Source organism: Arachis stenosperma, chromosome 1 (genome assembly GCF_014773155.1).
Source record: "Arachis stenosperma cultivar V10309 chromosome 1, arast.V10309.gnm1.PFL2, whole genome shotgun sequence".
Lineage (NCBI taxonomy): Eukaryota > Viridiplantae > Streptophyta > Magnoliopsida > Fabales > Fabaceae > Arachis > Arachis stenosperma.
In genome coordinates, this window is record NC_080377.1 from 126,843,924 (window position 1) to 126,962,472 (window position 118,549).

The 118,549-nt window shown below is 34.6% G+C and overlaps 13 protein-coding genes and 1 long non-coding RNA gene across 23 annotated transcripts; 10 read left to right on the forward strand and 4 right to left on the reverse strand.

The window, feature by feature from the left end:
- Nucleotides 1–21,248: 21,248 nt before the first annotated feature.
- LOC130934311 (uncharacterized) lies at nucleotides 21,249–21,884 on the forward strand. Its single transcript, XM_057863897.1, has one exon. It carries the CDS (start codon nucleotides 21,249–21,251, stop codon nucleotides 21,882–21,884), a length of 636 nt encoding a protein of 211 aa, XP_057719880.1.
- Nucleotides 21,885–21,896: 12 nt separating this feature from the next.
- Nucleotides 21,897–22,567, forward strand: LOC130934320 (uncharacterized). Its single transcript, XM_057863903.1, has 2 exons — nucleotides 21,897–22,061; nucleotides 22,160–22,567. Exons 1-2 carry the CDS (start codon nucleotides 21,897–21,899, stop codon nucleotides 22,565–22,567), a joined length of 573 nt encoding a protein of 190 aa, XP_057719886.1.
- Nucleotides 22,568–24,477: 1,910 nt separating this feature from the next.
- LOC130971722 (DEAD-box ATP-dependent RNA helicase 21) lies at nucleotides 24,478–27,067 on the forward strand. The gene has a single exon (XM_057897128.1). The coding sequence runs from the start codon at nucleotides 24,690–24,692 to the stop codon at nucleotides 26,859–26,861; it is 2,172 nt and encodes a 723-aa protein (XP_057753111.1). The 5' UTR covers nucleotides 24,478–24,689; the 3' UTR covers nucleotides 26,862–27,067.
- Nucleotides 27,068–34,174: 7,107 nt separating this feature from the next.
- Nucleotides 34,175–41,029, forward strand: LOC130960270 (C2 and GRAM domain-containing protein At1g03370-like). 3 transcript variants are annotated; one of them, XM_057885641.1, is made up of 10 exons: nucleotides 34,175–34,461; nucleotides 35,186–35,447; nucleotides 35,716–36,954; nucleotides 37,925–38,107; nucleotides 38,245–38,528; nucleotides 38,640–38,756; nucleotides 38,829–39,091; nucleotides 39,485–39,653; nucleotides 39,754–40,023; nucleotides 40,114–41,029. In XM_057885641.1, exons 1-10 carry the CDS (start codon nucleotides 34,342–34,344, stop codon nucleotides 40,318–40,320), a joined length of 3,114 nt encoding a protein of 1,037 aa, XP_057741624.1. In that variant the 5' UTR covers nucleotides 34,175–34,341; the 3' UTR covers nucleotides 40,321–41,029. The 3 variants fall into 3 exon arrangements, with proteins under 3 accessions (XP_057741624.1, XP_057741631.1, XP_057741639.1); XM_057885648.1 differs by having other exon boundaries at nucleotides 34,175–34,449; XM_057885656.1 differs by lacking the exon at nucleotides 34,175–34,461 and having other exon boundaries at nucleotides 34,944–35,447.
- A 6,981-nt stretch (nucleotides 41,030–48,010) lies between these two features.
- Nucleotides 48,011–54,143, forward strand: LOC130974368 (BTB/POZ domain-containing protein At5g47800-like). 4 transcript variants are annotated; one of them, XM_057899261.1, is made up of 7 exons: nucleotides 48,011–48,638; nucleotides 50,514–50,729; nucleotides 51,251–51,360; nucleotides 51,439–51,508; nucleotides 51,604–52,008; nucleotides 52,085–52,825; nucleotides 53,250–54,143. In XM_057899261.1, exons 3-7 carry the CDS (start codon nucleotides 51,302–51,304, stop codon nucleotides 53,814–53,816), a joined length of 1,842 nt encoding a protein of 613 aa, XP_057755244.1. In that variant the 5' UTR covers nucleotides 48,011–48,638; nucleotides 50,514–50,729; nucleotides 51,251–51,301; the 3' UTR covers nucleotides 53,817–54,143. The 4 variants fall into 4 exon arrangements, with proteins under 4 accessions (XP_057755244.1, XP_057755351.1, XP_057755302.1 ...); XM_057899368.1 differs by having other exon boundaries at nucleotides 48,014–48,638; nucleotides 51,610–52,008; nucleotides 53,250–54,142; XM_057899319.1 differs by lacking the exon at nucleotides 48,011–48,638 and adding an exon at nucleotides 49,936–50,088.
- A 3,565-nt stretch (nucleotides 54,144–57,708) lies between these two features.
- LOC130971754 (calcineurin B-like protein 3) lies at nucleotides 57,709–63,770 on the forward strand. 3 transcript variants are annotated; one of them, XM_057897130.1, is made up of 9 exons: nucleotides 57,709–58,081; nucleotides 59,438–59,592; nucleotides 60,194–60,276; nucleotides 60,409–60,468; nucleotides 60,886–60,994; nucleotides 61,342–61,394; nucleotides 62,220–62,300; nucleotides 62,821–62,933; nucleotides 63,053–63,770. In XM_057897130.1, exons 2-9 carry the CDS (start codon nucleotides 59,469–59,471, stop codon nucleotides 63,108–63,110), a joined length of 681 nt encoding a protein of 226 aa, XP_057753113.1. In that variant the 5' UTR covers nucleotides 57,709–58,081; nucleotides 59,438–59,468; the 3' UTR covers nucleotides 63,111–63,770. The 3 variants fall into 3 exon arrangements, with proteins under 3 accessions (XP_057753113.1, XP_057753114.1, XP_057753115.1); XM_057897131.1 differs by lacking the exon at nucleotides 57,709–58,081 and adding an exon at nucleotides 58,096–58,271; XM_057897132.1 differs by lacking the exon at nucleotides 57,709–58,081 and adding an exon at nucleotides 58,300–58,463.
- A 410-nt stretch (nucleotides 63,771–64,180) lies between these two features.
- On the reverse strand, nucleotides 64,181–66,388 carry LOC130944245 (glucan endo-1,3-beta-glucosidase 5-like). Its single transcript, XM_057872474.1, has 2 exons — nucleotides 65,851–66,388; nucleotides 64,181–65,483 (listed from the first exon to the last, which is right to left on the reverse strand). Exons 1-2 carry the CDS (start codon nucleotides 66,183–66,185, stop codon nucleotides 64,373–64,375), a joined length of 1,446 nt encoding a protein of 481 aa, XP_057728457.1. The 5' UTR covers nucleotides 66,186–66,388; the 3' UTR covers nucleotides 64,181–64,372.
- Nucleotides 66,389–67,682: 1,294 nt separating this feature from the next.
- Nucleotides 67,683–68,778, forward strand: LOC130941032 (uncharacterized). Its single transcript, XR_009070516.1, has 3 exons — nucleotides 67,683–67,820; nucleotides 67,908–68,021; nucleotides 68,560–68,778. It is a non-coding gene; the product is annotated as an uncharacterized LOC130941032 (long non-coding RNA).
- LOC130941027 (ATP-dependent 6-phosphofructokinase 2) lies at nucleotides 68,734–71,200 on the reverse strand. Its single transcript, XM_057869379.1, has 2 exons — nucleotides 70,557–71,200; nucleotides 68,734–69,884 (listed from the first exon to the last, which is right to left on the reverse strand). Exons 1-2 carry the CDS (start codon nucleotides 71,121–71,123, stop codon nucleotides 69,063–69,065), a joined length of 1,389 nt encoding a protein of 462 aa, XP_057725362.1. The 5' UTR covers nucleotides 71,124–71,200; the 3' UTR covers nucleotides 68,734–69,062.
- Nucleotides 71,201–72,473: 1,273 nt separating this feature from the next.
- Nucleotides 72,474–75,995, forward strand: LOC130934326 (subtilisin-like protease SBT5.4). The gene is made up of 9 exons (XM_057863909.1): nucleotides 72,474–72,572; nucleotides 72,730–72,839; nucleotides 72,936–73,033; nucleotides 73,119–73,286; nucleotides 73,703–73,808; nucleotides 73,972–74,515; nucleotides 74,590–74,684; nucleotides 74,775–75,349; nucleotides 75,439–75,995. The coding sequence occupies exons 1-9, from the start codon at nucleotides 72,474–72,476 to the stop codon at nucleotides 75,993–75,995; spliced, it is 2,352 nt and encodes a 783-aa protein (XP_057719892.1).
- A 916-nt stretch (nucleotides 75,996–76,911) lies between these two features.
- On the forward strand, nucleotides 76,912–80,894 carry LOC130940046 (probable galacturonosyltransferase 4). The gene is made up of 9 exons (XM_057868097.1): nucleotides 76,912–77,413; nucleotides 77,498–77,532; nucleotides 77,626–77,670; nucleotides 77,761–77,839; nucleotides 77,933–78,147; nucleotides 78,579–78,847; nucleotides 79,029–79,386; nucleotides 79,621–80,196; nucleotides 80,425–80,894. The coding sequence occupies exons 1-9, from the start codon at nucleotides 77,326–77,328 to the stop codon at nucleotides 80,698–80,700; spliced, it is 1,941 nt and encodes a 646-aa protein (XP_057724080.1). The 5' UTR covers nucleotides 76,912–77,325; the 3' UTR covers nucleotides 80,701–80,894.
- Nucleotides 80,895–89,869: 8,975 nt separating this feature from the next.
- On the forward strand, nucleotides 89,870–92,996 carry LOC130971849 (myb family transcription factor PHL7-like). Of its 2 annotated transcripts, none has more exons than XM_057897138.1 (7): nucleotides 89,870–89,994; nucleotides 90,820–91,002; nucleotides 91,188–91,264; nucleotides 91,356–91,398; nucleotides 91,507–91,564; nucleotides 91,657–91,726; nucleotides 92,166–92,996. In XM_057897138.1, the coding sequence occupies exons 2-7, from the start codon at nucleotides 90,831–90,833 to the stop codon at nucleotides 92,694–92,696; spliced, it is 951 nt and encodes a 316-aa protein (XP_057753121.1). In that variant the 5' UTR covers nucleotides 89,870–89,994; nucleotides 90,820–90,830; the 3' UTR covers nucleotides 92,697–92,996. The 2 variants fall into 2 exon arrangements, with proteins under 2 accessions (XP_057753121.1, XP_057753120.1); XM_057897137.1 differs by lacking the exon at nucleotides 89,870–89,994 and adding an exon at nucleotides 90,001–90,266.
- Nucleotides 92,997–93,309: 313 nt separating this feature from the next.
- LOC130971822 (uncharacterized) lies at nucleotides 93,310–99,692 on the reverse strand. 2 transcript variants are annotated; one of them, XM_057897135.1, is made up of 14 exons: nucleotides 99,458–99,692; nucleotides 98,635–98,857; nucleotides 98,083–98,164; nucleotides 97,846–97,949; nucleotides 97,582–97,708; nucleotides 97,315–97,409; nucleotides 96,713–96,836; nucleotides 95,998–96,078; nucleotides 95,703–95,801; nucleotides 95,423–95,602; nucleotides 95,171–95,308; nucleotides 95,030–95,089; nucleotides 94,147–94,281; nucleotides 93,310–93,897 (listed from the first exon to the last, which is right to left on the reverse strand). In XM_057897135.1, the coding sequence occupies exons 2-14, from the start codon at nucleotides 98,673–98,675 to the stop codon at nucleotides 93,655–93,657; spliced, it is 1,509 nt and encodes a 502-aa protein (XP_057753118.1). In that variant the 5' UTR covers nucleotides 98,676–98,857; nucleotides 99,458–99,692; the 3' UTR covers nucleotides 93,310–93,654. The 2 variants fall into 2 exon arrangements, with proteins under 2 accessions (XP_057753118.1, XP_057753119.1); XM_057897136.1 differs by lacking the exon at nucleotides 99,458–99,692 and having other exon boundaries at nucleotides 98,635–99,094.
- Nucleotides 99,693–106,518: 6,826 nt separating this feature from the next.
- Nucleotides 106,519–112,589, reverse strand: LOC130934336 (sodium/hydrogen exchanger 6-like). Its single transcript, XM_057863917.1, has 20 exons — nucleotides 112,276–112,589; nucleotides 112,160–112,184; nucleotides 111,959–112,044; nucleotides 111,739–111,850; nucleotides 111,567–111,629; nucleotides 111,397–111,416; nucleotides 111,200–111,294; nucleotides 110,962–110,990; nucleotides 109,548–109,579; nucleotides 109,401–109,448; nucleotides 109,257–109,317; nucleotides 109,081–109,178; nucleotides 108,919–108,994; nucleotides 108,777–108,796; nucleotides 108,421–108,518; nucleotides 108,197–108,306; nucleotides 107,986–108,078; nucleotides 107,648–107,739; nucleotides 107,458–107,537; nucleotides 106,519–107,335 (listed from the first exon to the last, which is right to left on the reverse strand). Exons 1-20 carry the CDS (start codon nucleotides 112,587–112,589, stop codon nucleotides 107,265–107,267), a joined length of 1,623 nt encoding a protein of 540 aa, XP_057719900.1. The 3' UTR covers nucleotides 106,519–107,264.
- Between the last annotated feature and the right edge of the window lie 5,960 nt (nucleotides 112,590–118,549).

Sequence of the window (118,549 nt, forward strand, 5' to 3'; positions counted from 1 at the left end):
GAAAAAGGATGATAACATACCTGAATGTAGCAACTGCCAATGCTACCGACGATATACCAGTTGCACCAAGCCGCTTCCAACATCTTGATGTTCAATTCCACACACACAACCTTTTTCGATCCGCATCTACCAGGTACGATGCCAATAACCCACAACGCTTATTCCCCACCTCCGACTAGCGCCATTCAACGCCGCCATGATATACCTCGCTTCCAACACCTTGATAGAATAATCCACGCAAATCACCTTCTCCGATAAATGCCTAACAAGTGCCGCGACAACGACCCACAACAAATTTCACCTTATCCATTGACTAAGTCCCCTTTTTGAAGTTGGAACCCTAACTGTAGCTTTCAAATTTCTTTTATTTTTTTCTAACAAGTTTTTCCCAAAAATAAATTTCATTTCGAACTTTGCTAGGTAGAGAATGGCTTTTGTGAACAATATGAACAATGGCTCTAAAATTGACCCAATAAAGTAAAACACACTACACCCTAAAATTACCCACATAAATCTTAATATTAGGATAACTATCACACACCTAGTGAATTGAACATCCGATATATCCATTGTTCACATTGTTTAATATTTTCATTGTCTACCTATACTTTTTTATTTAAATTTCATAATTTTGCCCTTCATTAATGTTACCAACTATTATTTTTTTACTGTAATTAATAAATTCACTTGGTCATAATACAGTCAATCACAAGTTTTCACTGCACGTGTCACCAACAAATACAACACACATCATCATTTTAGCCACCTTAACTTCTTGGCTACTACAGAAGCCCCCCATATATTATACTACAATGCCAATAAAATTTATTATTTTTGTCAATAATTGATCAATAATATTTAAAAGTATAAATTTAAAATATATTATTTAATTGTAAGACTAAAAAAATTAGATTATAACTAAAAGTACTGTTCAAAAATAATATATATACATATACATATATATTATATATTAATTATCAATCAACTATTTAAAATTCAAAATATACATTTTTAATATATAAAATAACACACAATAATAATAATTAGTGAATTGTCCCGTGCGATGCATGGGTGTGGTAAGTTTAATGAAAATCATTCATTATGAAAGTATTTTTATGTTATTAACATATGTATGAGTGTTTTATAATAAATTGGATCGTTAATTAAAAATATTTATATCATTTTAATTTCTTATAATATTGAAAGAGTATATATATGACTTTTTTAGTACAACAATTCAGAAGAAAAAACTTCATACTTTTACATAAAGCAGTACATACAGAAATTAACAATTTTTGTAGAATATAAATGTTTAAAGATTACATGTTAAATAGAATTTAAAATCATACATAATCAACAGACATTTAGAAAAACTTCTCTATAAACCATGTTAATGGTTGTATCTTTTAATCTGGTAGAATTATTCTCATTTAATACTCGTAACCCATATTTTGATGTTACTCTTGAAAGAGCAACATAAAGTTGACCGTGTGTAAAAACAGGCTTAGGCAAATATAAACCAACAGTTGTGAAAGTTTGACCTTGAGACTTATTAATAGTCATACAAAATGAGACAATTGATGAAAATTGTCTCCTTTAAAACCTAAATGGAATAGTTTAGTTATTGGGTATCATGTTCATACGTGGTATTAGAACCACTTGTCCTGCTTTTTTACCATTTAATGTAATGCATTCAACAACATGATTGCCCAACTTGTGTACCTGTAATCTTGTTCCATTGCATAACCTATTTGATTGATCAATGTTTCGTAGTAACATAACCGGTACACCTTCTTTAAGAGTCAACTGGTGAGGTGGCAAACCAGAACAATTGATAACATTCAGAATATTAGGTGTGATTGTATCTAACTCAGATTTCATGTTTCCTTCTTCTACATACAATGAATCAGAGCTAGATAGGTCTTCTCCTCATCCATTAAATATTTCATGATGTGCTTGTTAACATCATTAACAATCTCAAGTATAGGGACAAGTATTGTTCTATCTCTGAAGTATGATGTATTATTTAAATTTAACAACAAATTTGAATACACAAAACAAACCAATTGGCTGAAAGTTTCGTTAGTATCCTGAATAAGGATGTCATGGGGAATGATTACTTCACTTTCTCCATCAGTTGAATCACCTACCAAACCGTCACCAATACTTAGTAACCACGTCACGAATTCAGAAATTTGCCCTAGTTGCGATTGGTTTGCTCCAACCGTAAGGCGCATGTAGATTGTCAACTTCAAAACTTTGCATAATTCTCAAAGATATAATGAGTTTATGGAAGAGAGCATAATATCCTGTCGTGATCCCATTGGTATTACTGGAAGAATCTGCCTAAAGTCACCTCCTAGCAAAACAACCTTCCCACCAAAAGGTAAATCTAGATTATAACATTTCTCATACCTTAGAATATCTCGCAAACATTTGTCCAAAGCTTCATAACATAGCTTATTCAACATTGATGCCTCATCCCATATAATAAGCTTTGCTTTATATACCAACTTGGCTAGAGAAGTGTTTTACTTGATACAATATACAGAATCCTCATTTAGATCAAGCAGTATCTTAAATCTTGAATGAGTTGTACGACCATTAGGGAGTAATAAGGATGCAATCCCACTGGATGCCACATTCAATACAATTTCACCTTTACTACGTATAGCAGCTGAAAGTGTCTTGTAAAGGTATGTCTTTCCAGTACCACCATATCCATATACAAAAAAGAAACTCCAACATCTTCATTAACAGCTGAATAACAGTATCGAATGCTTTTTGCTGATCTAAATTCATGTTGGGTAAGTTTCTTGACAACTCATCTCTCAGGTCAATAAATCAAAGTTTATCTCGTCCATTATTAGACAATCTTCTATTCCATCTCTAGCATCCAAGGATGGGAGAGGCATCTGATCATACTCTTTAAGCGATCTACCATTAGTTTGTAATTTTTCTTCAATCTTGTAAAGAGCTAGATTTATAATTTGCTCATCAGATAGTTGTAACTCTACATTGAAAATAACTAAAATTATCATTGTAAACTTAAATATGTACATAAGAATAAATAAAGTTTAAAAATATTACCTTCATAGTGTAGAACTTTTCTTTCAGAATATAGGATGTCTTCAGAAAGTATTTGATAATATTTTTGCCAAACATTTATAGGACTGGATATGTATGATAATTAACAAAACAACAAAAAGATCTCTAATGTAACTCGTAGAAGCCCATGTGCTTGCTTCTATCATAGCATCAATAAAATCTTTATCATCTTGCAACAACTGCGCTTCCTTGAAGGTGGAATGAACAACACCATCAACAGTTCGAAGATCGATGAAACTCATGCAACCTTTTTGTATGTTTAGTAGAAGTCACAAGTAATAATCTTCTTCGTTACCACGGGCACATGCGTCAATCGACCAATTGAAAAATCTTGCTATCTTGGCATCCACATGGATATGTCATCCTTCCATACAAATCTATTAGGAAATTGGCTATACGTAAAAGATCGACCAAAAGGAAACAATTGATTAGCCAGCCATGCTAACAACTTTGTCAGCTTGTCATCTACCCTTTCTATAACATCAATGATGTTTTCATGATCCTTAAAGACCGCTGGATGTTCATTAGGTAAACGGAATGGTAATCTAATGACCGAATGTTCTTTTTGTTGCATGTCGTACCCAAATACCCTCCAAGTAGCCTCACATGCTGCTATGTTTCTACAGTCATAATAATTACCTATTTCATCAACAACCTATTGAAAATCACCATCACTTGTTGATTGATAAAAAGCAAATGTAACTCTATCATTTTTCTTGCGAACGTATTTGGAAAGATATTTTATTGCAGAAGTCTGACATGTATTCTCCACATTAATATGGCAACCATATTTTAACAGCAGCGACAGGTTGTATGGTACAATGTAAGAATTGTCAAGTATAACATTCTTATTAGAAATTGAGGACCGTTATCAATTCTTCTATATTTCGGAAATCCATCTTTATCAACGATAGTCTTCCTTCGAAATGGATTTGGATAGAACTTAGAGCAACGTCCGTTGATGATGCAAGGACTTTTTTGTTATGATGACCACACGGTCCATGCATCATGAACTTCTCTACTGCTACATATAGTTTAGGCATCCGTATCTTATCTGGTGTCTCAGTAGAAATCAACTTGTCAATTTGAGCTGGTGATTTAAGTGTATGATTTAGATCCATGAACAACAAAATATGAGCATGTGGTAGTTTGTATTTTTGGAATTCTACTATACACACATCTGTCATAAATAACACATGTTAACAATATTACATGAAAGTTAAGTAAACCACAAAATTTGTATTACTTACAAGTAAATATCTCGCCAAAGAATTTCCCTTTCTTAAAGTCCATAATAAGCTCATTCAACTTTATATGAAATTCTAGAGACAATGTCAGGACAATCTTCCACTTTAAAACATGTGTCCTTTAGTAGACATTTAATCTCATCACATTCAGGATTACATGTTATTATGACAAAATAACTGGGATATCCTGCATATTTACAAATTGCAAAAGCATCTTTACAATTGTTAAATATGTAGCTTGGTCCACCAGTGAAACTGCTTGAAAGTATTATACGTTAGTTGGTAGCGACAGCATTTGCTTTACCTCGAACCAATGACTCATGTAGTGGACTATACTTGTCAATCCTCAATTTTGGTTGGTTATTCCTTATGAAGCTGAGACGTTCAGACTCTATCATTTTGTAAGCATCCACTAAAAACTGTTGAAATAATCTTCGAGAATAAAACAAAATTGGAGAATCTTCGAATCTCATTTGAATTCGATATGAGAAGAACTTTCTGATGCTTATATTCTTTCTCTTCTTTGTAGAACTACTCCCGTATCCTGCTGAAGTTTCAATGCCTGGTCTAAAACCATCTTCCTCGTACGGAAAAATTAATGGATATTGAAATGGAAATTACAACGGGTGAAGAACATCAATCCTTTGCAATTTCTTAGAAGTGGATTCAATGATTATATCTCTTTCTATAATTGAATCATCAATGTCTCCAACAATTATAATAATAGCCTCGGAAGCTGTTGGTAAGTTGTATACTCTTCCATCCTTAATCCGGTTACGAATAAGCTTCATCCTAATATTTGCATGATTCTTGGTATTGAATCTATCTCTGGCAGAACGAAAACTTTTTGCAAGATGATTATGATTGTCTAACATTTCCTTGAGATGGTACACAATCTCACTTTCAATAATGTTTGAGGAATCAACATTACTGGCATAAATTTTAAAATAAAAAAATAATTAAAACCTTGACGTATTGCAAATTAAGTATTAATTCATTAAAAAAATTAGTAATTTGATGGAACTGTGTACCTTACAGCAGATATGTAATTTTCAATTTAATTCTCCGTTTCATAAATATAAAGTTGTGCAAATCTGGACCTATCTTTTTCGATTGGAAGTAAACTACCAATTGAATGATAATTGTGTCCTCTAATTGAAAATGTAGGTGGAGTTGATCCATTGTTCAAAGTACGATTTATTTTTCCAGCCATAGATGTGAAAGCAAACATAGAATTAAACTTACATATGTGTTTCCGAAAGTATTTTCCTTTCTCATTATCTGTACAGTGCATGTCTTGAAGAATAATAGGAATTTCTCTAAGAAATGAAAGCTCAACCTTACCATCCATGCAACAAAAATCAAACTTTGCATTTTTATTTTTCTTACTTTTGGAAAGTCTTTTAGCATCCCATATTGCTGCTTTACAATAAATGCAGAAATGAATAGGATCACCAGCATCTCACATATTAAAAGGTGTACGTACAAATTTATATTTTGTATAATAGTGAACAAATATTAATGAAATTGGAATAAAATACCAAATTTAAAAGAAAAATATATTTTACCTTCTTCATATGATGGAATAACACATGCAGAAGATTCTCCAGCATCACCATCTATAAATATTTATTAGTTGAATTATAGAAAATTACTGGCGTTAAATTTTTTGTACAAAAAGAAGTGAATGAAATTAACTCACGCCATATATGTTATGCTTGTCCACAAAAGCAGAAATGATAGAAATCTCTCCACATATCTTAATAACTATTATCTTGCATGGTTGAAAAGAGTTAGTGTCTTCCATCTTAACAGAAACTTTAAATAAGAACTTCTTATTCTTAAAAGAATCTAACTCAATAGGATACTCCTCATTTATGCCACCCTTGTAAAAAAAATAAAATGTTAGTAAAATATGTTGAATTAGCATCCAAAAAGTTTGTAGTAGTATATGGTGCCCATTGGAGCATACGAAGTTAAATAGTACCCTGGTTAGTTGAGCAAGCCTAATTTCAGAAACAGTAGTGCTAAGAAAATTTGTAGCTTCTTTGTCATATAAAATAAATGATGCAGTGTCAGTATCATCAGCAACCCTGAAGTTTATGCTATACATGATTAAAAAAAAAGATACAAATACATGATAATTAGCTAATGTATATGATAGAATGAAATAATGAATATGATATGGTTCTTATATACTGATTACCTAGGAGTATGAGAGGATGGAAATGTATCAGAGGTAGTACAGTGATATGATGTATCACTTTTCTTCAGCGAATAGAAATATTTCTTGCATCCCTTGTACCACCAACCATTCTTTGAATCGATAGCAAAACCAGTTCCAATGGTAACATAAGAACCATTCTAGAATTTAAAAAAATAGAAATGTCATAAATAATAAGTCTTGGTTATTTATATAAGATGGAGTCAAACCTCAATTAACTCCTTAAGCTCGCATATAGGCTTATAAGTAGATCGATTTAGGAGATTATCTTTTAGGTTATATGCAGGATTTGTAGTAATTTGAGTGAGTTGATTGGCATGAGGGACCCCAAACATTATAATTATGTAATAAAAATGTTAAACTATTAGTACCATGAGAAAAAATATTTGGATGAGAATGTAAAAAAAATGACGATACAAAAATTAAATAGAGTCACCTTTGCCTGAAATCCTTAATCTCCTGAAAGTCAGGGTTAACGTACAGAATTGAATTATAATTCGTGTTGGATATACCCATAGCTCCTATAAAATGATTGTTGATTAATGATTAAAAAAATATTTTTAATTATGTACTTGAATAGTTATATATTTGTAATAAGGCACCTTTGAACATATTGAATTTAACAAATTGGATAATAATAATATACTCAGAAGTAGGTTATTTCTCAAAATGTTGGACCAATCTTGTGGCAAATTCATCCCAAAGAGTGCATCTGATCTTACTGTGTCCATTAAGAAGATATATACGATTAGAAAAATAAAATAAGAATGCAGAATATGATTTTCACTAAACACATTCTAAAAATGACATAGGAAAAGTTATTAAAAATATGAAAACTAACTCCATATCATCAAGCTTAATGGTAATGTAGATAGACTTTTTTTCATTCCTAGAAAACTCAATAATATCACTTTTGGCAGTAAGGAGTCCCATAACATCTGATAAGATAGAATGTAAATATAATCAATTATGGGCTAAGAATGAAAAAAAAATCTCAATTAAATTATTATATAGTATCACATACCAATAAGATGAGATCGAGCATTAGTATGGTTAAGAATGAGATCATTGGGTACAAAACGAAAAACATTGGAAGGAAAGTTCACATCCGATACCATCCTAAGCTAAGTTTCTCTCTTGAAATAGATACGGTGAGAATGACTTATGGGCTTGTATTTTTTATCATTTAGTGCAAGTGAAAAGTTTGATAAGGTGTAAATCATCCCATCAGATAAATCATCCTCAAACAACCTTTTTTGAGGACTTCTAATTGAGCGGATACGATCGCCCTAAACATATAATTTAATTCAAGAACTGTAATGCAGAGAAATATCATATCAAAATCAGTAGTTTTAGTACAAACTTTGAAAAGGAAAGCATTACCACTTCATCCATAACCACCATCTCAAGCATGGATTTTTGAAATTTCTATTCCTTTGGTGAGATTGACCACAACTTCAGGACTCTGGCCTTTATCTTATAGTTTTGATTTTCATTGGCAGCTTCAATATCCTTTAGCAAGTTAAAAGATGAAGTCATTATTTAAAATAAAAAAAGACAATGGAAGAAAATATAATCAAGCTAATTTGGTAATAGTGCTGAAAGAGTTGTTTTGGTGTAGTAAAACAAACTGAAGGAGGGCAATATTTATAATGTGAACAACCATCATGACTTCACAAAAAGGATCAATAATAATAAGGAAGAACATAAAGATAATCATGGTGTACAATTAACATAATTGGCTGAAAGAAAATCATGATAGATGATTGGAATTATGAGTAATGATATTGTAAAAAAAATAGGTAAAATGTACGAATTTAGGTGACACATGTAACTAAATATGAAAACAAAAAAATAATAATGTGAATAGTAAAATATATAAAGAACTGAGTACTCTGTACTATTATACAATAGTGAAAAAAGGAATAAAAAAGTATAATTTAGAGAAAGGTTAAAATATCGAATGGAATACAAATTCATTAAAACAAATTAGTATAAAATAAGTGCCAAAACAATGATTGAGCTATTTTATGTCTAAAATGAATGAGAAGCCTCTGAAACTAATCTAATACTTTAAAGTAGGGTAAAGTACTAAATTGGTCCCCTACGTTTGGGCGTAATTCTGTTTTAGTCCTTAAGATTTAAAGCGTCCTATTTGAATCCAAAAAAGTTTTATTTCGCTTTAATGTAGTCTCATCGTGAGGTCAAAGTTAAATAATTAACGGAATACCTACATAACAGTAGTATAAGAACAAGGTCGATAATATGGAGAACAAGTACAAGTTCCAGAGGGACAAAATCAACCGTGGATGCATCAATACATTTATTTATCATTCTCTTTAGTTTTATAGAAAATATTTCATGTAAATTGTAAGAAGAATGATAAATAAATGTATTGATGCATATACCGTTGATTTTGTGCCTCTGGAGCTTGTACTTGTTCTCTAGATTATCGATCTTGTTCTTGTACTGCTGTCATATAGGATATTCCATTAATTATTTAACTTTGACCTCACAGTAGGACTATATTGAAGCTAAATGAAACTTTTTTGGATTCAAATAGGATACTTTAAACCTTAAGGACCAAAACAGGATTACGCTCAAATGTAAGGGACCAATTTAGTACTTTACCCCCTTTAAAGTAACAATGCACTAAATATATAATTAAGATCAATACTACAAAAATTATATATGACATGAAAGTGTGAAATTGTGTTTAAGAATATACATTTGAGTTATCATAGCAAGTTCAATATTAATGGATGTATGGTTTGGGTGCATTGAGTTATAATAATCCGCTTTATGTTTAGGCATACAGGATAATACATCTATACAAATAGTTATGTATTTATTGAAGAAATCTGGTAGAAACATATTATGAGGATTATATGATTTTTCAGTAGTATATAAATTACCGTTACATATGATATAAGAGAAATTTTGAAGCTGGTGGCGACTAAGCTGACTTGATTACATAAATATGATTTAATTCAAAATTTCATCAGTTAAAAAATTATCATATCGCTGCAAAGAGTCCTCTGATTATTAGAATGCATCAATTTCGTAGTAGGAACTTGGATACCATGTAAGAATACAAGAGAAAGCTATGTATAAAGCATTCGAGAAGAAAAATTAATAAAAAAACAGAAATTAATAAAGAAGAAAAGAATGAACATGATAATTAGACTACTGTATTCAAATAAATATATCCATTACATATGTAAATAGAAAAAATAATGAGAAATAAAAACAAATTACCTGCATAATGAATAACCAAAAAGATCTATAGTATTTGATAGAAGAGAAAATCCTAACAAATACTAAATACTTAAAACTTCTAAATTCATTGATTTCTCATCATCAACAGGGACGTCAAATTTAACCTTGCTCCCTTCGACTATGCCATGTTGGAGACAAAATTTGTGCCATCTCCTGGAAAGAAAACTTCTGAATCCCTCTAACAAAGTCCTATTGTATAAAAAGGTCTAACCTTTTGATGTACGTTGACATAAGACAGCTTTGAAGGGAATGCCAAAGAAGTAAATTTTGAAGACAACAACTGCAATAGTGAGAATAAAAGGAATGAACGGAAAAAAATCATGAAGAAATATAAATGATAACATAATTTATTGAGTATTAAGTTAACACATAACTTTACCATTGAATAATGAGTAGCCTGGTACTTAGATACAGTTTTGACCATGGAATAAATTTTTGGACAATGGGGAGAAGCTGGTGGAGATATAACTTGAATTGTGTGAAAATAAATTATCCTTATTATTTGGTTCTGTATATTGTAAGCAAATTGAATAAAAGAGGAAATGAAGTTAAGACCTTTTGGTGAATTGGAAATAAATTTCCAGCAGCAATAATAAAGTTTTGGCTTTTTTGCATGAATAGCTACATACCAAACAAAGACGCATATGTATAACAACAATAATAACATTTCAAATATTACCAAAATTAGAAGATATACATTAGATCAAATAATAAGGAACATACATAATGTTGGGAATAAGACACCATTCCTCCTTGAGAAAATACCTTTGACAGAGAAATAAAATAGACACAATCACAACACAAGAATTTAACGTGGAAACTCCAATTACTGGAGAAAAAACCACGGCCGTTGTCAAATGACAACTAGAGAATATCACTATGTGAAAATTGTTACAATACATAGACTTCTTTCTCTCTAACACCGGCACCTCAGTACACCCACACTCTCTCAAAGCAAATATCTAACTACACCTCACAACACTCTCTAATCAAAGAGTACAGACGAAAAGAAAAAAAATCAGATACAAGCTTAAAGTGTTTCTGACTGGTGCAAAAACAAATGGAGAACTTAGCCTCATATTTATAGCCTAGGCCACCCACTCCATTTGCTATCCTAAGCAATGTGGGACTAATTCAACCAAATCCTAACAATCTCCACCTTGATTGAAATAGTCACACATCTTCAGCTTCCATTGTCAACACTGACAATTCTTTGCTGCCATTGTCTATACCGACAATCATAGTTCAGAGAACTATCATACTCCACCATGAAAGTATACTCACTTGGAATTAGACCACTCCATGCATTTCGCCTTGGTACAGATCGAAACTTTGCTGAAAATTCATGGTGCAACTTCCAAATTGGCTTTTCCTGGAAGTTCTTCAGCCATCGACCTAACTCCGCCACACACCTTGCATCTCAATGCCAACCAATGCCCGTGTGCAATTATGGACCCGATTGCCACAACTTATCCTTATCCATGGCAGTGCGACAATACCATGAGGATACTTCTTGTCTTCTAGAGAACATCATCTTCTCTCATAGAGAGAGCAACCAGAGATCTTCTCCTTCAACGCCTTGTGCAAACCTGATTGTATCAACACATCCTTGACTTGTATTTGCCACAAGCCAAAATTGATTCTTTCATCAAATTTTTCTATTTCAAGCTTCACAGCACTTGAATATCCTGACATTGTTGCAACCGTATAATGGAATAGTATAACTCAACTGTAGACCGTGCACTAGGAAGAGTCCCCAGGAAAGAGAGGTGGGTCACAATGGACACACTTAAATACCAAGTCTTTCCTTAGCCAGAACCTTTCCAAACTGCACTCTCACAGTGTCACACTGCCTTCCAGCAACAACAACAGCAACCAAAATTCAACCTCAAGCCACAGGACAAAATTCTTTTCTGATGTGGAAGGTCAGACTAGGCTGCAACCACAGAGCATACTAAGAATAAATCCCACCGAATCGAAGCTCTGATACCACTTGTTGGGAATAAGACACCATTCCCCCTTTAGAAAACACCTTTGACAGAGAAATAAAATAGACACAATCACAACACAAGAATTTAACGTGGAAACTCCAATTACCGGAGAAAAAACCACGGCCGTTGTCAAATGACAACCAGAGAATATCACTATGTGAAAATTGTTACAACACATAGACTTCTTTCTCTCTAACACCGGCACCCCAGTACACCCGCACTCTCTCAAAGCAAATATCTAACTACACCTCACAACACTCTCTAATCAAAGAGTACGGAGGAAAAGAAAAAAAATCAGATACAAGCTTAAAGTGTTTCTGACTGGTGCAAAAACAAATGGAGAACTTAGCCTCATATTTATAGCCTAGGCCACCCACTCCATTTGCTATCCTAAGCAATGTGGGACTAATTCAACCAAATCCTAACACATAACTCATCATTGAAAAACATTACGAATCCGTGATTGAAGCAGATCCTCTACAGAGCTTTGTGCCTCCGCCTAATAGTTGGGGTGTGTCTCAAGAAAGTGAATGGCGGAGACCTATAACAACTAAAGAAGAAGAGAATAAGTGAACGGAGGAGAAAAAAATAATGGAGAGAATCTCTTTTTTAATTTTGAGGAGAAAGAGAAAAAACTGAAAATAGAGAATGGAGAGATCTCCTTTTTTTAAATTTTGAATTTGAATTCAAAAATACAAAAATCGAAATTTCAGGAAAGTGTGTACATGTAAAACAAGCTTAAAAATAAGACACGGTCATGAGATGTGAAGTGTAATGAGAATAGTTTCATGTAGGAGTGGTATGATAATAAGGGTCATGATGAGTGAAGAGTGAAAACATTGATATTTTGATAGAAACTCAGAATGAATATAAAAGATGACACGTTGGAATTCCACTACAGAAATAACCTTCTTTCAAGGTATGTTATAGGATAGGATAATAATAATAATAATAATTAGGAAAATGCCAACGCCATGTGTGGCTTGACCAAATATAAAACATTTAATTGTATATATAAGGGTTAAGTACGATTTTGGTTTCTAATATAGAGGCTGTAAAATTTTTTTCGTCCTCTGCATTTTTTCACTATAAAATGGTCTCAAAAGTTTTAGTTTTTTTAAAATCATCCTTTGGACGAAAATGTCCATCCCCCTTCTTTCCCAAAATGCAGAAACAAGAGCAGAATGCATAAGCACAAAGCAGAAGCAGTGAAACAACAACTAAAAGAACAACACCAACAACAATAATGGATAATGAAATCAAAGCAACAACAAAAGTAAAACCCAAAAAATTAAAGAAAAAAGGGCTGCGGCGGTGGTTGGGGAGGAGGGACTACGGCGGTGAACTGCGAATCGTGAGGGGAAGAGAGATGTGGTGGTGGTGGCGGATTGCGTGGAAAGAGCTGCGACAGTGGTGGCGATGCCGCGAATTGCGACGAGAACGGCGATGTGGTGGTGGCAGCGGCGTGAGTGTATGCTGAGGAAGAAAGGAGCAGCGGCGGCGCCGGTATGGAGATTCCCCACTTCTCCATCACAGGCGGCGGCGCTACCTTTCCCACCCCCGACTCTCTTTCTGCCCCCTTTCTTTCTCTTCCCCCATTCTCTTTCTTCCTCCCCCTGTCGTTCCCTTTCTTTCTTTCTTTTTTATTTTATTTTATAATTTTTTTAATTAGAGATAAAATGGTAATAAAAATAAAAATTTGGTAAAAATGACGATTTTAAAACAAATTGAAACTTTTGGAACCATTTTGTAGCGGAAAAAAAGCCGAAGACAAAAAAAAATTTTAACTCCTACCTTAGAGACCAAAATTGTACTTAACCCTATATATAAATTTGTAAAGACATAGATTTTTAGTATTCATTATTTTAAAAAATCTAATAAACACAAAATATAGTTTTAATTTTCAATTTAACAAATTGTTTTGGAAAATCGCTATGTAATATATTTTTTAAAAGACGAATTCTATGTAATATTTTATTGTGTCAATTTCGAAAAATAGCAAGTTATAACAATCCATTTATATTTAAACCAACCTAATCTTATAAAAACAATGGATAATTTTATTATCCAAATCAACAAATTTATTTGTAAAATCACATAAGTACATTTTTTATATAAAATTATTAGAATTAATGTAAAAAACATAAATATATTTTTGGCTTTCTATTTTATTTTATTAGTGCTTTATATATATTTAGTTAAAATATATTAATTATGTAAATTTCCTATTAAGTATACAAAGGTAAATATCGTTTAAAAAATATTGAATTTATCTATACTATAATTTCATTAACAAAATATTCAAAATTCTAAAAATTGATTTTATAGTTAAGTTCAAAACACATTAAATAAAAGACAAAAAATTAAATTCAACAATGTCTCACTATTTATATAATTGCATGAAACTCTTGTCAATCAGATCTTGTATTAAATTTTGATATATACATGTAAAATATAAATTTAGAACACATTAATTTTTTACTAATACATGAACAATTTTTGTAAATTACATTTATAAATAAACAACAATTTGTAGTTTTATGTATATGAATATTTGATATTAGGTAATGACGATTTTGACTTTATTATACTCTAAATATCAAAATAAAAAATTAAATAATAAAAAATGAGCATGTGGCATAAATGAAAATTTATCATATATGTATGACCATTTTAAATTTTTACTGCATTTTTTTAGAACATCAAGCTAGAATTAGTAAATCAAATAAGTTTAGAGACAAAGATACTATATTGATCTCATTAGTATGAAAAGAATCCTAAAAAATATCAGCATAATGCTAAATTATATTAATTAAGCCATTATCATAAACTAACTAATAATAACAATTTAAAATAAGAAAATGATTAAACAAACTAAAGATCTATATTTAAAATAATTATTTTATATTCAATTTGGTTTTAAATTATTATTCTACTCTTTTATTTTTATTACAATTTTTACTTTATCAAACTCTAATTTCTACCACAAACCCTAACCTTAACACAGTCATACTCTCATTCCCTCTCACACACACATGCTGCCTTACACCCAATGGAAAGAAAAGAAAAGAAAAGAGGAGGGAAAAGAGAGAAGGAGACCAAGGAAGAAGTGTCGGCGGGAATAGGTGTCAAACCCGAGAGAGAGAGAGTGCAACAATGAGAGAGAGAGAGGGGAAGAGCTATTACCAATGCATCGCCACCACTGAAGGGGATCTTCGCCGCTGCCATGGTCGCCGAGGAGGAAGACGCACGAGGGAGAGAGCCGCGGCCAGCTTTGTCGTCGCCGCCCCTGGCCCGTCGCCGTCAGATCAGTCGTTGCCGTTGCTGATACGCGAGGAGGAGGAGGAGCTCGTCTTCGCCGCTTCTGCCGCCGTCGAAACCAGGCTCGTTGCTGTCATCACCCGCGAAGCTGAGGGGCCGCTGCTCCCGAAGGAGAAACCAGCCGCGCCACCGCGCCTCTGTCGCCGAAAAACGGCGTTGTGGTCACTGGAAAACACTGCCAGAACTGGTTGAGTTAGCGCTACTGCCACTAGTAAAGGTGTTCTTGTTTCTGGTTTTTATTCTTTCTATTTCCAGGACGTTGTTGTCACTATGTTATTGCTGTAGTTGCCGCTGAGGTTTTCCGTCATCACTAGAGTTGCTATTACTTCGTTCTTTGGTTCTTCTCTGAGTATAGTAAGTCGCTCTTATCCTGGATTCCTTACTGTTGTTATTCTGTTATAAGTTATTAAGTTTTATGCAATGTTAATATCTCAGAGTTGAGTTACTGTGATTGCATGTGGTATTCGATGGTTGTTACTACCGCGGTAGAAGTCAGAATTGTTGCCGCTGCTATGTTAATTATATGGAAGTTTCTTTTATATATATACATATGTGATGTGCTATGGTTAAAGTGTATGCATGTATGATTGTGTAATGAAAGAAAAGAAAAAGTATTTCCGATTTTTCACATGAAGAAAATGCAGTTTTTAATTTAAAGGCTCCTAATATGCAAAGATATATTTAAAGTTATCGTAATACTCCTCGCTATCGGCATGACGCAGCAAAAAAACATGACATTCTGATAGTAAAAATGTTACATTTGACTTTAGCTTCTTTCTCTAAATGTGATCTATTTAAATAACGCAGCTTCCATTTTCAAGAGCATCTTGCAAACATTCATAGTGACTCTATAAACTATGCACATAAGTTAATAAGCATAACATAAAGAAAAAGTCTAGGGGCCAGCAACTTTTGTGTTTTGTAGCCAACACTTAATCATCAAAAGAAAAGTGAGTGATCTCCCACCATTGGATGTAATCTCGCACCATTAAAAACACTATTGATGACTAATTGATGGTTACAAAATATAAAAGTTGCTAACCCCCTAGTACTCCTCTAACATAAAACATAGTATAGATTGAAGAGATAACAATTTACCTTATCATCAATCTCAGCTTCTCTTTGAGCATGAAGAATGTCCGGGACTTCTCTTGACATACTCAAGTATATATTCTGCTCTTTGAGAAATTAAATTCATACTTGAACTAATTCTTCTAACTTCTCAAAAACACATAATTTGAAAGAAAATCTATAATAAATTGCTACATTTAAGAAAACTTGCAAAAAACAAAATACAAGTTAAATTAACACACTTTTTCATAAGAGTAATAACTATAGTTGGGAATGTAAATTTCTTTCTCCAAATAATTTTTTTTTTATTGATATACTATAATAATATGTAATTTGAGAAATAATTAAATACTATATCAATATGTAATTTAAATTGATATACTATAATAATATATAATTTGAGAAATAATTAAATACCATATCAATATGTAATTTAAATAATAATTAAATACTATATTAATATGTAATTTAATTAACACAAGTTAAATTAATACAAATTAAATAATAATTTAATTGATATAATATTTTAATTATTTTTTAAATTACATATTATATAAATATAGTTGGTTATTATATATTGTATAATTATCTGTTACTTCTGATTTAAAAAAAATTAAGTTTTAACTTTTATGCCAGCTTAGAGGGATATACTTTATATTAATTTTTTTAACCTCAAAAGTCTCGGTAATGATTTTTTAGATGCTAACGAGGTAAATGATGATTTTTAATTAATTTTTAGAAATCGTTTAATGTTCTATTTTATATTCATAAGTTTATAAAAATGTGAAAATTTTTTGAATTTGAACTAAAACACAAAAGTTAGATTTCTATTCTTATTCGTTTTGTTTTTTTTTTATATTTTATTTGAATCTAAACGAGATATTTTTTATTGACATTTATATTTTAAAGCTAAAATATAATATATAATCTGTATTAATACTAAATCGAATAAACTAAATTCAATTTATATATACAACAGTAGTAAATCGAATCAATTAGTTTTGATTTACTATTATTGATTTGATTTACGTTAAAAAACGTAAATCAAATTTAGTTAATTCAATTTAAACAAAGATAAAATTGGATATATATGTAAATCATCTTATTTTATGACATTTGTGTAGAGCTAATACTCAAAATGACCCATAAAATTTGATCACCGATTTAATTTAACCCTCGTATTTTAATTGACCCGAACTATACCCTAAAATTTTAGCGCGTGCCTCAAGTTGGCCCTTCCGTCCATTTTCGTCACTCGAAAGCTGACCTGGCACAATTCAACGACGTCGTTTTGCTATTTGTTTCAAAACGACATCATTCTACTCTCCCTCTTCTTCTTCCTCTTCCTTAAGTAGACATGCCTTGGGTACTGCTTTGAGTTTCAAAAATCTTAGGTATGGTCTCATCCTCAACTTTAGACTCATCACTTCTTTTTTCATTCTCCCTCCATATAGCCGTTAAATCCATCACCCGTGCTCTCTCCTTTTCTCCATGATTTCTCTCCAATCCATTTTCAGTGATCAAGTAATCATCATTACTTTCATTTATACATGCATGAGCAACTGCTTCATTCACAACAACAACTACAACCTCTTCATTTCACTTCAAACTGATTCTTAAGTATCATTATTATTATTATTATCGAAAAAGAAAATACAGAATGGGAGATAGGGTTCCAGTGCAACACTACAACCTCATCTCACCCTCTTCTTTTATCAAGAGTCCCTTCCACGTTCTCAAAGCCATCAATGCCAGAACCATTACCCCCTCCCCATTGACCACATCGCCGCCCTCACCTCGGACCCCGATACATACAATTATGCTGCTACCGTTGTAAGTGCTGCTCCACTTTTTTTTCACTTTCTCTGCATTGTATTCACAAATAGAAAATAAAAAAGCTTTTCATGTGATTAAAATGGCTGATTCAGAGGCTGATTATTTATGCCAAAACAAAATAGATAAGAGAAAGAACAGGAAGATACAGTATAAGGAGGAGGAGAAAGAGGGGGTGACAAACGGTGCATATTGGTGCAGTAGCCAAGGTTGCACAACTAAAGAAGAGGTTGCAACGATTATAAATACGCCGGTAGTGGAAGGATGTTGCAGGAACTTCTTGTTGGTTTTTTTGGATTTAGCACCATAGAAATTTGACCCCCTTTCAGTGACGAAGGAACAGGAAATTGGGTTTTTGAAATACAATGTCATTTTTTTGTGTCACTGCCATGTATCAACTAAATTTGTCACGTTATTTTTTTGGTGACGGAACAAAAGGGTCAATTTAAGGCACGTTTTAAAATTTTAGGGTACAATTTAGGTCAATTAAAAATTCGAGAATAAAATTAAATTAGAAGTCAAATTTTAAAGACTATTTTAAATATTAACTCTTTGTATAATATTAATCTTCATTTAATTTATTTGTATGATTTATTCTCATATTAAGTACGTAACGAACGTATAAATCACAAGCTCACAACATTACAACTTGATTTCAGTATGCAGTTTTTTCTATGCATATATATTCATCAACTAGCAGGAAAATCAAGCAGCTTCAAAATATTATATTAGGGATTTAGAAGCTACCAAAAACATTTAAATACAAAACAGTATCAATCTATCATCAACAATAAATAAATAAATAAATAAATTAAAAATTAGAAAAAAAAAAACACAAGTTTTCATTCATACTTTTTCAACCTTCTAAATACTAAATCTAAGAGCAACTTCAACGGTTCAAAAATTTTGAACCTCATTTACTGTGTGTCAGTAAAAAGGGAGGATCTATCGTTGGAGCAAATAAATAATGAGTTCCTTCACAAACTTCGGAGTAAGAGAAACCCTGTTCAGAGAGACTTTGTCTCTCTCAAAAAAATATATTTTATTAATAAAATTAATACTTTATATATATATATATAATATACTTTATATATAATTATATTAAATAATTAAATCATATTTAATTTATTAATAATTATAATAATTAATTAATTAAATGATTAAATTTTTATTTAATTAATAATTTATATTATTATATTAAATTAGTCATTGCAAAACTAGCCGTTGTAAAATTAGCTGTTGGAAACTAGCCGTTACTATGTTATTGTTATTATTAATAAATTAATATTTTGTTATTCTATATATACCACTTAGATACACTTCTATTCTCACACTCTCTACTACTCTTCCTCATCTTCTTCCAAGTTTACAAAATCAAAGTTCTACCACTATTATTTTTTGTTCGAAAAAATGGATCCAAACCAACTCAACTCTTTCTTCAATTACTTACAAAACTTTCCTCAAATTCTAAATACCCAACAATCTAAACCTCAAACACTCAAGTTTCAAATCAAAACTTCATACTACCAAATACATTTCAAAATCCAAATCCACAAAATCTTTCTAATTTCAATTTTCAAGCTCCTTATAATAATCAGTTTCCTATATTCCAACCGCAAAATCAAAATTCACAAACACCCCATTTTCCATTTTCATCCATATTTAACCCCTCTATCGGAAATGTTACTCTAACTTCCTTGCCGTTTCCAACTCAATTCAGTGCATCAAGACATAACGCATCTGGTGTTGGTGGCTCTTCTAACCCATCATCTCAGACTCCTATACAATCTAGTCCAAATTCGCAATATTTCGATTTTGCCAACCCTCGTGGATTAGATGCTATCGACCTCAATGATGATGATATTGAAGATCGGAGGCAAGATAGTATTCAACACTGGCATTGGGAAGAGGATGAGATGTTGATTAGTGCGTGGTTAAATGTTTCAATTGACCCTATAGTTGGTACCGATCAAAAAGGGGAAACATTTTGGAGTCGAATTCATAGCTACCGTGTAGAATTTTGTTCCGACATGACAAGGGGGTAGTTGCATGTAAGAAACGATGGTATAAGATCAACAAGGCTGTTACACAATTTACTGGTTGCTACGATCAAGCTAGTCGAAACATAAGGAGTGGTTCGAACGCTGATGATATAAAGGAGTTGGCTTATAAACTTTATTCCACAAATTATGGTCAAAAATTCACTTTTGAGAGGCATTGGAACATGCTTCGGTTGGAGCAAAAATGGAGAAGCCAACTACCTACACAGAGTGGCGGCTCAAAGAGAACCAAGGTTAGTGCAACTGGAGCATACTCATCCTCATCAAACCCAGAAACACTGTTGGCCGACGAACCCGTTGTGGACTCTCCCGTTCGCCCACAAGGATCAAAGAAGAGCAAGCGAAAAGGTAAGGAAAAAGCACAGATGTCTGAAGATTTTAGCGAAAGAAAATCATCGGTTGTCAAAAAATTATCTCTCATGGAAGATATTAAGAATGTTAGAAAAAAAAGAACTAATGGATATGGAAAAAGAAAGAGAAGAGGAGAAGGAACATAGAGCAAAGATTATGGCAATCAAAGAGAAGGAGTTACAAATTCAAGCGGCAATGAAAGAACAAGAATTACAAGCTCAAGCAGCAATGAAAGAAAAAGAATTACAAACTCAGAGGTATATTAAAGAAATGGAGATAAAAGCAAAAGAAAGGGAAATGGAAAGGATGGCCAAGGAAAGGGAAAGGGAGATGGATATGCAAATACTTAATGCTGACACGTCTACAATGAGTGAAAAACGACGAGCTCTTCATAAGATTGCATGTGAGAAAATAATCGCCAAGTGGTTTACTTAATGGTTCCATGTATTCGTAGAGTTATGTAGTATGTTCTTATTTTTATTGCATATTACTAGTTTATGATGTAGTTTGTTTTATTTACTTCTGATGTAAGTTTTTAAATTAGTCAATATTATTGTGCCCTTATTGTTTATGAAAGTGACAGTTGCAAAACTAGCCGTTGCAAAACTATCCGTTAACTAGCCGTTGCAAAACTAGCCGTTAACTAGCCGTTAAGGTACTTATTGCAGACACACTTATAAATATCAACTATCAATGACTCTACAACTCCACTTCAACTCTTGTTTCTCACCTCGAAAGAGAACTAAAAATTACATTTCTAAATATGGCTAGAAATTTTGATGATATGTTTAATGAGGCTTTGTATGGCAAAAGAAGACGGCAAGATAACACAGTCATAGATAATTGGATCGATGAGTGTTTACTCCAAGATTCAGAAGAAGAAGATATCGATAGAAGCTTTATCCCAATTACTCGTAGATGGATCAACAGAGATCGAGAAGTAGGACATCATCGCCTTTTTCAAGATTACTTTGCAGATGAACCGGTGTATAATGCTAACATTTTCCGACGGAGATTTCGAATGAGAAGACATGTGTTCATTCGGATAGTAGACGCTCTCTCAAACGTCTATCTGTATTTCCAACAGAGGGTTGATGCAACTGAAAGAAGAGGCTTGTCGCCACTCCAGAAATGTACCGCTGCGATACGGATGTTAGCATATGGCGTAGGAGCTGATGCTGTTGATGATTATGTGCGCATAGGCGAGAGCACTACAATTGAATGCTTGGAAAAATTTGTTGAAGGTGTCATTTCGGTGTTCGAGGATGAATACTTGCGAAAACCCAAACCAAATGACGTACAACGCCTACTACAAATGGCGGAGGGTCGTGGCTTCCTTGGCATGTTGGGTAGCATTGACTGCATGCATTGGCAATGGAAAAATTGTCCAAAGGCGTAGAAAGGTATGTACATGAGTGGTTATCGTGGGGTTGCAACCATAGTACTTGAGGTTGTAGCATCTTCAGACCTTTGGATATGGCATGCGTTCTTTGGAGTTTCTAGTTCAAATAACGATATCAACGTGTTAGATCGTTCTCCAGTGTTCGATGATATTCTAAACGATCATGCTCCGGAGGTAAATTATACTATTAATAGTAATAATTATACTATGTGATACTATTTAGCAGATGATATTTATCCTGAATGGCCACATTTGTCAAATCAATCTCAAAGCTACAAGGGGAGAAACGCAAGTTATTTGCACAATACCAAGAAGGGCAAAGAAAAGATGTGGAGCGAGCATTCGGAGTGTTGCAAGCACGCTTTGCAATTATACGTGGTCCAGCTTGTTTTTGGGAAAAGAAGAAGCTTGCCAACATAATGAGAGCTTGTATTATATTGCATAATATGATTGTTGAGGATGAAAGAGACACTTATGCAGGAAATTTTGCTCAAGGCTTAGAGTATGATGATGTCGAAAATGGCTTATCACAACCTCAGCTGGGAGAAGAAGATTTCGCACCATACCATCAATTTCTCCAAAGAAATGCCCAACTTCGAAATAGGCAGCAGCATAGACAATTGAAAGAGGACTTGATTGAACACATATGGCAATTTCACAATGCTTGTCGTCAACTATAAAGCTTAATTATGTTTTTCTTTGTATTAAGTAATTTTACAAATTAGTGTAACCCCGAATTATATATTGTGTATTATTATTATATATGAATTTATTTAATATTGATATCTTTTAATAGTGAATTATTTTTAAATTTAATAAATTTAAATTATATTATTGAAAAAAATTAATTACATTAAGTTCAATTATTTTAATTAATTAATTAATTAAGTGGGACCACAACAGGGACTAAAGTTAGTTCCTCCTAATGGAAAAGAGAGAGATGTTTTGAGTTTCTATTTACTATTTATGACGTAAAAGCTGATGTGGAGTTACTTTTTATGACAAGTGGGCCATAAACAGGAATTGGGATGAGTTCCCTGCTGAAAATGGTCTAAGCAGCAGTGACATTATTCGAACAACAATAAGTATAAAATGTAAGTAATTATATTTAATGGAAACCAAATTTAAGTATAATAGATAATTATAGAAAATATATGTTAAAAAATAACTTACGGGTATATTTATTTTTTTATAGAAAATATTTGGTCTTTTTTATTAAAATTACAAAAATTAATCTTTCTTAATAATTTTGTTAACTGGTTTAAAATAATTTTCTCATATAATTACTTCTTAGGAATTTTTCACGTACAAGCGTTTTTTCATACAAGTCATACAAGTTATTTATTTTTTTTCTTTTTCTTTCTCAATGCCTCTTCTTCTTCTTCTTCTTCTTCTTCTTCTTCTTCTTCTTCTTCTTCTTCTTCTTCTTCGTTTTTGAAGTGTTTCATCTTCATCGTCGTGTTTCTCCTCATTCTTCTTTTGATTTTGCAACATTATGTATTTTTTTCTTCTTTGTTTGATTTTTTCCTCCCAAAAAGAATTATGAGAATATGAAATAAGAAAATGAAGAAGAAGAAGAAGCTGCAGAAGATGAGGAGGAGAAAGAGGAAGAGTTCTAAATTATGCATAAGGTGTACTTCAACGAATTTTGGATGTATTTTTGTAATCCTTTGGGTGTATTTCTGTAATCCTTTGGGTGTATTTATATAATCGTTTAGGTGAATTTCTGTAATCGGTTGGGTGTATTTCTGTAATCGTTTGGGTGTATTTCTGAAGTTCCATTATCTTCAAAACGATTTCAAAGCTTGATTTTAGAAACTATGAAAATCGAAAAAAAAAAACGAAGCAAGAATACCAATCATAAACGCAAATAAAACAACGAATGAAAATGCAAAGAGAGAATGCACGAAGAAGATCGAACAAATTTGACAAGAAACTCGTTTTCATGGAGGAAGAAGAAGAAGAGTAGGAGAAGAAGAAGGAGAAGAAGAAGGAAGAGGAGGAGGAGAAGGAGGAACACGAAACACGCCATGGAAATCGTATATGACCAGCGTGCTTTTTGTTAAGTTTCTCCCAACTGGTATGACTTATAAACCAAATGACTTATATGTGTAGTACTCCTCTTATTTCTTAATCATACTTATAACATAATACATTATGTGATTTAGAGGAGTATAAAATCACAACTCACAAGACGAATCACAAGCATAGCAGCATAAGCAATTAAATATTAGGAGGTAATGAGGCAAGTTTTTTTTTTTTTTTACAGTATCTCCCAATTCGACAGGTTAATGACTAATACGTCGTAGATTTGAGCTTTATTTAAGGGTCTGCCGCTGATTAATAGGTTGCTGCATGCACAAGAGTGAGCTCACCACTCGACCAACCCAAGTTGGTTGGTAGTGAGGCAGGTTTTTTTTTTTTTTTTTGATGATGTAATGAGGCAAGTTAATCAAAAGTCAAAACCATCCTGTATGTTTTTTTCTTTTTTTAGTCCAACATCATATTTTAATGGACTTTAAAAGCTATATGGACCCAAATGGCAATATATGATTTCTGTTATAAAATGGGCCTGAACTCTGTTCTTTTCAGAAATCAAACAAAAAAAGGAGGAGAAGAAACTGGAAAGGGAGGGGGAAAGGATTGACACTGAAAGAACATAGAAGGAAGAGTGTGGAATCTTTGATCGTTGGTGTTGAGCTACTCTTGTCTTTTGGTGTGTTCTCTTGTCCCCTCCTGCAATTAACCAAGCGATCCCTTTTCCTCCTTTTCTGTTACTTCATAGGAGCACAGCCAACTGCCATGAAACCCTCAATCGATGACGTCACCTTACCCCCCGCCGCCGCCACCAACTCCGCCGCATCATCCAAGCCTGTCTTCCTTACCAAAGCCCAGCGCGAGCAATTGGCACTCCAGCGCCGTCAGGAGGAAATCGCCAACCAGAAGCGCCGCCAAGAGCAGCTCCTTTCTCGTAATCGACCTTCCTCCGATTCTGCGGCCGATTCCAAACCCTCCGCTGACTCCGATCGGCGCGACCGCGACCGCGACCGTGACAGGGACAGGGATAGGGATAGGGACAGGGACAGAGACCGCGAACGAGAACGGGAACGGGAACGGGAGCGCGATAGGGCACGCGATCGGGACCGCGAGGCGGAGCGACGGAACCGAGAGAGGGAGCGCGAAGAGGAAAGTAGGGCTCGGGAACGAGCACGGTTGGAGAAATTGGCGGAGCGGGAGCGCGAGAAGGAGCTCGAATCCATCAAAGAACAGTACCTTGGTTCGAAGAAGCCGAAGAAGCGCGTGATCAAGCCCAGCGAGAAGTTTCGTTTCTCCTTCGACTGGGAGAACACCGAGGACACATCTCGCGACATGAACTCCCTCTACCAGAACCCTCACGAGGCTCAGCTCCTCTTCGGCCGCGGCTTCCGCGCCGGCATGGACCGCCGCGAGCAGAAGAAGCTCGCCGCCAAGAACGAGAAGGAGATGCGCGAGCAGATCCGTCGCAAGGACGGCGTGGAGGAGAAGCCCGAGGAGGCCGATGCCCAGCGCCGCAAGGAGGCTGCTGCCGACCTCTACGACACCTTCGACATGAGGGTTGACCGCCATTGGAGCGAGAAGAAGCTTGAGGAAATGACGGAGAGGGATTGGCGTATCTTCAGGGAGGACTACAACATCTCCTACAAGGGTTCCAAGATACCGCGCCCCATGCGGAGCTGGGTAGAGAGCAAGCTCAGCAATGAGCTTCTGAAGGCGGTGGAGAAGGCTGGGTACAAGACCCCTTCCCCCATTCAGATGGCTGCAATTCCCCTTGGCTTGCAGCAGCGTGATGTCATTGGCATTGCCGAGACCGGTTCCGGTAAGACTGCTGCTTTTGTTCTTCCCATGTTGAGTTACATTACTAGGCTTCCCCCCATGAGTGAGGAGAATGAGGCCGAGGGTCCCTATGCTGTTGTTATGGCTCCGACTCGCGAGCTTGCCCAGCAGATTGAGGATGAGACTGTTAAGTTTGCTCAGTATTTGGGTATTAAGGTTGTCTCCATTGTTGGTGGTCAGTCCATTGAGGAACAAGGGTTTAAGATTAGGCAAGGCTGTGAGATTGTCATTGCTACTCCAGGTCGTTTGATAGATTGTTTAGAGCGGCGATATGCTGTGCTGAACCAATGCAATTATGTTGTTCTCGATGAGGCGGATCGCATGATTGATATGGGTTTTGAGCCACAGGTGATGGGTGTCTTGGATGCCATGCCTTCCAGCAACTTGAAACCTGAGAATGAAGATGAGGAGCTTGATGAGAAGAAGATTTATAGGACCACTTATATGTTCAGTGCCACGATGCCCCCGGCAGTGGAGAGGCTTGCTAGGAAGTATCTGAGGAATCCTGTTGTGGTGACCATTGGCACTGCTGGAAAGGCAACTGACTTGATCAGCCAACATGTAATAATGATGAAGGAATCTGAGAAATTCCATAAGCTTCAAAGGTTGCTTGATGAGCTTAATGACAAGACGGCAATTGTGTTTGTTAACACCAAGAAGAATGCGGATATGGTTGCCAAGAATTTGGACAAGGAAGGGTATCGTGTGACTACATTGCATGGAGGGAAGTCGCAGGAGCAGAGAGAGATTAGTCTGGAAGGGTTTAGGACCAAGAGATACAATGTTCTTGTTGCCACAGATGTTGCCGGACGTGGTATTGACATACCCGATGTGGCTCATGTGATAAACTATGATATGCCTGGGAACATTGAAATGTACACGCATCGCATTGGGCGTACCGGTCGTGCAGGAAAGACTGGCGTGGCAACAACATTCCTCACTCTTCAGGACACTGATGTCTTCTATGACCTCAAACAGATGCTTATTCAAAGCAACAGCCCTGTTCCACCTGAATTGGCAAGGCACGAAGCCTCCAAGTTCAAGCCAGGGACTATTCCCGACAGACCACCTAGACGAAATGACACTGTGTTTGCACATTAGACAACATTTTTGGCTTCATGGGAATCCGCTTTGCAGGTCATACGAGGTTTTGTTCAGCAATTAGCATGAGCATGAGCATGAGCATTTTGCGGGTCTTGTATAAAATTTTAGGTACAACAGACTTTTATTCTGTTATTGTTATTATTACTGTATCCGTATTCAACTTAGCAAGAGCTCAGAGTTATTATCCTGCTTATTATTTCTAACAGGAATGGGTAATTTTAGATGAGGACAACAACTTATTTTTGCTCCTTGGTTTTAATTTTTGTCCTCAGATTCTTGTGCTATAAGCGTTGCTGTCTTATTTTTAATATCTGTTACCACTTGTTATTATATGTTTTGGTTCTGGACTTCTGGTCAAGACTTAAAGCCAGCATCTGAAAATATGATTATGTCAAAGTATGAATGGGCTATGGTTGTGTGCGCGTAAAATACTAACCATCTTGTGTTACGCGTGCTTCCGTTTCGGTTAGTTTCACTTTTCTTCCCCTCGGCTATTAACCCATTACGTGTTACTCCATTGCCCCAGTTTTATCTTTTGGTGGGTGTTAATTTGCCGTGAAACTGCAAGCCAACTTTCTGATTTCGCTACTACTGTCTTCTTTGTGAAGTTTCAGAGGTTAGAGTAACACAATTCACCCCTTAGGAAGCGTTCACTTCAGCATGTACAAGTTATACACACTGGTAAATAATATTCGCGAAACTTTGACGAATTGCATGTGTGTGAGCCCTTGACCCTGTTAGGGAAGCATGAAAACTTACTATTTACTATAATGCCATGGATCCACAAGGAACGGCGAATGAGAAAATAACCAGAGTTTCCATCATTTGCACTAAAGAGATCATCAATCTGTCACAATACTAATTATGCAAAAGTCCTCAAAATAAACATATTTGCAAGCAACGGCCACGGGTAAATGATGTTGATGCAGATTGCAGAACATGTCTCAAGTACAGCACAGTCCACTTTTAAGCTACTGTTACTGTGAGATCCATTGAGGCTCATCCAAGTAAATTACTTCAACTAGTGGAACAAATAACTTCACTGCATTTCAAAGATGCATCCAATATTATTGTTGTAGAGTAATGATTTCTAGCCCGAGCAAAATCACCATTCACCATCATGATTTGTTGCCTGAATTGTTTGTAAAATAAATAAACAAATAAAGTTTCCCTTCAAGATTGTGTTTTTCTTGTTCTAAAATCTAAACTGATGTTGACTGTTATGATAATGATGTGGAGACTGGTGGGTTTAAATCACAATATTCAGTAGAGTACACAAGTACTGCTGCTACTATGTTAGATGAATACTAAGGCATCGCAAGAAATGCATCCCTTCCCTCGTTTGACTCGGTAACAAGATAACAGAAGAGCATAAGACGCCACTGCGGCGCTGCCAAGTCAATGAGAGAATCTCATGCCATACATATATTTAAGACAAACTTGTCATCTACTCCGACAAGAAAGCCCATTGTTGTTTCAGGACATTCCGTACGTACACTTCTGTGTTTCTTTGTATCATCATGATTATTTGATTCAACTACATCGAACATATTACATATGATGATATGTATTATGTACTTGGGTATGCATAAAACTCTATATTAAATACTACTAACATATAATATAGGAAGCTTCTCTTTGGAACACTTGAAAATTCTCGTTTTCTAGAATATTAATGTTCCAATAATTTAACTATTCATCTCTATATATATATATATATATATATATATATATATATATATATATATATATATATATATATATATATATATATATATATATATATATATATATATATATGTATGTATGTATAAAATTAAGATTAACAACTAAAATTATTATAATTTTAACTATCTATCTCTGACGCCTAAGTCAGTACTATATCTATCAGAGTATTCAAAAGAGAAGTATTTTGAGAAGTATTCTCCAGGATGAAAGTCTTTTATAACCAATTCCAGTCTTCACTTTCATTCCATTGGAATTTTCTTTTCGTCAGCCAAGATATTCACTTCTAGAAGAATATTCCTTTGTTGAGGCAGCAACCCAAACCCACCCTAGGCCATAATGGTTGTTACTAGAAACATGCAACTCAATTAGAGACATATGGATATGATGAGGAAGAGGAGAATAGAGCTTGCTAAGATCCCATCGATCATTGCAAATAACGTCATCAAGAGAAAGTTGGAAGTTAATAAGGAATTAAGTCCGCAAGCTTACTCAAAAGAGACCATTGATCAAACCACAAGGATTGAACCAAAGTACTACAGCACCGCGCAAAACCCCTCTTTCAAGTTATTGAACGCTTTTATCACACTTTTCTAAACATAAGAAGTCCCAACAACTTTCACAAAACCTTTTCCAGTAGATAGATACTTTTTAGTTAGGAGTTGTACCCATAGTTTCTTTTTGCAGTAAAGAAATTATCAAACAAGCTTTTCCAGAAGGGCAATGTTACCACACCTAGAGTCTCTCACCCTTAGGCCTCCGTGTTTTCTCAAAGCGACAACCTTAGTCCAATTCACAAGGGATAATCCCCTCCCATCAATCTGACCCTTCCAAAAAAATTGTCTCATTATCGAATCAATTTTTTCACAAGTATAAGAGAGAAAGAAGGCTACTTGTATATTATACACTGGAATGGAAGTCAACATCGACTTAACCAACATAACCTTCCTGCCTTATTAAGTAGCCACCTTTCCAGCTAGCTAACCTCCCTTGGACATTGTCAATAACCTCCTGCACCATCTTTTTTCGTATAGCCAATGTTCACCCCTCAAATATCTTCCTAGGTTCTAAGTTAAGTGAATCTAAGAAATCCTTGACAAGACCTCCTTCTTCCTCTGTGTGATATTCTTAGAGCATTGAGTCTTGGACTTGGAAAAGAGATCAAGATCAAGATCAAGAACCTGCACAACAATTTCAACCTACGACCTTGTTGCTTTGCAGAAAAGGAGAAGGTTGTTAGCAAACATAAGATGTAAAATCCTAGGTCCCCTTTGGAGATGGCAATAGGGACCCAAGATCCATTAGAAACATAATGAGAGATAAGGCACACCAATTGTTCCATACACATAACGCAGAAATACGAAGATAAAGAATCACCTTGCCTCAGTCCTCTCTGAGAATTAAAGTTCTGTAACCTCTCATCATTCCTTAGGATTGAAAGAGAAGAAGGGCAAACACACCTCATGATTAGGTTAGTAATGTTCAGAGGGAAGACAAAACTAGAAAGAGTATGTTGGAAAAATCTCCAATCCACTCTATCATATGCCTTCTCTAAATCAATTTTGAAAGCCATAGTACCTTTCTTGGACTTGGTATTACGCATAAAATTAAGAATTTCTTGCGCAATAATGATATTCTCGCTCATTCCTCTCCCTGGGATAAATCATCCTTAAAGGGAACCAATTACCTCCATAAGAAAAGGGCGGAAACGATTAATAAGGACCTTAATTAAAATTTTGTATATAACATTACATACGCTTATAGACCTAAATTCTTTCATGATCGTCCACCTGTCCACTTTCGAGATTAGAACAATAAAAGTCTTAAAAAAGGAAGCTTCTAAAATTTCACCTACAAAAGCTTTACACACAATCTTCCAAACATCCTTTCCAATTACGTCCCAATATTCCTTAAAGAAAATAGCTTGGAAGCCATCTGATCCAGTGCTTTGAAAGAGTTTATCTCCATAATAGTCCTCCTCACCTCCTCAAATGAAACTGGTTTAGAGAGAAAATTGCAGGCCTCTTGACTAAGCTGCGGCAGGAGAACCCCATCAAGAACACCAAAATTCACTTCCTCTCTAGAACAAAAAAATTTCTGAAAAAAATTATTAGCTTTCTCTTTTAGGGAATTCTCATCATTCGACCAAGTTCCATCTTTTAACATAAGGCTGTGGATCTTATTTCTTTTTTTTTTTTTTACAATGGTTTGAAGGTGAAAGAAGCTTTTATTTTTGTCTCCAAACTTGACCCATTTTTTCTAGATTTTTGGTACCAATAAATCTCCTCTCTTAAAGGTACAGAATTTAGCTCTTATTGAAGTCGTTTTTCTTCTTCCCCCAAACCAGGGTTATCACAAGACTCCAAAAAAATTTGGACTCTGTTAAGATTCTACTCAAGCTCCCTTTTTATAACAAAGATATTGCCAAAAATTTCTGAATTAAATTTTTGAGCATGTCTTTTCACTACAGTCAAACTTTTGGATACCTCCCAAGCCTTGTGAACCACTTCACGGAAGATGGGATGGGTGGTCCACGCTGCTTGAAATCTGAAATGACGATTTTTCTTCCTCTTATTCATATTAGATACACATGACCAAAATAGGTGAATGATCAAAATGATATCTTCCTAGAATCTCACAAAAAGTCTCAAGATAAAGCAGACGCCAATCTTCATTAAGGAAGGCCCTATCCATTTTTTTTGCTACATCCAAACCTCCTTTAACTCTCCTATGCCATGTAAACTTCCTCCCCTTCGTACCCATATCCATAAATTCGCAACTATCCATGGCAGTTGTAAAAGCAAGAAATCTCTTAGCGTTGAGCCCTTTCATATCCATTGAGACGAGAATTTCATTGAAGTCTCCAAGAGCAATCCAAGAGTAGGAAATAATAGTAGAGAACTTTTTAAAATATTTCCAAAAGGTTCTTCTATATTGTACCTGAGGATGGGCATAAATAACGCTATACACCCACGCATTAGACTCCTGTACCACTTCGAAGGAGACACAATGCTCAGTGATATCAAGAATTCTACTTTTCTTCCAAAACTCCTCTACCAGAACCCAGATACCCCCCACTCTGGCCCATAACCTCAGCAATGCCAATACTACTATACCCGAGTCTCTCCCCAAAAGACTTCATCTTATCAAAGACTATATAAGTTTCAATAACAATAAAGAAGGTAGGATGATGATTCTTCACAATATCCTTAAAGTGTACGCAGGCTAATTTACTAGATGTCACTCTCACATTATATGCTAAAATACTTATGTTTTCATTATTCATAGCAATAAATAATAAATTTAGGAAAATTACACTATTTGCTTTATCGCTCAAGTACCCCTTTTTCGGCTATCTCTTTTCCCTTTTTAACATTGGTCCTAAAAAACTTCTGATTTCTTTCATCCTGCTCCTTAGCTCCTGCATCTTGTGGTGAGTTCTGAAGGGAGCATGATCTTAAACGCTTTCTGTTATAACGGAGAAAGGGAATATTTTCAAACGTAATAGGTTAAATTAACTGTGAAATATCTTTCCACATTAATCTTTTAATTTATTTTATTATCATTTAATCTATAATATTAATCTTAGGAGAATAAATTAATTTTTTATTTAATAAATATAAAATAAATACATTAAAAATACACCAACTTTTTTTGTATTTTCAATAAAAAATTTTCAATTTGTGACCCTAACATATGTAGTTAAAATTAAAATAAGAACATTTTTTAAAAGAACTAAAACTAAAAAACTTATTTAAGTCTAATAAAATAAGAGTTATTCTCCACTTACAAGCGTTTTTCCATACAAGTCATACAAATCATTTATATTCACGCGTTTTTCACGTTTTTCTTCGTGCCTTTCTCCATGCCTCTTCTTCTTCTTTTTCGTAATTTTTCTCTCTCGTTATCGTCGTCATCAACACCACCTCTTCCTTCGCCTCCTCTTTCTCATTCTTTTTTCATTGAAATTTCTTCTCATCTTTTCGTTTTCTCTTTCTCCTTCATCATCAATTATCTCTTTGTTGAAAATAATAAATAATTCAGGTTCAGATTGTCAATTGAATCAGAACGAAAATTGATTATTGTTTTGAATCCAAGACTAAGGTGTGGTTCAATTTAGAGGAAAAATTAGAGAAAATATTTTTCTGCAGCAAATTTGGGTGTAGTACGAAGATATTTGGGTGTATTTTTATTCTGATAAGTTCTGCACAATTCAAAACTCTTTCTCTTCCTCCTTCTCATCTTCTACTGATTCTTCTTATTTTTTTATCATCAACACCATATTCTTCTTTTTTTTCTTCTTCATCTTTTTTTTTTATTTTACCTTTTTAAGTTTTTTCTTGTTTTACTCTCTTAACAAGAATAAAAAAAATCAAACAAAGAAGAAGAAGAAACACGTAATGCTGCAAAATTACTTGAAAGATGATGAACTTAAATTCATTTAACTAAAAGAAAGAAAGAAATAAGGAAAAAAAAGAAGAAAAAAATTTGCTTTAGAGAAAATATTTTTCTGTATTTGCAGCAAATTTAGGTGTAACACGAAAATATTTGGGTGTAATACAAAGATATTTGGGTGTATTTTAAGAATTTTTGGGTGTATTTTTATTCTGATAAATTCTGCATAATTCAAAATTCTTTTTCTTCTTCATTCTCATCTTCTACTGTTTCTTCTTTTTTTTAATCATCATCACCATCTTTTTCTTCTTTTTTTTTCTTATTCATCTTTTTTTTTTAATTTTACCTTCTCAAGTTTTTTCTTGTTTTACTCTCTTAACAAGAATAAAAACAAAAAAATCAAACAAAGAAGAAGAAGAAACACATAATGCTGTAAAATTACTTCAAAGAGGATGAACTTACATTCATTTAACTAAAAGAAAGAAAAAATAAGGAAAAAAAAGAAGAAGAAAAAATGCAGCATTAGAGAAAATATTTTTCTGTATTTGCAACAAATTTGGGTGTAACACGAAGATATTTGAGTGTATTTTAAGAATTTTTGGGTGTATTTTTATTCTGATAAGTTCTGCATAATTCAAAACTCTTCATCTTCTATTATTTCTTCTTCCTCATCTTCTTATTTCGTTTTTTTATAATTTATCTTGGGAGAAAAAATCAAACAAAGAAAAAAAATATTACATAATGTTCAATAGAAAGAGGAGGCGGAAAAAAATGCAGCAATAACAACGATAATAAAAAACAACGATGAAGATGAAAGACGCGAAGAAAAAGGAGGAGAAACGCAAAGAAAAAGAAGAAGAAGAAAAAGAAAGAGAAGGAAGAGAAGGAGGAACGTGAAGAAGAAAAAGTGTCTTCCATAATGGTGAGTGAGAGTGCGCTTTGGAAATGGTTGAGTGACGCACGTGTTATCACACTCCAATGGATAAATGTAATTTTTGTTAGATTTGACCCAACTTATAAGATTTGTAAGTCAAAAAGACTTGTATGTGTAACATAACTCATACAATAAATTCTAAGAGTTACACTTATTTAATAGTGATTTACTATGAGTTACTTTGAAATTGAAATTTGAAAGAAAATCTCTTTAAAGGTATAAATCCAGTCCAAAAATAAAAAAGGTCTCTTTTACACTCGGCATCAATTTCATAACCTTGAGAGTTGAGACCAATCTAATATAAGAATCTTTGGATTATTGTGTAGAGTAGAGGTATCCAGTATCCACCTTTAACTTATGTGGCATAAGATTTCTTAATTAAGTACCTTGCAATGGCTACGTTGGAAAAGTAAATTTTGGAATATGAGCATACCATATGAAATTGATGATTGCAATGTCGATATTCCAACACCATTCGCGCGATGGCCTCCTCCACCACTACAACAAAAAAGAAAAAAAAAAGGAGACAAAGTTAATGCCGAAGTCCGAATCTCCCTCTCTTTCCAATTTCGATATTTAAATTATCCACTAAGTCTTTTTTCTTGTTCTTTTTTTGTTTTTTGGTTCTTCCCAATTCAATTGATTTGGGGCATTTTAGGGTTTGTTTATCGTGTTATCCACTCTTCAATTCTCTTACTTTTTTTTCATAATTATCTTTTATTTTTTGATGCTGATGACCCAAATTTTATGCGGTTTTGTCCAATTCTTATTTCCAACCACCGGTGATCAATTTCTGACAAAAAAGAAACAATTTTTGAATGAACTTTTTCTTAGGCTTTATGACAGAGATTATTTTTTAAACATGCTTCTGTCTGATTTCTGGTTAGATTTTTCTTGTTTTGATCATTTTAAAGCTGCATTGATCAATTTGATTCTGATTTTCTGCTTCCAATTGGTCTTTTCTTTTTTTGCCATCATTTGTTTTCTCTCCTTGTCTAATGATAAATTCCTCATTTCGCATGCATTACATTACCCTTTTGGAAGATCTTTCTGGGGTGCCCTCTGATAATTAAAAAGTTGGCATTTTTGTCCCAGAATTCCGATTTTAATAATAATAACAAATAATTGTAATGTAATATTAATAAGAAGAAGAACTACCTAAATATATATATATAACATAATGAAGCTTGTGGTTCGGGTAACTGAGGCAAAAAACTTGCAACTTCCGGATCCTAATGGGGCAACTGGTCTTTACGTTCGGTTACAGTTGGGGAAGCAGAAGTTCAAGACGAAGGTGATCAAGAAGTCTTTGGAACCAAGGTGGGATGAAGAGTTCAATTTTTGTGTTGATGACCTTAAAGAGAAGCTGGTCATTTCTGTCATGGATGAAGATAAATTCTTCAATGATGACGTGGTTGGGAAGATTAAGGTGCCAGTTTCATCTGTTTTTGAAGAACCATCTAAATCTCTTGGCCATGTTTGGCACTCTCTCAAACCCAAAAACATGAAATCCAAAAAGAAGGAATGTGGTATGTTGTACTTGCTGTACTAAATGAACTCTCCTCAACCTTATCTAAACATTTTTTTTTGGTTATATTTCTGTTCTTATCTTGGTTTCATGCCAACCTATGCCACTGATCAAAATAATAGTGTAAATTGCACCCTAGCCAATTTTAGAATTTTGATTTTACATCTGAAAAGGGTCATTTGGCATTCGTATGATCTTGTCCAATTGGAAAATAATGTGCTTACTATGTATGAGTGATGCATTGTTGCTTTTGAACATTTTCCTGACAGGTGACATTCTTGTGAGCATATACTTTTGCCAAAATAATCCATCTGATGGTAACGGCGATCAAATAGCACTACGAAGGAAACTTTCTGATGCAACGACTGAATCGTTTTCATCTTCTTTTCGACGTTCAAACTCATCTTCGCCAGTTAGGGAAGAAAGTACAGTGTCTAAGGATGAGAAACTTGCTCCACAAAAAACATTTGCTGGCCGACTTGCCCAAATTTTCAGTAGTAAAGTTTCCGAGCTGCCTGTACAATCTTCTTTGAATAAAAGCATTGACTTGGACCTATCTGAAACTAGCAAAACTGAAGAAGGTGAAATCAAGACTGAGGATCAGACGACCTCTAATGAAACTTTTGAAGAATGTATGAAGAAAATTCAATCGGCAGATCAAGGAAATGAAGTTCCTAGCAATTTATCAGGAGGGGTGCTTATAGATCAATTGTATAACATTGCACCAGAAGACTTGAATGCATTACTATTTGCACCTGATTCCAGTTTTGCAAAGTCATTTGCAGATTCACAGGGCACTACAGAACTGCAAATAGGACCTTGGAAGTTAGAGGATGGTGGGGAGAGATTAAAAAGATCTCTTTCTTACCTCAAAGCTGCCACTAAGTTACTTAAGGCTGTCAAAGGCTATGAGGATCAAACATATTTAAAAGCTGATGGGAAGAGGTTTGCTGTTTTTGCCTGTGTCAGCACCCCAGATGTTATGTATGGGAGCACCTTTAAGGTTGAAATACTCTATGTGATCACACCAGGGCCAGAGTTGCAATCAGGAGAACCGTGTTCCCGGTTGGAGATATCATGGCGATTGAATTTTGTACAGAGCACCATGATGAAAGGAATGATAGAAAACGGTGCTCGTCAAGGTATGAAGGAAAGCTTTGGTAATTATGCTTCCATGTTATCTCAGATTGTTAATCCTGTCGATTCAAAGGACCTTGGTTCTGCTAAGGAACAAGATTTGGCATCGATACAGCCGGAGCCGCAGTCAGATTGGAAGCTGGCAGTGCAGTATTTTGCTAACTTCACAGTTGTCTCAACACTCTTAATGGGGTTGTACATCATTGTCCATATAATTCTGGCTGAATCTAGTACAATTCAAGGGTTTGAGTTTTTTGGGCTTGACTTGCCAGATTCAATTGGCGAATTTGTTGTTTCTGCTGCTTTAGCCCTTCAAGCTGAACGAGTGCTGGGTTTGATCTCACGCTTCATGCAGGCCAGAACACAAATGGGTAATCTCATACTTGCATTTGTTTGTTATATGATCTCTAATCTTCTCACTGAGAAAGAGCTACCAAAGTATCTAAACAATTATGCTTGAAAAATAGAAAATTGCTCATTCCAAAACTCCCTGCTTGCCTTGCAAAAAACAACTTGTCTTGAATCCAGAAAAACGTCGCACGACCTTAACAAATAAAGCCTGATGTGGCTTACATGCCCAAATAAATTATTGTGTTAATCCTACCATCTAAAAGGCTGCGTTTGGTTTTGAGATCCGAATAAGACAAGATATTGAGAACAGGACACAAAGGACAAAGACACAAAAGTTAGTGTTTTTCTATTTTATTTGGTAATAAACTGAATATAAAATAGAACAAACAATAAAAAAGTCCGATTTAGCTTCATTTTTCCTTCACACAAAATTTAGAATAAAAAATAGAATGATAAAAAATATAATTATAAAAATTTGATAGTAATAATAAAAGGAGAAATAAAAAAATAAGTTGTGTTTCTGTTCAGTGTCTCAAGACACAATGTCTCTGTTTATGTCTCACTTGCTAAATACGATTTTGTGTCTCTGTGTCCATGTCTCAGTGTCCTGTCCTTGTCAGCCCAACAGACTAATGGAAGCCTAACTTTTCATGGAATAATTGCCTTCACAAAAGAAATTCTATCACAGGATTTATTTGTATCCATAGGTTTAAGGACCAGGGTGTTGAGTGAATATTGGTGTGGATAAAGTCATATGAGCTTGATGAATGCTATAGTTGTCTAGAACAGAAATTTAATTCAGTTAATACTAGTTTGGAATCATCAATTTCAGCTTTCCGCTATCTCTTGACCTGTTGTTCTTCTCTAATGGGGTGAACATGAGCTCATTTGCCTCTTGTCTTACTTGCTTGGAGCTCATTTTCTTACTTTGGTGTCTATATATCATTGCTTATATACTTTTTTCTTTTTCCTTAATCCCCAAATATTAAGGTAGTGATAATGGAATTAAAGCATCGGGAGATGGATGGTTGCTAACTGTGGCCTTAATTGAAGGAAGCAATTTAGCTACTGTTAATTCTAGTCGGAAATGTGATCCATATGTGGTGTTTACTTGCAACAACAAAACAAGAACCAGCTCAATCAAGTTCAAGAAATGTGATCCTTTATGGAATGGTGAATATTGTTACTTATCATTTGGCTGTGCTTCTTATAACTGAAATTTGGACCTCCGGTACACGGTCTAGTTTTGCATGTGATCTGAATTGATTTATAATAAAGAATTCTGTCAATAGCATTGTCTATTTATGCAGAAATATTTGAATTCGATGCTATGGATGATCCTCCTTCTGTTTTGGAGGTGGACGTTTATGATTTTGATGGACCATTTGATGAAGCCATATGTCTTGGACATGCTGAAATCAATTTCCTGAAAACAAACATCTCAGATCTTGCAGACATATGGGTTCCTCTTGATGGAAAGCTGGCTCTGGCATGCCAATCTAAGCTGCACTTAAGAATTTACTTGGACAACACTAGAGGTGGAAATGTTGTAAAACACTATATAAGTAAAATGGAGAAAGAGGTGGGCAAAAAGGTATACATCTTCCTGTGTTGCTAGGTATCTGATCGCTTTTAGCTTGTGTTGTTCTTATGCTTTGTCTTCCTTTGCTGGCTTATTTTCTTTCCCTATTTGAAAAATTGTTAGATTACTATGCGGTCTCCTCAAACAAATTCTGCATTTCAAAAGCTCTTCAAGCTTCCACCTGAGGAATTTCTTATTAATGACTTCACTTGTCACCTAAAAAGAAAAATGCCCCTTCAGGTATGGTTGGCCTGTCATGTGATACATGCTTCTATTAGTAACATTTAATCAAGGGATGTGGTTTCCCTACAGGGCCGTCTATTTCTTTCGGCAAGAATAATTGGATTTAATGCAAATTTGTTTGGAAACAAGACGAAATTCTTTTTTCTTTGGGAGGACATTGAAGACATCCAGGTCATTCCTCCTACGTTCGCATCGATGGGGAGTCCCTCAATTGCCATAACTCTTCGGCCGGGCAAAGGTTTGGATGCTAGGCATGGTGCAAAAATGCAAGATGAACAAGGCAGACTGAAGTTTCATTTCCAATCCTTTGTGTCTTTCAATGTTGCAAACAGGTAGATGGTAGACATGTTATGTCATTTTACTAACTTCTACCTACATAAAAGCACTGTATACTTTTCTACTATGTCTTCAATATGATCATTGAGGTTGTTTTGAGGGTGTATTATATCTTGGGGGTTTCATTGAAGGCAATTTATGATTGCAACTCCTCTGGATTATGCATATCTAATAATTAGCTTCTATTGTTGACCTTTAGTTAAACAACAACTAAGCCTTGTCTTCCAACCTCTCATTATCAGAAATGGATCCTTTTAATTTTTTCTCTCAATTAATGTTGTCAAGTGTGATCTCTTACATGTTTTTGCTGCATATAATTCTTTACTAAAATCAAATTGACTAATTACAACATATCGTGTTACTGAAACTACTCTGGAGCTGATATATAGGACTATAATGGCCCTCTGGAAGGCAAGAGCCTTGACTCCTGAACAGAAGGTCCAGTTAGTTGAAGAAGACTCTGAAACAAAAAACTATAATGGTGAAGAGAATGGCTCATATATTGGCCTTGAAGATGTTATCTTGTCTGAGGTTTATGCTTGTACCGTCACTGTTCCTGTAATCTCTCTATCTCTTTGTCCCTCTCATTTTGTTGTGCAAATTTTACTAATTTAATGTCTGTGATTTGCTTATAGTTCTTTTTCCATAATTAATGCAGGCCAGTTTCTTTATGGAGCTATTCAAGGGGGGTGAGTTGGATCGCATGTTCATGGAAAAATCTGGTTGTGTTGAATATTCTTATACTCCTTGGGTATCTGAGATAGATAGCATCAGTGAGAGGTCAGTATATTACAAATTCGAGAAGCGAATTTCGAAATATAAAGTTGAAGTGACAAGTACACAGCAAAGATCTCTTCTGAATGGAAATGTTTGGCTATTGGAGGAGGTTATGAACTTCCATGGAGTTCCTCTTGCAGATTATTTCAATGTGAGTATGCCAAATTTAGCTGTTATACTTTTTTTTGTTTCCTTATATTCCTACAGCATTGATTATTGGTGCCTTCGAAATAATCCACAGCTGCACCTTCGCTATCAAATCGATGATCTACCACACAATGCAAAAGCATGTAAAGTGCAGGTAATGTTTGGAATTGAATGGCTGAAAAGTACAAAACATCAGAAAAGGATCTTGAAGAACATCACAAAACATCTACAAGAACGGTTAAAGCTGACCTTCAATCTAGTTGAGAAGGAGTATTTGGTAAAACCACCAAGCAGTGAATGAATGAGTCTTACTATATCTGACCTTTGAACAAGTAGGGAAGCTAGCTGATATTATTGCAGCATTCAAATATGTGGTGCATTGGATTAAGATCCATGCTTGGGTGATTAGCACACTTCACTAATTTTCTGTGGAATAATCAAACCTGCTAGTGTACATGGTGTAAAAAGCTGGTGAACTTAGATTAGAACTTGGTGCATGGTGCATGGTGCATACATATTACTCTTTTGCTATTAATAGCAGCAATGATGCTGGAAATTATTCTTTTTGCTGATTAGCTTCCAATATTTACTCTTTCAGACAAATTTGAGGAAGAGGAAAATGCTCTAATTGCTACTTCAAAACTCCAAATGTATATGTTGTTATGTGTTGTAACTGTGAATTGTAGACATGTTATTTACAAGGGTCTTAGCGTGTATATATGTATGTATGTATCTCTAGTATCATACTGTATGTATGTTGTCTTTGATTCCGAAATGTTTACTCAGTAATTATTAATGATAAAAGTATCTGATAGGAATGATTCATGATTGTTGTAAAGTAATTTTGTTCATGTATGAGGACCCACATTTCCTTATATATTTAACATTTTAGAGACATTCATAATTTCTAATGACCCAGATTCATCCATAAAGAAGCTCAAAGCCGGCTCAACATTCAACGGCAAATTTAGATTGCGTTTAGAAGAGAGATTCAGACTGATTGCAACTGAGAATGGGAGACAGAGACTAAGACTAAATTAAGTTTCTGTATTATGTTTTACTGGACTGAGTTATGTCTCAATATTATGTTTACTTTAAGATAAATATGGAAATTGAGTGATAGATTTAGAATTTAAAAAATTAAATGAGAAGAAATATTACTAAAATTTTCGTCTCTGTCGACGAAATTAATAATAAGATGAGATTTATGGAAAATCATTTTTATAATATTATTTGGTCTCTGCAAAGAAGAAAATACTCCGATCCATGGAGTTATTGTGTGTGAGGGAAACCAGACACCACAAATGACACAATACTATAATAATATTAACCGGAGTTATATGATATTGCATGCATGCTTCTCAGATCTTATTGTGTTGTTCATTATATTGAAAATAATGCATATTAACTTTATTTGTTGACCGATCATTGATCATCATATTTATATATACAACTTATTATTAGCTTCTTTATTTTTAGAATATTTAAATTTAGTACAGTTGTGGAAACATTATGGAGTAGATTCTCAATATGATTAAATCTAAATATTATTGCATATGAGTAGAGTAGTCAAGTATGGCTTCTAAGGCACACCTCCAGAGACCAGAATAATACAAAAGCTATAATATAATCATAAATTCATTTCCCACATTCTTAGCTTCTCTCTAAGAATTGGGCGCCTTTTCATTGGGAAAAGAAGAAAAAAAATTAAGGAATTATACATACATTCTTTTTGTTGCAGTATCAAAAATTTGTCATCAACTTTTTTTCTTCAAAAATAAAAAAAAAAACTTAAAAAGAATTGATATTGTTTTGAGAAAATACCTGAAACTGAAATAAAATAGGTCTGAGGTCTAAACTCCTTTATATGAAGGCGCTGATTTATTCATCAAAGTGGTGAAGTTGTCTGACGACCTCAAATGAATGAGAGTGGAGTATTTGCAAAGATTCCGATATTTAAATTAATAAGAGTTTTAGACAAATTTAAGTGAACTATATTTATAGTAGTGGATAATTTTTTCTTAGTTCTTAAAAAAGTTATCCCACGTTATAATATTTGCTGAATTGTAGATAGCATCTTGGATAGTAAAAAGACAAGAGGTCTCTCTCGGGTCACACAACCCATGCTCCGATCAAGTCAGAATCCTATTAGATGAATTTGCAAGTTTAATGAACTATTTTTAGAATAACCCAACCTTTACTAAATCTCTAATTCCGAATTATTTGAGTCATGGTATAAATTGATATCCATTTAAACATTAGCTTTATCTTATCAAATTATTGGCCCCATTCTTTGCTAACTTGTCCAATTTCCTTACCCTAGCTTCAATTTGAAAAGCATTCAAGTTTTTATATGTAAAAACATTTTTTAATAAGACCAATAAACATTAAAGATTAAACACGTGTTTATGAGATGAAATCAATCCCAAACTACTAACTAACTGGTTATCAATCCCGAGTTTAATAATTAATTTTTTATTTTTGAATTATATATAACACTTTTATTAGAAAAAAATGAAAAAAGCCACCACGTTTTTCCGCCGGAGCTAATTAAAATTTCCATAGGTCTTAGTTGAAGTCTGACATGGACCCCATTTTTTCTAATGATATATTGAAAAACACATTTTAAAGTATTTTATTTTTTTTAATGCAACTGATGCATTAATAATTTTTGGAGTGTATTCTCTCGATTCATTTCTTTAATTATTTAGTAAAATAAAATACTTTATTATTTAATATCTTTTCTTATATTTTTTTAGTCCTATTTAAATAATATAAACTAAAAAAATATATTTTATTAAACAATTAAAAAAAAGAGGATTCATTCCCGATAATTTTAATTTTCTTTTACATTTGGTATTCATAAGTTCGTTTTGACCTAAAAAGAATTCACTATTAAGAATTAAATTAATAATCTGATTAAGCCCAAAACTTGGAAATACAAAGGCGAATTGACATTGCATTTCATTACTTTGTCATCAATCTGATTACACTTTTCTATTATTAAATAAAAATAAACACATGCATATTATGATATTATCCTACTTTTCTAAACCTCCTCAAAAATAAATAAATAAATAATCGAAGTTGATGATATAATATATAGTAACTTGATAGGAGGAAAGGTAAATTGGTCTCTTTATTTGTGTCTCCCCTGTATTTTCCCCCTCAATATACTGAATTTAAGAACTCTCTACCTAACATATCAAATTACTATATATCTATACCAGTCACACACACGTACGTTAGTAGTTTTTTTATTTTTATTGATACTGCTTTTGGTACTTTTATTTTATTCTTTTGTTTTTTTCAGGGAAGATCGAATACTTTGTATGGTCTATATAGTTCTGGAATATTGAACGACATGTGAATACCACGAAAGATTTCAGATAGCATTAATGAAGAAATAACGTGCAATGACTATATATTTCCATAACGATGTAATGTAAACTGAATCAATTAGGATATGGAATAGTATATTGTTTTGCCTTATTTATAAAATTAAAAAACAATATCTGACAAAGTTGTAAGTGCATGGATTTGCAATAAGATTCTTCGACAAGGGAACCAAAGAGGACCATTGCATTCAATGAAGCCCTATTGGTCAAAACAATAAGTAGTAGAACAAAAATATTGGTAAGTTTTTTTAGTTGTACCAACTTATTATAGCTTTACTGCTTCAATTCATCAATGCAAAAAAGAATTTTTTATTTTTTATTAAAATATAATTAGATATAAAAGATATGTATATCAAATAAATGTTGTGTTTAAAATATGTTTCACATGCGGACACAATAATTTAGCGAAGTGTGATAGTTGTTATACATTTCTACATGTAGGGCCATTATTATGACTAAAGAATTGACTACGGCCACTTACATGCACTAAAGCGTTTCCAACTCTCACTCATTGCTGCTATTAATTAATACTACGTAGTATATAGTACTCATCCTAGTATAGATGGGTGAATTTAAGTAGTTGTATTATTCAATAGTTTTTTAATGTTATATTTTTTTCTCTTAAAAAAATGAGTTCAACTAAATATTTAATTTTTTTAGTTAATATTAATTTTTTAAAATTATTACTTTTAACATAAATTTTAAACTAAATTTTATATTTTAATACTAAATCCTAGTTTTAAATTCTAATTCCTCCAAATATACTTATTATTTTACTTTTAATCAGATCAAAAGTACTTTATCAGTTTAAATATATTCTTTTAAAACATAACCGAGCTATAAAATATTTGAATGAGTTTATATTCTGTTAAAATATTATTCCTATTCATCTTATAAATTGCAGCTGTTAATAAATTATAGTTTAAATGACATAGTCTCTCTACTAAAAGATTACGAGTTCGAATCTCTTTATTTTCAGTAAAAAAAACTTATAGATTGCAGCTGACTTATGGAAGTAGTTATTATTGAACAATTACAAATACTTTATAATTTATATATGTGTTGTAAAAATTGCCTGGGACAATGCAATAACCTCTATAAAACTCCACTAGATTCGACCCTATTATATTATATATATATATACTCGCATGCATGCATGCATTTCTTGGGTATTACCAGTATTGATGATGTCTATTAGACCAATTCAATTAATGTTTCATGCTTTGACCATGTCTTTTGAATTTTGCTCAAAAAGCGACACATCACGATGATTCATACGTGAAGGCCTTGCTTTCTTAAATGTCAAGTTTTCAACTCCCACTTCTCACTAAGACAGACATAATCATAACTAATTAACCGCTTTTTTTATTAGAATTTTTCTCCCTTACGATAAAAGCACACTTATATTTGCATCCTTATCAAAAACAATCATTTACATCTAAATAACGTACAGTAACCAAGATTTTGCCCACTCTACCAATAATTAACTCCAATTAATTAATTCGCAAATTAAGAACTGTATGAGTACATATAATTGAGGGTGTGTTCAGTAGCCTGATAAGAAAAAAGTTAGGTTAGATGTAATGACTCGCTACCTTATTATATAAATTAGCAAACTAACGAAATAAAAATGGTGGTGAGTCATTTCCGTTGCATCACTTCTACAATCTTTGTACATGACTGATCACTTTAATTTCACTACGGATTAATTAATTAATGAAAACGACACATATATTTTGTTCCCTCTTTTGAACTATACATATAAAGGAAGAAATTTTTGAAATATTAAACATATATATGATCATAATGAATATGCATCTGATGGTTTCGGATACGTTGTTAATCTTTGCTTTTATTAAATTTACATTTACATTAAAGATATTACGCCTCACCTCTCTCTCTTCTTTTACTTGAAGATATAGAGACTCGAATCACCGATTTCTTAGGTAATTATAAAAAGATTATGTTATTTGAATTATAATTTATTGACTAAGTTTTACCTCTTTTATATATATATATATATATATATATATATATATATATATATACTAGTATATATACGTTAATTTTTTTAATAATTAAGTGTATATAATAATTATAAGAGAAAATATCATTCTCCTCTCCTATCAAATACTAAAATAACACTCTCCTCTTCTCTATTTATAAAATGTATATTCTCCTCCTTTATAATTTTTAAAAATTTTTTTCTTTAATCCGTTTTAAAATTTTTTTGTTAATTAATGTTAATTTTATCCATTTTTTAAGAAAAAATAAATTATTTTTAAAAAAATATCCTTTAGCAAAAAATTTGTTTTTTATTATTAAATTTTGTTTACCCAAATTACTCTTTAATAAATTATTTTTTTATTGATTAAATTATATTTTTATTAAAATATTTTTAAAAAAATTAATAATTAAATTTTTTTCTAAGATATCCTTCAATAATTTTTTAATTATTAAATTATAATTTTACCAAAATTTTTTTTAACAATTTTTTTATATTTTACTATTAATTTTTCGATATCAGTATATATTATTTTAACATTAAATAAAAAAATCTTACTATTGTTAATATGTATAACAATTAATATATATTTATATTGAAAAAAATATATATATTGATATAGAAAAATTAATAATAAAATATAAAAATAATTGTTAACAAAAATTTTAGTAAAATTATAATTTAATAATTAAAAAATTATTGAAGGATATCTTAAAAAAAATTTAATTATTAATTTTTTAAAAGAATATTTTGGTAAAAATATAATTTAATTAATAAAAAATAATTGATTAAAGAGTATTTTGCTAAACAAAATTTAATGACATAAAAAATAAAATTTTTGCTAAAAGATATTTTTGTAAAAAATAATTTATTTTTTCTTGAAAATAGATAAAGTTAACATTAGTTAACATAAAAAAATTTAAAATAGATTAAAGATAAATTTTTTTAAAAGTTATAAGAAAGAAGAATATACATTTTATAAATAGAGAAAAGAAAAATGTCATTTTAGTATCTCACAGAAAAAGATAATGATATTTTCTCTAATTATAAATGTGATATTAGTTCAAATAGTAAATTTTTTATATTTGAACTAAAAGATCATATGAGTCTATATATAAAACCCAAAATATTGCAAAGTATAAGGAAAGAAAATTAAAAAGTTTAGAATTCTACTTGAATTGAAATTTGTCACACTGCACGTAAAAAAGTATTCAAAAATATAAGCAAAGAAAACAAAATTTACATCTATATATTTTTATATACACGACTCGACGAAACAAAAAGGTTGGAATTGAAGTTTCCCTTTCTAAAGACATGATATGGTAATAATCAAGAAATTCAAAACCTGCGGTTAGCAGGAAGATCTTTTGATCGGCCATAACCAAGAAAGAAATTAAAAAGTAAGTGGAGATCTAGAATGTAAGGCTGCTAGTTCTAGTTCGTTGATTGAGTATATATATTTAACACATTAAAGTTAGTATTATTCCATCAAAAGTTGACAAGTTTCTTTCACGCATTTGAAATTCTAAAATGATCCATATCCATCAATCCATCCACCCATCCATCTCATGACTTGATAATATATAATCCTGTGTCCTGATCTTGCTTAATATAAAATAAATTAAAGTGTATCTCCATATAAACTTTTGGAAAAGTCTAGAAGCAGCAATTTTTGTGTTTTTTAATTAGCACTTAACCATCAAAACAAAAGTGAATGATCTCCCACTATTAAAAATACTATTGGTGGCCAATTAATAGTTATAAAACACCAAAATTACTACTCCCTAGCACTCCTCTAAACTTTTTTCATAATAAATTAATTTAGTAGTTAACTCGCTTAAGTATTAGATGTTCAAATCTCACTCTGTACAAACAGCAATACATTGGCCAACTAATAAATTGTTATTACTTCATACATAAAACAGCAGACCAAACTAAATTAGCTATTTATTCATCAATTAAATTTCTGCACTGAACATTAAACAAATATGTGTATGTATATTGATCATGGGGAGCAATGATTCCGTAGGTAGGACCATATGAAGTTATGATATATTCCTTTGCTACAGCTACAGGATAGGTAGCTAGGTGGTTAATGTAACTTGAGGTTTCATTCCAATAAGTTAGCATATATATTGAGTGAGGCGGGATTGGTGAGATAGATGCGTTAGCTTCCCTTCTGAATGACGCCATTGAAACAAGATCATATGGGACCCATTCCCATCACACTTCACACGATTGAATTGAATCAACAACCACCTAATACCAAAATTATATTTATTTTTATTTTCTATTTATTAGGCATGAAGAAGTAAGCAAAATGATGGACACGTTGGAGAAAGAGGTTGTCTGTGTGTGGCCTCCAAAACAACCAACAGAGACAAGTCATACTGATCCCATCAAACGGCTGAGAGAGTGACACGTGGCCGACATGCACACAGCGGAGGAAGAAGGAAGAGGAATATCCTTAGTCCTTAGTCATGGTAGTGGGGGGAACCATCATTAGGGATGCACATTTCACACACACACACTTTTCCCCACCCACTTGCATGCTTTTTGTGTGTTCAATCATACACCACCAATTTTCAACCTCTTCCTCTTTGCTAAGTGACTCACTCTCAATTCTCAATGAGCCTTGCACTCTATTCATCAATGTGTGTATGTGTGTTTCTTTGTTTGTTACCTTTCTATTCCATTCCATTCTACTTAGTTAGTACTGCTACTATTCATGAATTTGAAAGATCGCACATATGGTGTTTGATAAATTGCGTTGCTGTGTTGACTAATCCCAACAAAGTAACAAACCACTTATTCTCTCTCTTGAATGTGCCCTTACACTAATCTTTGCTTAGGAGACAGACATTGTGTTACTCTTCTCTCTTTCTTCTGTTACTGTCTCCCTCACCCTTAACCTTAACCTGTTGGCTCTATCTATAACCGAACCACCTCCTAAGTTACTGCAACTCTCTCTCTATCTGAGGATTACTTGCATAAAACAGCTAAATCTCTCCTTCATCAACTTCACATGTTCCATGCACGTTGCTGCTGCCTACCTACTTCTCAGAATAATACTGGGCCTCTTTTATATACTATTTTCTTCAATTTATTTTACACTGCTATTCAAAGCTACTTGCACATTTTTAATTATTGAAGACCGGATTTTCTGCTCTCTACCAAGGCTCAACCAATAAAGCATCAGTAGTATTACGTTGACAGGTATTTATTTATGTTCTCTTGTATTATTGATTCACTCTTTTTCTCTGGGGTTGAATTTGATGAAGGCTTTACTACTGATAGTATAGTGTGTAGTATTTTAATTAAAGCACTCAGTTTTAGGTTTTGACTTTCAACTCCTAATCCAGTTAAGAGCTTAAAAAAGTTGCTTCTTTTTCATTCTCTTACAAAGATGAAGTGCACTTTTGGCAGAAGATAATAAAACTTGTGGAAAGGGAACACGTACACTCTGGGTTCTGCTTAAAGAAAGTTCCAAAGGAATAGGGACAAAAAGAAAATGATAAAAACCTTGCGGTGCTGTGGTGAGGAGGGTAACTGCTGGAGAACCTTATCAGTTAGAGAAGACAAAATCCACATATAATTGGATATAAATACCTTAATGCAATCCAAGAATCAAATATACATGTCATGTTGCAATTTAGCACAGACCAAAGAGTAGCCAGCTGACATTAATCATAATACTTATGTCAATTTTCATGATGTTCATGGCATTGGAATATTTCTGTATTGCCTCTAACAAAAAGGTGACATGGTGAAGCTTTGGGTGCAATCTTATTTGGAAGGAAAAAATATGAGACAGTTTTTCATCTGCTAGTTGAAAGCAATAAGTGTGCTGTGCCACAAAAACTTTATTTTTCTTTACCATCATCATTTGCCTGTGAAAAGCACACGCAACCAAAAACTGCATGTTAGATTTCAACTCATGAACAGTGGGAAGGGCCTAGTTAGCATTATTATCATATATTCCTCAATCTCAAGAACAATGGTTGATTCTTCTTCTGTACTTTATTTTCTCTATAATATGTATATTTTATTATTTAATTTAAAAGATTACCAAATCCCAGATAAAACGTGGATGGCAAGATGCTTTTGTGAAGTAATGCTGAGCTATTTCAGTAATTATTGAATATAATTGAGAGGAAAAAGGAGAAACAAAGGGAGAAAAGTGAAAAAGTTGGCCACCATCTTTCTTGATTTCTTATTATAATGTATAATTAATGGGGGGTGAGATAATTGAGAAGAGCATAGGCGTGGACCACTGCGGGCCTATTGTGAGTTTCAACTGAAAAAAGGTCTTTAAATTAGTTTATATGTCAAAGTTTTTTACAGACACAATGAAAGTGACTTCACAATGTAACCTCTGAAGAAAATGATCAAAACATTTGCCTTGTGAATCACTTTCTCAGGGATTTCCCATATCATTTTCTGAGCAAAGGCGTGTATTTTTGTGTATATGGAATAAGAAGTATCTTCTGAAGAGATTGCTTTGTGTATTAGTACACTACATATTTGCTTTGGATTTATATAACTTGTGAGCCACTATAAAAGCACTACTGATTTATGCTGGCTGACCTAATAGTTAATTCCAACTTGCACACAACATAAACATTCTTTACTTTACCACCTATCATCTAGAGACCCATCAGTCAAGGTAAAATGTATGCACTACGCATTTTCTGCCATGGTGTTGGTGCTTTCTTCTTTTGCTATTATCATGAATTTGAGTGGGGTTAGATGAGTAATCAATACCCATAATATTCAACTAGCAAAATTAATGCTATTAGCTGCATTTATAGTTTTCTATTATTTTTTGTCAAAAAAAGCTTTCATGAAATTGGTTGTGGATCATGCACCAAAAGAAATATATAGTACCAAAAATAGATTAACTTATTTTATAGGGTCAACGTTTTAACTAAATTAATATTTAGCACTTTTCCATCATCGGCTCTCATTTTCTTTTCTAATTCTTCTTTTCAAATTTTAGGATAAAACAATAATAATTTATGAGCAGCATAAGTTTGTCTGCCAACCATGGTGGAACTCTCACGTTGTTGAGTTTGTTGGTGCATATGTCAGGCATGGGCACACAGGAGACAGAAAACCTTTAATCAACTTCACCTGCAACTACTCACAAAACCTTTTGAAGTGCATGTCTTCAGCAAAATACAGAAGTTATTGTTTATCTATCCCCATCTTCTGTGAACTGAAGGACTTCCATTTCATGCTTCTACACAAATCAATCAATCAGGTTGGCAGTGACAGAGTCCTTGCCAAATAAATAGAAAACTTGAGGTGAAGTCTTTGTTGCAGGTTTCTCCATTTTTTTGAAATACTTTATCTGGTGAATTTTTTTTTCTTAAACACAACCGACAGAATGATGGGAGCATGATATCATGTCACGCTCTCCTCTACTTTCAGCCATTGTGATTTCTGATTTCCTTCTCCTTGTCTTCCACATCCACTCTTTTGCTTCAAAATATATGATGAAATTTAATAAGTTGGTGCTACCATGTTATTCTGCTCGTTTCATGATCATGAATCATCATGTATTATTCATCCTCGCATGTTCATCAACCAATTTGCTTCCCTTTTAAGAGGGTTACATTAAAGCACTCTCTCTCTCTCTCTCTCTCTCTCTCACACACACACACACACACACACACACGCCCCCCCCCCCCCCCCCCCCCAAAAACAAAAACACACACACACACTTTCTCTTTTTCCCTTCTCCAGTTAACTACAGAGTACCAGAACCTTGACTTCATGGATCTATGGCAGTATCATTCAATGTACCGTATTCTGAATTTCTGCAGGCTTTGAAGCAGAGTTTATTTTCTTGAACATTTTTAAATCAAGAAATAAAAATGAAGTTCATGAAACTTGGGACAAGACCAGACACTTTCTTCACTGAACAAGCTACCAGGTATTTCCCTGCAACTCTTTATATCAAAATTCTGTGTACAACCCTTTTATAAATTAATTATGTAGTCTGATAATGCAGGACTCTGATATCTGAGATACCTGCAGACCTTGTGATACAAATCAACGATATTACTTATCTGCTACACAAGGTACTGAAACTAGAATGGAGTTGTGGCGTGTGTGGAAACAAAACAAAACAAAATGAAACCAACATTTAGTTCATCAATAATTGTGCTCTTTTTAGCTGCAGTTTCCGCTTCTTCCGAAATGTGGTCTTCTACAAAGGCTTTGCTATGATTCAAGTGATTCTGAGAGCTTCTCTCTTGAACTCCATGATATACCCGGAGGGGAAGAGGCTTTTGAACTCTGTGCCAAGTTCTGCTATGGAATTTCAATCAACATTAGTGCCCATAACTTTGTATCCGCACTCTGTGCTGCCAAGTTCCTCAGAATGAATGATTCCATTGAGAAGGGAAACTTCGTAGGAAAACTTGAGGCTTTCTTCAATTCATGCCTTCTTGAAGGTTGGAAGGATTCCATTGCCACGCTTCAGACAACTGCTACCTTACCAGAGTGGTCTGAGAATCTTGGAATTGTCAGAAAATGCATTGATTCAATCATAGAGAAAGTCCTCACACCCCCACAACAGGTCAAGAACTACACATCCATAAAACTGCCTCAATTGTCTTTAATTATTACTTTTTTGAAGTGACGATCTTATGCAGGTGAAATGGTCCTACACCTACACTAGGCCCGGTTACAACAAGAAACAACACCATTCTGTCCCAAAGGATTGGTGGACAGAAGATATTTCTGATCTTGACATAGATCTCTTCAGGTGTATAGTTATGGCTGTTAGATCAACCTATGTGCTCCCTCCACAGCTTATTGGCGAAGCATTGCATGTCTATGCCTGCAGGTGGCTACCAGGTGTCACAAAGCTTAGATATTCAGGCAGTTCAGCATCTCAGACAGATGAATCTAAGGCAAAGAACCGCAAAATTCTTGAAACAATCGTGAGCATGATTCCAGCAGACAGAGGATCAGTTTCAGTTGGATTCTTGTTTAGACTACTAAGCATTTCGATTCAGCTCGGTGTCTCCTCTGTGACAAAAACAGAGCTAATAAGAAGAGCAAGCCTTCAGTTTGAGGAGGCAACAGTCAGCGACCTGCTTTATCCCTCAAAATCTTCTTCGGATCAGAATTATTATGACATAGAGTTAGTTTTAGCAGTGTTGGAAACTTTCTTGAAGCTTTGGAAAAGAATGTCCCCAGGTGCCGTGGATAGCAACTACTTTTTGAGATCTATCAGAAATGTTGGAAAGCTCATTGATTCATATCTTCAAGTGGTTGCAAGGGATGAGAACATGCTGGTGTCGAAGTTTGTGTCTCTTGCTGAAACTGTGCCCGGCATTGCCCGAGTAGAGCACGATGATCTCTACCAGGCAGTTAACATCTATCTTAAGGTGAAGTATTGCAAACACACCAGCATCTTACTTGGACAATTTGTTTAGACCTTTTAAACTTTCTTGCTCGGATGTCAAAATTTTTACTCATCGAACAGATAACATTTCACAAGTTTTAGAACTATGAATATTGAAATTTCTATGACTAAGCAATCTAGAATCGTAGTTCACCAATAGGTGATATACTGCATACCAATTCACAATTTATTTGCGTACTGGAATGTCGTAAGTATATTTTCCATGTAAAATATTTTAAATGTGGCATATGCGTACTGCGTATCAGTTCTCGTACTAGAACGTATCGCATTCCTTGTAACTAATCCTAGAATTCAATCGTCGCTATTGCTATTTTTCTAAATATAGGAAAAGGTTTTGAAGCTTTGAGTGTTAAGAGTTACCACTTATGGGTTGAACGCATGAACAGGTGCACCCTGATCTGAACAAGACAGACAAGAAGAGACTGTGTGGGATTCTAGACTGCCAAAGACTGTCCCCGGAAGCACGTGCCCATGCTGTGAAGAACGAGCTTCTGCCATTGAGAACAGTGGTGCAGCTGCTCTACTTCGAGCAAGAGAAAGGCTCCACCAACAAGGGGGAAATAACCACTAACAAACTACCAAAACCGCATGAGGTACTTCTTGGAGCCAAGCATAGACCAAGAGATGCACAAAGCAAGCAGTCATTGGCCTTGGATAAAGAAGAACTCAACGTGGAAGAAGCCACAACAAGAGCCTCTCTTCCTCCTGAAAGCAGAGAAAAGAAGACTCTTCACCACTTGAGTAGTAAGAGATTAGATGGTAAGTTGCCATTGGACTTGGAGAGAAAGATGGTTATAAAAGGAGACATTGAAGAAACAGGGTCAGAGAGGGAGAAGGTGAGGGGACACATCAGAGAGGAAAGTGTTTCGAGCTGCAAGTTGGAGTTGGATCCTAAGAAGATCATACAGAGAGCAAGAAGTAAATCAGAACATGGACGTGAAAAGGGTAGGTAGATGATTATTTGATGTTAGTGATCTTTGAAAATTAAAAAAAATAAAAATAAAAGAATTCATCATAGCCTCCTCCTAATTAAGTGAGCAATTTGTAACCTTCCAATTCTTATTTGTTTCTTTTTTTAAGGGTTCATAAAATCATAAAAATGTAAGCAGTGTATAAATCCTTTTGGTACTATCATCTCTTGTTTCCCTTATCTATGATCATCAGGATCTAGTGTTAGACTGTAGTGAACTAGTGGTGATTAATTCTACAAATTGTCAAAGGCTGACCGCTGATGCACTTCCCATCACATTATTTTGCAAAGAGAAGAAAGGAAATCAAAATCATAATTTATTTCATATTTATCCGGGGATCATGCTGGGTACCTCTTTAGGGTGTTCAAACTTATGAATCCCGATAGCCAAACAAATTATATTTCATAGGATTTTTTTTAAAATTTTATTTGAATATTTATGATTTTGTAATGGTCTTATTGTTTTGATATCAACTTTTTCATACCTAAAATTCAAATTCGATATTTTCTTTCTGATTTTTCACGACCAGTCCATAGAACAACTAATTTATCATAAATTTGACTTTCATTTAAAGATTTATAGTTAGCTAATAAATTATTACATACAATTGAAACTTTTAGCATATTTAAACTTATATTTAACGAATTTTTTTTCGTTATAAATTATTAAAAATAATTATTTTCACAGAACACAAATTTGATCTTTATTTACAGGAATGCACGTTTTCTTTTTTGTAATTAGGACAAGTTCGCCCTATCCCCAGCGAACTCTATATAGAGTTCGCCGCACCCTCGGCTACTCTTTGTAAAGTTCGTCGCATTATAAATTGGAAGTGGGACCATTGTCCCTTGTCCTTTTCTTTTCAAATCTTCTCCCAATATTTGTATTCTATTAGAACTTTCTGTATTCTGGCGTTCAAGAGATTTGAGGTTAGTAATTAAAATGTTAGTTTGAGTAATTTTTCTTAGATTAGTTAGAGTTATCTATTATTTCTTAGTTAGTGGTTGCACGCTAGTTATAGTTAGAGTTACTGTTTACTTATTTCATGTTATTCGGTGGTTGTTGATTGTTTTTAACATGTGAATTAGTATAAGTTGTTAGTCTATTTCTTAATTAATTTAGTAAGAAAAATTGGTTTAAGTTGTTAGTCAAATCTTAATAAAATTAAGTTAGAATGTGGGGTTAAGTGGGTAATAGGGTACAGTTGCCTAGGGTTTTACTGAAAGTGAGGTAGATAAGTAGTAGTTATCAAATACGTTTGTTTATAAATCCCGCTAATGTGAAACAAATGCTGATAAGTACATGTTATTTTGTTTAAATTCGTTGTGGTTAGATGGAGTAGCAGTTATTAGGATATGAGGGGACCCTATACAAATTAAATCAGGTTGAGCACATTGCTGACAGACTTGATCGAGTGGTATGATGATATCCTTGTCGTTTATCTCTCTTTAATTATGAAACAGTGAACTTGTGCTATTTAGAGTTGACGCTATTTTTTTGTTTTGTTTTTAATTTTATCCTTCCGTTTGGTAGGCGCCTCGGATCTTGCGTACTAGGCGAAATTTGATGATGAGGCCACTGGAGGCGATTAGGCCATATCTCAGACGAGTCGGGTTTGAGTATGTGGCCTACATGGTTGAGTTCGAGCATAACTGGCCACTTGCCTCGATATTGTTAGAAAGGTGGAGGCCTGAGCCCCACACCTTTCATCTAACATGCGGGGAGATGACCATCACGTTGCAGGACGTGGCGTATCAGCTGGGACACAGGATCGATGGTGATCCTGTGAGCGGGTGCATAGGTAGTTGGGAGCAGCACCACTAGGGATGGACCATTGAGGACTTTTGTCAGCAGTTACTGGATGTTGTATCTAGGGTGGAGGACAGACAGTCATAGACGAAGTGAACTATCAAACTGTTGTGGTTCCTGAACACTGTCAGTGGAGAGCTGGAGCAGGACGCCATTGGGTAAAGGACCAATCGGACGTCATTGTCTCGAGACTCAACTTAGAGAAGTGGTCCGGGTAATCATACGGTTGAGAAATAGCGGGCTGTGTTAGGGCAATTTGTGTGTCACCATAATAGTTCATCTCTTCTTCATCGTCACCATCATTTGGAATTTCGGCAGGTTCTTCTTCAACATCGTCTCCATCATTGGGATTAACTCTATACTGATCCATCATCGGATCCCTAACAGCGGAACCATCGTGACTTTCATCGCCGTCATCCAACTCAGCATTGTCCTCTTCAACATTAAACCCTTCTTGATTACCTTCAAGAGCCATATTCAGATCTACCATTGTCCGCCTATTTCATCTAACAGGCCCACTCAACGGACTATCGTCGACAGTATCCGCAGACGATCATCGGCCACCCAAATCAACGAGGAACACAGCTAACTCCAACAGATGAATATTTGCCCAGCGGTTGTGCCAAAACCATATAAGACGTACGTCCTTGTCGTCGCGCAGACGATACCTGATTAAAAATACCATAACGTTTTTATCACAAGCATGTTCACATAAATATACCACCAGCAGAACAACACAGTTGTGACATACCTTTTATAAATTAAAGTACCATCTATTTCGGTTGGATATTTGTAGTAGATTTTCTTCACCTTCTTTGTCTCTTGCATTCCCACAGAGAGTAATACCAGATTCTTTAACAGCTCTAAACAATTGATTTCTGTTGTCAGATGGGTAAATATAGGTTGGTTCGATCTAAAAACGATAGAACATTCCTCATCATACACCATTTCTCCATCATAATGAATGGATAACAGTGGATTTCTTGCCATTGTAAAAATTTGAGATAATCAACAACTAAAAAGTTTGTCGAGAACAAAGTTTGGTGCTCAACTTCGTTGTGTTAGGGCCATTTAGAGGGAAAACTTCGCATCGAGTTCGTCGGGGGTGCGACAAACTCTATATATATTATAGAGTTATAGAGTTCGCCGGGGATACGACGAACTTCGTAAAAAATATGGAGTTCGCGCGGGTGTACGATGAATTTGCCCTAATTACCAAAAAAAAGTGTATTCCTGTAAATAAAGATCAAAACTGTGTTCCGTGAAAATAATTATTTTTAATAATTTATAACGGAAAAAAATCCTATATTTAACTTGTTCAAATAAGGTTTGGTTGGGCTTGAATCCAAAAAGAAAAAATGAAAAAAATTATATAAAAAATATTCAATAAATTAAAATTAGCTCATAAGTTAATCGAATTAAATGAGATAATTTAAATGTGAACTATATGATTATTAAAATTGTAAATCATATTTATTTAAAGCCAATATTTTTATTATTTTATATTTGAATTAAGATTAATTAATTTTTTTATTTTTTTACTAAAAATACTAATTCTGTAATATTTCTCTTTTAAATTTTAAAATTAAATTACATATATTTTTAAATTATTTGTTTCAAAGATAATTTTTACACATGTAAAAATGTTTTTACATAAAAAATTAATAATTAAAACATAAATATATATTATATTAATAAAAATATTATTTATACATTGAAATTAATTATCAATATATTTGTGTATAAATAAATATATATAATTTAATTTATTTTTAATGTGTTTTTATATTCTAATATGTATTTTATAATAATAACTGATTTTAATAATTAATTTTAGTGCACACATAATATAATTATGTATTAAATAATTTTTTTGTTTTTGTATTAAATAATTTAATAGAACATGTTAAAATAGAGAAAGTTACAAACCATTTTATAGCTATTCTTGTGAGACCAAAAAGACTGATCCAAATATCCAATCATCCAATAAATGTTTTGCGTGGAACTGAGCAAAGCATGAAAAATTGAAAACCAAAACCACCAGTCAAGAGCCACGTGTGCAGCTAGGTGAGCCAAAACCCAAAAATTGGGTTCTCCTCAAAATTTTGATCTCTCCTCTCCGAAAAATGGTTCTTCCTTTCTAATTTGCCAAAGCCCACTTCTCTCATTCTTCATTCTTCATTCGCATCTTTCGGTAGATTCGAGCCAACGTTCAAAATTTTGCAATTATTCACCAGTCACCTCCTTATGAAAAGATTAATGAATACTCTCCCTAATCATAATCATAACTAAACCCATATATAAATAAAAAAGAATAAAGAAGCTTGATGCTTTTCAATTTGTCCCTAAATTGCAATTTACAGAGGCAGACAAACATGTCCGAGAATATTGACTTCAACAACCTCTCGCTTTCCTTCTCTCTCTGCTTTTTCTGATAGGTAAACCCCACTTCTTTATCTCTACAGTTCTTATCTCAATTATTTCTTGTTGCTTTTTTGTTTTTAATTCTCTGAAGTATTCAACTTGTAGATCCAATTTCAAAAGCCCTAGTTTTTTTATCTTTCTTTCTTTTTTATGTGTTTCAATCAATCAATAACCAATGATTATGTCTCTGTTCATCGTTGCACGGTCCGTATCTACTCCCTACATTTTAATCCTTTATGGCTCTGGATTCGGAATCTGCAATGGATTTTCAACTAAGGCCTACGTCTAGTTTACATTGTTATTGTGTTTTTGCCTTGATTGATGCATATCCAGCTAAACATCTCATCCTTTTCGTGTAACTGTGTGCTTATGTCTGAATTTTATGCTCTGCAATTGGTAATTTGATTTTTTATTACCGGGTCTTAGGTGCAATCACGTTGATAAGACTTCTTTAACCTGATTGCCTCAAAATTGGTTTGGCAGCCTATTTGATTGGGGATTGAATTCATGGAGATTCTCTTTGAGATCATGTTTCAGCTTTCTATGGTTAAGGATGTAGAATATTTGTTTGAGTAAAATAGGCTAATTGAGTGAATCTGTTTTGGTGTGTCTGAATACATGAATTATTAAATTCTCTAGTAATGACAGAGAGTTGACTTTTAAGCTATATTCTCTTAGAAGGTGGAAACCTTTTTCCGAATTCATACTGTATTGAAATATTAAGCATGCACGATGGATTCATATACAAATCAATTTAATGCTAAATGGAATTTTATATTTACCTCCTGCTTTTGATCGGAAGACTACTGTATCTGTGCATGTTAAATTAATGGCATAGCTGAAGTGTTTTGGCTTCTTATAATGATACTCAAATGCATGGAACAATGATGTTATTGAGGTGGACCATTCGAGCTCACGCATGGTTCTAGACTTCTAGTTATGCAAATTCTAGAAGTTTTTGTTCTATTGCAATATGTTTAGTTTGTACTCAGAGTCTTAGAGATTTGGACTCTTGGAAATAAAGAAATTGTCGATTATATCTGTATATCCTATAACACTTTCTAATTTTTATGACACTTGTCTTCGAGTCTAAGTGGCAACAATGAGGCTTCTGAAGGGGAATGAGAATTGTAATTGTGTTCTTAAATGTTGTCAGATTTAAATCACGAATTGAAAACATTTCTTTTGTTTTCCTTTTCCACAGCAGCTTGAATTTGAATATTGCTTGTGGTATACCCGTCAAACAATGTGTCAAATAATGGATAGTTTAGGCTTGACTTATCTGCTATGCAGTCCTCTCTCATCTGCTTGAAAGTGTAGGTGACCATATGCAATTCACCATACTCACCATTGAATTTTCTGGATTTCAGGTATGGGGAGTTTTGACATCCGGGAAATATCATGGTGCAGTGCCTAGACGGATTAAAGCATTTGTGTGCTGGTCTGGTAAATTGTTGTGATTCTGATTCATCAAAGCAACCCAGAGGCTTAGAAAATCCAGAAGTTCTTGCAAGAGAGACAGTGTGTATGTTATTATTGCCTATTTCTTTCCATCTTATGTTGTGAGAAGCTTTTCAAGGGATGATTAATCATGTATCACATTGTAAATTAAACTGTATGTTAGCAGTTGTGAGTTGACATTTATAACAAACTATCGATCCTGGTTGCATCTAATTATGGTCCTACCATGCTTATCTTTGCTTCTTGGGTCTCGCACAGGCACATAGGCAAGATTTCTTGCATATTGTACTTGCAGATCTTATAGAATTATTTATTGATTACTGTTTAATTCACTGATAATTACGCCGAAGTACTGAGCTTAGGGGTGCCTTATGACACTTACCTGTCGATACGCCAATGGACAGATCTTTTAAGTTACTGTAAGCAAATATATTGTTGTTATCTGGAAATCATGACAATGATCTTGGCACTGTGTAGATATTTCCAGTGATTTATGAATGTCTGAAAATTAAGCTGCTATCTACGAGTATTTGTACAACTGGATTCTATTGTTTAAAGGAACTTGTTCAAATCCTGAAACAATTCTCTTTTCTATTTCTCATTTTTCTTTGTTTATCAAAAGCTTAAAATGAAGTGGTTATTTATCAGTTTGATTACCGATGCAGTTAGTGTAAGTGAGATAGAAGCACTTTATGAACTGTTCAAGAAGATTAGCAGTGCGGTGATTGATGATGGATTAATTAATAAGGTGAATTATGACAGTGTCCTGTCCTGTCTTTCTCTCATTTGTGTTATGGTATCTGTATTTGTACATTTCAGGATGATTTCTTTCTTTCAGCATGGTATTTGTACTTGATGGTTTTCTTATTTTATATGGCAGGAAGAATTTCAGTTGGCACTATTTAAGACAAACAAGAAGGAGAGCTTGTTTGCAGATAGGGTTTGTAGAGCTTTATCTTATAATTTTATGTACAACTTCTTTTAATCTATTGTCTGAGAGTAAGAAACAATAAATAAGCATATAACAAAAGAATTTTGAATTTATTTATTTGTGTATTTATTGGGAAATTCTAACTCTTATAATTTAGCTGTGGATAAGAGTTGCAATTTCTGAAGAAAAAATGTAAAAGTTTATCTTCAGTTACCATTCTATGTAGATTAGCCTGTTGGACTTATTCCACCTTGTTATTATGTGTGGTTATAATAGGCCACCTTTTTTTTTACCCCCTTTATTAGCTGGATTAGACTTCTCTTCTTGGATAATGCTTATGATCCCACATAGTGTATACATTATAATATTAATCTCAGAAAAGTATTTGTTTTCTATTCATGATCTTGCATTTTCTGAATTCTGTAGGTGTTTGACTTGTTTGACACCAAGCACAATGGGATACTTGATTTTGACGAGTTTGCACGTGCTCTCTCTGTCTTTCATCCCAATGCTCCAATTGATGATAAAATTGAGTGTGAGATGACCAATTCTAACAAGACTAGACTTATATTCTTGTGAACAATTTTATTTGGGTTTAGAAAGGTGTGGGTATTTATTGGATGGGGAGGTAGATCATATCTATTGTTTTTAGCATGTCAGGCTTCTCTAAAGTGAGGAGGTTAGTCACCCTTAAATCAAGGTAGTGAGATGCACACATCATGGGAGTTATGAATTAGTGCCTCACTTTTACTTCATAAAGTTTCTCACTTTAGGGGATCTTTTTTTTTTGTTTTCGGTAGTCTATTCATTTATCTTACTGCACTTTCTATTTGTTAGTAATCCATGTGCTTGTTGGGGATTTCCAACTTTACTCCTTTGCAGTTTCATTTCAATTGTATGATCTCAAACAGCAAGGATTTATTGAGAGACAAGAGGTAATTTATTTTTCCTTATAATCTAATTAAATGAAGAAGTTTTGTCTGCTGTTCTATACACTATTTTGTATTCTGTTTAGGTTACTTGACAAATAATGTAGGAAAAAATTGTGTTCGCAACTGAATGTATACCTTGCACAATTTGTTTTTCTGAAGCCCATTGGCAGTGTATTTTCTATTCTCTTTTGGTGGAAATATACAAGGCCCTTGATTGAAAATCAGGAATATCTCATGAGTTTCTTAAAGGTAGATTGAGCCCTGTTGCCTCATGGCCTACTGTCTGGCTTTGAATCGGAGATGTCAAAAGTTGGAATATAGATTATTACCTGTTCACGAATCCAAAAACTGTATTGTTTTTTGCCAAGTTGATTTATAGAACATAACCTGTTCTGCGTTGACAACCTGAGCTCAGTGATTATTGATAAGAACTGTGAACAACGTATATGAGTTGGTAGTCCATTGCAAGGCACTCACTAAAAGGCAGGTTTAATATGTTTAGCATAAAAACTGAAGCCCAAGGTCATGGCTAAATTATTTGTTTATCATACCTGCGTATAGGTTATTTTGTCTTGCGCTTTAGCACTGTAAATTATCGGTCCTTTAGAACTATATATTACTTTTCTTCTTGACTTTTACCTCTTAAAAACTCAAGTTTATGCTTAAAATTTAATTGTAAATGAGTTTAGTATGATGTGTTAGAATCTCAGTACCATAATTTGTGTTATTTTCTTTTGTTCTCTATAATATGTCTGATCTAAAATGTTTTTTGTTATTGGCTGTGCCTGTACTTGATATGTATTGATGATCATTTTCTTTTATGTATAGGTAAAACAAATGGTGGTGGCCACTCTTGCTGAATCTGGTATGAATCTCTCGGATGATGTGATCGAAAGTATCATTGACAAGGTGCTTCAGTTATCTGATAAAACTTTGTTTTTGGCATTTTATTTGGCTTTTCTTGATGTCTGGAACTAATTTTCTCACTCATTAAATTTACACTCATCAGTCATCAAGTGTGTATGTTATATGTAATGCATGCCTACTCTGGAAATTAGCAATCTAGTTTTTCCTGTTTGTGATTGATTTTTAAAAATCTGGCAGCTAACCCTGTGGAGTCTTCAATTTTTTTTTTTTTAATTTAGAAGTGTATGTTCTTTAGACAGATGCATGTTTATTCTTCAATTATTTCTCATAAATTAGTCACTACGGGGGGCAGTTATGTATTCTTTGTTCTGTATTTTCGTGTTTTTACTCTAAGATTCTCTACTAAATTTCTCTTTAAAGTAAACAAAGCGAAGCTTCTTTAGTCTTATTATTATTGAACTCTTAGTTTCATGATTGTTGATAGCAATGGCATAAACCATAACTCGTTTGCTATCACAATTGTGTCTCTTTATCTGTCACTGACAGTTTTTAAACCATTTAGACATTCGAGGAAGCTGACACAAAACATGATGGGAAGATTGACAAGGAAGAATGGCGAAACCTTGTATTGCGGCATCCATCTCTTCTGAAAAATATGACTCTTCAGTACCTTAAGTGAGTCGCTTCAGTACATTGATATTGAAATCTTGAAATTCAATTGAAAGAGATCGATCTAAGTATGCTTTTTATTAAACTCTGGATTCTAACATCTCACTTAAATTGTTTCCTTGCAGAGACATCACCACCACATTTCCCAGTTTTGTGTTTCACTCTCAAGTCGATGACACTTGAGGCAACTATATCCATGGCAGTATCAGTGGGGTTGACTTGGAATGGCTTTGCTTCGATTTTTTCTTGTGAATGATTGGGTGCTCTGAAGGATTATTTGGAAGCGTATGGATTGATTTGGAGGTTGTTTATATTTCCATTATGAGTAGAAAGAAAGAACCTTAGATTGAACAAATGGGTTTGCTTAATTATTTGTTTCAATTGAGAATAAAAGGGGAACAGAATAGAACATTAAGGTGTTTAAGCAGCACCTTGGAATTTTGGTGAGAAATATGTTGCCATTAAGTGGTGTGCAAAGGCTCCAGAAGACTATGAAGATGTGTTTAAACAGACGCATATGGACATGCAACATGCAACATGCAACATGCCCATCGTTAAGAGCTGCTTCACAGTACACACTTGATTGAGATTACATTACATGGCATGTTAATTCTCATAGCCAAAACCAACCATGCCTTCCACCCGTCCCTGAAGATTTTAAAAACAGAAAAAATTGTTCCTTCTATCACTTTTCTTTCGCTTTTTGCCATTATTTTTCTTCAAGGTTGGCGATAAATTATCAGAGTCAACGATGTATGTTTTATTGTAATTATAATTTTTGAATGGATATGGGTTTGAGAAATTAATTCAAACAAAAAACTGAGTGCCTAAAATCACTGGTTGTCAGAAGTGTCTTTTATTCATGTCTACAACTTCATTAACAGTATTAGATTAATTTAACGCGTAACGGTAAATGCTACATAGACACTAGAAAGAGAGAATTGGTTTTGGTGCTGTTCCATGGCATTGGCATCTAAGTACATGCTGGAATGTTAGTACCTTTGTGGATCTTGTGAATCATGAGAAAGTTCAGACACGTTAAAACAAAACATACATTAGTATCTTCATACTGCAAAGTCTGCAATATAACATTTGGCTTCCAAGAAATTTTTTGAGAAAAATCAGAGGCTCCACCCTTCCAACCAAGTTGAACAATAATAAAACTATTAGTGTGATTTGTTCTTTTCAATCATGAAACAAAAGCCACTAGAACAAGCATCAATGATGAATCGTTTAATATTGTAAAAGTCAGTGTTTGTTCCATCTCTTGTATGATATACATTGAGTGAATCATAAATGGTGAGCTGCAGATCAATAATGCTGTTTGGTATGTTTCTAATTGCTTACACAAACTACATCAGCTATTCTACTTTTACTTCTAGATCCATCATCCATCAAAAACCTGCTCATGAAACCTCTAAATTGATAAATTCCCACACTGAGACTTAAAAAATCCATTGGATAATTAAAATTATCAGCAGAATGCAGAGATGATATTTATATGTTGTTGTTATCTGAGAAGCAGATGAATCAGAATCTTTATCCTTAACTCCCAAAATAAAACGACAAGCCCCAACTGAAGGGTCTCTAGAAGTAACCACACCAAGACCATCAAAATTGCAGCTTCTTGCATCTTGCATTTGCAGCTGATAGTAACTATTAAAGGCGTATGAAATGTTACCCTTTTCTCCAATTCCATTACAAGAACCTCCATAGTTTAGAGTAGTGCAGTCTGCAACACTGCATGCCATTCTCACATGGTTTGCCACATTATTCATATCACTGGAAGCGCTTGCCACACACCATCTTGAAGGTAGGTACTCAACATTCTTTGCATTCTTCAACTCCTTGTTTCCAAGGCCAAGGTTCAATGGATATTTAGCTTTTCCATCAAAAGAGAATATCCCCCAGTGTCTCTCAAAGCTTCCTGGAAGTATGCTCTTTGCTCCTTCATCCAGCAGGCTAAAGATATAAATATCCATAGGCGGTGAATTCGGCCTCAACGGTGTCCCTTTGTTGCTTAGGACATGATTGACTAGGCCTTGATTGAAGACCCTTGCTGCAGTGATATTCGCACCCATGGCTCCATCGGAGGGCCATCCGATTTCTCCAATAACAATAGGCATCTGGCCATACCCAAGTTTACTGAGAGCTGCAACCAAAGTGTCATAGTTGCCATCAAAGGCATTGGTGTAAACATTGGGGCCATCTATGACAGGATGAGTTGTTCCCTCAAAGAATGCATAGTCTTGAGGGAACTCTCCATTGTCATAGAGGCTGAGAAATGGATAGATATTAACAATGAATGGGGCTCCATTTGAGTTGAGGAACTGAACCAGCTGAGTCATTATCTGGGTCAGTTCTGGCCTGAATGCACCTTGGGATGGAACTGTGGACTCATAGGCATCTGCATTGCATGGCACAACTAGTTTTACAGAGCCAGCTAGATTTGCTTTCACTAAGGACTCTTGTAGATTCTGTATTGCCGGAATCACAAAATTCTGAAATTCACCATTATAACTCGTCAGGAATGGCTCATTTCCAACAGCAATATACCTGCATTAACAGGCCCAAGATGGAATCATGATTCACATCCATCTTGATAAAATACCATAAACTATAATCAATTTGCGTTGGTCGAGTGAGATAGCTCACTCGTCTGTTTAAACAATAGTTGTGGGTTTAATATTTTGGTCCCTAATATTGTTTCACTGAATGATTATCCGTGGCTTAAGGGAAAGAAAAAAACAAGAAACAGTCTAGTGCAAAAGGATCTTGCTAAAATTACTCATGAACTAATAGGCATACAGATTGTTAGAAAGTAAATAATTGAAGATGGTGGTGCAGTAGAATCAGCTTGTGTTTGGTGACAGAAGCAATAAAGCTTAAAGAAGCATGTAATGAATATGGAAAGTTATGTTACCTGATAAGAGCGCCATGCTTGGACATATAAGCAGAAACATTCTTCTGAATCCACATGTCTGCAGCTGAAGGAGATGAGCTCAAGAGAGAGAGATGCTCGTTAGGGATGCCAAGCATGATCTCAATCCCACTCCCCATCAGTGCCTTCAACACCTCCTCCTCTGCCTCGAACAACTTCACCTTCCCAATCTTATTATCCTTCAGCAGATCAACCACCGTCGTCGGCTTTAGCTTCCGGAACGACACCGTCCCCCAGTTCACCCCTATTCCCATCTCTGCCACCGCACCACAAGCACCACGCAACGCTAATACCACCACCACCACCACCACCAACATTTTTAGCTTCCACTCACAATCACACTCTTGTAAGTTGTAACTGCCTCGTATACTTTAGTAACTGCTATGCAGGCAATTACCACACTGCCCTGCTTATGTTACCTCCTTTTTTTTAAATGTCGGCGTTAATAGTAATGGTTCATATTACTTGCGTCTCAGAAAAATAAATGTTGTTTTCACACATTTGGAATCTGTTTTTTTTTGAACTGGTGACCGGGGTTATTATCAGTTGTCATGAACAACTTTTGTGGTTTGGGTTGTCAACTTGCCATACGCATTTGTATAAGTAATTTTCATACTTTACTAGTTTTAGTTTACTTATGTCCATCAAATACCAAATGAATCATCATCCTATAATTCTACACGTAAATTAAGGGGACATAGGAAATCATTAGTTTAAATTACTTTATTTTATTTAGCAATTAGTGGATGATAGATGATTAAGGTAGAAGGTGACATTGGTTTTATGTGAAACTGAAACATGGTGTTCCTTCCAGCAAGGATCAATTATGACGAGGCTGTTGATTATTTGAATTAGGAATTAGTGAAATAGTGGCTTGGGCAGGAAAAGACCAATTACGTTTTCAACTTTATAACGAAAACTGCAGCGGATGAAACTCTGATCGTTCACTTGGAGACAGAGTGAGCCATTGGATTTACTCATATATATAATCATGGAGATTAAGCACATTAAAATTACGCAGTGGGACACTGACCAAGGAGGATTTGAGCAAAACGGGACATGTGTACAAGGTTGTTTGTCGTTTGCCAAAGTGAGGTACGAGACAGACAGGGAGAGAGAGATGCGGAGAAGTCAAAAGCTGGGTTTCTACTGTGCAGGGTCCGACATTTTTGACGTGGCACTGCGAGCTCTTGACGGCGGTGGTGTCCCCCTTTATCTCAATTCTCATCCCTCTGCCATTCCTTCATTCGCCATTTCTTTATAATTAATCACCATTATAAATAAGAATTAAATTTTTTCTGGTGACTTAAATAAGTTAAACAAAAAAAACAAGAAAATTAAAGGCCCACTAGCTAGTACACTACCACAGTACCACTTTGTAATGTCATATTTATTGGATTTTAAAACTCAAATAACATAGTCTTTTCATACTCATTTAGAAATTGCGGACTCATGATATTATGTAATTAAATTTATAAATAAAAATGTTGTACGCATCAAAATTAAATTATTATAAATAATAATCCTTTTGTATACTAAGTATTTTTTTGCTGCCACCAAATGATATTCTCACACGTTCAATTTATTGAAATTTAAGTATAAAAATAATTGAAAAAGAATACTTCTAGTTGTTATTACTTATTAGTTATTAGTGAGTGCTTGATTCCCTAAAAAAAATAGAGTATTAATTTAGGACAAAATGTGTGCATAAAGTAAACTTAGAACAAAATGCGAATCTTTTGAATTTTAAAACACTATACATAACAAGGTTTTGCAGATTCCTAACAAGATGTAGCTGGATGTTACTATACCTATCTCCCAAATTGCACTTTTGCATTTCCATTTACCTCATTCCACAGCAAAAAAGCGGTTATTTACTCACAGACTCGTCCAATGCAAAATTAGTATTATACAGAGTTGTCAGATAATCAGATTAATATGTTTGATTCAGAGTATCATTCTTCTTTCTTTAACTTTATTTATTTATATCTTCATTCTTATTTTCTATCTTACTGAAGTTGTTAATATTTTGACATCAGAATGGAATTTGTGAGGGAAAGGCATTGATTCTGTCTGTAGGGTGAATATGATAGCCCACAGGAAGAAACAAACCCTTCAATCATAGAGCACTGCCACTCACTCTCAGATTCAAAGTATGTATGTCCTTTCAAAGTATTGATTCTGTTTGTAGGGCTATAAATAATGCAAATGCACTTTATAGCCTTTTCGAGGATTAACTGCAAAAGAAGACATGTCCCTTTGGACTTTTAGGAGGCCAGTGTTTTACACTTGTTTTTCAAATTATTTTTTATTTTTATTTTATCCACCTGAGAAAAATGGCCATAATTTCTGAAATATATATTCCCAACCAACACAAAGCCAAAAAGCTATTGCTAGCATATTAAACTATCAGTTGTGGAATAGAATCTTAAATTTTCATCCACCAAATACTCTTTGGAAATTCCACAAGAAAAAAACTCAAAAATCAATCGAATTTATTATTTTTATCAATACTTTTAACTGTCAGTCTAATTCTTAGTCTAACAATTCAATAATATATTTATAGTCCACAATTTTAAACATTATTAGTTAACTATTGGTTAAAAATAATAAATTCTTCTAGTCCTCTATCATTCGTCATATTATATAGTAAAGCTTAATCCTTATCTTATCTTCTCTTCGTCTTTGAAGGAATCAAACATCAATTGAAAGCTTAATCCTTATCATAGGCACAGAATATTGAAAGCTTCTGAAGCACTCGTTGTTACACTACAAAAGACTGCAGACTGCAAAGCAATATGCATGCTTATCGCTTTCAAAGACCAACATCTCCTACGACTCTCAAATCCACTCACTATGATACTCTGCTTACAAAATATTATTCTCACATTTCTTCCGCAGAATCGTCACATGTTAAACATCATAACAAAAGAATCTACATGGTGGATATGTTTCACACTAGTAACACTTAAGTACCATAGTTCGAGGTTGATTTATTGATGACCATAAGGTTGGCAAAATAAAACTCATGCTACAGACTATGTTTCAAGCGACATAAATATGTACACCATCTGCATATCTAATTTTCCATCAGGGCATAATATGACAAAAACATGAGAATCAGCATTAAGTAAGATCTCCCTTCATAGTTTTTGTTCCAAGACGGGTCTGTGAAAAGTTAGGTGTTTGAACTTCTAGCTCTTTTCAAAATCAGGCTGATTGGTGACAGATCTCACCCACGACCACTTATGATCTTTTGTATTGACTGGGTTCTTTGCACTCGCTATATCATCCAATGGAATATATGCATAGTTTCCATTAATAAGACCAGCTACAAATCCAGTATACCCTGCCATAATACCATGAATTGCAGAGTGCGCTAGAAGTGTGCAGTACAAATTATCAGTGGCATTTGCAGCAACAGCACGAATCATGTATGTAGGATCTATGTACTTCACCGTAAATAACTCACCCGGGTGCTCCCTCGCCCACCACTTGTTTAGCTCTGATTTCAGCCACACACCAACATCCAAGAACACTGGATTGCCAGATTCATCCTTTTCTTGCTTCTGTGAATCGGTTCTGGGTATTATATCCTGGCCAGCACCCTCAGCAACGACAAGCACCGCATGCCCGTTTGCCTTCAATCGCTTGTCGAGAAATTCAAAAAGTCCTCCTTTTCCTTCCAAGAAGAAGTCTATCTCAGGAATTAGGCAGCAATCGACATCACGGCTGCTAAGTGTTGCATATAAAGCTATGTGCCCTGTACTTCGACCCATCAGCTTTACCAGGCCTATCCCGTTAACCGCACTCACAGCCTCTACATGAGCAGCACTTATTGCTTGCTGAGCCATTTCAACTGCTGTTTGGAATCCGAAAGATCTGTCAATTATTCCCACATCATTATCCACGGTCTTAGGAATTCCAACAACTGCAACATTCAGTTTGCGACGTCTAATTTCATCAAATATCTTCACAGCTCCTCGCATAGTCCCATCGCCACCTATAATGTACACCTGTTGATGTGCACAATGAATTAGTTCTTCAGAAATACTGGATGCCTTGTTATGTATGCTATAGCCACCTTATGTGAGAAGAAAAAATTAATTCAAGAGGGCTTGCTATCTAAATTCTAAATTACCTGAATCCTACTAAACTTTTTGTTGCAATCTTCGGAAGAATGGTTAAAGCCAAAACACGAGTTAACAACAATCAAATCAAGTCTAGAAATGATTACATTGAAAATCTTCAATCTCACACATAGAAAGTCAGGGAAATTCAATCTCATTGATTTCAAGTGCATTCAGTTCAGAAATATCCATGATATATTAGATTAGTTTAAAATCAGTTTAACAATCACAATGTGAGTTTAATAGTTAGAGCCATTTCTTATGAACCAGCCTTGAACAAGCCACTTATTTCACATAATTTTGTTGATTAACTTTCCTAGGATCATTTCAAGGCATGTAAATCAAGCACAATGACATCTTACAATTTATAAATTTCGGTTTCATGATGAAGGGGAAAATACAGGGCTAATCAACAAAAAAATGCATAAAATTAACTAGTCATCTTATATATAAACCTAACAAGGTCAAACTGCATTGAGCATTCACTCATTGACTGTATTGAGAAGCTTTGACCATGGAAAACATAAAGATTTCACAAAGCGAAGTTAGTTTGGTGACCTGGTTGAAGCGAAGGTTTTCGATAGCGTCAACGATCTTATTGAGATCGAAACCGCCTCTAGAAGTTTCGAGGACGGTGCCACCTCTCTTGTGCCAGTCATCAACCAGCTTGGGGTTCAGCTCCACCGGCTCCCGCCAGTAGAACCCCCTGTAACCGGCGGTGATCCCGAAGATCTGGCGCACCCCGTAGAGGTCCCAGAGGCCCACAACGAGCTCCCTGATGACGGTGTTGAGGCCAGGGCAAAGCCCCCCGCACGTGACAATAGCGGCGCGCACCTCGGAGGGGTGGAAGAAGACTTGGTTGCGGGGGCCGGCGCGGTGGTAGGCAGAGAGAGGGAAGGGAGTGGCGAAGGTTCCAGAGAGGTCGTAGGTGATCTGGCGCAGAACGACGTCGGATTGGGATACGTAAAAGCCTTGATCGGTGTGGAAGTAGGGGTCGTGATCCAAGGGGTTCTGGTGAGTTTGGATTGTTGAGACGTAGTGAGTGAGATGGGGAAGTTCTTTGAGGTTGATGGGATTGAAGAGTTTGCTTGTGTCCACGCCGGAATTGCTGTTCGATACAGCCATGGCTTCCTATCACGTAGCTAACTGGACGAAATGAAAAGAAAAGAAGAGAAATGACAAGAAAATTATAAAGGCCTGGAACTCACTGAGTCACTGCTTTTGACGTGTTGCAATTACCGTACTTGCTAACCTCTTAGGCTCTTACACGCATGCATGAATACACCTACACACCAACTACATTTTTCTAAAATTCTTCTTCCTTTACTTTTGTTTTTTTAATGAATAACATTGTATATACTTCTGACATTATGATAATGTAACAATAACAATAGTAATAGTAACAGAACAACATTATAACATCATCAATAAGAATGACAACATCAACCAAAGAGCAACAAAGCAAATCAATGACAATAATAAAGACTAGTTACTTCTTATAGTCCTACATACTAATTAAGTAATTAGAAAGTTTGATTTAGATAATTTTCTTGCTCTTTATTTTTCGGAAGAGGAACTTTGACCGAATGAAAAAAATTCCTTTCTTATTTGTAAAGAACTTGTTTTAAGTCTTAAAAGGTAAATTTTAAACACTATATAAAAAGAAACCACACATGAAGTATAATTGTAGTAGAATGACAATGAAAAGTATCTTCATTCACATCATGAGTTGAGGACATTGGTACTAAGCCTGTGCATTTCGGGTGATCAACCATATCTCATACTACTGTTATTAATTTAGCCAAATTAATTCAATTATAGCTTAATTTTAGGGAGTACTTTTGTATTCATCCACTCAGATATTTAGCCAAAATAATTTAATTGTAGTTTAATTTTAGAGAGTACCTTTATATTCATCTACTAAGATATTTAATATACATCATTCACATGCTCATCAGCATAAATCTTATTATTATGACTATTATTATTTTTATTAATATTAATCCAGTAATAAAGATATGTAAATGACACAATTTAAAAATAAAAAACTCAATTAATTTTTTAATTCAAATACTTAGCATAAAAATTAGTTAAAAAAAATATTAACAAAATAGCTTTCTTTTTTAATATTCAGAGTTTAAAATTGTTTTTAAATTAAAATAAAACAAACTGATCATGTAATTTTAATTATTTTTCTGTACAGTCTCAACAACTTTTTAAAATTTAATCCATTCATGTTTATATTTTTTTTAATATTTAAAATTTTATTAACTGATCACACAATCTTAACTATCTTTTTATGCAATCTCAACAGCTTTTCGAAATCTCAACAGCTTTTCGAAATATAATCTTAACAACTTTTCGAAATTCAGTCCATTCATATCTATATCTGTATCTATAAATACATACCATCACTCTCTATGTATTATCTATTATTTCTTCAAAGGAAGAGAGTGAAAGCAGCATAACAGAAAAATGTGGCTCCAAAAGAATTCAGTTTTTCTGTTATTAGCTTTAATTCTCTTTTCCCTTTTACAAGTTCTTACAGGTGCTGCTGCTTTTGAACTTAAAAAGGTTAGCATGCTTTTATGTTACTCTTACTCATTCCCTTTTTCTGTTATTAGCTTTAATTCTCTTTTCTCTTTCTCTTATGTTTTTGTTTTGTTACAATAATATGTTATATTTATTTATTAATTTTTTTCCTCTCTTTTTTATTGATGAAAAATAAAAGTCATACATAGTATACTTAGGATCACATGAGCACGGAGAAGCAGCTACAGATGCTGATTTTGATAGAGTCACCCAAGCTCATCATGATTTTCTTGGATCCTATTTGGGAAGGTACTTAATATTCACTAATCAATACTTAATATTATTTGAATGTATTAATATTGAATATTATGTGTAAAAATTTGACTTGTATTAATTGCTATGCAGTTATGAGAAAGCACAAGAAGCAATGATTTATTCTTACACAAGGCATATTAATGGCTTTGCTGCAATGCTTCGAAATGAAGAGGCTGCTGAAATTGCAAGTAAGATTTTAATAAAGTGGTTGATAGTAAACAGAAAAAGATTTAAATTCTAATCTTACCAAAATTACTGTGATATTTTATGTAGAACATCCAAAGGTTGTGTCGGTGTTCTTGAACAAAGGAAGGAAGTTACACACTACACGTACGTGGGAGTTTATGTTAATGGAGAAGCAAAGTGGGGTGATTAGCCCTGCTTCAGTGTTTAACAAAGCTAGATTTGGTGAACATACCATAATTGGGAACCTTGACACCGGTAAATTTTACATCTTTCTGCCATAATTCTCTTTTATTTCCTTGTAGCACATCAATTTCAAAAGTGACTAATAAAAGTATCGTATACTCTATTATCTGTCCTTGTTCCATGGCAATCTCGCTGTTTTTAAAAACAATAGAGACAAAAAAATGTGCAATCACAATCCATTCTGTGAAAAGTATGATCTGTCTTGGCAGCCGTGTAAATCACATTGTCGTGGACCCTTCAAATATTTGTGACATACAAATCATCCATTACCCCATCATGTTTCTCCTTTCGAATTCAATAAACCGTATTAACTAGCAAGTACTATACTGTTACATGTAATAGTGTTTTTTTCCAATAGTTTATGCGCTGTGATTTCTTTCATTATTGTACGTGCTTTTCATGAAAATTTGATTAAAATTTACGTGTAGGTGTATGGCCAGAATCTCCTAGCTTTAGAGATGAGGGCATAGGTCCCATTCCTTCAAGATGGAAGGGATCCTGTGACGGTGGTAGTCCTGACTTCCATTGCAACAAGTGAGATTTTAACTTCTTTCTTTCTCGCTTTTTATTGATACTGTTTAATGTTTATTCACTCTCTCATTTTATTCTCTCTTGTAAAGAACAGAACTAGAAATCTTAAAAAAGTTATGCAAACACGTAAAACAGTGACAGAAATTTAACCATATCCTGATTACAGGAAGCTGATAGGAGCAAGGTACTTCAACAAAGGGTATGCTGCAATTGCAGGGCCAAGTGTACTGAAAAACGGTACTCTTAACACGGTGCGAGATTATGAAGGTCATGGATCACACACACTATCAACATTAGGTGGAAACTTTGTCCCCGGCGCTAACGTCTTCGGCTTTGGCAATGGAACCGCGGAAGGCGGCTCTCCTAAAGCTCGAGTGGCTTCTTACAAGGTTTGTTGGCCGCGAATTGACGACGGTGAGTGCTTTGATGCTGATATCATGGCGGCTTTCGACATGGCTATACATGATGGTGTGGATATTCTTTCCCTCTCTCTTGGATCGGATCCCGCTGACTACTTTGAAGATGGTCTGGCCATTGCCGCATTCCATGCTTTCGGCAAGGGAATCACCGTCGTGTGCTCTGCTGGTAACTCGGGACCAAAAAAGGGATCTGTCTCCAACGTTGCGCCTTGGTTATTCACCGTAGCTGCAAGTACCTTGGACAGGGAGTTTGATTCTGTTGTTGAACTCGAGAATGGAAAGAACTTCACGGTAACAAACTCTACTTTAGAAAAAAGGTTCAATCTTTTATTCCATATCAATTCTAATCTTATATATACTCTCAGGGTGCAAGCCTTGCTACTGCTATGCCGCAAAAGAAATTTTACCCACTCATCAATAGTTTAGATGCAAAATTGGCTAATGCAACTGATGGAGACGCGTAAGAATCTAATAACCTATTTCTTGAATTTAATTTTCGGAAGTCGGATGATATAATAAACTGTTTCTTGTGCTTGTGGTTGTGGTGTAGTATTCTGTGTAAGATAGGAACAATTGATCCAGAGAAGGTGAAGGGGAAAATATTGGTTTGTAGTAGAGGCGAGACGGCTAGAGTGGAGAAGAGTTTTGTGGCTATGGAGGCTGGTGCAGTTGGAATGATTCTTTGCAACGATGAGGCCAGTGGTAATGAGATCATCGCTGATCCTCATTTCCTTCCAGCATCACAGCTCACTTATGAAGATGGCCTGCAAGTCTTTGCATACCTCAATTCTTCCAAGAATCCGATGGGATATATTGCTCCTCCGGAAACCAAGTTCCATGTGAAGCCTGCTCCATTCGTGGCAGCATTCTCTTCGAGAGGGCCCAACAAAATCACACCTGAGATCCTTAAGCCTGACATCACGGCCCCCGGAGTCAACATCATTGCTGCATATTCGGAAGCAGTTAGCCCCACAGAAATGCCCTATGATAAGCGCAGGGTTCCATTTATCACAATGTCTGGAACATCTATGTCATGCCCTCACGTCGCCGGAATCGCCGGACTTCTCAAGACACTCCACCCTGAATGGAGTCCATCAGCTATTAAGTCCGCCATCATGACCACCGGTATTATATGTATTGTTTGACATATTTATTTAAATAAATAATTATCAATTGATTATTTAATTTAATTTTCTGGTGTCCTATTTTTTCAGCTAGGACAAGGGACAACAAGGGTGAGCCAATGCTTGATGGGAAGGATTTTAAAGAAACAACACGGTATGCATATGGTTCTGGTCACGTGAGACCAAATCGCGCCATGGACCCTGGCTTGGTCTACGATACAACCATAGAAGATAACCTCAACTTCTTATGTGTCCTTGGTTACAATCAGACCCAGATCATGGCGTTCTCCGGAGCTCGTCATCATGAGTGCCCTGATGCAATGAGCATCTTGGATTTCAACTACCCTACAATAACGGTTCCGATGCTGTACGGTTCAGTTAATGTGACACGCAGGCTGACGAATGTGGGTTCGCCAGGGACTTACTTTGCAAGGCTCCACACTCCTTCGGGGCTTTCCATTTCCGTGACTCCCAAAGTGTTGAAGTTTGAGAGCGTGGGTGAAGAGAAGAGTTTTAAGGTCGCAATGGAGGTTACTAAGCCAGGTCCCTCTATAGGCGATGCGGTCCTGACTTGGTCCGATGGAAAGCATTATGTTAGGACTCCAATCACCGTTGGTGGAATCAAGGGTAGGGTTATTAGATTTTAGTTATGCAAATAGGTTATTAGGATGACATTTCTGTTTTATTTCTGTCTCTATTTCCATTCTTTCTTTTTTTATATTAGTTTAGTTGTCACCTTTCAGCAATTATCCGTAGGTTGGAAAACAAATGGAAATTGAATAGAATAGAATCGTGACTGTTTTTATTTATTAATTATTACTACGCTCTTCGTCTATTATACATTGCATGATGAAGTACATTTGACTCCAGAAAGCACATTAAGTATGCATTGAGTTAAGTTTAAATAAAAGGGAGCTGGATTAAACAAGTTATTCAGTATTAATTCATATGAGATAAATAAAAATATTATTTAATATTTATACGCTAAAATTAATTATTAAAATTAACTAAACATAAATATATATGTATAATTTAATTTATTTTTAATATATATTTATATTTAAAAATATATTTTATATTAATAGTTAATTTTAATATGAAATATAACATGCATTTATACAATAAAAGATAGAAATGAGAATAAAGTGAGAATCTCTTCCAGCTTAAAAACAATGTTTGTCAGACTCACTAACTACTACTAACGAGTGAGGCACTGAGGCTGTGAGGCGTGTGTACTGTGTAATACAAAATTTCGCATGGGGCAGCCACGCTGGCAACTTTGACAGCCATGGCAAGCTCAGGCGCGCGTCACGCGTGAAATCGCGTGATCATAGTTAATTAATAACCCCGTAATTAGCATAGCATCACTGTTTTTTCCTTTCCGTTTTTGTTTGGTTTTCCCCCTCAGTCAGTTGCCGTTTGCTAATAGTGATTAGTGACGCAATACAATCCCCGCTTGAAATGAAACCCAACGTTATTAATGACCAATAATTTAAACAATAATAATAATAATAAATATTCAGTAGTAGCAGTAGTGAACTAGTGATTATGGTGATATCTCTATTCGTTATCCATCAATTAGATTAGGTAGTTATAGATGCTGTTATTTGCTTGAGCTGAAGGTAGTTGTGGTTCTCTCTCTCAGTCTCAGGCCACAAACACAAATAAATAGATAAATAAATAAGGCCATTTTCTGGTGGAACGGGTCTTATTTCTCCTTTTGCGTTTCAGACCGCATGTCTCTCTCTATCTCTCTTTCTCTCCGTGGCATGTGTTGCGTTTTGCCCTCTCTCTCCGCCAACTCAGTGTAACTGTAATTGCATCTATTTTCCTCACATTTGTAACATCTCGGATAGAATCTGTGCCATCTCTACAGGAACGCGTGTCTCTCTCTCAATCATTGTAGTGGTTGGTTAGTTATGCAACAAAATTATTGTAAGAAACTCACTCTGAGGGGATTTCATGATTTGAGTGGAGATGGAGATCGTGGCCACTAGAAACATTCTGATCTTCTTGCTCTGTGTTACTGTTGTTGCTCCAATTCTGCTCTACAGCTACCCCTCAGGTCAGTTATGTTCCTTATCTCAACTTGCTCAATCTCCTTTTCCTAACTCCCTTTATATTTTTAATTTTTTTTTAAATTTTCCAGCTGAGCAAGAGCTTGTCCAAGATCTTCCTGCTTTTGTAAGTCATAAATCCATGTCCATCCTTTGAAATTTGGTTTCACTCTAAGGAGATCTATCAAATTCTCGATTTTCTTTCTTGTTTCTGTATCAGGCTAACAATGCAGCGGACTCTGCCCGTTTAAATCTACTGCCCGAGGTAAAACTTTGATCCTTCCTATTCTCTCACCATATCTTGGTAGAAGTTTTTAATTTTCTGCACAGTAATTGCTGATTTATGGTTCAATAGGAAACTTCAGCCGTCCTTAAGGAACCAATTGGGGATGTACATACCAATGACTCCACCAGCATAAAGAAATTGCCTCATGGTACTGTATATTTGTATCTGCCTCTTCTATTTTTTAATTGTTTATTGTTATTGACTTATTGTCCTTTCTAAATGTTTGGTTGGCTGGTCCTAGACTTGCAAATGGGTGAATCTAGGGAGCATTCATCTGGCAGGGTATTGTCAGCTACAAATGAAGGGGAAAACCCCATCAAACTAGTTATAGATGGAATCAAGCAAGGAAATCAAAGCAACTACCTGGAGAAAACGAATGCAACCAGTGATAATGTTAATCCAGAAGATGCTATTGACGTTGATGACAGTGATGGGAAACTTGCATCTGAAACTACGGTAAGGTGATATATTTGCCTCTTGATATTTCTCTCTCTTTAATTTTGGGTTGCAAAAGCTTCAGTACTCACTAGGTTTCTGCTCATGCTAAGATCTTTATACATGCCTGTGTATAAGGAAGTAGGTGTTCCATCATTTTACGAGACATAACATTTAGTATAATGTGTAGCAGTGTAGGCTTGTATCTCCATGACGAACACATCAGACTTGTATCCGTTTCTAGTTAAGACATTTTTATACAGGGTATGATACAATCATGTTGGTGCATAGACAATGTTGGCATGATGATTAGGTTCCCTCTTCACTTTTGGTGTTGGCTCTCAACATTTTAAGCTTATTACCTCATTCTCCAAATGCATATGTTACAAGATTACATTAGTCGATTGTTAGAAGTTTGACCCAAATGCTCACGCTTGGTTATATTCTTTCAGACTAATAAACAAGAGCAAAAAACTCGTGAATCTTCTAGCAGAATAAAAAAGAAAGCACATGTGTCACCAGAATCGAACAACCAGAATGATGGAATACCATCTGATGCTCGGGTACGGCAACTAAAAGATCAGCTCATTCAGGCTAAGGTATTTCTTTCACTTCCAGCAGTAAAGAACAATCCCCAAATCACTCGGGAGCTTCGATTACGAGTGAAGGAAGTCTTACGAACTGTTGGAGAAGCAAGCCAAGATTCTGACTTGCCTAGGAAGTAAGTGTGCTTTTAATAATTCGTTTACGCATGATTGCATGCTTTACTGACTCTTCATAGCTCCTAAGTTTGTGATTTCATCTTTAAGTTTGTTCTCAGCTGCATCTAATCACACTGAGTAGCAATGTGCTATATTTTGTTCAGTCTTAACATATATATATTTATTTTTATACTAATGCAGTGCAAACGAAAGAATGAAGGCAATGGAGCAATCATTGATGAAAGGAAGACAAATTCAAGATGATTGTGCTGGGGCTGTGAAGAAGCTTAGGGCTATGCTCCATTCAACTGAGGAACAGCTTCGTGTGCACAAGAAACAGACCGTGTTCTTAACACAATTGACGGCAAAAACATTGCCTAAAGGTCTCCATTGTCTTCCATTGCGCCTCACAACTGAATATCATAGTTTAATTCCTTCTCTACAACAATTTCCAAACCCCGAGAAGTTAGAAGACCCTCAACTATACCATTATGCAATATTCTCGGATAACATATTGGCAACAGGTGTTGTTGTGAACTCTACTGTTGCCCATGCAAAGGTAAATTATTTTTGCTGAGAATTTTTTCAACAGGTTTTTGTTTGCCGAGAATATGAAACAAAAAGAAACCTGGTATGGACGTGCAGCTGCATTACACTGTTTATACTTGGACTCAGACAGACCCTTTTTTTCTCATCCTATTTGGCCCCACAGTCCTATAATGTTTTAATATCAAGAGGGAGCTTTTATTTCTGATTGACATCATTCAAAGCATTGCTTCTAATGTATTTGCAGGATGCCTCAAAACATGTTTTTCATATTGTTACCGATAGGCTCAATTATGCAGCAATGAGGATGTGGTTTTTGGCGAATCCACCAGGCAAGGCAACCATTCAGGTTCAGAATATTGAAGAATTTACATGGTTGAATTCAAGTTACAGTCCGGTTCTTAAGCAGTTGTCTTCTCCTTCCATGATAGATTATTACTTTAAGACTCATCAGGCAACTTCTGATTCAAACTTAAAGTTTCGAAACCCAAAGTATTTATCTATATTGAACCACCTCCGCTTCTACTTGCCTGAGGTGTTTCCAAAGCTCAACAAAGTGCTCTTCTTGGATGATGATATAGTTGTTCAGAAGGATCTGACTGCACTGTGGTCAATTGATTTGAAGGGAAATGTAAATGGTGCTGTAGAAACTTGTGGCGAAAGTTTTCATCGCTTTGATCGCTATCTCAACTTCTCTAATCCTCTCATAGCCAAGAACTTTGACCCTCATGCCTGTGGATGGGCATATGGTATGAATGTTTTTGATTTAGTTGAGTGGAAGAGGCAAAACATCACTGAGGTGTACCACAACTGGCAGAAGCTGGTAAGTAATGCACTCAGATTCATATGTAAAATTTCTTAGATAATTTTTCTTGTGGAATTAGTACAGTTGCAATATGCAATTTTTAGTTCTTATTTTAGTCTAAACTCTAAAACCTAGCACGAGTCCATCCAATATGAAGTGACATGCACCTATTCTAAAATACCTATCTTCTTTGTTTCTGATTTGAATTCGAACTGATTTTCGCTAATAAATTTAATTGACTTGCAGAATCATGATAGGCAACTATGGAAGTTAGGGACATTGCCACCTGGTCTTATAACTTTCTGGAAACGCACTTTCCCATTGAACCGAACTTGGCATGTCTTGGGTCTTGGCTACAACACCAATGTCAACCAAAAATTGATTGAAGGAGCTGCTGTGGTACACTACAATGGAAACATGAAACCATGGCTTGAGATAAGTATTCCCAAGTTTCGAGGTCATTGGACAAAGTATGTTGACTATGACATTGTATATTTGCGAGAGTGCAACATCAATCCTTAGATGGGTCTCATGTACATTTAAGCATCAAAGTTTTGTTGGTATTTGGCTGTTAGCTATGGTGCAGTGAGCCTTGTAGGAGTGCAATTCCATCTGTGTAGGACTTCTGTTTTTTGGTTTTCTTTTCTAATGGTCTTTATTCTTTTTGTATACATTTTCCTTCTTTGTTTATTAGTGTAATTTTGGATTGTGCCATAGAGGATTCGCATCCAAAATCAGTATCTCTGCATCTTTTGATCACATACCTGGAGAGATGTAAACTGCCAAAAAATGAAACTAGTCTTAAGTTGTTTCCTTCGGCAGTGGTTCTTCAAAATGACAAAAAACCCAGGGAAAAGAAGACTTCTCCCTTGTCTTTCCCCAAAACCAAATCAACTCTTTTGTTGAGTGGGATTATTTGCTATACCTATATGTTGCAACCATTTCTTGTTGACCCATCATTTTATAACTTGGCCTTTCTTTTTATTGGCTTATTGCCATTGTGGAAGAAGACAAACAACATTATTTTTATTATGTAAAACAAGGCTTGAGTGTTGAGTAGCAGGTGGTTGAGAAATGCTAAACAGGGCAGACTCACTCAAATCAAGTGCATTACTGAGTGTGAACCACGTATTACGTACGTACCAAGTAGAGCGCAGGGGACCATGACTATGCATAATTCATGTCCGTACCAATACCGTACACGGGGTGCATGGTTTGTGGTTACGCTGCTGATCCAACAACACTCATGTGTCTGATCTGATCACGTGGTGGTGGGGGTGAATGTGGGGGCCCTTATAAGACTTAGATTAACTGAAAGATTTGTCGTAGGATAGAACAACAATTGCTTGATTTGTGGGGCACATGAAATTGGAAGCACTTGCCATAGTTGCTAAATAGCCACTTCCCACTGCCACTTGTTCTACCTTCTTTTCAGGTGATGAGGGATTAGTTATGGGCCCGGTATTGGGCCTCAGCACAAGCATATTTAATTCTATTCCACTTCCACCTCTATGGTATGAACGCTAGATCCCTTTCCCGGCTTCTTGTTTTAGATATTAGATTTTTCTCTCTTGTGCGGAGCATTTGAGTTGTAAAGGTCAATTGGGTGCGACCTTGTCAATGACATACGTGGTTCATGGATGATAGATAGAGAGGTTGGCTGGCTTTGGGACGCTTTCTCTTTATTTTAATATCTTAGGGTCATTTTCGATGAATAAGGAATAGGAATGCGAAAGGGACAGGGACAGGGACAGGGGGGAGAAGAGTGCCGGAATATTATTTATATCTTGTAGTTAGTGCTGAGAGCATCGGAATATTACATTGGAAGATCCCATTTCTGGAGATAAATCCTAATACTAACTAGGATGCTTTGTCGTACTTTCACTCCTCCCACGTCGTTGGGATCATTTTCCTCAAACGCAATGAAATAAAACAAAGAAACAGCGCTGCAAGGGATAATGTCAAAACACTATCACAAGTTTCAATATATACGAGATCACTCGCCACCTTTTTTTTTACTAAATAAACAAGAAAAAACAAATTAAATAAACAAGAAAAAACAAAGGGAAACTAGCCTAAGAGGAAAGACTAAATTCCCTGCAAAGCAAACTATGCAGATTATTCCAAGGCTCAAGCCACTCAATATACTCTACTATTGATTCACAGCATATTTAGTCATACATAGTTAGTCGTTCTTTGGATCAGTTTTATCTCAATTCTCCAATTCCAATGAAATATCTCATGGATTTTATTTACTAAATCATTGTCTGCATAAATACCAAAATTTCTAGAATTTTGAGTAGTAAGAAATGCATCTGGAATGTCCGTCTCACAAATCACCTTTCGAAAAGGCGAAAACGACATCTCCAAGCTAAGATCAGCCTTTTTTAAATGGCAAATAATTCACATTTGAGAATGGAAGCATAAGGAAGTAGCCCAGTACAACTTTAACCCAATTTCCCAAGTTACCTCTAATAATACATCCAAATCCAACAGTAAAATGAACCTCAAACCCAATAGCGTTACAGTTAACCTTGATTGAATGAGCTAACCTTGATTGAATGAACGCCAATGAACTTTAGCTCAAGTGGCATATGTTTCCCTTTTTTACTAAAAAGTCTCAGATTCAAACTTCATGTGGGTGTGGTATGTGTGAGTGTGTAACTTAGGATTAGGCAAAACTAACCTCCAATTTAATTTGACCTTCGAATTTTCAATTGATCTAAATTGTACCCCTTTCGTCCATTTCCGTCACCGGAAAAATGATGTGGCAAATTTAGTTGACACTTGGTAGTGATACAAGAAAAACGACATGGTTTTTCAAAAACTTAATTCTCTATTCCTTCATCACTGAAAGGGGAGAGTCAAATTTTCATGGTGCCAAATCCAAACAAACCAATAAGAAGCTCCTGCAACATCCTTCCACCACCGTCGTATTCGTAATCGTTGCCACCTCTTCCTTGGTCGTACAACCTTGCCATTGCACCGACGTGCACCGTTCGTCGACCCCTTCTTCTCCTCCACCTCCTTATACTGTATCTTCCTGTTCTTTTTCTTATCTATTTTGTCTTGATCGGAATAATCAGCCTCTGAATCAGCCACTTCAATTACATGAAAATATTTCTTATTTTCTATTTGTGAATAGAAAGGAAAAAAAAGTGGAGCAGCACTCACGATGGTAACGGCAAAATCGTATGTGGCGGGGTCTGAGGTGGGGTTGGTGATGTGGTCAATGGGGGAGGGGACAGTGGATCTGGCATCGATGGTTTTGAGAATGTGGAGGGGACTCTTGATGAAGGAAGAGGGTGAGTTGAGGTTGTAGTGTTTCACTGGAATCCTATCCCTCATTCTGTGTTTTCTTTTTCAATAATAATAATAATGATAATTAAGAATCAGTTTGAAGTGAAATGGAGGAAGTAGAAGAGGTTGTAGTTGTGGTTGTTGTTGTGAATGAAGCAGTTGTTCATGCGTGTGTAGATGAAGGTGATGATAATTACTTAATCACTGAAAATAAGTTGGAGAAAAGCCATGGCTGTTTGAGGAAGAGGAAGAAGAAGAGGGAGAGTCAATTGACGTTATTTTAGAACAAATAGCAAAACGACGTCGTTTAATTGTGTCAGGTCAGCTTTTCGGTGATAAAAATAGACGAAAGGGCAAACTTGAGGCACGCTTTAAAATTTTAGGGTACAATTTGGGTTAATTGAAAATTCAAGGATTAAATTGAATCGAGGATCAAATTTTAGTGGCCATTTTGAGTATTAACTCCACCAAATCCACCAAATCCAGCCACTAAGAGCTTTACGCTTAAGTTCGTAAATCAGAGGTGGTGAGGTATTATAACCTGTAAAAGTATATAGGTGTATATATATATATATATATATATATATATATATATATATATATATATATATATATATATATATATGAAAGGAAGCTTAACAAAGATTTTTGAAGAAAAGTTGAACAAAACAGAACTCGAAAGTCGTATCGCACCTGAACGATTAAGAATAAAATGAGTAGATAATAGTGAAACCGAATAAAACGTAAGACATATGGGATAAGAATTTCAAAAGAAATATATATTAACAAGCTCCTGACTCAACCTGCAAAGCAAAGACCAGCCAGAATATATATATACATATGTACAATCCAAAAAATTTTCAAAAGACAAAATATAAATCCTGATTCTTCGAGTCAACCTCTAAGAGAGACAAAATACAAATTTATATAAAATGGAAAACATGTATACATATATATAAACTAAATACGCAATAAAAGTTTCCAAAACGTAGATTTTCACATTCAGAGAGTTTTCATCACGCTCAGTGAAGTGTCTTACGTCCTATATCTGAAAAATAACAGAATATATATAGAATGAGAATCAGGAGTTTTCAGTATAGTAAAAGTGTCCATATAAATAATACATAAGCTCTTGGGAAGCCAGAGGTATTTCAAAACTCTAATAACCCATATTAAATCCTAGATTTCTCACTAAACTAGAAATATGGTGACTTTATTTAAGGATTTTAGTCTAAGTCTTCATTTTCCGTTCCCTACAAACCTCTCAATCACCAAATGGAACAACTCTCAGTGTCTCCTCCACCAGCATAAGGGATCTCTCAAAAAACAAACACAAACAAGATGGAATGAGAACCGTTGATTTCTTGTGATTTTTGCAAAATGCGAATTCAAAAGATTTTGAAATTTGCGCCTCTAGTTTATTCCTCTGGTTGGCTCACTATTTTGGTTGCCGCACTGGTGTGATTACCTTCACACTCGATCGGAGTATTCGAATTCACAGAATTGATAATCTCGTTCCACTCTCTTACATGGTCATAGCAATTCCACTTGTTGCAAACAAGATGCAAGGATTCATATTCAACATCATATTCAAAATAACACAAATCTTTTGAATAACGGGGAACTCAAGATTAATATGGACACAAGCTGGCAAGCTTCCCTCTCTCAGCAGATTTTGTGGTTAAGTTAACCTTAACCGGCATTCCCACAATCGCTACAATACACATCATAACCTCCTCATGATAGTACCATATACTGAGTTTCGAGATTTTAATCCACACCATAATAAAACCAAAGAATTTCTCATATGGTTTAAACAAAGGCGTCAATGGCTTTATTGCAACATAGTTGCTTGCGATCATCCATGGTCCTCCTAAAAGCACCCTCTCTTAATCCTCTATAAGATTAAACTTAACCAAAAAATAATCAAAGCCTACATCAAAAATTTCATAACCGCCTTTAACTCTGAACACCCTTGAGCTTATAGACAAAAGATGTATAACTAAAGTCCTTACCAAGCACCTTGATCACTACACCATCAGATTTCGACCCTAGCTTCTGTCGTAAAAGCTACCTTCAGTGGCGTTGAATCACCTTACTTCTAGATTGTCAGCCCAACTCACACCTTTCTCTCCTCCCCTCACTCATTGTTGTGAAATACTCGGCACTTTATTCTATTATTCTTTTTTTTATCAATTTTTTTTTACAGTTATGCTACAAATTCAAGCTTTTTTGTCATCCAAATCCAATAAAGTTGGTCCAATACAAAAAAAAAACACTTTTATTTTAGAGAGTGTTTATACACGTGCGCAAAAAAAAAAAACTACATAGAGACATTTCACATTCGCGCTCTGCAACATGAACGGTTACCATCTTTCTCTCAAATTTGAGACCTCTCTCAAAATTTTGCAACAAACAATCAAAATCTCAGCAAAAACTAAAGCGAAGAAAGATCATTGAAGGTACGCAGTTTTTTCTTTCTCTTCTCTCTCTCTTGCGAAATAGTAGATATGGTTAAAAAACAAGAAAATAGAAACAATAATTCTCTTTATAGTATACATTTTGTGATAACTATACTCGTTCGGTGTTATCTAACTCACATTGATGGATTTTCTAGATGTAAAATTGACTTGCATGTATTTTGGTTAATGATTGAGTCTCGTTCTCCTGGATTTCGTACAGTTAGGGCATAGAATATACTCGTACTGCTTCTGGTGTCATTTAGATTGCTTCTTCTTATCCAAAAATGATTTGGATGTGTTTTTGTTAATCATTAAGTCTTTTTGTTTGCTTGTTCTGAAATAATTTTCTGTGTTGCAATCATTAAATAATTTTGGTTCATTATTTAGTTTAATTGAGGTTTATTTGGTACCGTTTGCTTGGATTTACTGTACTTAGGTCATGGAATATTTTTGATTATGATTCAGTCTTTTTGTTTGCTTTTTTAAATCGTTAATGAATTTCGGTTCATTTATGAATTAACTAAGGTTCAATTGATGCTGCTGTTAAGTATTCACCAAATTTTTTATTCCTTAAGTAATTTCGAATAATTTCTTAGTTTAATTAAGATTCATTTGCTCTCGTTCGCTTTGATTTGTTGTACTTAGGATATGGAATGTAATTGTAGTGCTTTCGTTAACATTTAAAACACATTGATAGCTTTTCTGGATATAAAATTAATTTGCATTTGTTTTTTTCACCATTCAGTATCATTTGTGTGCTTGTTCAAATCCAGAAATGAATTGAATATATTTTTATTGATGATTGAGTCTTTTTATCTGTTTGTTCAAATCGTGAACTAATTTCGGCTCATTTATGAATTAAGTGAGATTCAGTTGATACTGCTGTTAATAAGTATTGACCAAATTTTTTATTCCTTAAGTAATTTCAGATCATTTTTTAGTTTAATTGAGGTTTATTTGCTCTTGTTTGCTTGGATTTATTGTACTTAGGATATGGAATGTAATTGTAGTTCTTTTGTTATCATTTAACACACATTGATAACTTTTCTAGATATAAAATTGATTTGTATATGTTTTCTTCACCATTCAGTATCATCTGTGTGCTTGTTCAAATCCAGAATTGAATTAGATATATTTTTATTGATGATTTAGTCTTTTTGTCTGCTTGTTTAAATTGTGAACTAGTTTCAGTTTATTTATGAATTAGCTAAGGTTCAGTCGATGCTACTATTAAGTATTGACCAAATTTTTTATTACTTAAGTAATTTTGATTCATTTTTTAGTTTAATTGAGGTTCATTTGCTCTCGTTCGCTTGGATTTGATGTACATAGGTCATGGAATGTAATTGTAGTGCTTTTGTTATCATTTAACACACAATGATAACTTTTCTGGATATAAAATTGATTTGCATCTATTTTTCTTCACCATTCAGTATCATTTGTGTGCTTGTTCAGATCCAAAAATGAATTGGATGTGTTTTTGTGGATGATTGAATCTTTTTGTCTGCTTGTTCAAATCGTGAACTAATTTCGGTTCATTTATAAATTAATTGAGGTTCAGTTGATGCTGACTAATTTTTTTATTCCTTACAGTCAAAATGACAAGTAAGAAAGTTTCCAAGAAGACCATCTCAATAAAGGCGAAGGCAGTTTACGATGTAAGCATATACACACTAAATCAACTCTATTTTTGTATTATAAATATATCATATAACATAATTTTCAAATCTTTATAGAAAACTCACGATTTGAGATGCTCTACGAGAACAATAGCTGACGTGTTTCCCAAAATGAGTGATCAGAAGAAAGCTATTGTTGAAGAAATGGGATTTGGTCACTGAGACATATCATTTCATTGAATGTCCCACACAACCTCTTGAGGAAATTGGCACATTCCTTCAATCTTTATAAAAGATTCTTAGAGACGCGCTTTGGGAAGATCGACATAACCCCTGCCAAGATAAGAGATGCACTAGGTCTAAACAGAATTAGTGACAGTTATGAACCGAAATAAGTAGCTAGTATGAACCGAAATATGGCTCACAAAGCACAAAAGCCAGAACAACAAAATTACCTATTTGTGTTGTAAGTCATACGAAAGCATTTTTGATAGAGTAATCAACCTCCACATCAATCTTGTAAAAGAAATTTTGATTCTTTTCTTTCATTCTTAATAAATATTTCTCAAACTCTTTTGCATCATCTTGTTTAGAAACAATGCGGACCTTTCTTGTAATGTAATTTCTTTCATCTTTTTTTTTTATAAAACTTAGTTCACGGTGACCACCAGCTGCTACCACAAATAATTGGTATGTTTTGCTCAATCTAATTCTGGCTTCATCATTATTCTCAATCATACGACGCACAAACATGTTTAGCTCCCTATGTTGTTTAAACATCTCTGCTCTATTTGGACAACATGCATGTGAATGATTCAGAACAACTTTAAAAATGATCCAAAGACCAACGTCCTTCATTATATGTATATAAATCATTGTCGGACAATTAATTTCAGCTAAGGGATTTGTCTTCAGAGTTGGAGATATCTTCGGATTTCATTTCCCCTCTCTACTACATGTGATTAATTGATTATTAATTTTATCTCCATTCCGAGTGGTGTTCGTTATTTTTGTAGAAAAACCAGAAAATTTGGAATAATAATTGTAGAAATTTTTAACTTCTTCAAGTGTCTTGAAAGTTATACCAACCTTTGGAACAAACTGCTTATCAACAGCACACAGATACTGAAAACAAACCAAAATGTTATAAGCACGACACCATTATATAAAAACAAATGAACTGAATGTATAGCAAAGAATTTCATATTTGTAATAAAAAGATTTTCAATTTGGTCATTGTTGGTTCAAATCACATAAAATAAAAAAATAATTAATTTCATTTAAAACCGAGTGTATAGCGTAAGAACCAACAACATCAAATACAAACAAAAATAAAAATGAACCGAAAAATATCCCATATAACACCAAATAGATTCATCTAAAAATTCAGAAACTACTGCATTCTATCCAAATTCAAATTCAGAAATAACACCGAATTTCACAAAGAAGAATGAAATTATCTATTGCCACTTAGATTCAATTGCATTCGATTCCATTTCATTCCATTCAATTCAAATTGTTGAAGAATAAAACTACATATATTAGGAACGAACCAAACTTCGTCCACTTAATTCGATTCAGAAGAGTAATCCAATTCGTCCTGGTTCAACTTATCTGAACTTGAATCATTCATTGTTTTCGAACATGCAACACCTATAGGAATTTAATTGTAGTGCTGAATTTCAAATGCAAACTTTGATTGAAAAACGATGCATATCAAAATCTATATAAAAGAAAGAAGAATCCGTAGAGAAATAAAAAAATGTGAGAAAAACAAGAAATTCGTAGAAAAAACGTGGAAGAAAAAAGCGTTTACGTAACAAAAAAGCGTTTATCTTAAATATTTGTTAGGAGTGTATAAACACGTACGAATATATGTGACTTTGAATTATTTGGTTAGAGTTAGTTGTTAGTATAAGAGAAAAGGATAAATACGTTATTGACATTTTGATTTGCAAATATTTAAGTTCTCGAAGATTTGAAAATACATTCAAATTCCTAATCTTTTCAAAATCTGGACATATCGATCCCTCATGTTCACTTGAGCAATCAAACGTAACTCCTCTTGTACTGACTTCGTTGATACGGATGCACACACGTGAGAAAATTTTTAAAATTGGACAAATTAGACTCAAGAATTAATATGCACAGATTTTAAAGATGTCAGAAACTCAAATGTATTTTTAAATCACTGAGAACTTAAATGTTTGCAGGCTAAAAAGTCAGGAGTCGATTTAGCTTTTTCTCTTAATATAACATAGATGGAGAGCTTATTTGTTCTTCTTTTTAATATTTAAAATACAAAAACGTACAAAAGATATATATTTTTGCCACCGGCCACATTCTATGTCCCTTTCAATTTCGTTTGTACTAAATACACAATTGGGATTTGGGATCTTATATTTTGCGAGTGTTTAATTTCTCCAGTGGATAAGGTAGGTACCTCTGTCTCTCCGCTTTGTTTTGATTCTGTTTTCTACCGAAATCTCAAAAAGAAAATGCCGAGAGAAGAAGGGAGTAAAGGAACAGAGGAAGAAGGGGGTAGTTATTAGTTAATACTTAATAGCACTGTTTACGTAAGCAGAGAGTATTGTATTTGTACGTACAAATATTAGCATCGTAGTATTTACTACAGTTACAGTATACGCGAGAAAGAAGAGGTCGGAGTCGGAGATTGAAGGAACCCGGGGTGGCCCACCGGTCACTGGTAAGTGCCTTGCTGCGTCAAGCTCCAGCTCCAGCTCCACTTTGACTTCTCACCCACTTTCAAACTCTTTCTATGCAAAAATTCTCTCTATCTCTCTCCATTCCTTTATTTCTTTTTTGAGTTTTCAATTTGTCTGCTAATTCAATTCTTGCTCCTTCGTTGCTTATTAGCTATGAACTCTTCTTTCTCTGTGTGTGGCACCTTCGAAACCCTAATTGCTAACATTAACAAGTTTTTGTTGCCTTGCTGGTTGTGTGTCCTTCTCTTCCTGCACGTGATGTGAATTAGTCAGCAGTCACGTTTGCCCCTATTTCCCGTTTCAATTCCCCCTAATTCAACAACAATGCTAACTATGAGCATTGAGCTTCAATCACTTTCCTGTTTGGTGGGGAGTGGGGACGCCAATGCTTCCAAAGGACCAACAATCATTACGCCCAATTCTGTCTTCTTCTCTTTGTTTTATGTTTGCCCATACCGGATTCTTGAATTTATGTTTCAGTGTTTGCATTCTGTTGAGTATTGACACTTATTTCATTGCTGCTGCTACTCTCAGATTAATGACAAATGTATCACCCAAACAACTCATTAGTTTGTGATCACCCCATGGATTGTGTTGCCACTGCAATGGATCTTGTCAATGGAGGTAACAGTCTAGCTTCCAAGCAGCGGCTACGCTGGACCAATGATCTCCACGAACGCTTCGTCGACGCGGTTGCTCAACTTGGTGGGCCAGATCGTGAGTTTTTCCTTCTCCTATGCATGGAACAAAGAAAATAATACAGTTTGAATGTAAATTGATAATCTTATTGTTAGTACTTGCTGTTGACTGGGTATCCTGATTTTAGGTGAAGAATCCAATACAACATGAATGATTCCTTGTGATGAAAGCAACTTAAATTTGATAACCTTTTGTTTTCCCAGGTGCCACACCTAAAGGTGTCCTCAGAGTAATGGGTGTGCAAGGGTTGACAATTTACCATGTCAAAAGTCATTTACAGGTAACAATGTTTTCTCGGCCTTGCTAAACTCGATATTCGTCCATGATTGTCACCTCGGTCTTTACTCTTTATCCTCATTGCTTCTGTTCAGAAATATCGACTAGCAAAATACCTACCTGACTCCTCAACTGATGGTATGTCATGCTGAATTTCATTGTTTAAAAATTCATGGAGAAGATTCTTTTAACTTTAACTGACCCTCCGGTTACGTGGTGATACCTTTTTTACATTCTTGATCAAAGAGAAAAACACTGAGAAGAAAGAAACAGAGGATGTACTTTCTAATCTTGATGGTTCATCGTAAGTATGACTGCCTGTATTTGTTTTGGGATTTAATACCAGTACCAGTTGTGACTGAAGTTAATAGTTGGGGCTTGTGTATCTGAATGCAGTGGGATGCAAATTACTGAAGCACTAAAGCTTCAAATGGAGGTGCAGAAGCGACTGCATGAGCAATTAGAGGTCATTCATATATGAAATGATGAGATGGATTTTTCTATCTTTATTTTATTTAATAATACGCATGAATTCGCTTAATAAATAAAAATCAACGACACACCCCAAAAAAAAAAGTTATTGAAGTTTTAAGTTCAATTACTCTAAGTGTGAGTCTTTGACTAGGGTGGTAGCGCTTGTTCTGATGGAAACTTTTGATGATGTTAAGTAATAACCCCTTCCACAGGATGACAGGAGCCCCCACCAAGTCTCACATTAGACTATGGGCATACCAAATCCGGTGTTCTTTGCAATTTCACTTGAGTTGTATACGAATCGTGCCTGAAGTCCAGTATGAAGTTAAACAAAACAAAAAGCAGTTTTGATAGAATGATGAATTGTGTTTAAAATGCCAAGCTTTTTAACCTTTCTTTTTTCACCCAAAAAAAAAAAAAATGCGAAACAGGTGCAGAGACAACTACAACTAAGGATAGAAGCGCAGGGTAAATACTTGAAGAAGATTATTGAAGAGCAGCAGCGGCTCGGCGGTGTTCTTACAGAAGCACCTGACTGGGGGGCTACAGCTCTGGTTACAGGAGTTATGGGCCAAGAAGATAATAAGACCCATCAAGCAACCCCTGCCACAACCTCTGAGAGCCCCCTTCTGGAGGTAGCTGTGAAAGAACAAGCCCTGGCTAAGAGTCTTTCAATTGATGAATCCTTTTCATCTCAGCATGAACCGTTGACACCTGATTCTGGTTGCCATGTTGGCAACCCCACTGGTGGCCCTGAAGAGGAGAGATCAACAAAGAAACAGCGCTTGAACATAGATGGATCATATTCTAGACCAGAAATGCTGCTTCCGCATCAAATACTGGAGTCAAATGTCTCATCAAACAAGCAACCAAATGTTGTTTCTACTCCCCAGGAGGAATATGATCATTCAATGGGTATAGCTGCCAAAAGTGTGACAAGGAATTCCAGTAGGGTTGTATGAGTAATCTGTGATTTATTCTAGCAAGAAGCTTGTGCATTAGGACTGATTTCATTTCATTTAGTCGGGCATATCATATGCACTCTTGTAGATTATGGAACCTGTAGGCTGTAGCTCTTAGTTTTCAGTACACTCAGATTTCGCTTTGGGTGTAGACCTATTCATGACGGCGACTCGAAGACGCTGATCGGTTGTACGTGATCTTATCAGTCAATGTAACTGCAGAGTGCAGATGCTTAGGAACAGTGCAGTAGTATGTGCTCTGATGCACCATATATTAGAAATTCGATATTCATACTATAATATTGTCTTTTTTTTTTTTTTGTCAAGTGGATTGGACAACCCCCAATCTTAGGTATCACAACTCACCCACACTACACACTCACCCACACACATTTTAAGGGTTCATAATCAATACTTGGTGCACTCACCAAGATTTGAACCCGGGTGCAGCATATTAAGAGGCGCATAGTGTTGCCAGTTGAGCTAAGCCTCAGCTGCATACTATAATATTGTTTAAAGGTCACCAATGACCAAATATGGGCTTCTCATGCTTCAGCAATCCTTTTGTCAAACTGGCCCAGGCCCACGGAAAATGCTAAAATGAGCAGACCCAGTAATACGAAGGGTATATATGTGACACTTCTGAATTGTGACTGAGCATTCAACAAGAAAACAATCTGACCAAATAATAATGATACAAAAACAAAAATAAAAGGGAAAAATGAGTTGACTCACAATTCAATTCGTTGACACAGAATAATCAAGTGAGAGAACAAAGCCAAAGTGGAACCAATATTAATATTAACAAGGACTGACTGCCTACAATTACAAACCAATAAAACCAAATTCCAAGGAGTGGCTATAACAAATACAGGATCACATAGATGCTCAAAGAACTTCAGAATTAGACATGAAGAATGTCTGTCTGTCTGTCAGTCAGTCAGTATGATACAAATGTTCAAGAGGACTCGTGTCTTCGATGGATTGATCCCTTTAGAAGGCAATGCCGCAGTCGTCTACTCAGAGCCTCCAGCTTCTCGAACCTGTCACCCTTCCCCTTTTTGTCAGCTGTCTCGCCTTTCTTCTTTTTCTTCTTCTTGATCTTGTTCTTGTTCTTCTTGAGCTTCTTTTCATCTTCTTTTGCCTCTGAACACTTCTCTTTCATGCTTCTCAAAGGTGTTGCAAATACATCCAATGTATTCTGAAATTGTTAACATCAATGATATCATTACAATATTCCAAGTCTCCAACTCTACAAATAAGCATGAGAAGCAACAAAAATAGACCACATTGATATAAACTAACATGCAAATTAGAATCTCACTTCACTTCCACATCATTTTCAATATTACCCTTTAGTTTAATCAACAAAACCAAGAGTATGAAGAGAAACATATAAATGTCTGTGTGCATGCACATGTGCACATGGCGATATGCAATATACATATACCTGAGGGAGGTTATCAGCCCTTAAATCTGCACAAGATTCTTCATCACTGCCTCCTAAAGAAGAACATCTGCCCCAACTTTCTCTGTTTGAGCTTGTACATGAGAAACAATCTTCAGTTTGATCATTTACCTTATCCTGTAAAATCATGAAGTACATGAGCCAAAACTGATCAAAATATCATCATACCCATAATTATGATCTTTGCATCATAAAACTAAGTCCTACATGGAGAGCTTTTAAAAAACATGAATAAACATATGCCATTTCAGGACTAAATCCCCATTTTAGTCCCTGAGATTCACGCGATTACTCATTTTGGTCCTCGAAATTCAAAATTACCTATACTGGTCCTCCAGATTCAAGTTTGGGCACCAATATGGTCCCTCGACTCTTTCCGGTGATGATTAGGCAAATGGAGTGCTGAGATGACACCCTTCCTGTCACGTTGGACGCTGTAAGGGCTAGTTGATGTGGCGAGGGTTGTATTTGTATCCAATTTAGTCCCCCCTTGTTAAAACTTTGTCATTATAACTCAGATAAATAATAAGATAATTAGGGTTTGAGGGACTAAATTGGATACAAATACAACTCTCGCCACGTCAGCTAGCCGTTGCAACATCCAGCGTGGTAGGGAGGGTGTCATCTTGCACTTCGTTTGCCTTATCATCGCCGAAAATAGTCGAGGGACCACATTGGTGCCCGAACTTGAATCTGGAGGACCAATATAGGTAATTTTGAATTTCGGGGACCAAAATGAATAATCGCGTGAATCTCAGGGACCAAAATGGGGATTTAGTCGCCATTTCAGGCCATGTTAGCGAGAGAAGGGGGAGGGAAGAGACTGAGTAATTTCTTAATTTCATACGGTACTTGATAAGATCACCTGTACATCATTTGTAGGCTCATTGTTGTCATGCACAATTTCTTCTGTAAACACGGATTCCTAAAGTACAAGAAACGAATGAATTCAACAATACAAAATGTTTGGAAGGAAATAGCATGGATAGAAGGTTAAGGCAGATACCAGATCAGCAGATGGTGCAACTTCCGATAGAAGTTCAGTAACTGATTTTGTAGTTGAAATTGTTGGAAGAGCAGAAGATGAGCTTGCAGCATCAGCAGTTGCAGATCGAAGACTAGAGAGTATCTCATATATTAGGTTCTAGCATCAAAACAAGAGCAAAGTTAGTTTTTTGTTTTCTCACTTAATGTAGTTGAATGACTAAATCATACTACTGTATAAATAAAACCACATAAGATCCTAAAAGCTAATTACCTCATTCACGCCAGAACCAAGTTTCAAATCCCCCAAATCATAATATTTCTCAAGCTTATCAGCTCTAGAAACTTGAGGAGGGTGGAGGACATTATAGAAGAAAATAGAAACCGAATCATAAAAGAACTGTGGCCTAGAAGAGTTGTGGTCACCATCAAATTTTATGATATTTTTATCACCCTGCAAATCCATAAACAAAGTTAGCTATTTTGGCTATTAAGGGCAAGGAAATGAATAGGCTTCCAAGAAGCCTCATGATCAAAATGAAATAAATTAGTACCGCATAGGATTCAGATATAAGATCAGAATGGTGGGGCTGAATGAATTTGTCATCACTCCCATGTCCAAATAAAACAGGAATGAATGTCTTCCGTGCAACCTGTAGGCTTTAAAGCATTAATTTGAGATAAAAATGGAAAAAAAAACTTTCTAACAATTTGTTTAGACAGAAAAAATTATTATTCTCAGATATCATGGCAAAAAAACCATTATCAGTTTTGTTCCATAAAAAATTATATGATCTCAAAATATGGCTGTTCAATGTTATGAAAGAAAATTGCATAATTAATACATACCAGCAAACAATTCAGATCCATAATATCAAACTTTGCCTTCTTCTCAATAACCCGCCGCATGTATTGCACAGCCATTTTAACCTAAATGCAGGGCAAATGCAACACTATAATCAAAGTAGATAATTCAAGTTAACAGGCTTTAGCTCCATTGCTCAATGAATTTAGCAAATGAATGAAAACAAAACAACATTAAGGGGCAGAAAAGCAATAAAAGCACTGCAAGTATATTTCATTTTAAGCAGTGTCTGTTTGTTCTTAAACTTGTCACAGCTAAGGTTTGTGTCTATACAAATTTGTGGTGTTCTAGTCGTGACTGTTTGTTTCCATTTCTAATATAGAAAAGAATTAATTAATGACTACCAACTTCCATCTTTAGTTTCCAAATAAAAAAGAACCTCAGTAAAAATACCCTATTAAAAGAAAAAACTTAAACTTTATGTTTCAGTCCTAAGATTCCAATTCCCTTTTTGTTCCATTTTAACAAAAAAAAAGTAATAAAAGTAAATTCATAAATCATATATAAATTTCACAATGCTTCCTGCTTATGTGAATCAGTAGTATCAATCTGTAAAAGTCAAGTGTCCAAGTGCAGATATCATAGGTCCTAGAAATTAAAACCACTGTCTATGAAAAACAAGGAGCATATGTGGATGCAGTTATAACAATGCAGCTGGTTTATATCACTACATGGCTGTTCCAGAAAAAGAGAGAGTACCGTGAACTTGGGAAGCCGAATTTTGTAGACATCTACAAGCTCCATCATCAAATCATACAAGTTTGAAAAGGCACTATCCAATACCATTCCAGCAATAGAAGGGTCTTCAGCTCCATAAAGAAGGCTACAAGTCAGGAAAGTGAATTAATACAGGAGTGGCTCATCACTCTATGTATCTATGGGAAGCATAGCATCTGGAATTTAAGTCTTAGGCATAGAGCCATTATGTGATTTACAAAACTTCTAAATATATTGTGTCATCAAAGCTTTAGATCATGTATTCAAAAGGGAACAAATTATGAGTTCTTTTTCCCAATTATATTTTTCCACTTTATCAAACAATAACAAAAAGATTCTTCTCTATAGGAAGCCCTTGATTTTGTCCAGAGGAAAGGGAGCAAGAGAGTATTTACACCATCCATAACAGAAACTTAAGTCATGAAATTATATTAGAATAAAATGTCAAAATCACCCACTGATGATGCTTAATTTCTTTCTTTTGGGATGGGGGGTTTACGCTTAGCAGACAATAAAGTATTAAAGCAGCACAAACTCTTATAATGATCAATAACAATAAAAAAGTTTAGTGAAATATGCAATACCTAGTAACAGCACCCATTGATCGTCCCCAGAGACCTATACGTGATATTTGTTTGTTGCTTCTCAAATATGACACCACCATCTTGAGATCATCTTTCTACAACACAAAAGATGGGAAGAATAAAATAACTTGATAATTTTCTTGTGCATAAGAAGTCATGTCATAGTAATTCATAAAAGATGTTGCATGCAGAAACCAAAGTTAGAATTTGGAGCTAACTAAGCAAGTCAATATGTATAAAGTACAAAGATTGAAAGAGGCAACATACTTCATGCCAACCAAGGCTAACATAGTTTCCATCAGATAAGCCAGATCCTGAGAAGTCAAGAGTAAAAACAGTAATATTTGATGGAAGAAGAATTACAGCAGCTTCGTTGGCGTCTGCCCTACATCCACTGCATCATTGTACAAATGCACACATATGAAAATAGATAAGAATTGAATGGATATTAGATTTTGGAGACCAACATATTGAAATATATGTTTTATGATTGCACAATGGCAGTGCCCATTAAAAATAAATATTATATACCTGTTCCCGTGGCAATATATTACACAAGGCAGAGAAGTATCTTCAGGGAAAGGAGAAGGAAGATAATGACTACATTGTAAAGTATGGCCTCTCGCATTCTTGAGCTGCAGATTAGAAAAAATAAATCAACACATAAACACATAATCTACAGGCACATAAAGAAATGGTATCATGATGTAACTTCTATAATCTATATATAGAAAAATAAATAAATTAATAAATCAAGTCCATACTTGCCTCCAAATCCTGCCTTTGGTATGTTCTTCCAGCAAGGGAGAATTCCTTGTCCCATAGGTACTGCTCTGGATTATACTCCGCCCTGTACATGTGACAAAGTAAATGCATTGAAGCAGCAACTCAATTGGCTAGCAAAAAGCAATAACAAGTTGAGGAATGGATGCTTCATACAAAGGCATTTAGTACTTTATCTACATTAACTGAACATGTAAAAACAATTTAAGAAAAAAAAACTATGGTGAAACTTGTATAAGATATTTCTTTGGATGTGATTGAGACAACACATAATATGTAGAGAGGTTAACAAGGATAGTAACAGCAAATAATAGATACGGACAAATATGTTAAGTCAAGTCAAGAGAAACTTGCAAATATTAATGGTGTGATTAACAAAATAAGGGTCCTCCTTTGAGGAGAAAGAGCCCCCAAATCATATACTCAGCATAAACATTCTCTGTCCCCAGAAGCCATATCAACACTAAACAGCACCTACTAACTTGAACAGTACCATTGTGCCAAAGCCACAGCAGCCAGTGAATCATAGATTAATACCTGGGAGGCCGAATCACGAAATTGATGAACTGCTCAATCATCTTGTTTCTACTTCTACATGTACCTCAGAGCAACTCCGCCTCATGAGATTACAACTACAGCGGAGTCTCTGAGAAGCTCAAAGTCAATTCTCTGCCACCAACGCCATCTTCAAACTGCAACTTAATCTCAAATCTCCCAAATATATCTTCCTTGTGAATTAGAATTCCACCATGCCCAAGTCCTTGAGAAACAACACCAACTTGCCACTCAGAAAAAAGAAATCATTTTGCATTACGAAACAAACAGTGCAAAACCCATTACTAATTCTGGCACTAGTTCCTGAAAATTTTCAATTTTAGAAAGAGGATGGTCGTGTCCCAAGTATACAAGAGCACTCTCCAGATCCAAACGCCCTTAAAATCATACAAAAACTGCATCTCAAGAAAACCAGAGAAAAGACATAGTAAACAGAAATTTTCTCCCCATTTTCACCCCCATACCAACCTAACCCACAAGAAAGCTATGTTCGAACCCCCTCTTCTACATTTACAATGATAGAAGTAAGCAACTTTATCAACTTCCAAAAAAATATTGAGCGAGTGGGCACACGTCAATTGCACAAACAAAAGAGAAACAAGAAAGAGAAAACTCAAAATGTGTTAGAAAATTGTAAAAAGTTGAAAAAGAGAAAAATGTGGGGTAAGAGAGAAGAGACGCGAATTCCTAGTCAGATCCCACATCCCAAAATGCCACATTGACGCTCTTCCCACTGATTTCCCGAAGAAGAGAGTGAATAACCTTGAAAAAAGGAAAGAGAAGGTGGAAAAGGAAACAACTTTACCGGAATGAAAAGTTGGGTTGTGACCTGAGCTGAGCTGAGCTGAGATTCCAGTACCACCCAAAAGCAAATGCTAGTCCTAAGAAGAGTAATGAAGCTCAACAAGGGAACCGAATAAGTTGAAGAGAAGATTCTCCCCACTGCTAAGATTGTAGTGATGAATTGAACGGAGGAGAAGAAGATGAAGATGAAGATGAAGATTAAGCTGTGAAGGATGGACTTTTTTCTGAGTTGTTGTTGCCTGTCAAACATTTTTTAAACAATTTTTGAGATTCCTGCTTCCTTTTATTACCGTAAGTTTTTGCTAACTCGCTCTTTAAGAGTGAAAAATAAAAACTTTATTCCATAAAAAGTTTAATTTTTTATACTATTGGAAAGGCTACTCACAAATTTCCATTTGGAACTCGAGGTGACATGGACGAATTATTCCACCCTTTAAATTTTAATTATTATTTTAATTAATATATAAAATAATGATAACTAAACAAATAACAATTCACGTCAAATAACTAAAAAGTATAAACACCAAAAAATTGAAGTTAAAACTTGTTTTATATCATGAAATTCTACGTCTACGGTCTACATCAGAAAGTATTTCGATTCAAAAGGTTACCTTTCCAATATTAAACAGTTTAAAAACCAGAAAAAGAAAAAAAAAATTCTTAATTAGAGTGAAATTGTGATGACAAAGTCAAAGTCAAAGTCAAACTCAGAAGAAAGACATAGAACTCAAATGCTCAATGCAGTTTACGTTACATGGATAATCTTGAGTCAACAACACAACAACAAGGTCTCTCTTTCTTCTCTCTGACGCAACATTATTATTCTCTTCTATTCTTTTTTTTACTTTACTTTTTTCATTTCCCCATCTTCAAATCCTTTCTTTATATTAAGCTTTTTGAGTCTCTGTGGTTTGATTTTGGGACTGGTATTTGTGTATTCAGTTCGTTGTGATTTAGGAATCCTAAAATTTAGAAAATTCTCTGTTTCACTAACTGGCTTACACGAGTGTTTGGAAATTGAGAATTTCCCTAATCGAAAATGTATATCTCACATTCTTTGCTAATTTTCTCTAACTACATGTTGAATTGCTTTTAATTCTAAGTAGATTATCTTTATTCCCCCATAAATATATAGGTACTTAGGTAAAGGTCAACTCATTACTTTGCCACACTTTTTCCTCGTACTATTTCAAATTTTCAACAGTTTTGTTATTCTTTACTTAAAAAATTAAACTTATTAGTATCTTCAGGAGCAAGGTTAGTGGGTTTAATGCTTATTTTCAGCAGCAGGGGGATGATGTAGTATGAACTGGGAGAAGTAGAAGATGATATTTATTTCGGCAGCAGAGTGATGGGGGATTCATTTGAGCCTTTTTTGCTGTCGAACTTTTACTCTTCCTGTGTCATAATGCTTTAATTTAGTATTATTTCTATCTTTGTTGTCAAATGTGTAGTTTATCTGCTTGTTCTTAGGATGACACTTTCAATGAAATAACCAACATTTACTAAAATGTTACCTTTAATATAAGAGTGTGTTTGGTTTACATTTTTATTTTTTGTTTTTGTATTCAGTATTTTTTTATTTTTTGAATTTTGTGAAAAAAAAATAAAAGTAGGAGATGAAAATAAAAAATAAAATTTTATTATTTTTACTGTTTTGATTTTTTTTTTCACAAATTTTAAAAAATAAAAAATATTAAAAATAAAAACAGAAAATAAAAAACGCAAACTAAACACAGTATAATATTTTCTCCTACTTGCTCTTCATTGGAGTGAAGCTGTGAATTCTCTATTGTAGAAAAATTGGATAACAAACACCACTGTTGTAGAAACTAAAAAAGGTGATAGAAAAATATACGAAAAGAATTAAAAATTGTGTTTTAGTATGTTGTATAATTCATCGATACAACCATACAAGAAAGTTATTGATACACATATTTTCATTAATAATCTTAACTCTACTAATTATTCACTAACACTAACAACTTTTTAATAATTCTACTAATCTTATACCTAATTTATTAACTATATTCTAATATTCCTTTCAAACTTAAGTAAAAACTAAGGATATCATTTTGAGTTTGTATACTCATCTATTACTCATAACTTCCTGATCAAAAGAAAGATCAACCAAGTCTTAAGTATGTGCTTTTATCTAATACTTGAATTTCTTTCTACATTATTTATTGTCAATTTGGATGTGTGCAGACTTTTTTATATGATGATCAAGAAGAGATGGAGGTGAATTTCTTACCCTAGTACTACGAGTGGACAGAGGAGGAAGTTCCACATGAGCAAGATCATCGTTCAAGCTTGGATCATAGTTCTTGTATTATCATCATTAGGAAAAAGATCAACGAAAGTATTTGTAAAGAAAGATGAATGGGTAGGAAAAATAGAGTGAAAGGAAGAGAAACTCAAAAATACATGATGTTTTCATAATACAATATAACGAGATATGCAAATTCGTTGAGAAATAGGATCCCAACAACGATAACCTTTTATGTTCAGTGTCATAACCAAGAAAACAACATAGGTGAGCCCGAGGTTCAAGTTTATTTATGTTCATTGGGCTAGAGGAGAACAAAACAGACACAACCAAATACTCTAAACGAACTATAGTTTGGAGAAGTATTATAGAGGTGCTAAAAAAATTATGTTACCTAAAACAGAGGAAAAAAAAGCGATTGATAATATGGATATATAACAGTGAGAACAGCTTCACCCCAAACACGTTTAGAACAATAAGAGGAAAGAAGCATTGCACGAACAGAGTCAAGAATATGACAATGTTTATATTCCTCTCTACCATTTTGTTGAGACGTTCCAAGACAAGAGAATTTAGACAAGGTGCCGTGTTCAGCAAGGAAGTTCAAAAGTTTGGAGTCACGGTACTCCATTGCATTATCACGTCAAAAAATTTTAATGATTTTGGAAAATTGTGTTTTAATCATAGTAGCAAAATTGATGTAAGTCTGAAGCAATTCATATCTATTGGACATTAAGTAAATTCAAGTAAAATGTGAATAATTATCAATAAATATAATAAAATATCGAGTCCCCGCATAGAAACTGTGGGAGCAGGCTGCCAAACATTAGAGTGCATAAGATCAAAAAAAGAATAAGCAAGAGATAAACTATTATGAAAAGATAAAGCTAATTATTTTGTAATTTGATAAAAAATGCAATTAAAAGGCTAATTATTGACTAATCCTAATACTCCCTTAGACACGAAAGGATGCAATTTTCCTAATGAACTGTAAGCAAGACGATGATGCCATAAGTAAAGTGTGGATGGTAAAAAAAAACACAGAAGTTTGTAGTAGAGGGAACATGAAGTTTTCTAAGTTCAAGCAGTCTACCGATCTTACATGCAGTCCTGATAATTTGTCCCGTCCAAGGATCATGCACACGATAACTAAAAATAGAAAAATTAACATCAAAATCAAGTTCAATTAATTGACATATAGAAATAAGATTGAAATTCAATTTAGGAATAAAATAAGTACTATCAAGTAGGTGAAGGTCAGACTGTGAGACAGATTCTTTATGATTCACATACATAAGAGATCCATCAGTAGTGTAGATAAATAGAATAGTAGTAGTAGTAGTAGTAGTAGACAAAGAGGAGAAAGCATAATAGATATGTGGCACGTGATTGAAACAACTAGAATCAAAGTACCATTTAGAGTAACCTAGAGGAGTGCATAGAGCAGCAGAAGTATTACTAGATGATGAAAAAAATTGTTTAAGAAAAACTCAATATCAAATGAAAAAAAAAACAAAAGATGGACTATCAAAAGTAGATGAGGTAGATATATCAGCGACAACCGCTATAGTGACAAGCATCGACTTAGGAGCATTAGAGTAAAGATGATACTTGTTTTGATCTAGACAAGGTGGACGAGTAGGACAAGTAGTTATCAAGTGACCCAGTTATTTGCAGCAGTGAATAGAGAATGGAACAGTTGGAGGTAATATGACCTTGTTGCTTGTATTTACAACATTTAATTGAGGGACAATCTAGTATAAGGTGACTAGAACGATTACAATTTCGACAAAATTGCCCTTTTTGTTGGTAACTACAAAGATAGCATCAGTTTTGTATCGAGTCAACTCTAGACATGTTTTTTCAGACTTAAGATGAGAGAGAACATTTTCAAGACTAGACAAAGGATTTTGATGAAGAAGAGAAGCTCTGGTTGGCTCATAATCACCCATAACTGTCACGAGAAACTGAATTAGACATGTCTGATTGCGATAATCCTCATAGGTTTTAACATAATAACATCTTTAAGAATAAGTTCACAAGAGGTCAATTGATCCCAAATACATTCAATCTGTCCTAGAAAATTATAAACAACCTGACCACATTCTTACTTAAGATTGTAAAGTTCTTTAAACAATTGATATTGATGTGAAAGATAAAAAATGGTGTAGCATTTTGGCCAAATGATTCCATACCTCTTTAGCAATTTCAAAATACCCAAAATAAAGGTGGATGCTAGGTGTTGATATATTGCAAAAATAGGTAATAATTTGGTAATTCTTATTATTCCAGTCTTCCAATTTCTCGACAAAGGCTTTGTCAACATCAATCGGTTTAGAGAAAGCTTTTTTGGAATTTTTAGTTGCTTCTTTAGATTTTTCAGGCTCACTTTTACTTAGCTTGGACACACAATATCACCAGCCACATAATACCATAATTAACGGCCTTTCAAAAATGATCTCATAGCTTCAACCCAATTATTATAATTGGAGCCATTAAGAATAATAGTTGGCTGAAGGATATCTAATTTCTCCATGAAAAAAGTTAACTATTCCTCAAGTAATTTAAAAATAATAAATATCGGAGTAGAATTTAGAAAAACAAAGGTCGAAAATGAAAATATCACATAGAAAAATCTTAGGAAATAGTTTCATTGGGTGCCACGTCAACATGCTTTTGATACGTGGCAGCACACGACTGGACGTGAAAAACACGTCAGCAAGTATAGTCAAGGTGGGCCAAAGTTAAACCAGGTCGGGCGAAAAGTGGGGGTCATAGCACGAGTCAACATGAGCAGGTCTTAGAATGGACGCAAGTCAGCAAATCTTGGCCGTTAATTTTGAGGTTTCAATTGAATGCTCTGGATTGAATCTGGAAAATCTGGAAAGCTTATGAAGTGATGGAAGCACTCGACCTTTAGGCAGCATTGGCGGTGCATGGAGGCTCCAACGACGGTAGTTTTTCATTCGCTATACTTGCAACAGAGAGACGAACACAATGGCTTAATGACGATTGCTCAAAAATGTTGGAAAGACGACCAAAAATGAGTGAGAAAACTAACGGTAGTTTTTCATTCGTTGTGCATGTGTTTGATAGATTTTTTTGGGGATCTTTGGTGTATCTTTTAGCCTCAACATAGAATCACTTTTCGTTGGTGTCTGGGATTGCACTTATGGAAGTTTTCTTTGGTATAATAGACTGTTAAAAAGGTAAGAGAGAGTAGTATAGAAAGGATTTATGTGTATTCAAGTTGTATATGGAATTATACAATATAAAAAGATATTTATAAGTGTTTGTTAAGAGAATCGAAATAATAAAGACGTAATATCTTATAATAATATTTAGATATGTTAAATAATTCTAATGAAAGCTAATTGATCCTAATATATTTTAACATCACCCATCAACTTGAGTTTGAAACTTATTTAAAACAACGAAATAAAGAGAAAAAAATGAATAAACTGATAGAACGGGTGCAGACAGAACTGCCAGAAGAAAGAGCAGAGGGAACTGTGGGAAGGAAGCACATAAGAAATTGCCGAAAGGAAGCGCAGACGGAACTGCCACGAGGAAGAGCAAACGAAACTGCCACGAGGAAAGCGTAGACAGAACTGCCAGAAGGAAGCTCAGACAAAACTGCCGAAAAGGAACGCAGACGAAACTGCCGCAAAAGTGGCTAATTGCTGAAAAATTACTGAAAAGATGGCGAACTGCCGGAAAGCTGCTGAAAAAGTGACAGTGCGAAGAGATGACAAATTATCGGAAGGTGACGAAAAACATATAATTTCTTCATAAGAATACGTAAGTAGTGAATGAGCTAATCAGTGATGTGAGAAGGCATCAAAACATTGATGAAAGAGAAGAAAAAAAAATGACACGAAAAAAAAGTATGAAAAATACGGTAATTTCACTAAAAAAAACAATCTATCTTCCTCAAGGAGGATATGGCTCTGATACCATGTTAAAAAAGTAAGAGAGAATAGTAGAAAAAGGAGTTGTGCAATATAAAAAGATATTTACAAGTGCTAAGAGAATCAAAATAATAAAAACGTAATATCCTATAATAAATATTCAGATATCCTATAATAAATATTCAGATAGAACTTATTATTCTTATAACAAATATATATATAGGTAAAAACTCAGGTGAAGTCGACTTTACGTGAAGTTGATACCTGAAAACCGTTAGATAAAAATTTAGTCAAATCAGTCAAATCATCTAACGGCTCTCAGATATCAACTTCACGTGAAGCCGATTGCACCTGAGTTTTTACCTTATTTTTAATCTGCGTCTAATCAAATATAGTTGAAATGGAACCAGGGAACGAGCAAGGAAAAATAGCCGTTGCCCTTGTGTATACGAGGCCGTTGCCCTTGTGTATACGAGGCTTCCTTCTGACTGATCTATTTTCAAATCACCCTCCAATCTCCCCCACCGACCACCACCACCTTGTCTAAACATATTATTTTACCATTTGAGCTTTATCAACTTTAACAAGGCTAGTATTTAATTAATGATATGCGTTAAACCCTATATCCAACACGTCGTGTTCTTTGGTTAATTCTTAACAATTAGAACGCTACAGCCTACATGTAGCATGTCATGTTTCTTGTAATCAATTAAGGCACGGATCCCAAACATCACATTTTTGTAACAATTTTTAAAATTTTTCATTTCTGTAATCAATTTTTTCCCCTTAATCACCACCATGTGTAATTCATCTCTTTCTTTTTTATTGTGTTCTTTGTCAATAATTAAAGAGTGTTACATCAACTTTTGCTTGTTTTAATTTTAATTAATACACTGATATTATCAAATTTTGATCACTAAAGTTTAATTAACATTTGCAATAATGTATGACACGATAGAAAAAAAAATCGAATGGGGAGTGAAGAACTCGACATCCCCTTTGTCAAGTTCCAGGGTGTTTGTGAATAACACGACATGCATTAGCTCGTTTTCTATTCAATCCAATTTTTAAATGGCAAACCTAATTTCAGATCACACATTTTATGAAAATCAGATTTATTTTTCTATTATTGATGACAATTTCTTCATATTCGCATTCATCTTATTTATTTCAATTTATTCCTCAAATTTATGACTTTCCCTTATTTAACTAGTTTCCTCCTTATTTTGGAAATCGGAAGGAAGGAACGTCTGTGAATGCATGCATGCATGCATGTTCGTTGTATATAATATTTTTATCCTAAACTGCAAAATAATAACGTAAAAAAAAAAGATGTAATATTCAACATATAAAGATCAGATACTAATGTTCCACTAACTTGCTGCATTGAAGTCATGATGAGTTAAGCATGCGTGTGTGGTTAGATTGTGTTTATGAAATCCAAGCTTCACGACAGATCAGATCAGAGACATACGATCATTAGCTTCCAACCTAACAGGACAAACCCTACAACTTCCTATGATCCTTCACTGAGCTGTGACAATCAAATCCTATCGATCAAGCTCTCTACAGATTGCATGATTCAACATCAAATACCATTGACCATGTCCGTGTAGTTCCCTTAAGTTTCACGGAGAATAATGTTCTTGCTGGGGATCATGGAATCCCGCACTTCTAGAAGCCAGAAGCTCAACTACTTCTGTTGACCACGAACAAAGTTAACATGCAATGCATCATATCATATGTTTAATTCATTCGAGAAGTTGTAAGATAATAACCAAATAAATCATGGTGAGTCACATTAATGGAGGTCAAACCTACCTTCTTCTTCATCATCTTCGTTTTGACTTGTAAAGAATGGGGTGAGGTAGTTCTTATCTAATGCTTTAAAAGATGCAGCACTACACAGATAAGAAAAGCAGAGAGCAGTAGTCAGAAGTAGAAAAGTCATGAAAAAGAGCAGTTACTTGAACTCATTTTTTGTCATTAAGATTCAGAACTCATATAATACCTGTTTAATTCTCGAAGCTTCAACTTGATTTTGCTCCCTGGTGATAATTCTTCCTTCTGAGGAGAAACATAGCTGCCATTGCTTTCCTCAAACTTGTGTAACAAACGAAAAATATTAGTTAAGATAATTGCTATTGTCCTTTACTAGGAAAACACATTAAATCCAAAACAACCATGTATAAACGGACACATACAATTTGTAAGGATTCAACACCACATTAAAAGCTTCCTTTCCACATGCATATCAAACACTTAGGCTATATCACGCAAGGAACAACACTGATGATTAAAGACAGCAAAAGAGGCTCATCTTGAAAAGCTTACCTTTGTGATCTCAACTGAAGGCAAAGGGCTCTCCTTGCTATTAATTTCACCACCTACAACTTCTAAAGCTTCCAGCATGGTACCTGTTGAACCACCAATCAGCAATACCTAAAAGAAAGTAAACAAGTTTATGTCAAGCAAGCATCTTACTCAACCTCTTTTTTAGTTTATTTATTATTTTTGTGCAATGTTTAGCTTATTGGATGACAACCATAAATATGCATACCGTCAACATGACAATTGCTGTAGTTGCAGTGAATATGGTCTGCCCATGTCCTTCAGGAAGATCATGAACTGATTGTAGAGCAAGGGCAAAGGCCATTGCTCCTCGAAGTCCTGTTTGTTTTCATGAAGTGAAAAACCTAAGTGATCTGGCAAAGAATTAAAGATCACACCAAAAGCAGCGGCCAACCAAACTTCCCCAATATAGTCAATGGTTTACACTCTTACCACTATACCATAGTGCTTTCTGGTGCTTTGGTGGTATCTTTTGCTGTTGAGGTCTGACTAAGTTGATCAGATATGCGCAACAAAAGACATTGGCCGCCCTGTATAAAGCCAAAAAAAAAAAAAAGAATAGTAAACAGTTTTAGGGAGAAATGTAAAACCAAAGCATCAAAGTGTCTGAATTCATGCAATTCATTGTGTTGTAACCAAACTAAAAAAGCAGAAATGTACTAATGTCTCTGTTATTTTATGAATTCATGCAAATCATTTTGTTGTAACCAAACTAGCTCAAAAAGCAGAAATGTACTAATGTCTCTGTTATTAGTAGCTTATGATGATAGCAACTGGAGCTCAAATACCTTGCAATTCCAATGGATATCTGAAATACCCAACAAGAAAGTTAAGGAAGAAGACCGAAAGGAACTTAAAATAAATAGGCTAATAGAAATCAATGGCAATTCAAATTAAAAGATAACATCCAAGGATCAAGTAAAAGGATACAACTGAGAAGCAAATAAATCCAACATGTGACCAGCTATGTTTCTCCATGGCAATATCAATCCCCATGTATATAAATCTGTAGATCATATGAAAAAATGGTTTATCAGTTGGAGGAAATATCAAACTCCAAGAAGTATAATTCTACTAACAAATCCTACTTACACAAATGTCTCTGCTAATGATGATATTAACTCGAAGAAAGAAGAGACAAATCTCTGAGAACTTCTAGACAAGTTTGAATACGTGTAGTGCTTCATGACCTAAAAAAAGCAGAGACATTGACAGAAATGCAATAAAACACAGATATAAACTTCAATCAAAGCATAATAAGCACTTACCATTCCCGTGAACAATATTGATACAATACCAGACAAGCCAAGACCTTCTGCAAGCATGTACCTAAGAAATGAAATAGCTTGTAAAAGAACTTTTTCTAGGCTTCTATGACAATGTAATAAAGAAATAAGCCGGAGATTACTTACGAGAAATATGGGAAAAGTACAAAAAGACAGCTCTCCAAGTTCTGAAGGCTAGATAAAACCGAAAACTTCCTAATCAGTATTTTCCATAGATATGATGCGAACTATCCAATCTTGAGCCGAAGAAAAATGAATTCATAAAATACTTACCTGTCAATACTCAATCCTGCATACTTAAATAGGTTCTGAGAGTTAAGGTTCCTCAATCTATTTTGACTTCTAAGTATCTAAAGAAGGTGCCGTCTCTGGTGGCCCTTTATGTTCAGTGACTATGCTGGCTATAAGCCAGAGACCAATCAAAAAGTGACAGGTAAAAGATGGAATTGCAGCTGACCAAGGATTTGACTTGGTTAAAGACAGGGTAAATTTTCTAATGAAACACGGTAAATGAGTTAGGGAAGAGTTAATTACCAGCTGATTCTTTTTTTTTTTGGACAATATCCGGACTGGGCAGCCCAACCCGAACCAGATTTGGATCCATGACCTGTTTCCTACCCAAACCCACATTGGCAACTCTCTTCTTCTTCAACTTTCTTCATCTTCCTCCTCAAGGTTCCATCACGCTGCCGCCCTGCATGGAGTTCCGCGCTGCCACCTGTCCTTGTACGAAGCTCTTCCACGACGTCGCCCGTCCCTAGCCGCTGCTGTGCTGCTGCAAGATCGGATGAATTGGCACACGTTTCTCACCTGTTGTGGTCTTTCCATGGCCGTCCAGAGCTAACTCCAAGACATATCCGTTGTTTTAATATTATATATTTTCGGAATAAACTAATATGTTAGAAGGTCTAAAATCCACACTGAACTCAAAAAATTAAAGCCCAAACAAACCCAACATATTATCCTTTTCAATCTCTTCCTCCCAACTAAGGAGAGGATCACCACCAAAGTGCCCTGCATCCTCCTCCTCAAGTCTTAGCCAAATCCAGAACCGTATTGTTTCATCCCTTCAGGGAACTGTTCAGCACAGACTCTCAAACTACAACCGTACGTTAACTCCTTTTCGTTTCTCAGATCTAGAGATCAGAGTCATAGTAACCTCATTCAAAGTGAAGTTCGAAGATAGAGAGTTGTTGATTTGTTAGAGAAGGATGAGACTTTATGATAAGACCCATTGCTAGCGGAAGTTAGATTAAATTTCTAGTACTCTATAACAACTGAATTTGGTGGATTGCTTCTTTGGCTTGGAGTTTGACTTGCCCAAAAAAAAAAAGGCTATCCAAGATGAAGGTGGCAATGCAGATCGGTGGCAGTAGCCACGAAAGAATTGGCTATGGAAGGCGACAAAGGGACAACTATAATAACCTTTTTAACCTTTGGTCATTCATAAATTTTTAAATTGTTTTTAGTAAAAATATTTTAGTTACCTGTCTTGCATTAGTGATGATGATTAATTTTATAACTACAAACCTATTCATCTTTATAATATAACAAGTGTCATTTTATTATTGGCAGGTCAATACCTAGCCATCCTTAGCCACCACTAACCAAGGCACGAGAGACATCACCTCTAAAGAATCATGCTGCACATATATTGGACAAGTATAGACTTTATTTAAAAGGATATTAAAGCAGATATGAATCCAACTACACCACCTGCAAAGCGAACAAACAGCTTAAGAAAGGTGAAAAGATATTAGATATCAGATCACAGTAAGTTCACCCTCTTTCTCAATCATCATCTTTCAAGAAGATTTGGTATACAATAAAAGTGATATGAAACAACACCAAACCATAATACAAGGTAATAGAACAACCTTAACTATTGCATGAAGGCTACGTTAGGTGAAATTTGTAAAACTTACCAGCAGACATCGACCCAACAAAAGTCTCCAAGAACCTAACAACCACCATGAATAAGTTCTGTCCAGATGGATGAGTTTTAACCAGTGACATTGTTCTGAAAAGTAAGTGTTCTAGTTGGAGGGAAGTCTTATGATACTTGGGTTTACTTTGAAAAGAGCATAATATACTTTAGAGGTCAAGATACTTAGATACATACCTGTACAATGAAATAGCCATCTGCCAATTGCCGAAAGGAGATGACGAAAGAAAAGAAGAAAAAGATCAGTTAGTAAGTAGCAAGACCCAAACTTAAATCACAGATAACCAATTACTTTCTTAAAATAAAGATTATGGTAATAATAAGAAAAATTTATGAAACGACCATACAGCATCATTCAGAACAGACTCTCCAAAAACCAGGGCATACAAATTGACATCAGTGCCAAGCTCCTACAAACAAGGCAGCATGAAAAAGCAAACTGAAATGGATGCTACATATTTAGTGTGGATAAATACAATAATAATGTTGAGTCACTGATGTGGAAGAGTGGAGAATAACCTGAAATATGGAGAGAACGGTAACTGGATCAGTTGCAGAGATAAGAGCACCAAACATTAGGCACTCAACGAAAGGTAGTCCGTACACGAGGTGTATAAATCCACCAAGGAAACTGCATGCATTGCATATTATGATCAGAAAATTAAAGCATTATTGATGTATTTAATATTGATCATCATAACTCGTAATAATGTACCGTGTAAAAGAAAGAAAAACTTACACAAGGACACCAGTTACAACAGAAGCTAGACAGGTACCGAATATAGCAAAGGTGATAATGGCTCCAAAATTAGAGAAGAAAGGTTGCTGTGGAGTCCATTACAATGCAATGCTGGGAATTAATAGCTTAACAAAAAAAGAAGAAGAGAGAGAAATAGAATAACATAAAAAAGAACAGAAGTGTAAGAAAGGAGGAGCTTACGGGTGCGAGGCTGAAACCAGACTGAGTAAATTGAAGGAGGGTGAAGGAAACCACACAAAGAAATTGAGAGAATGAATGAAATTAAGATAAACAAAAAGAAAATAAAAAAAGGATATAATATTATGGGAGGGAGCAAGAAGAGGAAGAAGAATTCCTCGTGGAAATTGAACCAGGCTCTGATGCTGGTCTGAGTGTGGGAGATGTTGGCGAGGACGCCGACAAGCAGGCCGATGAGGAGGGAGGCGCTGGCCTCCGGAACCACGTAAATCTTCTTGCGGCGGAGGACATGGCCAAGCACGAAGGCCAGCACCAGCATCATGATCTGCAGCAGAATTCCCAGCCCTGCCGCCTGCTCCGCTTTGCTCGCAACCGTCTCCGTGACCACATCCGCCGCTCTTGCCGGTGATATATCGACATCCTCAATCACCATTCGCATATCCGCTCACGCTCGCTATTCTATACATTCGGTTAGAGTGAGAATCAGAATATGGTCATTATTTGTGCAGGAAGCCAGGAATATGGTTGGGCAGTGGGGCCCATTTGTGTTTCGGTTACTGACGTGGCACTTGAAGCAGCACCATTCTGTCCTCTTAGTTTTCCCTTTTTCAGTTTCGTCCACTTTCTCAATCATCATAAAGCTGCCTATCTCTAGCTACCTAGCTACCTTATTGTCACAAAAGTGCACTTATGACTTTTATCTCTTTTTTCATCTTTATAAAAAATTCAATAAAAAATAATGTCTTGTAGTTAATTGGCTAATTTATTCAGTAATTGAGACTTAGCATGTATTATGTACAGTTATAGAATCATGGCACAGGATTCGGTGGTCCAGGAACCTTTGGACCATTTAGTGGTCCAAGTAGAAAACATGTTTTTAGAGTTTTTTTATCAATTGCTACGTAGTTCTTGAACTAATTTTAATTACAAATCAACCATATATATTTTATTTAATTATAAAAATAGTTTTTATTTTATAAATTATTATTTTATCAATTATCTATTATATTTATTAACAATCAAATACAAAAATAACAACTAATTATATCCTCCATTCATCCTAATAATTCCAATTGATTAAATAATTAACTTTGATCTCGTTACGTTCGTCCATGGCTTCCAAATGGTGTTTCCTTGAAATTCAATCGATTGGTTTACACTATATCACAAAACAATCGATTGAAAGTTGTAAGGTAGAATGGTAAAAAGCTTATACCAATCGATTGTTTATACTTTCCAATCGAATGAATGCCTCAAAACAATCGATTGTTGTTATTACTCAATCGATTGAATTCACGAAAACAACATGGATTTGCCAAATACAATCGATTGGAAAGTGATGACATTGAAGTTTTAGCCAAATTCAATCGATTGGTAATGTAATCCAATCGATTGGAAGGTAATGAAGTTTAATGTTTTACCAATTTCAATCGGTTGATAATGGTACCCAATCGATTGAAATGAAACTGTACACTGAAAATTTATAAATTCACCTTTGCTTCGCATGCTGCAACTAATGCATGTTACATACAAGAAACTAAAAAGCACATAAAATAAAAACAGACAATTAATTACATGATTGTTCTATTTTAAATTTAATCTGTTTGTCCTCTGGTCTTGCGCCACTGAAATAAAATCAAGAAAATAATCCATGTTTAAATCAAACGCAGGACCAAGATGCTCAACATCCATAATGCCTAATGAAATAAATTATAATGCATGGATCACAATAAAATAGCAATAGTCCAGTCCAAATAAAGTTTAACAAATAAAATAAAGTAGTCATACAAGTTCATACCATACAAGTTTATTGCGATCCATGCATTATAATTTATTTCATTAGGCATTATGGATGTTGAGCATCTTGGTCCTGCGTTTGATTTAAACATGGATTATTTTCTTGATTTTATTTCAGTGGCGCAAAACCAGAGGACAAACAGATTAAATTTAAAATAGAACAATCATGTAATTAATTGTCTGTTTTTATTTTATGTGCTTTTTAGTTTCTTGTATGTAACATGCATTAGTTGCAGCATGCGAAGCAAAGGTGAATTTATAAATTTTTAGTGTACAGTTTCATTTCAATCGATTGGGTACCATTACCAATCGATTGAAATTGGTAAAACATTCAACTTCATCACCTTCCAATCGATTGGATTACATTACCAATCGATTGAATTTGGCTAAAACTTCAATGTCATCACTTTCCAATCGATTGTATTTGGCAAATCCATGTTGTTTTCGTGAATTCAATCGATTGAGTAACAACAACAATCGATTGTTTTGAGGCATTCATTCGATTGGAAAGTATAAACAATCGATTGGTATAAGCTTTTTACCATTCTACCTTACAACTTTCAATCGATTGTTTTGTGATATAGTGTAAACCAATCGATTGAGTTATCATTCAATCGATTGTTTTGAAAAACCAATCGATTGAATTTTAAGGAAACACGATTTGGAAGCCATGGACGAACGTAACGAGATCAAAGTTAATTATTTAATCAATTGGAATTATTAGGATGAATGGAGGATATAATTGGTTGTTATTTTTGTATTTGATTGTTAATAAATATAATAGATAATTGATAAAATAATAATTTATAAAATAAAAAACTATTTTTATAATTAAATAAAATATATGGGGTTAATTTGTAATTAAAATTAGTTCAAGAACTACGTAACAATTGATAAAAAAACTCTAAAAACATGTTTTCTATTTGGACCACTAAGTGGTCCAAAGGTTCTTGGACCACCGAATCCTGTGCCTAGAATCATAGCGTGTTTTTTTATAAAAAATCTAAAGTTGGATTTGTGGCGTAATAAACAAATCAAAAAGTTCATATTTATTTTTTTTTGGTGACTAAATTCATATTTGTTTGAGATACAGAATTTAAGATCCAATTTATATATTTAAATGTAAATCTAACTCTCAAATATTTTTTTTTTTTTTTAAAGAAAGCCACATCAAATCTCTACATGGTTTAAAAACACATTTAAAGAAGTCACAACAAAAAAACACATTTAAAGTCTAATACCAAAATTAAAAAGCATAATTAATCCGGACCAAATATTTTTTAATGATTTTTTATATTTACGTATGAAATTAGTATGAAAACTGATAAAAATTAATATTTCATCCTTCAATAACGCTGCATTTTAAATTTACGTATGGAATTAGCATGAGAAATGAAATCAATTTAAAGTTTTTGAAAATATTACTAAACAAATCAAAATTAAATTAAATCTTCTAATAAATTCTAACTACAAAACAAACTAAACATAGACTTTTTTTTTTAATTTTAAACAAAGAAAGCTCAGTACATTAGAGTGGAGCAATAAATAACAGAAAAGAAAGAACAAAAGAATCAATCTTCTGTCATCTCCAACATTACTATCAACACCAAAAGGGTTAAAATCAGTCCACTCGTTGTAACTCAAAAATGTCCTTCCTTAAATGTTCTCAACACCTGCTTCTCTTTTGTTAAAAATTCTGTCAGTTCGTTCTAACTAGATATTCCAGATCACTGCAAAAAATCCAGTCAACAACATCTTCTGTTCCTCTCTACTATTATGCATACCAGTCCAACTCTCAAATTGCCCTCTCATGGTTCCTGAGACGGCCCACGATCTATCTAAATATCTCAACCAAGTGCACACGTGCCACGTAAACTCACACGAAAGAAACAAATGGTGAGCAAATTCCATCTCTTTTTTACATAAGACACAAAGATTGTCATTCTGATGAATAACTCCTAGTCTGCTCAACCGTTCTTTAGCATTCACCCTACCGATTAGAACAAACCAACCAAAAAGCTCAATCCTGGGAGGTACCAATCCTTTCCAAATTGAACTAGTGAAACTGTAGCTCGTAATCTCTTCTAAAAGAGTCTCCGATTGCAACACCTGCACAAAATAGTTAATAGAAAAAATACATTTATTATCAAATTTTCACACAATATTATCCTCTCTACCAGCTGATAGATTCACCGGCCTTAACCTTTCATAAAGTTGATGAACCAATTCCAACTCCCATTGAAACAACTCTCTCCTCCATTGAAAATTCCAAGTTCATTATAACCCATTCCAAAACCTACAGTCCCCTAAAACTAAAAAGTCTTCCTGAATACATATCATTATTAATACGAAACTAAACCCGAGATAAGATGGAAAATTAAAATTAAAAAAAGAGACTCCTCTACTTGAATTTGATTTTCTGATGCAATAGTTAAAAAAATCATTATACTTCTTCTATTCACAACCAAATTTTTCAAAAAAAAAAAACTCAAAAATTTTCATTTATTAAAATTTAATTCAAAAAGTATAATAAAGAATCTTTAAATAAGCTCCTAATAAATCAACACAAGAATGAGTCAAATCTTTTTAGATATCTAATTTGAATTTAAATCTCAAAAGATAATTTAATTTAGGAGGATGCTACACATTCATATAACCATGTAATCAAGTTGGCTCAACACAAAAAAAAACACAATACCATTAAATGAAACGTGAAATACACGCGCCTAACACACACGAAATTGCTCTTGCCCAATGCTTCTTCTCCCCCACGCTTCTTCTTCTTCTCCCGCGCTTCTTCTTCTTCTTCTTCTTCTTCTTTTCACGCTCGTTTACGCACGGAGCGTCTTCTTTTTCTTCGCCTTTTTCTTCGCGTTCCTCCTTCTCCTCCTTCTCCTCCTTTCTCGCGTTCCTTCTTTTCATGTGTTTTCTCCTTATCGGCATTCTTTTGTTGTTGTTGTTGCTGTATTTTTTTATCTTTTCCTCCTCCTCTCTCTGGTGAAGAAGTAGTAGAAGGTGAGGAAGAAGAGTTTTAAATAGTACAGAATGAATCGAACATAATACTCATGGTGAACCGAACACAGTACTCATGGTGAACCGAACATAGTACTCATGGTGAATAGAACACAATACAATTGTATAGTATTGAGTGAACGAACCTTGAATGCTAAATCCTAAACCCTGAATCCTACCGTAAACCCTAAACCCCTAAAACACTGAACCCTAAACCCTAGACCCCTAAACCCTAAACCCTCAACCATGAACATGGTGAACCGAAATTAATACACGGGGCGAACCGAAAGTTTGAAACACACTGAACCCATGAACCCATAAACTCTAAACCCTAAAACCCTGAAACTCTATCGTCATTCTTTTGTTGTTGTTGCTGCTATATTTTTTTGTCTTTTTCTCCTTCTCTCTCTGGTGAAGAAGCAGTAGAAGGTGAGGAAGAAGAGTTTTGAATAGTGCAGAATGAACCAAACACAGTACTCATGGTGAACTGAACATAGTACTCATGGTGAACCGAACACAGTACTCATGGTGAAACAATTGTATAGTACTGAGTGAACGAAATATAATCCATTATATAAAATCAAATTTAAATAACTCTGCCTACAATTTACATATTATCAATTCAATTCAATTCAATTTAGTACACATCCGTCCATTTAATTCAATTCAAATTAGCAGTTGCATTCCATTCAATTCGATTCAAAATTGAATAATCCAAATTTGTCAATTTGATTCGTCTCAGAAGAGTAATCCAAATCGCTCTTCTGGTTTGAAGTTGAGTCATTTATTGTTTCGATTCAGAAGTGCAGATCGAAGAAGAAAACGAAAAAGAATAGGAAGAAGATAAATGCAACGTAACCAGATCAAAATAAGAAAACGAGAAGAAGAACGCAACCAGAGGAGAACGACGAAGGCAATGCAGATCAATAAGGAAGAACGCGAGCAAGAAGAAGAGCTTTTCCGTTTAATTTAAATAAAAAAGAAGGAGGTTTACGTTGAACAAAGCTTTAGATTCCAACACGTTATATGTAGCGCGTATGACAAACGAATAAGAGGTGGGGGGACGCGCATGTGGAGAAAATTACTTAATTAACAACCATGTAAAAAATACATAGATCCAGAACTTTTTTCATTTAATTTAAATCAAATTCGATCTTTATTGAATTTGATCAGATTTAATTTTAATTTAAACTTTTTAAAAATTCTACAAAACAAATACTATTAAAGGGAAATAAAAACTAAATTAAATTTTCCAACAAATTTTAACGATAAAACAAACTAAATATAGACTAAAAAGTCTTTATGAACACACGTATCATCAAATCTCCACATTGTGACCAATACCAAAACTAAAAAGCGTAGTTAATCTGGACCAAATATTTTTTAATGATTTTTAAATTTACGTATGGAATTAGTATGAAAACTTATATATAAAAAAAAAAAATATTTCATCCTTCAATAACGTTGCGTTTTGAATGCTGTAGCCACGCTTCGCTTCTCATCTCAATGCAGGAAATCGTTTCCTCAAGTTTGGGGATCGTGCAGGTTCATCATCGTAGACATTGTGGGATCAAATTTAAATGC

Bases quoted from the DNA above. Each gene is read 5' to 3' on its own strand.
- LOC130934311 (XM_057863897.1), top strand. From the start codon at position 21,249: ATGGCTAGAAATTTTGATGATATGTTTAATGAGGCTTTGTATGGCAAA.
- LOC130934320 (XM_057863903.1), top strand. From the start codon at position 21,897: ATGAGTGGTTATCGTGGGGTTGCAACCATAGTACTTGAGGTTGTAGCA. The intron at 22,062-22,159 runs GTAAATTATACT...TCAATCTCAAAG, and splicing joins TAAACGATCATGCTCCGGAG to CTACAAGGGGAGAAACGCAA.
- LOC130971722 (XM_057897128.1), top strand. From the start codon at position 24,690: ATGAAACCCTCAATCGATGACGTCACCTTACCCCCCGCCGCCGCCACC.
- LOC130960270 (XM_057885641.1), top strand. From the start codon at position 34,342: ATGAGCATACCATATGAAATTGATGATTGCAATGTCGATATTCCAACA. The intron at 38,757-38,828 runs GTATGGTTGGCC...GTTTCCCTACAG, and splicing joins AAAGAAAAATGCCCCTTCAG to GGCCGTCTATTTCTTTCGGC. The intron at 40,024-40,113 runs GTGAGTATGCCA...AATAATCCACAG, and splicing joins CTCTTGCAGATTATTTCAAT to CTGCACCTTCGCTATCAAAT.
- LOC130974368 (XM_057899261.1), top strand. From the start codon at position 51,302: ATGAAGTTCATGAAACTTGGGACAAGACCAGACACTTTCTTCACTGAA. The intron at 52,009-52,084 runs GTCAAGAACTAC...GATCTTATGCAG, and splicing joins TCCTCACACCCCCACAACAG to GTGAAATGGTCCTACACCTA. The intron at 52,826-53,249 runs GTGAAGTATTGC...ACGCATGAACAG, and splicing joins CAGTTAACATCTATCTTAAG to GTGCACCCTGATCTGAACAA.
- LOC130971754 (XM_057897130.1), top strand. From the start codon at position 59,469: ATGGTGCAGTGCCTAGACGGATTAAAGCATTTGTGTGCTGGTCTGGTA. The intron at 59,593-60,193 runs GTATGTTATTAT...TTACCGATGCAG, and splicing joins TCTTGCAAGAGAGACAGTGT to TTAGTGTAAGTGAGATAGAA. The intron at 62,934-63,052 runs GTGAGTCGCTTC...GTTTCCTTGCAG, and splicing joins ATGACTCTTCAGTACCTTAA to AGACATCACCACCACATTTC.
- LOC130944245 (XM_057872474.1), bottom strand. From the start codon at position 66,185: ATGTTGGTGGTGGTGGTGGTGGTGGTATTAGCGTTGCGTGGTGCTTGT. The intron at 65,484-65,850 runs GTAACATAACTT...CTGTTAATGCAG, and splicing joins AAGCATGGCGCTCTTATCAG to GTATATTGCTGTTGGAAATG.
- LOC130941027 (XM_057869379.1), bottom strand. From the start codon at position 71,123: ATGGCTGTATCGAACAGCAATTCCGGCGTGGACACAAGCAAACTCTTC. The intron at 69,885-70,556 runs GTCACCAAACTA...GCACATCAACAG, and splicing joins AAAACCTTCGCTTCAACCAG to GTGTACATTATAGGTGGCGA.
- LOC130934326 (XM_057863909.1), top strand. From the start codon at position 72,474: ATGTGGCTCCAAAAGAATTCAGTTTTTCTGTTATTAGCTTTAATTCTC. The intron at 73,809-73,971 runs GTGAGATTTTAA...TCCTGATTACAG, and splicing joins CCTGACTTCCATTGCAACAA to GAAGCTGATAGGAGCAAGGT. The intron at 74,685-74,774 runs GTAAGAATCTAA...GTTGTGGTGTAG, and splicing joins AATGCAACTGATGGAGACGC to TATTCTGTGTAAGATAGGAA.
- LOC130940046 (XM_057868097.1), top strand. From the start codon at position 77,326: ATGGAGATCGTGGCCACTAGAAACATTCTGATCTTCTTGCTCTGTGTT. The intron at 77,414-77,497 runs GTCAGTTATGTT...TAAATTTTCCAG, and splicing joins GCTCTACAGCTACCCCTCAG to CTGAGCAAGAGCTTGTCCAA. The intron at 78,148-78,578 runs GTAAGGTGATAT...ATATTCTTTCAG, and splicing joins AACTTGCATCTGAAACTACG to ACTAATAAACAAGAGCAAAA.
- LOC130971849 (XM_057897138.1), top strand. From the start codon at position 90,831: ATGTATCACCCAAACAACTCATTAGTTTGTGATCACCCCATGGATTGT. The intron at 91,003-91,187 runs GTGAGTTTTTCC...TTGTTTTCCCAG, and splicing joins TCAACTTGGTGGGCCAGATC to GTGCCACACCTAAAGGTGTC. The intron at 91,727-92,165 runs GTCATTCATATA...AATGCGAAACAG, and splicing joins GACTGCATGAGCAATTAGAG to GTGCAGAGACAACTACAACT.
- LOC130971822 (XM_057897135.1), bottom strand. From the start codon at position 98,675: ATGATTGAGCAGTTCATCAATTTCGTGATTCGGCCTCCCAG. The intron at 97,950-98,082 runs GCAAGTATGGAC...TCTAATCTGCAG, and splicing joins ACCAAAGGCAGGATTTGGAG to CTCAAGAATGCGAGAGGCCA. The intron at 96,837-97,314 runs GTATTGCATATT...CCTGACTTGTAG, and splicing joins TCAATGGGTGCTGTTACTAG to CCTTCTTTATGGAGCTGAAG.
- LOC130934336 (XM_057863917.1), bottom strand. From the start codon at position 112,589: ATGGTGATTGAGGATGTCGATATATCACCGGCAAGAGCGGCGGATGTG. The intron at 112,045-112,159 runs GTAAGCTCCTCC...TGGACTCCACAG, and splicing joins CTGGTTTCAGCCTCGCACCC to CAACCTTTCTTCTCTAATTT. The intron at 109,318-109,400 runs GTAAGTAATCTC...TTCATTTCTTAG, and splicing joins GTACTTTTCCCATATTTCTC to GTACATGCTTGCAGAAGGTC.